The following is a 130,273-nucleotide window of genomic DNA, read 5'->3' on the forward strand; positions in this document are numbered from 1 at the left end:
GAGGATCACAAGTTCCAGGTTAGCCTCTGCAATTTAGCAGGGGATGTTTCAAAAAATCAATGAAAGGGCTGGGGAAACAGCTCAGTCGGTAGAGTGTTTACCTCACATGCACAAGGCCCTGGGTTCAATCCCCAGCACCGCAAAAAAAAAAAAAAAAAAAAAAAAAAAAATCAGTGAAAAAGAACTTGGGGTGTAGTTCCATAGTAGAGGGTTTGCCTAACATGTGCTTCGCTCAATTCCTAGTACCACCCCCCGACCCTGAAGTTGAAAAAAACAATGGCAAAAAGCACCAAAGACAATTGTACGATATTACAGATAAAGGACTAATGTTCTTAATATATGAAGAATGCTCGAAAATAAAAGTAGAAAGACCAAAACCCTTATAAGAATATAAATAGGCAAAACATGTGAATAGGTAAAAAAAATAATATAAATGGTTGAAATATATTCAGCTTTCCTCACAAAAGAAATGCAAATTAATGCTGTACTAAAATACTGTTTCTTTCTATCAAAATGAAAAGAATCCAAAAGCTTGACACACCTTGTTGGAGAGGTGATGGAGACTCTCCTGGGAGTGTAAAGAGTACAACCCCTAGTGAGGGAATTTTGCCATATTTAACAAAACTACATCCACAAACTCACATACCATGTGTCTTTATCCTAAAGTTACATACACCCTCTCTGCTTTTTTTTTTTTTTTTTTTTTTTTGCGGTACTGGGGATCGAACTCAGGGCCTTGTGCCTTCGAGGTAAACACTCTACCAGCTGAGCTATCTCCCCAATCCTCCTTCTGCTTCTTGATTGTTATTTCCTGAGCTGCTTTCCACCACCATGCCCTTCTGCCCTCACCTTGGGCTATGGAGTCTGCCATCTATGGACTGAGACCTCCAACACCATGAGCCCCCAGATGAAGCTTTTTTCTTTAAATTATTTTTTTAGTTGTCAACAAACCTTTATTTTACTTAATTATACGTGGTGCTGAGAATCAAAACCAGTGCCTCATGCATGCTAGGTAAGCACTCTGCCACTGAGCTACAACCCCAGTCCAAACTTCTCCCGGTCTAAAAGACAAAGATACATATGTGTCTGAGAATCTGAAAATAATAGTCACACAGTTATACATTGTGGAATTATTTGTAATTGCAAAATATTGGGAACAAACTTAAATGCCTGTATGCAGAAAATTGATGGAAAAAAAACTATAGTACAGCTATACAATGTCGTACTATGCAATTTAAAAAAAAAATGAAATTGATTTTTATGAACTGATATGTGTAATTTCTAGGATATATTGATAAATGAAAATAAAAAGTACTAGAATACACGTGTGTGGATATGTGTGTGTAAATACATATATGCATATACATAAATATATATATATATATATATATATATATATATATATATATATAAAATAACCCCCCCACACACATCTGCATCTGACTCCACTGAGGAAACACAAGAAAGATAACCAGAAACTATCAAAATCTGTCACAAATAAAAGGAGGGTTGGGTAAGAATAGAGACTGTGTGACATTTCTCTAATTGTACCTTTTTTTTAGATTTTTTTCTTCTGGAATCTTTATCAGTGTTTCACATTTTAAAATAAAATAAAATGTAAGCAGTAATAAGGAAAAACTCTAAGACTGATGTCTACCTATAAAGGCACTTAGTTGAAGGCAAGGCCTTGGGTTAACGGTTGCCTGGCAATGACAGGCACGCCCTCCAATTCAAATTCCAAACTGAATTCACCCTTTCCCTCCCCAGGTGCCCAGAAGCTTCCATCTCTCTTTATTGCATCGCTCACTCACACGATTAAACTCTCCAGGACTACAGTTGCCCAACTGGTGATGGGAGCAAGGAGGCTAAGTGACACACAGCCCCACCCCCGCCCCCAATATCACTTAGGGTTTAGCTCCCTGCACCAGTGAGTGCAGAAGCCTTAAAACAGCATTCCCTTGCCTTTGTGGCCCTCTGCTGGCATAGGTGAAATGTGGCAGTTGAGGATGTCACTTGCTTATCTTCTAGTCTCGTTATTTCAGAAGAACTTGGATATGCTATCATATCTCGAAGATCTCGCATTCAAGTTTCTTTGCTTAACTGACTTCCTTGTCCATGCTGTGGAGTTTGCAAATATTGGTTAAACTTCAGACTTTATCTTTCACGACACTGCTTCCTGTGTGCTTACCCTGGTCCCTCCTTTACTTCCCTGGCTCCTCTTTACCTTCTCTTCTTCCAAAATTCTGGTTTTCTCTTCTTCCTTGTTTTGCAGTGCTGGGGATCCAACCCAGGGCACTGTGCTTGTAGGGCAAGCACTTTACCAACCGAGCCACCTCCGCAGCCCAGCTTTCTCTTCTTTCTATAGGCTCATCCCTTTAATATTTTTATGCTCTATTATTCAGTTCTATGGGTATTTCTCATATGGTTTATTTCCTCTAATGCTCAAGATTCATATATGAAACTTCTACAAACTCCATTTGATGCCCTCTGGCACCTCAATCCCAGTGCTTCCTAACCTGAGTTCCTCATCTTCCCTTTGTTGAAACAGACAACTCACTCCTGAAACTAAGTCAACAGGATTATTGCAGATCCTTTCAAGGTCACACTGGAGTAGTTGTGCTCAAAGTTAAAGTTCCCAGATCAGCAGCCTCAGCATCATGGGGAAACGTGTTAGGAATGCAGATTCTCAGGTTCCACCCAAGATCTGCTAATCAGCAACTTGGGGGTGGAACAGAAATCTGTGATGTAATGAGACTTCCAGGTGATTTTGATGATCGTTCATGTTTGAGAACTACTGAACCAGAGCAGTGAGCGGTCAGCAAAGTATGGTTTGCCAATCCAGTCCACTGCCTATTTTTATAAAGTTTTAGGGGATCAGGAGCATACCTGTAATCCCAGCAGCTCAGGAACCTGAGGGAAGAGGATCAAGAGTTCAAAGCCAGTCTCAGCAACTTAGGGAGACCCTAAGCAACTCAGCAAGACCCTGTCTCTAAAGAAAATATAAGGTTGGGATTGGGGCTCAGTGGTAGAGCACTTGCCTGGCATGCATGAGGCACTGGGTTTGATCCTCAGCACCACATAAAAATGAATAAATAAAGGTATTATGTCCATCTACAATTAAAATAATATTTAAAAAAAAGAAAACATAAAAAAATGGGTTAAGGATGTGGTTCAGTGGTTAAGTGCTCCCGGGTTCAATCCTAGGTAGCAAAAAAAAAGTTTTATTGGAACACAGCCACATATATTTGTTTATGTATTAACTATGGCTGCTTTCCTCAACACAAAGGAGGAATTGCACCAGAGACCATAGGATTCTCATAGCCTAAACTATTCAAAAATAATAAATATTTAAAAATAACATCTTGCCCTTTACAGAAAGAGTTTGCTGGCCCCTGAACTAGAGCATTGTCTATCAATCCCTTTTTAGGGTCCTCTGATGTTTTAGGGAATGGTAGTTTTATGAGAGTTACTATTTATTATCAAGTTGGACCTAGATTCTGTACTTATTAATTATAGAAGATTGTTAAATTGCAAATGAGTTTTGTCTAATAAATATAAAAATGATCTCTATTGATAGATAACAATTTCATTGTCCTGTAGACCATTAACCAGTTTTGGATCTAAGTTAGCACTCTTATTCTCTCTCTCTCTCTCTCTCTCTCTCTCTCTCTCTCACACACACACACACACACACAATGTTCTCTCTTATCCTTCTTTAAATCAGTTTTCCATTCCCTTTATTAATAAGTTAGATAAAACATTGAAGCATGCTTATTATATACTTGTATGAAAGTCATCTAATTTTTTTTATCCATTTAAAAAATTGGTGCATTGTAGTTGTAAATAATGATGGAATTTATTGTTACATATTCACACAGGCACACAACATAACAATATAATTTGGCCAATATCATTCCCCAGCATTAGCCCTTTCCCTCCCCTGCTCTCTCCCCAAGTCCCTTTCCTCTACACTTCTGATCTCCCTTCAATTTTCATGAGATCCCCCTCATACATTTCTTTTCCTTTTTCCTCTCTAGCTCCACATATGAGAGAAAACATATGATCCTTCCCTTTCTGAATTTGATTTATTTCATCTAACATAATGTTCTCAAGTTCCATCTCTTTTTCTGCAAATGACATTATTTCATTTACCTTTATGGCTGAATAAAAACTCCATTGTGTATATATACAACATTTTCTTTATCCATTCATCCATTCATAGACACCTGGGTTGGTTCCATAGTTTGGCTATTGTGAGTTGTGCTGCTATAAACATGGGTATGCATGTATCACTATAGTGTGTTGACTTTAATTCTTTAGAATAAATGCCAAGGAGTGGGATAGTTGGGTCATATGGTAGTTCCATGCCTAGTCTTTTGAGGAAACTCTGTTCCAATTTCCATTGTAGTTACACTAATTTATAACCTCACCAATAGTGTAATAGTGTTCCTTTTTTTCCACATCCTCTCCAGCATTCATTATTGTTTGTACTCTTGGTGGCTGCTATTCTAACTGAAGTGAAATGAAATCTCGGTGTCGCTTTTTTTTTTTTTTTTTTTTTTTTTTTTTTAAACCAGGGACTGAACCCAGGGACACTTTACTACTGAGCCACATATCCAGCCCTTTTTATTTTTGAGACAGGGTATCGCTAAATTGCTTAGGACTTTGCTAAGTTGCTAACACTGGCCTCAAACTTGCAATCCTCCTGCCTTAGCCTCCTGAATTGCTGCACTCCCAGGTGTGTGCCACTGCCCCCAGCTCAGTGTAGTTTTGATTTGCATTTCCCTAATTGCTAATGAAGTCATCTAATTTTCTAAAACTTTTGACACCAACAAGAGTTAGTTCCTCCTATATTCCCTGTCTCTGCCATTACACTTCATCTATCTCCTAGCTTCATGGGTTTGAAATCTTAGCACTTGGTCCAAATCCTCCCTTATTCTCCAAACAAACTAGTCTCCAAATCTCCCTGGTGTCATCTCCTAGATTCTCTGGGAGCCATCCGCTCTAAGATTTCCATGAGTACTGCTAGAGTTGCAGTCCATGTTCCTTCCCTTCTGAACATGTATAACAGTCCCTACCAGATCTTCCTAACCAACCTAATCTGCTCAAGGTTACTAGAAAAATATTCCCAAGGAAAAGCTTCAGTCATTTCACTCTCCTGTCCAAAACCCTCTGGTGGGTCCTCATTGCCCAACAACAATGGGAAGGCCCAGTTCCATGGCCAAATTTGACCCCAAGTGTATCATCCTTCACTCTTTGTCTTTCTTCCCCTCCATTCGTGGTGTCTATGTGCACTTTCTTTGCTGTCTTTCATGTCACCTGTCTGCCTGCATATTCTGCTGCATCTGCATGTCTTCACCTCAGTATCGATTGACTCCAGCTTAAAGCTCGGCTGTGCTGATCCTGTTAGTTGAAGGTCACTTCTTCTGTTCCAAATTCCCAAATTGTTTAATTTGTATCTTTTTTTATGGCACATACTGAATTTTATTTTGTTACTTGACCTTTTATGAACGTTTATTTCTATGGCCTCATTTTAGGACAGCATCTGTTATTCAACTTTGTATCCATGGGATTGCCTAACTGCTAATAGAGATGAGAGAGCTGGTGAAATTTTTTGAGTAGCAGCTGTGGGGAAAAAAAACTCGCAAGTGGAAATTAGTTTTTGAATGTCTGACATTCCATCAAATCATGTTTTCTCAATCCATCTATTCTTGTGAATGGTTTCATTTAAAAAAAAATAATAATAAAGCTGGGCCTGGTGGCTCACATCTCTAGTTCCGGCTCCTTGAGAGCTGAGGTGGATCATTTGAGTCCATGCACTGGAGACAAGCCTGGGAGACACAGAAAGACACCATTCCCTTCTCTCTTAAAAAAAAAAAAAAAAAAAAAAAAAAAAAAAAAAAAAAAAAAAAAAATCTGCAAAAAAAATTATAGTAAACATTTAATATTAAAAGAAAAAATTGAATATTCTTTGGTACTTAACTGATTCTTCCTTCTAATTTTTTATGGTGTCTCTTTTCAACATAAATAAATTTTTCTCACTTTGGATGTGGTGAATCCTGCCATTTGACTGTTCAGTGTTGTTTGTTTATTAATGATAGTGAGTATCTTGTGCGGATGCACCCATCAGAAAGGTATGGCCCCAAACAGCATTTGCTCAAGAAACTCTAAACTGTTTATTGGTCTCTAATTTATTAAGAAAACAAGGGGTCAGGCATGGCGTTGTGTGCCTGTAATCCCAGCTACTTGGGAGGCTGAGGCAGAAGAATCACAAGTTTGAGGTCAGCCTCAGCCACTTAGGGAGAACTTGTCTCAAAATAAAAAATTAAAAAGACCAGGGATGTAGCTCAGTGGTAGAGCACCCATGGGTTCCATCCCCAGCACCAAAAAGAAAGACACTCACCTTTAACTGGGAGGGATATTAGTCTCTAAATCCTGGGTGCCCCCCCCCCAATCAGGGCAAAGGAAGTTACCTACTATACTACATAAGGGCTTTCACTGTTTCATACACCCATGTGGATTTCCTACCAGATTCACCAGAAGATCTTGTTACAATTGAATACTTCCAAGTTCCACTCAGATTCAGAGTCTTTGATCCTGGATCTCCAACAGCTATTATTTTATTTTTATTTATTTATTTTGGTACTGAGGATTGAACCCAGGGTATTTAACCACTGAACCACATCCCCAGTACTATTTTGTATTTTATTTAGAGACAGGGTGTTGCTGAGTTGCTAAGTGCCTTGCTAAGTTGCTGAGGCTGGCTTTGAACTCTCCATCCTCCTGCCTCAGCCTCCCAAACCCCTGGGATTACAGGCATGTGTCACTGCACCTGGCCTCCAAAAGCTATAATTTTAGATTAACTTTACAGATGATTCTTATGCACCATGAAATTTGCTAATCACAGACTAAATTCTTATTTCCTAAATGCAAAGAGATCCCTAGAGAACTGCCCAAGTGCACTCTCACCAAACTAGTAGAGACAGTCTGAACTTTTTTGTTTGTAACTGCTCCCTGTAGTCTCTCTTGTGCCAGGCTAGCTCATAAGTGGGGTAAGGGCACTGAGTCAAGACACAGACTCCAGGAGTTGGGTGGAAGTAGGCTTGTGGTGAGCAGCCTGCAAACTTGTTTATTGCTATACATTTATAGGTTTCTATACATTGTATACAGCTCTATATTTGTATACATTCTATACATTTGTATACAGCTATACATTTTATAGGTTTCTTGCCCAATCACAATGTGCCACGGGGGATCAGACCACCAGGTTCCTATGCGGGTTCCCTTGGTAACACTGAGTCAACTTGGGGCAGTGGTTTACTTTCCTAGGTAGCCTAAGCGGAACGCTCCTCCCTGCAGGTTCACACACTTGAGACGTTCACTGCTGCCAGTCAAGAACTAGGATTTTTCCCAACAGCTCCCAAGTGGTATTTTATTTTGAAAATGTTCATATGTACAAAAAAGTTGAAATCACTGTACGGTGGATACCTGAACCCTTTACTTAGATTCTACCATTAACATGTTACAGCAATTACTCATCTCTCTAGTCATCAACCCATATTATTTTTTGGATGAATTTCAAAGGACATTTCAGATATCAGTAGGGTTCAATTTGGGATCATTGATACTTAAGACTAATGGGGCTATGAGTACTTTTAGCACTGATGAAAATACAGCGGCTTACTTTTATTGGATAGAATGAACCGCTATGGGCTGGTGGCATAGTTCAGTGGTGGAGCACATACTTAGCATCCTTGAAGCCCCAAGTTCAACACCAGCACCAGAGGGAAAAAAGAACTGGTGACTGGTTGGTCTGGGACAATACGTTTAGAACACATTTAATCAAAGACGGAAGGATGGTTTTTGCTGGCTAGACACCCTCTGCACAGTAGTATCTATGTGTGTCTATTCATCTGAATGGGAGTTTTTGTTTTATTACTGGAAATAAAAAGGAGGTTTGGGGCCATGGATAAGAGATAAGTGTGGAAGCGGATGGCAGCAGAACACTCCTGTCATCTGTGGGTTTTGAGACTCTAATGGGGAGATAAGTAGAGGCTGTGGTTTGCTGGATTAGTGGTTAGCAGCTAGGTTTTAAGTCAGAATGGCCAGACCTGCATTCCAGCTGCTCTGGCTATTTGACCTTGGATTTGATACTCAGTCTCTTGACCTCAGCTTTTTCCTTTGTAAAATGAAGGTGATCATAGTACCTACTTTATCTATTTGTTGAGAAAATATGTGAGTTTGACACGTAACAATCAACTTTGGTTGCTAACATATAATTATAGTCTTTGATATTTTACACAAAATTAACCCGTGTGACTACAGCAGTTGGTGAGTAAGAAAGAGACAAATAAATAAATGTTTCTGATGAAACTCTGAATTCTGAAGGGGAGTTCAGAGAGATATAAGAAGGGAAAATCCTGAAAAGTCCTTCCAGGGAACCCATTCTATTTAAATTGAAATCCAAAATTTTGCCAGGCACAGTGGCACATGCCTGTGTTCTTGTTTTTGTTTTTGTTTTGGTCAGGGATTGAACCCAGGGGCACTTAACCACTGTGCCACATCCCCAGTCCTTTTTTGCATTTTGTTTTGATTCAGGATCTCACTGAGTTGTGAAAGACTGGCTTTGAACCCATGATCCTCCTGCCTCAGACTCCCTAGCTGCTGGGATTATATGCACTACCACACCAGCTATACTATGGTTTTTATTTTTGTTTGTTTGTTTGTTTTGTTTTTTGCAGTTGATGATTGAACCCAGGACCGCATGCATGCTAGGCAAGTGCTCTACCACTGAGCTACATCCCCAGTCCAGTGGCACATGTCTGTAATCCCAGTTAATAGGGAGGCTGAGGCAGGATCATAAATTTGAGGTCAGCCTCAGCAATTTAGCAAGACCTTGTCTCAAAAGATAAATAAATAAATAGGGATGAGGGTATAGTTCAGTGGTAAAGTGCTTTAATCCCTGAAAGAAAGGAAAAGCAATCCAAAATCTTCCAAGATCTACAAGGCCTCTAAATTATCTAGTCTCTGTCTCCATCTCTACTTCATCTCCTCTCCTACTCCCTTACTTACTTCAAGTCACACCATCTACAAATCTAGACAAGCTCACTTGTATTTGCTGTTCTCTTTGCATGAAAGTCTCCCCTGGCTCCTTCTCATTCATTAGGTCTTATTCAACACAAACATGGTCCTCAAAATTGCCTTTCCTGCCAGGTGTGGTGGCACATGCTTGTAATCCTAGTGGCTCAAGAGGCTGAGGCAGGAGGATCCCAAGTTTAAAGTCGACCTCAACAACTTAGCAAGGCCCTAAGCAACTCAGTGAAAGCCTGTCTCAAAATAAAATACAAAAAAGGGCTCAGGATGTGGCTCAGTGGTTAAGTGCCCCTGAGTTTAATCCCCAGTACCTTAAAAAAAAAAAAAAAAAAGGCTTTACCTGGGCTGGGGTTGTGGCTCAGTGGCAGAGTGCTTGCCTAGCATGTTTGAGGCACTAGGTTCAATCCTCAGCACCACATAAAAATAAGTAAACAAAATAAAAGCATTGTGTCCATCTACAACTAAAAAAAAAAAAAGCCTTTCCTAACTGGTCAGCACCCAAATCTCCATCACCTCACATGACAGATGCTCCTCAATTGACAATGGGGTTATGTTCTAATAAACCCATCTTAGGTTGAAAATATCACAAGTTACAATTTTGTACAGTACACCTAACCCACCAAACATCATACCTTAGCCTAGCCTACCTGAAACCTGTTCAGAACACTTCCATTAGTTCACATTTGGACAGTATCATTTAACACAAAGCCTATTTTATAAAATGTTGAATATCTAATATAAGTTATTGAAAAGATCAAAATTCAAAATCCAAATTATGGTTTCCACTGAAAGGGTACCCATTTTGCATCAACCACTGCAAGGTAAAAATATCCTAAATTGAACTTTCATATTAAGTTAGAACTATCAGTATTTTCATGTCATTTATCACTATATGAAATTCGTACTACTTAGTTTACTTGTTTGCTGGCTTTTTACAGGAACAGGGCAGGAATCTTGCATCTTTTGTTGGTACATGACTGTAACCCCAACACCTAAAACCAAGTTCGTTGCACACTCAAAAAGTATTGATTGAAGGAATAAATGAACAAATGTCTGGAAGATAGAGGGAAGTGAGAAATGTATTAAAATCTATGGTAGCTACATATGGCACACGCCTGTAATCCCAATTACTCCGGAGACTGAGGCAAGAGGCTATCACAAGTTCGAGGTCAGCCTCAGCAATTTACCTAGGCCGTGTCTCAAACAATAAAAAGGGCTGGGGATGTAGCTTAGTGGTAGACCACTTGTCTAGCACGTGCAAGGTCCCCTTCAGCTCGATCCCCAACACCTCAAAATAAAAAAAAGAAAGAAAAGAAAAAGTCCATTGAAAGTTCTTGGTCAAGTGCCAGAATTACAAGCAATAACAAAGTTTGCGCTGGGTTAGGATGGGAGGGGGCGTGGTGAGAAGGGGCGTGGCGAGAAGGGGGCGTGTCGAGGCTGGAGTCGCAGCGGGGCGGAGTCGGCCGGAAACCAGGGGAGGAGGCCCAGGAAGTGACGCCCCTTGCTCCACTTGGGGACTTCTACTGGACCCGACCAAGTCAGACGCCACTGCCGCGGCTCCCGCGATTCTGACCCTGCGCTATGGAGAACGGAGCGGTGTACAGCCCCACCACTGAGGAGGACCCGGGCCCCGCCAGGGGCTCCCGGAGTGGCCTAGGCGCCTACTTCTCCCTGACCCGGCTCCCTTGGTATCGGCGGATCCTCAAAGGCTTGCAGCTGGTGAGTGCGCTGCCCGCGGAGGGCGAGCTCGGACTGGGGAGCGGGGTCTGGCCCGGAGGCTGTGGGTTTGGGAAGCTGCCAGGGGCCCCTCCTCAGTCGGGTCGTTCAGGAAGCAGCCCTTTGCACACCCTCAGTTCCTTCCCTCTCCACCTGGGGAAGGGGGCGTTGCCTTCTGCTTCTGCGCCGCTTTCGCCCGGCCATCGCTCATCCCCGAGTCTCCCTCCACTCTGGCCCCGAAGGCGACCTAGGGTGGCCAGCTCGTTCCGCGCGCCCAGGAAATGCGTCCTGGGCGACCCAAGTCAGCTACTTCGATGCCTTTCACTTGCCCTCTGTGGCGGCCTTCCTCTCTTCTCCCAGCTGATACTTTCCATCGCCGCCCAGTTTGCTTGGAGTTAGACTACGTAGTACTGTTTATCTTTCTCTGGCTCTTGTGGTTTTCCTGGTGCTTGATCATAGGGGTGATCATAGGGGCAGTTTAACTTTTTGAACAAAGTCTTGATACCGCGCGTGGCACTGAGATGTGTGTGTCTCCAGTAAATTTTCTCCCAGAAGTTATCCCCCCCCCCCTTTTGTACTGGGGAGTGAATCCAGGGGCTCTTTACTGCTGAACTACATCCCCAGCCATTTTTTACGTGTTCTTTTGAGACAGGGTCTCGCTAAGTTGCTGAGGCCGACCTCAGACTTGGGATCCTCCTGCCTCAGCTTCCGGAGTCTCTGGGATTACAGGCGTTTGCCTCCCTGCCCAGCTCCCAGAAGTTTCATATTGAATAGAAAATAATTATTTCTAAGGGTCAATATGTGTGTTCAAGGTAGAAAATCAAAAGTACACCGTTTTGTATGTACCCACAGCAGAACTAGCAGGTTAAGGTATGCTGTTTTTCATTGAGTTAAAGTATTTTAATCAGTTAAAATATCATAAAGCTATTATGAAAATATCAAAGCATCTTTGAAGTTTAAATTATAATTCAGTTAACACTCATATTGAACTCCTCTGTGCTGTTTCAACCATTAATGACATTATTTTTCTGCACCAGGACCATTTTGGGAAAAAATCAGAATACTTAGAATATTTATGGGATTTGTTTTATTTATTATTATTTTAAACTATTCCAAGTAAAAATAACTCGTTGATTTCCTTGGGGGAAAAAAAAAATTCTTACAACACAGATGACCAGAACTTAGATTCTTAGAACTCAGATGACCTACTTTTGTTGAATAGAAAAACAGCAGTTAGAAAACTGGCACGGGGCTGGCTGGCTCTCTCTCTCTTTTTCTTCCCCTGCCACCATCCCCCCTCCCCATTGAACTCAGGAATGCTCTACCACTTAGCTACATTCTCCAGCCTTTTTTGTTTTTTAATTTTGAAACTGGGTCTTGCTGTGTTACCTAAGCTGACCATGGACTTAAACCATTCTCTTCTTGCACTGCTTTTATAAAGAACCAAAATGAACTATCTGTAGATGATTAGGAAATCACTTGGAGACAGGTGATAATCTTGGTCTCTGGAACTCAAGATGTGTGATCCTGTTTCTCTGGCCTCCCTTTAGGTAGTCCCACAGGGCCACTTCTAAGTTCTTACTAGGTATTAGAGGCTCCTTCCTGCCACTGTTCTTTTGCATTAGGTATTCCTTCTACCCAGAAGTGCTTCCTCTTGCTCTCTCTTGTCTGCTTTCATGGGATTTTAAAATATCATCTATGCTTCTCTGCAGTTATAAATTTATGCAGAGCATAAATGTTTCTGTGTGAATAGAACTCTTAAGAAGAGAATTGATATTCATCTGAAGCATTCTTGCTGCTCAGAAGAAATAATAATAATAATAATATATAAATTTGCTGCCTGTTAAATCTTTTTCACTTGCCTTTATTTTCCCTTTCTAATCAGAAGTGGCAAAACTAAAGTAGAATTTCTCATTACCTGATTAGAGTTGAGTAAACTGTTTTTCTATATCTTCAGATTAGAACACAACTGAAGTTTTGCTGGTAGACTTTTCACTTGGATGTGAGAAGAGCAGGTCAGTTTGCCTTGAAAAAGTTGTTAGACTATTCCTGTTTGTTCTCCATCATTCATAAGGAGAAACGAGGAAAGATAAAAACTAATGTCTTTTCATGAATTCATTTATTTGTGTATGGGGAACTTGTAATGTTACAGAATACTTTCTTTAGTATGGAATTTTAAAAGTATAGTTTCATTATTGCCTTTCTCTTTGATGGTTGTCTTTTTGTTCTTTCTTTGTCTGTTTTAGTACTGTCTTATCTCTTCATAATTACAGTATATTACAGGAGTTACCCAAAAGTCCCAGAGAAGTTACAGAAGGAGTCAATGAAAACTGTCATCTAGTCTGGGGTAGTAGACTAGATGAAGTAGATGAAGGCAAAGATCTTCTTTGCCTTCACTGAAACTCTGCCTTTAGGTTGTCTTATTTTGATGATTTATTAAAAAAAAAAAAATAGAATTGCAGAACTCCAATGAAGAACAGTTCTCTGTAATGGAGAAACCCATAATCAGAAGAGGAGGTACAGTATTTTTAAAAGGAAATTTCAAAATGATGTCTGTTTATGTGTTTGGGTACATTATTCTGGACCCATAAATCATCAGATTCTCAAAGACATCATCATTCTTCTCAGGAGAGAAGGGAAGCCTTTTCTAAACTTAAAAATTAGACACTGTATACTTGGGAAATTCTTACCTTGGGTTGCTAAGATGTTGAATTTGATTACCTCTGAGGTTCTTTCCATTCTTAAGATTTCTTCAAATCTCGGAGGCTCAGTGGAGTTTTCTGTTACTGAACCAAACTTTGAAGGGCAGAGGGTGGAGCCTACATACACAGAGGAGATTAGAGATAAGAGAGCATACTTTTTTTAGCTCTTGGCATTATATAGCTGTGTTTGTCTTTCAGATATGACCTGAATTTTGTCAAAGGCTTGTCTAGAACATAGGCATCCTCTCACTGCTACACACCCATCCAGAGATAACTAAGAAATACATTGAGATATCAACGTTAGTAGTTACTAGAGTCCTAAACGTATGCATAGATTTATTCTTATACTCATATTTTATGTTGTGATTTTTTATTTTATTTTTTGAGGGTATTGTTTTTATTTTTAGGGGAGAATTGACATTTGGCAACCTACTTACTTGCTAATTAGCTGGTGCAGTGACCTAAATATGTATAATTTTCTCTCTTCAACAAGCTCCACATTGTATCTGTGGTACCAGTTGAATATCCTGATGGCTGCACAGTACTGGGATTATAGTCATTCTTCAGGCAAGCAGTTTGTTTTAGGATTCACCAGTAATTTCAGTTTATTAAATTATAAATAATGTTATTCTGTCAGTACCAAGAAGCAAATCACTCACAAGCAATTTCTTATATTGATGTTCTTTCATTATTTAAATGTGAAAATTGGTATGTACTAAATTGAAATACTGTATTTTTACTTTGAGTAAGATCCACAATGTCAGCAATTATGTCATTAAACTTTTGTAAGTAAATATTTGCTTAAGGCAAGGGAGGCCTAACCTATTTCTTTGACTGACAATATTTCTTATTTGAGCTTTATAAGGTTTTTAGTAGCATGTTTGTTAATTCATAAATTCATATGATTTTATAGATGATGTCTTATGATTAATGAAAAATATTAAAAAGTTCTTTTTAGAAAAAAATTTTAAGTAGTAGACAAAGATAAATGATAGGGACTGAGGTGGTAGCTCACTGGTAGAGTGATTATCTTGCATATGTGAAGCGTGGGTTTGAGCCTCAGCACCTCATCAAAATAAATAAAATACAGGTTTTGTATCCATCTATAATTTAAAAATTTTAAAAGATAAATGATAGAGAATTAGTGTTGAATAAAATAACAGAGTGGTAAGGAAGATTTGATGTTCAGAAAAGATGGTGAAACTGAAATGGAGATACAGGGCAGTCGTTTTCTGAATGTTTAAATCACCAGAACTGTGTTAAGACCATCTTTTAGTCACTGAAACTTCCCAAATGACCCTAGCCAAATTTTTATTTTGTGGGGTAGGTACTGGAAATTGAACCCAGGGCTACTTTACTACTGAGCTATGTATTTACCCTAGCCCTTTCTATTTTTTTATTTAGAGACAAGGTCTCCCTATATTGTTTAGGGCCTCACTAAATTGCTGAGCCTGGCCTCAAATTCGCAGTTCTCCTGCCTTAGCCTCCTGAGTTGCTGGGATTACTGTTGTGTGCCATCACACTCGGCCATTTGTTTTTAATATAAGATTTAATAGCAAAAAAAGGAAATATACAAAACTGGTGGTAGTAATTTCAAAACCCAGGTCTTACAGGGTTGGGAATGGAGCTCAGTGACAAAGCACTTGCCTCGTATGCTTGAGGCCCTGTGTTCAACCCCCAGCACTGCCAAAAACAAAAACCTGATCTTCTAGGGAAAACCTATACAAACATAATCATCATAAAATGAACTTTATAGAGTGTTTTTTTTTAGTTGTCAGTGGACCTTTATTTTATTTTTGTGCGGTGCTAGGAATTGAACCCAGTGCTCACACGTGCTAGGCAAGCACTCTACCACTGAGCCACAACCCCAGCGCTGTAGGGTGTTGGGGAGAAGTATGAAGTGAGAGCCAGGGGACCTGGGTTCCTGTCTGTGCCTGGCTAACACAGTGCTTAGCCTACCAGAAGCTTAATTTCATCTATAAACTTGAGATTGAGGGACTGCATGTTCTCTAGAGGCCCTCCCAACTCTAAAAGCTTGATAATTCCCTTAACTATATTTGTGTAAAATTTTATCATTAGAAGGAACTACATTGGGTATATTGTTGGATTCCTAGTTTTAATATTCACTAAGCTGCATGACTTCATGCTATTGGGAGCAAAACTGTTTATGAAGAAATAGTAGTTGAGCCTTTTTACATATGGGCTATGTTCATCATTAACTTCTTGTCTATATGAGTGATGTTATCTGTTTTCCAGTTCTTGACAGTTGATATTTAGTGCTGGTCATCAACCATTTCTTGAAATTATTCCTTCTCTAAACCATTACACTTTATTCTTTTTTTAATACAAAAAAAGTCCACTTATTTAAAAAAATCAACTAAGAAATATGATTAAAATAAAATAAGCCACACCCAGCCCCTCACACTCACAGGCATTATTGTTTGATTAACAGTGTGGAGGATGTTTACTTTGTAAGTTTTCCTTAGTTTTGTTTTGTTTTGAACACTTCCTGACTTGCTTATCATGTGCTAGTTGCTCTTCCTTCTTACTCTTTTCTTTCATTCCTTTTTCTTTTTTTTTTTTAATTTTGGCAGTGCTGCATTCCCTCCTACTCTTGAACTGTCAAGTTCCTTCAGGCCCCACCCAGTGCTCTGCCTCTCTTCTCTTTTAACTTACAAAACCAGGCAGGCGTTCCCTGGTTCCTGTGTGGGGGTAGTTCTTCCCTGGGGCCTTCATCTAGAAGTCCATATTCCCTTGCGTGGTCATCACACGACCTCACCCAATGCCTTCACCATTTTCCTCATCATCCCCATCCAGTTAGGTCAGTTGCCTTATTAGCCCTTTGGATCTACCATGCAAATTCTTGCATTTATGAATCTGTTCTTTTTCATTCTGTAACCTGGAATATCTTCTTCCTGTTCACAGTCTTTGTCTCTCAACCCTGGTTTGAGTCCTGCTTTTCCACTTACCTTCTGCTATTCTGAATGTTTTCCTGAGATTTCTTGGACTTTCATATAACAAGTGCTCAATTGTGTGACATAAAAAATTGTTTTATTACTTCTTATACATTGATCTTGTCACTCCACCATTTCATGTTCATGTATGTGTTGCAGTGTTGGATACATGATCCTCAAGTACAGGAGACTGAATAGTGCTATGGGTCATTATAAAGGAAGGTTAATAGTGGCAAAATAGCAATTTTTTTAAAAAGGAAGGTTAGTGGTCTCAGAAATGGAGAGGCAGGAGAGAATTTCATACTGAATACAGGTTGTGGTGCTAATTTGTTGGCCTTCGAAAACTGAAGACAGGAACTAGTAAGTGTTCAAACTTAATATTGTAGCCCTATATTCTCCTAGGGCCAGATAGAACTGCCTCTTAATAATTCTCTGAAAGTGAAGGTTAGAAAGAAAGCCTTCAGTTAATACATTTGGAATAGGACTTTTAATGACTTGAGACTGACTGTTTCAATCTCAAATTGGGTCCTGCCCCTTTCTTTTTCTTTCTTTTGGTACCAGGGATTGAACCCAGGGGTGCTTCACCACTGAGCCACACCTCCAGCCCTTTTTATTTTGATACAGGGTCTTGCTAAGTTGCTTGAGGCCTTCCTAAGTTGCTGAGACTGGCTTTGAACTTGTAATCCTCCTGCCTCAGCCTTCTGAGCCGCTGACATTACAGGGGTGTGCCACCCTGATTGGCTCCTGTCCCTTTCTTAATGGATAAGCACTGTATATCTATGCTAAAGATAAGGTCTTATTATCCTGTAGCCTGCACTGACAAGTGGTCCTGATAATCTAATTTTTATTGTAAGAATGTTTCAAAAGCAACTATTCTCGAACCTCAATTACAGTTTTAGGCTGGTATCTTCTAATAGTTAAATTTTATACACCTGAGGCATATTTTGCAAATTTCTCATAAATTCTTTTTTTTTTTTTGCGGTGCTGGGGATTGAACCCAGGGCCTTGTGCTTGCAAGGCAAGCACGCTACCAACTGAGCTATCTCCCCAGCCCTAATTCTTTTTTTTTTTTTTGTACTGGGGATTGATCGCAGGGGCACTTAACCATTGAGCCATATCCCTAACCCTTTTTTATATATATTTTTTAAATTTAGAGATAAGGCCTTGCTGAGTTGCTTAGGGCCTTGTGAAGTTCCTAAGGTTGGCTTTGAACTCATAGTCCTCCTGCCTCAGCCTCCCAGCTGCTGGGAGATTACAGGCATGTGCCACCACACACGGTTTAAACTCTTAAAACTTGGGCAAAATTTAACATAGAGGCAAGAAATAAAGCAAGTACAATATTAGACATTTAGTATGTTGTTCTATAGTCCTGTAAAAATTCATTCTATAATTAAAGGAGATTAAGGAAATAACCTTTACATGATGACCTGGGATTTGTCTTGTGTCATTTAATTTTTTTTTTTTTTTTCTTTTTGGCACTGGGGATTGAACCCAGGGATCCTTTACCACTGAGGTACCTCCTCAGCCCCTTTTCATTTTTTATATTGAGACATGGTCTCACTAGGTTGCTAAGGTCTCACTAAATTGCCAGGCTGGCCTTGAACTTGCCATCCATATGTGTAGGCATGCTACATATATGGTACTTCACGAATTCTGCCTCTGCCTCCCAAATTGCTGGGATTACAGGCATGCAACACTGTGTAGCTTCGTGTGTCACTTTATATCCTGTAGTATGATAACTGAGAATGCCTCACTTAACATTTGTTCCAAGGAGGTTATTTGGGATGTGTGATACTATTTCATGCCTTGCTAATTTGCAGTAAATTCAAGCAATGAGATCTATTTTTGTCTTCATATAAGTTCTTTTTAGTTGTGGGGATTATATAAATTTTGTATTGCCAGTAAAGGGGGAAGATCCTGTGGAGGTATACATACTAATTTAGGTTTGACTTCTTTTTCTTTTTTCTTTTCATTTTTTAATTTTAAAATAATTATACATTCACAAGAAGTTACACAAAAATTTACAGAGAGGTCCCACATACTTATTTGGGTGTACATACATGCATGTGTTTGTGTGTGTGTGGTTCTGTGCCGTTTTATCACATGTATAGCTTCTCACAGTCATCACCCTGGTTGAGATGCAAAACTGGTCATCACAGGGTTTCTTCCAAGCTATCCTGTTATAGCCATGCCTTTCCCTTGTCCTTGACCACCACTAATTTGTTCTGCCTCTCAGTAATTTTTATTGTTTAAAGAATGTTTTGTAAATGGAATCATAAAGTGTGTAACTTTTTGAGATAAGATTTTTTTTTTTTTACTTTGTATTCTCTGGAGATACATCTAGGTCATTTTGTATATTGTTTGTTCCTTTTTATTAATAATGTATATACCACAGTTTAACCATTGAAGGACATCTGGATTGGTTCTAATTTGGTGCTATTATGAATACAATTGTCATGAACATTCATGTAGTGGTTGTTGTACAAACATAAATTTTCATTTCTCTGGAATAAATGCTTAAGAGTGCAGTTGCTGAGTCATACAGTAGAATCATACTTGGTTGTTGAAGAAATGGCTAAACTGTTTTCCAGAGTGGCTGTACCATTGACTTCTTTTTAATGAAAATGTAGGGTAAGATGTTTATTATGTACTGTGAAATGTATCTGTTGGTTTTTGGTAGCAATCTTGTTACCATTAGTGTGTCTGGTTGCTTCTGCTGGCCTCACCGGAGTCAGGTGGCATTTCCCTTCAGCCTTTGACTTGGGTGAGCCTGGTCAAATGTTCACCTATGACTAATGAGTCTTTTTGATGGTTTTGACATTTAGAAACTCCCTCAGCTTCCACAAAACCCACACAAACTGCCCGAATGAACTTCTCTTTACTCTCTTCCCTCCAATTTATTAAGAGTTGGCCCCAGATATGAGCTCTGAATTCTACCTCAAGAGAACTTTTCCCTTTTTTTTTTTTTTTTTGGTGGTGTTAGGGATCGAACCCAGGGCATTATGCTTGCAAGGCAAGCACTCTACCAACTGAGCTATATCCCCAGCCCCCTCGAGAGAGCTTTTTCACTACGTTTCTTTTTCTCTTTTTGGTACTGGGGATGGAACTCAGAGGTGCTTAACCTCTGAGCCACATCTTCAGCCCTTTTTATTTTTTATTTTGAGATAGGGTCTTGCTGGGTTGCTTAGGACCTCACTGAGTTGCTGAGACTAGCTTTGAACTTTTGATCCTCCTGCCTCAGCCTCCTAAGATGCTGAGATTATAAACATGCACTGTCATGCCCAGTTTCACTACCTGTCTTCAGGCCCATCTGTCTAATTGGTTTTAAGCATTAAAATATGCCCAGTGTGCTCCCATCTTGAATCCCCTTCCTTTAACTTCATCCATTACATTCCTTTCTGGCCACTCTTTCCCAACCACACTTGTCGACTGATGTCTCTATTCTACTGTCTTGTCTTCCCTTTACTTCTCAATGTACCATGCTGTAATCTAGCTTCTCTGTTTGGCTAGACTTCCTAACTGGAATATCCTTGCTGATGTCACCAGCAGCCTTTTGGTACTTATTTTAATGAAGATATTTCAGTGTTGTTCTCTCTTGGCCTCTACATAGCTTTTAGTATTCATGTTGCTGTGTGTGGAAATACTTTTTTTCTTGTCTGCTGTCTCTTGGTCTGTTGCTCCTAGTTCTTGTTGGGGCTCTCCCCTTTGCAAATCTGTTAAATCTTGATTCCTCAGGATTCTGCATAAGGCCATCTTCCCTCATTCTGGGTAATCTCATCCTTTTCACTCTGCTGCCTCCCACATCTTTATCTGTATCTGGACCCCTCCTCTGAGTTCCAGACCCATATGTCCATTTGCTTCCTAACTATACCTCCACCTAACTCTTTTACAGGTTTCCCCAGTCACAGCACATTTTAAATGGAATTGTCTCCCCAGCACCTTTGCCTCTTAAAAAGAAAAACCCTGATTCTGCAGGGAGGTATCAGTGTGTTAATACCACAAGTCCAACAGTGGGAGTGCCATTATAATCCATATGCATTTAATTGAGTTGCTGGATCAATCAGAGTTACCCATTCTCCATTCACTGTGCTAGGCATCCTGACCCCACGATTGTCACCCACAGCCTTGGGGAATAAATGTGCCTTTTTGTTGTTGTTGTTGGTCCGGGAATTGGACCCAGAGGTGCTTAACCACTGAGCCATATCCCCTGCCCTTTTTTATACTTTTATTTAGAGACAGGGTCTTGCTGAGTTCCTAAGTGCCTTGCTAATCTGCTGAGACTAGCTTTGAACTTGCGATCCTCCTGCCTCAGCCTCCCAAATTGCTGGGATTACAGAAAAAGATGCATTTTAATTTTAACTAAAAATAAAGTGTTTAAGGTACATATGTATCATCTTGTGTCCCACTTTATTTGTACTCAGCTTGTCTGATAAGGGCTTCTGTTGCATCCCTCAGTGATTAGCCACTCTTCTCCATTACTGCTACCTTTTGGATTTCCTACTTCAGCTTCCCAGCTGGATGTCTGCTCCAGGTTTTGCACTAGCTCCAGTCCCTTCTCCATATCGGAGCTAGCAAGAACCACTAAAAATACAAACTTGATCATTTCACCCTTTTGCCATAGCCCCTCTAAAATCCAGATCCCTTGAACTACTTGATAAGAACACTTAGATCTGGCCTCTGCTTAACCTCTCTAGTCTCATAATTTTTGTGCTGTCATTTCCTTCCCTCACACTACACTTTAGTCATGTAGATAGGCCTTCGCAGTTCATTTGGGGGAGGTGAGATATGTGTGTGTGTTTGGGAGGGGCACCATGTCTTCTCATCTCTGTGTCTTTATGTACTGCTCCTCTGCCAGGAACTTCAGTCTCTTTTACCCAGAATTGACCTTATTTTTCCTTGAAGCTCTTCCTGTGTGCCTTTAAAAAACAACACTCTTATTTCCTTGTTCTAACATTAAGCTCCTGGTAGTTATTTGCCAGTATTCCCTTTAAGGCAAGTAGCCTGTGAGTTCTGAATAGATGAGGTTCATTCACTAATCTTGTTTACCATAGTCTCTATAAACACTTGAGTAAACAGATGGCATTTTTTGAATAACCGTGGGTTCTCTGAAAAACAAGTAGAATGTTTTGCTTTTTTTGTAGTTGCTGTCTCTGCTGGCCTTCATCTGTGAAGAAGTTGTCTCACAATGTACATTGTGTGGAGGACTTTACTTTTTTGAATTTGTAAGCTGCAGTGCCTTCCTTCTGAGTCTCCTTCTGCTGATTGTGTATTGTACTCCAGTGTATGACAGAGTTGATGCCATAAAAGTAAAATCATCGGTAAGTGAGACAAAATAAAGCCCTGTATTAAGAGCTTAGCTGTTTTGATCTTAGGTGCTTTTATCGTTCAAAGTAGTAATGCTTTTAAAACTCAGCACCATGAAAAGACACTACGCATTATTCCAACCCTCTGCCTCTAAGCAACTAAATTTTTCCTGCCAAGGGAATGTTATGGAAAGTAGAATTAGAATGACAATGACAAACATTGCCAGTATTTTATAGTTATTGGTGGTTTATTCTAATTCACAGTAGACATTTTTTTTTTTTTTTTTTTTTTTTTTTGCGGTACCAGAGATTGAACCCAGGGACTGTTAACCACTTAGCCACATCCCCAGCCCTTTTTATAATTTTTGTTTTGACTCAGGGTCTAAGTTGCTTAGAGCCTCGTTAAGTTACTGAGGCTGGCTTTGAAATATTGATCCCCCTGCCTTAGCCTCTGGAATTGCTAGGATTGCAGGCATATGCCGCCATATCTGGCAGACTTTTTTTTTTAAATGTGATTTTGTCACTCTTTGTTTTCCACATTTTAGAGTGTCACTCATTTGTGTACAAGTATGAATTGTGTGCCTATTATGTTCCAGACATATGCTAAACATTGGAGATAGAATAATAAGTTAATTTAAGATATTTCTTGGGCTTTTAAATAAAGTAACATATAAGCCTGTTTATATTTTGCTTTCATTTTATTATGAAGAAAATTGAAAGTGAGTTTAAGAATGAGTTTGTTAGCTGGATGTGGTGGCACATGCCTGTAATCCAAGTGATTTGGAAGGCTGAGGTAGGAGCTTCACAGCTTTGAGGCCAGCTTGGGCAACTTAGACCTTGTCTCTACATGTGGGGTATAGCTCAATGGTAGAGTACCCCTGAGTTTAATCCTAGTACCATGGGGGGGGGGTGAATTTATTGATTCATAATTCAGAAATTTACCTTACAATAAAATTATAGTGGGAAAGTCTTATTTTCACAAAATTGGAGGTGCTTAACTTTCTAGACAGTTTGCTGATCCTTTGTTTTTATTTGAGTATAGTTTGGATTTGTGGGATGACAGATGAAATAGTTCACTGAATTTAAGAAGTCAGTACTGAATTTCAGAAGGAAATCGTTGATTAGTTTATTTCTTCAGTATGTTTGGGTTTGTGAAAAATTGTGCATGTCAAGGATCAATATATAAAAGAATATACATCTCTGAGGGTAAAGATAAAAATTATGGTATATTTTTAATTATTAAGACCAAGTAGTAACAGTGCAAAAAGAAAGCAACAAAATTCTATTGTTTTAAGTTAATGAGAAGAAAGCACAGGTCATGTATTGATTATTTACCTAAGATATTTACTTACTTTTGTTTTTTTTTTTCCTTTTTCTGTTTTGTAGGGTTGGAGTTTTATATACCCTTTATACAAAGAAATTTTATGCTTTAGGAATCCATTACCTTTTAAAAATACTTTAAGTTAAAAAATTAGAAAAAGTTGATGTCAATTAACTATAACTTCAAATCAAATTCATCAAATATTTGATTAGCACATACTTATAGTTCTTGGTATGACCATTATATGACTGTTCTACAATCTTGGCTGATAATAGCTGCTATCATATATTATGTGTCAGGCACTCTTTGTGTCATATTAGAATCCTTCTATTTTATGCTTCATTTTTGTTTTATGCTTCATATTTAGGTTCAGAATGGTTAAGTAACTTGTCTAAAGTTTGCACAGCTAGAGTGAAGTGAACAGATTTGAACTCAGGGAAAGCCCTCATTCTGTACCTTCTATCATGTGATCTAGGCAGAACCCTATTAGAACCAAGGTCTTGGGGGCTGGGGAGATAGCTCAGTCGGTAGAGTGCTTGCCTTGTAAGCACAAGGCCCTGGGTTCGATCCCCAGCACCCAAAAAAAAAAAAAAAAAAGAACCAAGGTCTTGATAACTTTAGGCCTGTCTTGGCAAATGCCATCACTGCAGGAATCTCTGTATAACAATGGCAACAGAACCATTTTTAAATGAAATACATATTAAGAAAAGTTTCAGAAAATACCTTAGAATTTTTGTTTATTATATTCAATATAATTAATTATATTCTTATAATTAAGAATTTCCTTTGAAATTTCTTCCTTTTCACAGAAAAGTATGCCTTGAGATTTGTACAAGGGAAAGGTTCTCAGGTATCTCCCCTGATTGATTTGTAGTTTGTGTGGATTTTTATTTTAAACATTAAAAGTTGAAATTATTTTTGTATTTTTTATGTAATATCTCAACAGCAAAGTTATTACTAGCCACAAAAACATTTTTATAAATGTTTAATTTTTACTTTAAAGCTGCATCTCTGGTTGAAGTTCATTGATCTTTTTAACTAGAAACAACAGTTTAGTATAATTACAAATGTAAAATATTTGTGACATCAAACTTGAGCATTTAAAAAGTTTTGGGTAAATACTTATTTTAAAATACTTTTAAAAAGAAAAATAAATTAGTCATTTCATCCTACAGTGGCCTTTTAAATTATTTTGCGGTATTTCTTGAATTTTGTTTCTATTCATAGGTGATATTTAAAATTTTAAGTGGGCTGGGGAGATAGCTCAGTTGGTAGAGTGCTTGCCTTGCAAGCACAAGGCCCTGGGTTCAATCCCCAGCACCACAAAAAAAAAATAAATAAAATAAAAAAAATAAAATTTTAAGTATTTGTAATCATACAGCATATATTTCACTTTTATCTAATATCATAAGGATTTCTTATTCTCGTTGTTTAAAATCACTTTTTACTGTCTGCACATTTATGTACTTAAATTTTAAGTATTTTTTCATGTGGGGAATGTTTTCTATTTAGATAAAATGTTATGAGTGTGTGTTGGTAGTGGTGTCTAGGGAGGAACAGTCATTTTTTTGAAGAGAACTTTTTTTACTGCATGCTATTAGGAGTTAGATTCTATTATGAGTAATAATAGCCAGCCAGACGCAGTGGCGCATGTCTGTAATCCCAGCTGCTTAGGAGGCTGAGGCAGAAGAATCGCAAGTTCAAAGCTAGCCTCGGCAATGGTGATGCACTAAGCAACTCCGGGAGACCCTGTCTCTAAATAAATTACAAAATAGGGCTGGGGCTGTAGCTCAGTGATAGAGTACCCCTGGGTTCAGTCCCCAGTACCAAAAAAATAAAAATAATAATGATAATAATAATAACAGCCAACATTTATGGAACATTTGCTATGTGCCTGGCACTGATCTAAGCACCTTCTGTGGATTAACTCTAATCTATAGAATCATGTTATGAAGAAGAAATTGTTAGTATCCCCATTTTGCAGATGAAGAAATTGGAGGCATAGAGATATTAAGTAACTAGTTCAAAGTCACACAAGTACAAAGTGATATGACTGGGATTTGAACTCAAGTAATATGACTTTAGGAGCTATTTTTACTGTGCACTACTATATTCTATCTCAAGATGATTGGCTTGTTCAAATACCTCCTTGAGCATACTCCTCATATTAGTAAATAGAATTTTATATTTATATGTAACAGATTTGAAATAACACCTCTTTTAGAAATAGAGAAAACCTGTTAAATTTTTTAATAAATGTTAAGTGAATGCCATTATAGGAATTCTGAGAGTTTTATTGATACTAGGTTTAATGGAAGTTGCAGTTTAGAAAACTCAAAAAAGTGACAGGCTTAAAGCCTTTGGAGTGACTCTCATTTGACCAGTTTTCCTCTCTGAATCAGTTGTGTATGTCAAGCACCATTGCAGTTGGCTATGAGAGCCTTCTTACAAAGTGCCAAAGAGAGCACTTGGAAACCCAGAAGCACCTCATGGTTCTAAGCTGTGTTATGGGAGATATGGAAGCTTTTAGGTAGGAGATAAGCTCATCATACACACTTCTTTTGGATTACCCACTTGGGGCAGTTAGGGTAATATGTTATTCCAAAAAGCTCCAGTGTCTATAAACACTATTGACATGACATAAGCTAATTAATGATAGGTGGTTCTTTTGATTTATCTCTTTCCCAGAGTGTTATGGAAGAACTCTGAGAGACACCATTCTAGCATAGAATACTTCGAAAGTTTTTTTTGTTGTTGTCGTTTTTGGCTGGAAATAAGATGAAATTGCAATAAATTCTTTGGTTGCAATAATTTTAATATGGCCCACAGAAAAAGAGGACACACACATGCACATGGCCTTTTGGGGGACTTTCTATTTAAAGATTATCTTGTACTCTAGCAATATGCCCAGGCCAAAGTGTGGGTGGTGTTTTGAATACCAGGCTTATTGGAAAGTACAATGGGGTATGACAAGAAAAAGGTAAGTCATTCAGGTTTTTTTAAATTAAAAATTAGAAACTTTGTTTTCATGACTCTAACTATATTGTCTTCCTTATTTATGCATAGGATTTTTACATTACATTGGGAACAGGATGTGTATTTTTGTTGGCCTCTATCATTTTTGTTTCCACCCATGACAGAACCTCAGCTGAAATTGCTGCAATTGTAAGTACTTAGTATTTTCTACTTTGCTTATTTTTGTTCCATTAAAAATGTAGAATTTGGAAAATACTTGACAGGTTTTATAATATATGAGAGTAATTTGTCCTCTATTTTTAACGTAATTTTGAATGGAAGATCTAAAAGTAAATAAATATGATAGCCCTAAAAACTTAGAACCTATCTAGAATTCGACTGAGTCTTGTTAAAAAAAAAAAATCCATCACTCCACATATGAATATGTTATGCTAATGGAAGTGGTAAAATTGACTTTATCATCTTTTACTTCACTTTTCTGTTCATCAAAAGTATTGCAGTGAATTAGGGGGCTAAGGTAGGAGGATTGCAAGTCTGAGGCAAGCCTTGACAACTTGGACCCTGCTTCAAAATACAAAGTAAAAAAGGACCGCGGGTTGTAGCTCACTGGTAGAGTGCTCCTGGGTTAAATCCCAAGTATCACAAAAAATAAATTAAAATTTAAAAAGTATAACTAGGGTCCAGATGTTGTTCTAGGTGTAGAAAATACACAGGAGAAATGATTCAAAACTTCAGCCTAATAAAGGAGCTAGAAAAGGAAACAAATTGTGATGGAATATGTTAAATGAACCAATAGAAGTTTGTCTGGACAGTCGTCTTCTGTGGGCTATGCCTATCCTTAAAATTTTAGCAAGACTCTCTAAGAAGTACTAGTTAAGAACAGTTTTTGAGGAAATCAGTTACCAGGATTTTAACCTTCATATTATAATTTTTCTTAAAACTAATGTGTGTAAGAATTCATGTCTGGAGGAGACTAGCCGGTTCTTTCCTACCTTCCCTTTCACAGTTATGACCCCCACCCCAAAAGAAAAGTGTACTTGTCCCCAGTGTTACTGTGGTGCATTGCCCTGAGTTGTAAAACAAAGCAAAAACCTTTTGAGTTTAACAAAGGGACAATTGAAAATAAAGATCCAGTGTTTTTTTTGGTACAGGGTGCCCAACCACTGAGCCACTCCCCAACCCTTTTATATATTTGATTTTGAGACAGGATCTGTCTCACTGAATTGCTTAGGGCTTCACCAAGTTGCTGAGGTGGCTTTGAACTCGATCCTCCTGCCTCAGCCTCCTGAGCTGCTGGGATTATAGGCATGTGCCACTACTCCTGGCAAGATCCAATTTTTATCTGAAATCATTGGGGCTAGATTTTTTTTAAGAATTCAGGATATTCTGAATTTCAGAAAGGTAATACTCTGCCTGAACTATGTTATATAATACCTTTAGAGGGCCTGCCTGGTGCTGCACTCTGTAATCCAACATTAGTATTTCTGAAGCAAAATATGAATATTTATAATAAAAGGAATAAGTAAGACTGTGAATAATCTTACTTTGTGTCAATTTTGAGTCAAGTGAATCGTGAGAAACTGAGTTTTTATAGCTTTTGGGATTTCAGAATTGCAAATCAAGGATCATGGACCTGGACTGGTATCGGTGTTGTACATATGAACAGGATAACACATCTTCTTGCAAGTCTACTAGTTTCCAATTATTACTTTGTTTTTATGAAATTGAAGTTGTAATTAGTAGTTGTCAGCTAATAGGTCATTAAAACCACTTTTTATGACAGAATAGTGGAAAAGGATTTCAAAGAATTGCATGGCTATATCTACTATTCATGTGACCACAATTTCTTAGCTCTTTACACATGTAAAAACAAAACAGATAAAATTGTTGCTGAACCTTGACTCATTCTAGCAAGAATAATATTTATCCAAGGATACACAAACCGTTTGGAGAGAGAAATCAAAGTGTTGGGGCTGGGGCTGTAGCTCAGTGGTAGAGCATTTGCATAGCATGTGTGAGGCACTGGGTTTGATCCTTAGCACCACATAAAAATAAACAAATAAAATAAAGACATTCTGCCATATACAACTACAAAAAATTTTTCTAATAAAAAAAAGGGTCTTATGGTTAATTTAAGTTTGTATACATATTGTTATTGCAGAGAAATGTGATAGGGTGATCAATAAAATACTTATAAGTATAAAAATATATTACCATAAAATTTTGTAGGGTAAGTGAAATGAAGTTGAGGAAATCTTGAGTTCTAAGGAAGAATAAAAAAAATATGGCACAAAATCTCCAGCTATTAAAAAAAGAGTTTATTTTTTATTTAGATAATGTGTTAGAGTATTGCAGTATTTAGATTTTACTGGACATATTTAATAGTGACTTGTAGTTTAAAAAGCCAATATTTATAGTAAACTGAACCCAGGGGTGCTTTACCACTGCGCTACATTCGTAGCTCTTTTTGATTTCTTTTGACATGGGGGCAGTTACTGAAGCTGGCCTCAAACTTGTGATTCTCCTGCCTCAACTTCCTGAGTCACTGAGATTACAGGCATGCATGACCACGCCTAGCCCTTTTGCAACTATTTAAGTTACAAATAATTTTAGACTTAGTGAGGGAGTCCATTAAAAATAAAATAGGAAACTATGAGAGCGAAGGAGCCTGAAGATCACTAGTCTGGATTGTATAATATAGAGGGCCCTGTGTGGATTGGAGCTCTTGAGGTGGTCAGAGACAGTTTGACAGACAAGGTGACATCTTTTCTGCATTTGAAGTATTCAGTAAGTTTGCTAAGCAAATAAGGGGAATAGATGTTATCAAATCAAAATAAAGACTTCAGGATGAGAAATACTTGGGTTGATAAATAAATTTTTTTCTTTTGGTACTGGAAGTTAAATATAGGGGTGCTTAACCACTGAGCCATTCCCCAGCCCTTTTTATTTTTTATTTTGAGACAGGATCTTGCTAAGTTGTTTTGGGCCTTGGTAAGTTGTTGAGACTGGCCTTAAATCCATGATTCTCCTGCCTCAGCCTCCTGAGTTGCTGGGATTATAGGCATGTGCCACCATGCCTGGCTTTGATAAATAAGTTTAAGTTGAATATGTTGGCTACATCCATGTAAATATGGTCAAATGAGACAGAATGTATATTCTTAAGGGTGGAGAGGGGTTGAGGAAGGTGAGGGTCAAGAGACAGCAACAGATAGTTAACAGAGTGTTAAAAATTATGGAAGTGTAGTGTTAGAGTAGGAGGAGACTTTAACCGTCACCCAGTGCTATTTTCTCTTTTGCAGAGCACTTCTTGGCCTGTTTCCATAAGGGTTTTGCTAGGGAAGAAGCGAAATTTGAGCGTGGTCTGCCTCTTGAGAGAATTCTCAGAATGTTTGATCATATGTTAGAAGAGTACAATGAGGAAGTGATTTAAGGAAGAGGAAGTAGGTAGTGGCGTCATGTGTTGCTGTGGCAATTAACTGGAAGTTGTATTTTAGATAGTTTAATCTCATATCTTCAAAATGAAATTTGTTTTAATATTAATAACTTTATCCATTTTTACCTAGGTTGAGTTGCCTGTTCACATATATTCCTTATGAATGTGGGTCGGTCTAAACACTGTTAATAATCCTCTGTTTTGTAACATTTCATGGGATTCTATTTTTCCTCTGCTAACCTTAGTTTCATAGATTGTTGCTCCACACATTATACATACACATATAAGACATGCATTTGTATTTTGTAGGACTTGAATTAATAGCTGTTATTCTGGAAATTCTTTTGTAACTTCTTTCCCTTTTTTTTTTTGGTACTAGGGATTGAGTCCAAGGGTGCTCAACCACAGAGCCACATCCCCACCCCTTTTTATATTTTATTTATAGACAGGGTCTTGCTGAGTTAGGGCCTCGCTAAATTGCTGGTACTGGCTTTGAACTCGTGATCCTCTTGCCTCAGCCTCCCAAGCCACTGGGATTACAGGCATGCACCACCAAGCTTCTTTCCATTTTTTGGTAGCTTTAAAAAGTCTTTTATCATTAAAAAATAGGTATAAGATAAAATTGATAAATCATCTTGCTTGTATGAAGCACTCTCAGAATCAGGTGGAAAAAATGTGAAATTATATTCCACAATTCCTTATTATAATAACCTTTCCCCCTTTTTTTCTCCTCAGGTGTTTGGATTTTTAGCAAGTTTTATGTTCCTGTTTGACTTTGTCGCTATGCTTTTTGAAAAGCGACAGGAGTCCCAACTGAGAAAACCTGAGAATACCACTCGAGCGGAAGCCCTCACTGAACCCCTTAATGCTTAAAGACTCTGGGGAGCAGGCGTTATACAAGATGGTGACACAGTTGTGATGCCTGAGCTCTGGCAGAAGTCCTGTAGAATTTGTGTAATTGCTTAAACCACTTCATTGGAGAGCCAGGGGAATGGCGGGAAGGCAGGTTTATCAATACTAGGCTGAGTGTCATTCACCACAAATTAGGGCAGAGGGTTTTTATTTTTAATTGTCAAAAAAAAAAAAAAACTTGTGTTATGGCATTTGTCTTTTTTTTTTTTTTTTTTTTTTTTTGAGGAGGACAGTTGTTTAGATCACACAGCTCAACTGATGATAAGTGATTCTGTCATTCTGTTACCGGGCATTCTCTTTATTAGGCTTAGCTTCCAGTATGCTTTCTAGCTGTATAAACAGCATGATTATATTCATTCATTTAGAAATTGTTTCATTTTTAAATTAATTTGCTTAGCTATTTGCATTTTTATTAGATTATGTTCTGTTAATGGAAATTTAATGTATATTTTAAGAGACCAATATTTAAAACGTTGGTCTAGGTTTTTTGCTTACTATATAATACTTGGCTTTACTGTATCTCACTCAGCCTTAAAATTATATGGTAACATTTTAGGATAATTATTAACTCTTTCTGATACCTTTGTATAGCTTAATGTAAAGTGTCTGGGAGCTGTTGGTATTTTATGTATAAAAGCAGCAGCAACCTCATGTTTAATAACTGCACTTTGATTGTTGAGATCAGGTTTTGAAAAATGATTGTTATATAACACATAGAAAAATGGAAGAAACTGATATTATACCTAAGGACCAAAGAAAAGTAGATTTTTTTTTTAGTACAGCAATTATAAAAATAGGCTTCAACCACTTACATGTATGTGAGGAGATGAGTTCATACCATGAGTTAAAAAAAGGTCTGTTACCCTATTGGCATGTGATCATTTCTACTTGTTGCAACTCTGTGGGTCCTTTTTAGTTCTCTTTGAGCAAGTCTTCTTTTTAAAACCTCAGCCTTTGATTTTTCATCTGTTTGAGATGCTTCCTTTTCTGTCTTATCAGAATGGTCCACAGTGCTGCTTCATCATCCGACAGAGGTGGGCCTCTGACTCTTCCTTGTTAGTTTTCTGTAGGTGGCCCTTTTAGATGTGAAAAGTGTGTAGCAGGAGCCTTAGGGTCCTGTTCCCATGTGGGCATTGCTCTAGCTTCTTTTAGGAGGAGGCATCTTAAGAAAGCGGATTTCCAGGAACCTGGTCCAGATAAATACTGTCAGTGATGTAAGGGAGTAGTCAAACTATTCTCAAGAGACTTCAGTTCTGATAATTTGGAAGAATTGTCTGTTGCTGACTATCTAATAGTCACACAGACAGGGCACTTGATAGGACCTTTCTGCCCAAGTCATACAGACTAGACTTTTTTTGTTCTCCTAGAGTTTTGACCAAAGAGACTCCAGTGTTAAGATCATGAACCCAGAAGTCACATCCTTCTGTATTTTGGTGGAGTTTTTCTGGGCTCGGTTTTCTATCTGCAGCAGTGGAATCATGTTTCCAGTGATACAGTTAGTGGTCACATTCTTTTTAGTTTCTCAACTGCCATTTGCATGTTGTAGATGGGTTTTAATTGCTTGCACATGGTCATTGTGGTTCTCAAAAATTGGTCCGACTGGGCAGACATAACTTCTGCTCCGTGTTACAGGCTCGGTCCCTTTTATTCATTTGTATCATACTTTAGATGCTAGTGTTAATGATGGTGTCACTACAGCCTACTTGAGAGATAATGAAATCAATCATGGATTCTGTTTTTATCAGGCTTATCATCTAAAAAAGGAGAAATAAAAGGTCCAAGAATAAAGACCGATTCAAAGATAAAAAAATTATGGTAGGCAGTTGTAGAATTTCAGATCATACTGTGTACTCTTGTCATTTTAAATGTCATCTACACCCATATAGAATTCACAGCAAATTGTCTGGGCTACCTCAGGGTCTCCACCTCTGTTAGTCATCTTTCTATTTTATAACAAAATTCCTGAGAAAATAAAAAGAAGACAGGGTTCTTTTGGGATTACAGTTTTGGAGGTTTCCGTCACCATGGTCAGTGGACCTTGTTGCTTTCGTGTCTCCGGTGAGGCAGAACATCACGGTGAGAAACGTGTGGCAGAACAAGCTGCTCCGCTCATGGCAGCTGGGAAGCAAAAAGGGAAAAAGAGCCGAAAAGACAGAAGGCCTAGAGCCCCCTTCACGGCACACGCCGTCTCCTAAACTCTCTTATTAGGTCCAACCTCTTAAAATTTCCACCACCTGTTAAATAGTGCCATTCTGGAGAACAAGCCAGCAATGCACGGGCCTTTGGGGGACATTCCAGGTGTGAATTATGGCACCAGCCACGCTTTGGGCTTAGTTAGAATTGACAGACGTATTCCCAGCTGGCTTCACACATTCAGCATGTTGGGATGGAACACAAGCTCTGCTTATTCTGAGGTTTTACCTCCGCTGTTTCATTGGTGCTGAAGTGGGCTCTTAGTTGGCCACTTAATCTTTTTTCTATTTCAGAAAGATAATTTGTTCACTTGTAATTGTGGCTACTCTTAGAATCTTCTTTCACATTATTTTCTCATGTGATCCATTTTTGGTTAGCTTCTCTCTCCTGGAAAGAAACAGGAGTAAAAAGATCATGGTAGTAAATAAGTTCAAGGAGAATTTGGGACCAGAAACTGCTGTTATGTACAGAAAAGGGCAACCTCAGTAAATTCAAAATTAAAATAATTTTATATTAACAGCTATGGTAAATTTAATTTGTTGTATTTTATACAAACTGTTTAAAATGGTTTTTAAGAATTATAAGGGAAATGTACTTACAATACAAAAATTTGGTAATTATTAAACTTAAATTATGCTTTATGTAGGGATTGGGAAATGTATTTTTACATCGTTGATAGCCAATCATTTTTGTATTTGTCAATGTAAACCCTGTGGATCTTTTTTATCTCTCTTAATGTCAAATTTTATAGTCTCCTTTTAAAATAAATCCATTTAATTAAAATGTTCACACCTTTGTAGTTGTTTATTATGGAAGCATGATAGTTTGATGAAAGGTTTCTCCATAGTTGTGGGAGTTGACTCAAACCTTGTTACTAGAATAGTAGATCGTGTGGTATATCCAGGTGCAAGAGGTGAGGCTAGGAAAGAAGCCAATCCATTTCCTATACATGAATTGTCCCTCTTGTTGAAAAGTTAAAATACACACTTAAACATTTTTAGGGAGCCATATATGAAAAGTCATAAAATAGTGTCATAGACTAAGTGCCTTTAAAGAAGCAAATTTGGTCTCTATCACATTTCTAGATGTGGCTAACAATGCTTAAAAAAAATAGGCATATTCTGTTTGTGACTGTTTCACAGTTGGGAAAATAGGGTGGTTCTGGTAAATCTACAGCTATTTGTGTAGTTTGCAAAATTCCTGCCTCCGGTCTGTATGAGAATAACAAGGTCTTTATAGTTATCAAGAGCTCACTGGAATTCATACATTCTTCAAAATTTTTTGTTTGGTTTTGATAAAGAGCATTTTATCAATATGCAATAAGCTGCAAGGAGTGGAAAACCTAATTAAATGTTTCTTAAATGGTAAGGAAAACTTAACTTCGTGAGAAGGTAGGAAGATCACTTGAGCACAGGCATTTGAGACCAGCCTTGTTAATTCCCTGTTTGAGTTGTGTCATCATGCAGGTTCTTCCCATGTTTTTCTGACCATCCATCTTGTGCTGGGAGTTTTGTCCTTAAAGTTGAGCTTTTTTTGTGTGTGTGTGTGTGGTGGTGGAGGAGAGCTGTGCTGGGGTTGAACTCAGAGCTTTGTACTATCTAAGTAAGTGTTCTGTTACTGAGCTACATTCCCCTGCCACCCATCTAATTTAATTTTGAGACAGGGTCTTGCTAAATTGACCAGGCTGGCCTTGAGATCTGTACTCCCTAGTTGCTGGGAGTACAGGCCTGGCTCAGGGTTGAGCCTTTATGGTTTGTAAGACACCTGCATAATGGTGTCTAAGAAGAAAAGGAATTGTTTCTTCTGTGTCTCTCAAGATATTTCTTTTCAGCTGTGTGTAGTGGTACATGCCCTACTTTTTAATTTTTTAAATATTTCAATCACTAAAGTACAAAAGGATACATTTGTAGACAATATCCAGCTTAAGTAGATTTTAACATTTTGCTATATCTGCTCTAAGGTCTCTTGTTTAAACAAAAGTTTTAGTCAGGCACGATGGTGCACTCCTATAATCCCAGTGACTCTAGAGGCTGAGGCAGGATGATTGCAAGTTTAAGGCCAGCGTGAGCAACTTAGTTTGACCTTGTCTCAAAAAAACAACAATAAAAGGGTTGGTGATATAACTCAATGGAAGGGTGTCTGTCTAGCATGCAAGAGTTCTGGGTTCAATTCCTAGTACTGTCAAAAAGAAAGTTTTGTGTGTGGGGTTTTTTTTTTGTTTTGTTTTGTTTTGTTTTTGTTTTTGTTTTTGTACCAGGGTTTGAACCCAGGGGTGCTTAACCACTGAGTCACATCCCCAGATGCGGCCCCCCCCCCCCATTTTTTTTTTTTTGAAGTTAAAAATTCCTTAATTTTTTATTCCTGGTACCACTACCACAATTTACAGGACAATATAACTGATGTAATGAAAAAGACAAAGAAAAAGCTACAATAGATAAAAGACTTCAGGAATGTACATCTAATTGACACTACTTTGCATTGCTCAATAGCTGCACTTTTTGCAAACTGTGGCTATGACAGTCCTGAACAAGAAGTGTTTCCTGTTTTAAGCTGCAGTAACTTTTCCGACTGTGGATCATCGATCCTTCTGTGGCAGAGTTTTTACAGTTCCCCTAATGCATTTGGGAACGACTGTCTTAAAGTAACCTGCAGCTTTCCTGACAACTCCTCATGCTGCTAAGAACTGTAACCCTTTTCTGCTGTTTTTAAAACCTTCTGCTACCATATCCACCACTTCCACCACAGATCCATAACCATCACCATAGGGACTGCCAGAGCTTCTTCCACCAAAACTGACCCCCTTCATGGGTCCATAATTTGATTGCTGTTGTCCACTGTAATTTCCAAAATCATTATCGTTCCTACCCCTACCATATTAACACCACCAAAAATTTCTCCTTCATTGTAACCTTCATATCCTCCTCCACCATCATATCCACCACCTTGTTTTCCATATCCTGGTCCACCACCACCATAGCCGCCTCTTCTACTATAACCAGGACCCCTGCCATAGTTGCCACTATCACTCCTTCATAACTATCTCTGCTGCCACCACCTCCATCACCATAGCCTCCTCTTCCACCAAAGTTTCCACCTCAGCCAAAGTTACCTCCACTGCCTCCAAAGTTTCCTCCACCACCCATAAAGTTGCCAGATCCACCTCCACGACCTCTTTGTGCTCGAGCAGGCTGCATCTCTAGTTTAGAAAGGACCTTTTTCACTTAAAATTATGCCTGTTAATTGTGTGGTATTTCTGGATTTTCTTTTTTTTTTTTTTTTTTTTTTTTTTTTTTTGCGGTACTGGGGATCAAACCCAGGGCCTTGTGCTTGCAAGGAAGCTCTCTACCTGACTGAGCTATCTCCCCAGCCCTATGTGGTATTTCTGAACAACAATTTTGTCAACTGTATCATGAAAAATCATGAAAAATCCTCTCTTTTTCCCGCTCTGCCTGTCTTCCATAACTTCTATGGTTTCAATCTTGCCGTGCTTTTCAAAGTAATCTCTCAAATTATATTCTTCTATATCTTCTTTAATACCACCAACAAAAAATTTCTTCACTGTTAGATGAGCACCAGGCTTTACAGAGTCTTCTCTAGAAACAGCTCTCATAGCTCTAGCTCCTTTGGATCATGTCCCTGCCCCCCGCAGCTGGCAGCCGGCGAGTTGTGCTGTGGGTGGTTTTACCCCCATTTTGAAACCGGACTCACCTCTTCCAACTCAAATTCAATATGGGACCGAGAGGAAGAGGCCTAATTTTTATTTTGAGATAGGGTCTCACTAGGTTGCTTTGGCCTTGCAAAAGTTGCTGAGGCTAGCCTCAATGTGTGATTCTCCTGCCTCAGCCTCCTGAGCCACTGGGTTTTTAGGCATGTGCCACCATACCTGGTGCCTTGAAGCCCATTTTTCTATATAATTAAAAAGTACTAATAAAAGAAGTACCACTACCCCAATCTTTTCATAAGGGTGAACACTATATTAAATTCGGTAGCTATCCATCCTTCCTGTTTTTATTGTCTATACCACATAGGCATAGGAATATGCATTTGGAATAACATAGATATAGAGTAGTAGCCCAAGAAAACCAACATCAGACCTATACATATACAAACATTTGATAAACAAGAGAGGTAATCTTGTGTCCCAGAGAAAGGGTTACTCAAATAAGCTAGATCACAAAAATCATTTTAGAAAAAAAGAACATTTCTTTGAGGTCACCACAGAAACAAAGTTAAAATATAAACCACAGACTGCAAGAAAATATTTCTAAGATTTCCCAGATTTTTAACAAGGGATAATATTCAAATATGTCAAGAATTCTGAAGTGAAGAAAAAATTCAAAAGGAAGACAGAGGAAATAAACAAGCCACTCACAGAAATGTGGAAACCTAACAGCTCAGTCCCAGACCAGCAAAAATGTTCAATAAACATTAAGTTCAGGACAAGAGTAGGGAAACAAGCACCCTCACCCCGGCTGAAGGGAATATAAGCAGGGTCCACCCCTTGGGGACGCACTTGAAAATACTTAGTCATATTAAAATGACACATGCTTTTAACCCCACTATTTAGCTTCTAAGACCTTGCCCCACATCTAAACTCACATGCGTATACAAGAAGAGATGTTCAGATGTGTTTGTTCATTGTAACACTGAAATGGTCAAAAGCTGAAAACCATGTGAAAAGTTTTCTTTCAACTGGGGATATGTAAATTGTGACCTAATCATACAAAATATCAAATAGCACTTAAAATAAATGAGCCAGAACTGGGGATATGACTCAATGATAGAGCATTTGCATGGCACACACGAGGTTCTGAGTTCTTTCCCCAGCATGCAAAAATTAAAATAAAAGAATGAGATTTACATGTATCAGATAAACTTCAAATACTATGAATTTGATAAAATCTTAATAACCGAGAGGGCAAGTTCAAACTTGTTCTAATTACTTTACTTTTTGTTATACTTTTTAAAGATGGGTTTGATAAGTTCCATTAAAACCATTTTCTTTTAGGAATTGCCTTGAATTTAAAGATTAATTTGGGGGAGAAAATGACATCTGACTGATTGAACTTCACCTTCTTGAACGTTTAAGTAATTTATTATTTAAGTAAGAAATAATATTATTTTATTAATTATATTATTTAAGTAATTTTATTATTTTTTGGTAAAATTTTGTGGTTTTCTTCATTAAAGTCTTATTCATCTTTTGTTGGATTATTCTGGATACCTCATTTTTGTAGCTACTCCAAATGTAATCTTTATTAAAAAAAAATTAACATGTTCTGATTGGTATACTGGAGTAGAAATGCAGTTGAATTTTGATCATTGATTTGTTTTCCACAACTCTGCTGACACTTTCTGTGTTAACTGTCATAGTTTTGCTGTGGTTTCCTGTCAGACACCTCGCATTCTGGATTTATGTGTTTATGTTATCTTGTGATTTAACTTGTTCCTCTGTCCCCAGTATTTCCTGTAAACTGAAAGTTGGCACTGAAGACCTCCTTGAACTCAGGTCGTCTTTTCCTGTTTCTTTCTTTTTTTTTTTTGGTACGAGGGATTGAACCCAGGGGCACTTGACCACTGAGCCACATCCCCAACCCTATTTTGTATTTTATTTAGAGACAGGGTCTCACTGAGTTGCTGGGATTACAGGTGTGCGCCACCGCACCTGGCTAGTCCTTTCCTTTTTCAAGTCTTTCCTGTATGTGTTTCAGTGTCCTTCATCAGCAGGTGTGTGCTCTGGTTGTCCCACACTTAATACACACATTGTTCAGCAGATTCACGGGCTGCAATCTGATCCTTCCACTGCAAAGTTTCCCACTTCTTAACTAAAAGGATCCATCACTCTTACCTAAATCTGTTATTTTGTTAGGGATTCCGACTGGCAACTTCACAGTTCTCTCCCTCCCACCACTTTTATTTAGCTAGAATTCTTCAATAATGCTCTTGTATTTTAGTATGCACTTTTGACTTTATAAAGGTTTATAAAGTTAATCCGTATCCTACCCATCTCTTAAACAATATTAAGACCTTACAAGTTAATGGCCCATCAGTTTTCCCATTTACTGTTGTTATTGCCTAAACAATAAATTTAAAATTTTAAATTTATCTTAACACCTTCCTCAGATGATCTATTGGTGTGGTTCTTAGTCCTTGCTGCTTTAGATTTACCAGCATGTTTTCATTTTCGTTCACCATTGCTTCTTTGCGTCCTACTCCTTACTTTTGGATTCTTTTCTTCTTACTCAAGTGTGGGTTGTTCTTTCAGCAAGAGTCTGAAAATGGGTTTATTTTGCCTGTACTCTTAAAAGTAGCTAAGGGTATAGAATTCTTGATTATTTTTCCTTATAACTTCAAAGATATTATTCCATTGTCATCTGGCCTCTGATGTTGCAAAATATGCTGTCTACTTACATTTATAGTGGGTAATTTTGTTTCTTTTACTTGGTTGAGTTTTACTGGAGGTGGCTAGGTGAATTTATTTTAAGTTGCTGAGGATGTGGTGTGCTGCTTTAGTTTGAGGATTGATGTTCTGAATTTCTGGAAAATTCTCATCTGTTTTCATCTTGGGATTGCCTTCTCTTATTATCGCTCTGGTTCTAGATCCCCTAATAGATGTATGTGGAACCTTATTTTTTCATCTTCTGTAAGATTTAACCTCTACTTTCTTTCTTTTTCTTTCCTCCCCCCACCTCGCCCCCCTTTGGTACTGGAGATTGAACCTTGGGATGTTTAACCACAGAGCCACATCCCCAGCCCTTTAAAAATATTTTTCATTTTGAGATGGAGTCTCTCTGAGTTGCTTAGGGCCTTGCTAAGTTGCTGAGGCTGGCTTTGAACTTTTTTTTTTCCCCTGAAACCAGGGATTGGACCCCAGGGGCACTTAAACACTGAGTCACATCCCCAGCACTCCCCCCTTTTAAATATATATTTTAGTTGTCAATGGATCTTTATTTTATTTATTATTTATATACGGTACTGAGAATCCAACCCAGCGCCTCACACGTGCCAGACAAGTGCTTTGCCACTGAGCTCAGCCCCAGTCCCCCATCCCTTTTTTGTGTTTTATTTAGAGACAGGGTCTCACTGAGTTGCTTAGGGCCTTGCTAAGTTGCTGAGGCTGGCTTTGATCTCAAGATCTTCCTGCCTCAGCCTCCCTAGGTGCTGTTGGGATTACAGGTGTGCACCACACACACAAAGGTGGCTTGACTTTGAACTTGTTTTTTTTTTTTTTTTTTTTTAATTCTATTTTAAAAATGTTTTTTAGGGTTGAGGAGATAGCTCAGTTGGCAGAGTGCTTGCCTTGCAAGCACAAGGCCCTGGGTTCAATCCCCAGCACCAAAAAAAAAAAAAAAAATGTTTTTTCGTTGTAGATGAACACGGTCCCTTTATTTTATTTATTTATTTCCACGTGGTGGTGAGGATCAAACCCAGTGCCGCACGCATGCTAGGCAAGTGCACTACCACTAAGCCACAACCCCAGCCCTGTCTTTGAACTCAACCTCTACTTTATACCTTATCTCCTTGTGCTACAATCTGGATGGTAGACACTAATTTTTCTTAAGATATATTTAACCAATTTATTGGACTTTAACCCTAATTTGCTGTTTAGCAGGTCCATTGAGTTTCTAACTTCATTGACTCATTTTCTTTCAGAATATTCTGTTAAAATCTTAAATCCTTTGGGTGCTAATTCCCCTGTGGAGATTTATTGAATTTGGATTTACTGAATCTTCTTCATGTTGATTCCCTCTTATCATTTGTGAGTGTGAGTTCTGCATTTCCAGTGACTCAGTCTTTTTTATTTGACCTTGGGTCTGTACACCTTCCCGAGCGACCTATTCCCGTCTCTCATCTGTATTCAGAGCATTCATCTGTATTTAGCATTTATAGAAAGACGGTTCTACTAGAAATGGACTGGGACCTGCTGTTGGCGCCAGACAAACCAATGTTAACCCACTGCTCCTGTCTTTGGAATCGTCTTACATTGGATTGAACCTAAAGTCTGCATGGGCAATAGAGGAAGAAATCAGCTTTTAATAAAAACAGCCTCCGTAGAGTAGGTGACATGGACGGACACCTTGATGTTTTAAGCCATCTTTGATGCCTCCCTGTATCTGTCACCACAAACAATGATGCATAAATTACCCCCAAACTCGGTGGTTTAAAATGAAAGCTATTTATTTAGCTCTTGAGCCTGCGGGTCAAGGTTTAGGCCACATGGCTCTTCTGCTCTTGGCAGACCTTGCATGCAGTTGTGGGCACAGGCTTGCTCATGCCTGGAAGCCCAGGACTCTGGGTCAGCTCTTAGGTGGGAAAATTGGTCCACTTCCTCTCTCCTCTCTCAGACTGGCCGGGGCATATTTTTTTTGCAGTAGCAAAGCAGGAAGAGGGACAAACCCCCAAAGTCTAAGTGTTTGTCAGGCCTCTTTGTTCACACTTGCTAGCATTCTTAAGCCCAGAGTCAGGGTGAGGGAGCACGGCAGGGCCACTGCTGGACCGCGAGCATGGTAAAGGGCGGGTGAAGAGTCGGGGCCAGTCGCGCACTCATTCTTACATCCTACCCGCCTGTCCACCTTCTTGAGCACATGTCCTTATAATCAACAGTGCTAGTTCCTGTTGATGGACATTTCCTAATTGAATATTTTTACTCAAGTATGAATCAACAGGGGAATCCGTTCACACAGGGGAATCTAGAAGTTCTCTACTAATATGGAAAGACATCCAATTTAATAGGACATCGTGCCTCATGGTACAGATGAAAGACTTAGTGGGGAGAATCAAGCAGATTAGAAGTTGAGCGCACAGGTCCCTAAGCTTTCAGTACCCTGTAATTTATGCTGGATGTGAAAGGACATGCAGAGAGGGATCTAAGGCCGAAGGTACTACGCTTGTATATGGGAAGTTGGAGGAAGCAATACAGTAATTATGCAACTTTAAAAGAATGGAAGCTGGTAGGGGAAGTGGTCTTACTAAAAAAAAAAAAAAAAGTGGGAGCATTTGGGGCCACTTGTCCTTATCTGAAATAAAAAAAGAATTATTCACTTCCTTTAGCCTCCAGGCACTTCCCAGGGTCTGACATGTTCATATCTGACCAGTTGAGATCTGCTATCCCCTCTTAATAATGAGCTAGATTATCCATTTTTTGTGGACCCAGGGGTTGCCATTTTGTTATCCTAAGAAGATCATAGGCAGAGTAATGTGTCCATAGAACAACCTAGATAGTGTTCAAGTTTATCTACATAGATGTGAACAAAATCAACTACCCATCTATTAGTCTGTTGACATCAGAGCAGGTGTAGAAGCCAAGGAACTCGGGTGAGCAGAGGGTATTATCAGCTTGTACAATTTGTAAATAGATGAAGATAAACCTGCTGACCCTGTCGAAGTTACTATTAAAGAGCCTGGCATAATTGGCAGGTGATACAATCAATTTTTGCAGTTAAGAGTGGCTTCCATAATTTCTCACTCGACATCTCAATCCTTTATGGTGGTTCCATACATATTGTGAATTTGAGCATGGGTTTATTTGTCCATAGTAGAGATGATCAGGCCATATATGTTTGACTTTTTAGTTTAAATGCTTTTCTCTTTTGTAGTTGCTTCATATTTCCATATATATAACAGATATTGAGTTTATGATTAAGTAGTTAAATGTTTCCATGTTGAGGGACACCTAATGTTTGGTATGCCTCTACTAGTCCAGTCCTGGTTGGCCCAAAGAGCTGACCATACAGCTAGGCAATTAGTGACAACACATGAGATATTGTTCAGTAGATATTGGGGCAGTGCATTCTTTGGCTAAAAATCCTACATGAAGTTCTGCGTACATACAGAGTGTCTATGCTGCGGGCCACCTGCTGTTTACTGTTACTAGAGGCAGGAGACTTCCAAAGGACCTTCTCGTCTTGGAGGTAAGTGGGCTTTTTCATTGATACTTTCTTGTCAGGTGGTTTATTTTGTAGGTGAGACCTTTATTAAACCAATAGTTGGGGTAAAACAATAGGGAGGACTCTTTTTCTGCCTAATGCATGGGCATCCACTTGTTGGTGAAGAAGGTTAAACATGAAGGGGCTGAGTTTGGCCCATCACTGGAAGATCCATTTCCTGTCATAATGGAACTTTCTGGAACTTGTCTCATCTGTGGAATTTCATTCAGAAGTGCAGGATAAATGGCATATCATGAAAGAATTCAGGACAATAAGATGTCAGGTTAGACTGTTTAAATTTGGACTCAGGATTGTTAGCAGTTGCCTCTCAGGCCAGGAGAGGCAAAGACTCAAGGACCCAGAAAGACCTTTTGCCAAAGGCCCTAATGAGCTATGCAACCAGTCACAGTCACCTGTAGTTCCTTGAGGTCTGAAAGAAATAGAGGGTCTAGAGTAAGACTGTTTACTGTGGTCTGAACTGCTGATAAAATAATTTGTGATTATGGCCCTCACTCAACTTGACTATGTCTGATTACTTGGGGTGGAGGCTGTATATATATTCCCAGTTTGGGGTATACTATGTTCAGTAAGCACCCAGTTTTGCTGTGGGGCTGTGTTTTGTATAGTTGATGGTACCACCAAAGTTTTACCTTATTTGATTATGAAATATCTCTTTGAGCTGTGACATAGCTCCCAAGTTGGTCACTTGGAAGGTAGAACACCTAGATTTTGTCCTTGTTCAGGGCAATCTGTCATTAGTTGTGCTTGAATGGCAAGTAACATAGCAGAGGCTTCGTTGTCTGTGTAACCATTGTGGAAATGCCTGCACTTCCACCAACAGTTCACTTGTGCTAGGTTTACCCTACCCATTGATGCTGTAGCACTGGAGAATTCAGGATCATAAGAGTGTACTGTAGACTGTGCCAAACTGATTTCTCACCCCCAGGGTGATAAAAACAAAAAAGCATAAAGATCAGCAATATCTTAGACTGCAAACCCAATACCAGGTCGATGGCTACAAGACATTCATTCACTTTCATGATGTCAGTCACTAGCAAAGCAAAGGTCACCATGTTCTTTACACTTCCACAGTTGACAGTAGAGCCCTCAGCATCCATTGACCAGACAGGACGATCAACTTAAAGGAAGTTTTACAGAGCATGTGTGTCAATATAACACCTTGCCAGTACTTGTTTTTCTCCCAGGAAGAGGTATTGTTTTAATTGTTATGCTTGGCAAGCTTTATGGGTAAACACTAACCTTGTCTATGCATCTGACCCTTCTATGAGCCACCAACAGGGGTCACAACAAACGTATTCAGTGAGCATGTTCTTGTCAAAGAGGAGCAAGTACGACCTAGGCAAGAAAACCCTCACAAAACCATAGCCTATATATAGTGAGTTTAGGAATGTTTGGGACTTCCTGGGTGGGAATGAATTCAGGGTCCAATCCCATACCGAGTTCTTATCCCTCTGCTGTAATTGGTCCCAGCTGCGTTGTGTCATTTCAGATTCAGGTCTGTGCTCCACAGGGGCTGTGGAATCCTTTCCAGGTTTTGCATCAGCTCCGCTCAGCACTTCTCAGCCTGGAGTGCAGTCTGCTCTTGGGATCTACCCTCCACATCTGCAGCTTCTGCATCCCTGGGGTCAGCCAACTGTGGAGGGAAATTACTTGAAAAAAAATTTGTGTCTGTACTGAAGATGTACAGACATTTTGTTCTTATTATTTCCAGAACAATACAGCCTAAGAACTATTTATGTAGCATTTACACATTGTAGTAAGTAGAATAAGTAATCTAGAAGAGAATATGGAGATGTGCTTTAGCTATATGTAAATATGATAGCATTTTACATAAGGGAGCATCTGAGGATTTGGGAACCGGAAGGTGGGTGTCTTTGAACCAATTCCCTATGGATACCGAGGGGATGATGTTGTCAGGTGGTGCAAGATTCTGCCTGGGGAGGTTAGAGGCGAGACCATAACTCATGCTCCAGAAACATTCGAATTGGTAGGAAAATAGGTTTTATTCAAAGCCAGCTTTGAAGGAAAATGGAAGAAACTTCATTGTTTGAAAAGTTCCCTCTCCGAAATACCTGAATGGAGGCAGAACTTTTAAGGAGAAAAGGCAAAAAAAGTGAAACAAAAGCCAGGGGGGTTCCTAAGAAACTTTGGCCAGACTGTGACAGAGCTGAGGCCCTGGGCCATCTCCTCCCAGCTGCTTCCGCACCCGCGGGCCTTCAGCTTCCTTCTGAGTCAGTATGCCCCAAAGGAATTTTTACAGGTTTGGCCTTCTTCCTGGAGTCTCCTTATCACCCAGAAAGAAGCCTGGACTTCCTGGAACCAGAATCTGCATCTTCCTATTTTTAGAGGGGCTGGGCTTCCAAATGCAGTCTGTTTCAGGGACTGTGTGTATTTCCCTTCCCGACCGTCTTGCCAGCCCACCCTGAGCAAGGCTATCAGCGCGGTCACGGTCTCCGTGTGCCCATGCATACAGCTGAAACTTCCTGGTCAGGAGTGAAGCAGAGAAGAGGGGAGAGCTGATAAGAGGATGTGCTACTGAGTTGTTTGCCACTGTGTGACTGCCACTTGATTCCGCGGGACTGCCTTCCAAGAAGCTGGGTAAAATGTGCCTCCATCCTTCAGTCCCAGGACAGCAGGAGGAAGATTCCTGAGTCCCATTGGCCAATATTATCCCACAGGGTATGACCTGTAGGCTGCCATGCATAGGTGCTGAGCAGGTCCCCTGACAGTCCACGGGAAGCTCCCAGGTGACAGCTGAGAGGTATAAACAGGGACCAGAAGCACAGCTCTCAGGTTACACTGGTGTGAAATGGTCATAACCCTTGCAGGGCTGGCACTGCAGTGGTGGCTAGATCAAGAGGTGAGACCAAGAGGATGAAAAAAGAATGTACAAGTGAAGAAAGTCCCCAAAGACTGCACACAGTGTGGTATCCTCATTTAAATATAAACTGTCAACGATTATTGCATTGTTTTTGTTAGGCAGTGCTGGAAACCAAATCCAGGCCTGGCACATGCTAGGCAAGTGCTCTACCATTGAGCTACATCTCAACCCTAATTATATGTACTTTTTTTTTTTGTACCAGGGATCAAACCCAGGGGCACTTACCTTCCAAGCCACATCCCCAGCCCTTTTTTATATTGCTGAATTGCTGAGGGGCCTCTAAGTTGTTGAGGCTGGTTTTGAACTCTGGATTCTCCTGCTTTAGCCTCCAGAGCCTTTGGGATTACAGGCATGCACCACCGCTCCCAGCTCTAATTATATTGCTTTAAAAGCAATAGATGTTAGAACTACAATGAAACTATAAGAGCAAGCAGCCTGTAATTCCAGCTACTCAAGAGGCTGAGGCAGGAGGATGGCAGGTTCAAGGTCAGCCTCAGTAACTGCAAAACTCTATCTTGAAATTTTAAAAATAATAATAAAAAGAGCTAGGGACGTAGCTCAGTGGTAGAGGGTCCCATTGGTTCAATACCCAATATGGGGAGGGTGGGGGAGGAAGAAAAGAAGCAGAAGCAGATGAAGGGGAGATTTGGGAGGGGAGAAATTGGCCGGGGTTGGGGGTGATGAACTAGGGAAGCATATAGCTACAGTTAATTGTTATGATTCTTGCTTCAGTGTTGACTACATTATAACAAACTAATCGGAAGAGAGCGAGGAGGTCATGCATCGACCAGTAATCAGAGTGTAAAAATGGCATGACCCGAGGATTATTAATTTGTGCACCCGAGGTCCACATAAAACATACAAATTGGTGCTTCTCATCTGAACCCTGGAATCAGGAACTTGACTTTCCAGAGGCATTTGCTAGACCAAGATCCGGGGCTCGGTGCCCGCATCTGGCCGCTAGAGGGCGCACGCCGCTAGCCGTGGGCGCGTGGCACCGCCTGGCGCTGCCACCTGCGAGGTGGGTTTTGTTTTTGCAACCGAAGAGCTGTGCCCAGGTGGGAGGTGTGGCCGCGCAGCGAGTAGGCGCAGCTGTTGGCAGGGGGCGGGGAGGGGCGCTCCCCGGGGAGAGCCTGTGCCCCTTGCTGCCCCCAGGTTTCGGGAGGAAGCAGCTGGCAGTCAGCCGGGCCTCTACGGGCCTCTGGGCCTCAGCCTGACTTCTTTCTGCCACTCTTCCCCGACCTCCCCCAATACTGCCTAGTTTTTGAGGGCAGGTGCTTCAGGTTCCACTAGGTCAGGGTCTCAAACTGATGGCCGGCTGGCTCCTTCTAGCTTCCCAGATAGGCTTTTGTTTGGTCTGAAGTGTATCTTTAAAACGTTTCTTTGACAACATTTACAAATCAGAAGATATTTAGCCTGAAAATCCATATTTCCATTTCTCTGGGTCACTAGGGCATCTGGCAACACCGAGCTGTCAGTCTGGCTGCTCTCCCAGGTGCACCCCACCACATGCATGCACCACGCCCTGCTGAGCAGTCTGCCATTGCTTAGGTCAAATCAGTATTCAATGTGACAATTATTCTGTTCAGAGCGGAGCCAGGCAGCATTCTTCCTTTTTTGCACAACTTTATGTGGAGGTTTTTGTTTGTCTTTTAGTTTTCTACATATGTAGAAAATGACAATAAAACTCTACCGATCACTCGGTTTCAATCTCCTTGCAAGGGCTGGAGGCACCAGGTGTTCTCTGGTGGTCGTCATGAGAATGCCCCTCTGGGGTTCTGCACACCTCCATCTACCCTGGGGTCAAGTGGCAGCCTGACAGCTCCCTACAATCCAGAGGTTTTCCAAACTTTAAAAAAAAATTTTGTCAGGGGGATGATCCTCTTTTCAATATAAATCATTCTTGAAACTCTGTTATATAAAACAGAAAACATGGCATGAATATAAATTATTAACATATTTGTAATTTACTTCTTATAAAGTCTGTCCCTAAGAAGAGTGAGTCATGGTGAAAAGCCCACAGTGGAGTGAGTGGTAGAGCAGCTGTGGCCTGCCTCTGGATCCTTCCAGTGCTGTTGGCTGAGTGGCCTGGAGGACTCCAGGCTCCCCCGAAAGGAAGCAGCGGGTTTTCAGTGGTTGGCCTCACACTCTTGGCCTTGTCTTCAACTCTAAGGAAGCTGTAAGGCCAGGGTCCCCTGAGCCTGTCCGAGGGGAGTCTTCCTAGCGGAAGAGGTTCCCAGTGCCAGTGTTTGCTCTCGACGACTGGAGAGTGTGTGCTTTCAGATGTTAGCATATTTCACACATGTGATCCAATTTCTGAGGGTCCCCTGGAGCACCTCTGAGAGTTCACAGGATTCAGCACAGAAACCATCAGAAGAGGGGAAGTGGCGGTTGCTGAGGGGCCCCAAAGACCTGCTCTGTTTCCATGGCCACAGAGGTTTACTTTTGAAGCTAGGAAAAAGGCCTGGGCGCTCTGGGTCTCTGTGCGCCTCTACTTTGGGCCTGTCTGTGGCTCTTAGGGCCACTGTTACGAAGGAAGCCAGTTGGCACAGTCTGGCTCCAGTCCTGCTTTGTGCCTCAGAGGCCCTAAGTAGGATGGCCACAGGTCAGGCCCAGGAGACAGCCAAACCTGGGCTCAAACCCTGCTCACCTCCATTCAGCTCTCTTTGGGGCTCTCTGCCCCACTGCTAGCACCTCCAGGGTAGGTGGTTCCCTCACAGGACCCTCTAAGACAGGGGTGGTTCTGTTGCCACAGGCCACATCCCTCCCTGGAGAGCATCACAGCCACCATGTTCCAGCATCTGCCTGAGCAGCAGCCTTTCTGTCAGTCAGTCTTTCGGGTGGTGAGAAAACACCTGTGGCACAGGCTTGCCCGTGACGGCACCCTCCACCTCCCATCCCTTTCTTCCGTGAGCCAGGCCAGGCCCAGGGAGGCTCTGCTGGCCTGAACTGGCTGCTCGTGGTTGGGGAATGTGGGCAGACAAGTCGTGGCCGCATGGCTCAGTGCCTCTTGTTGCCACAGGGGCCAACGCCCTTTCTTGGGACCTCTGGCTGCCTTGATAGGCCAGGGCGGGCTCCTGGTCTTGGGGACGTCGGGCCCCTGGCTCCCTACCCCTCTTCCATGGGCCAGCCCTCCCTTTCACGTCCTCACAAGGGTCTGCCTGGGAGCTGGGTACAGAGTTCGTGTTCCACAGGGCATGGCCCCAGAGGGAGCAGCTCCAAGAGGGCCTGATTGACACCACAAAGGCGCCGACAGCTCGAGTTCTCCAGAAGCTTAGCTCCTAGAGCGTGGTGTTGGCTCCTGTTGGGCTGCTGTGGTTTGCTGCTTTGAGTTGGATGTAACTTTTGCCCCCTTTATCATGGCGATGCCTAGACAGAAGGTCTTATATCACTTTTTTAAAAAATATCCTGGGTTGGGTGCAGTGGAGCACGCCTGTGATCCCAGCGACTCGGGAGGCGGAGGCAGGCCGGTCAGCAGTGTGCGTCTTGGCAATTTAGTGAGATCCTGTCTCAAAAAAAAAAAAAGATTGCAGATGTAGCACAGTGATAAAGTGCCCCTGGGTTCAATTCCCAGTACCAAAAATAAATAAGTAAATAAATGATAATAAATAGGGTTGGCAATGTGACCCAGTGGTAGAGTGCCCCTGGGAAGGAAAAAAAACACATAGTAAAACACACGTGACATGAAATTTGCCATCTTAACCACTTTGGGGTGCACAGTTCAAAGTACATTCACACTGTTGTCCACCACCACCATCATCCGTCGCCTCCAGGACTCAGATCTTCCCTAACTGAAACTGTTCCCAGTAGACACTGACTCCCTGTCCCCACTCCCCCAGCCCCCGGTCTCCACCTTTTCTTTTCTTTTCTTTTTTTTTTTTGGTGCTGGGGATCGAACCCAGGGCCTTCTGCTTGCCTTGCAAGCACTCTACCAGTGAGCTGTATCCCCAGCCCTACCTTTTCTTTTTGTGTCTATGAACTGACTATTTTTGGTACCTCGTATGAATGGAATCAGTGTTTTTCACCTTGTGTCTGGCTTATTTCATGTACCACGATACAACACGCCAGTGTTCTTTTGAAGGCTGCCTGTAAGGCCTTTTTTTTTTTTTTTTTTTGGTACCAGGGATGGAACCCAGGGGCGCTTAACCACTGAGCCTCATCCCCAGCCCTTTTTATTTCCTATTTTGAGACAGGGTCCCACTGGGTGGCTTACAGTTTCGCTAGGTTGCGGAGGCTGGCTTCTAACCTGCAGCCTCCTGCCTCGGCCTCCTGAGCTGCTGGGATGACAGGCATGCCCCACCACGCCCGCTCCCGGTGTGGCTTTTGAGTAGGGCTCTATGTCCTGTGTGAATGGCACTGGCTTCCACCTTAGTGTCATTCATCTTCTGCTTCCTTCGCTCTTCAGACCTCCGGGGGGCACACAGACTCGGCCGCCCCGGTTGCATCAAGCAGCCCCTGGGCTTCTGTGGCAGCAGGAACACAGCTACCCTCCTGCCCATGAGCTCGCTCTCCCTGGTTCACAAAGCTCTGTGACGCGGCCTCTCGTGAGGTGGGGGTGGGTTAGGGTCGTGCCTGTCTTCTGGGGCTGGGTGCAGTTGTGCCATTTGCCCCAGGGACAGGGCTCCTCGCTCAGCCTGCATGGCAGGCTTGCAGTATCCACAGACAGTGCTGCTCCTCACAAGCTTCACCCTGCCTCTGCATCCTTACAGGGAACACGGGTGTTTGGAAATGCCAAGGCAGGAAGCAGCAGAGGCACCCTTTAAATGGAGTCTTTTTCCTAACATAGCCTCGGATCCAGCAGGCCAAAGATTTACCTCAGACATCTACCAGCTGATCCCACGTTCTCTCTCCCTCCACTTTGGATCTGCCCCAGCCCAGCGCATCTGGTTCCAACATTGCCAGAAGGTCGAAGCAGACATGGTAGTAGGGACCCAGTGACAGAGCAGATGACCCTGCTTTGGTGGGTATCTGTGGGGCCTGGGATCCTGCATTTCTAGTCTGCTCTAATGCCCTTAGCTAGACCACTTTGTGGACAAGGCTTAGAAGATTTCTGGCTCTCAGTGCAGACCCATTGGGTCTCAATTTCTTGGAGGGAGGCATATCAGCACTTCCAAATCATGGAGCACAGTGATGAGACATTTGGGTCCAGGGGCTGCACCTCCATGGGACAGCTGCATGGCACTGTCACATTGGCTTAGACGTCCAAACCCGGGATTGAGGCTGTGGCCCAGGGACAGTGAGATACTGCTGGGTTTGCTTCCCTACTGTCAACAGCATCTTCAACTGCCAACTGACAGCCAGATATGTACAGAGATTGTCAAGAACTATAAGGCACTGGCTCTGCTTCTAGAATGTTCCTGAGTAGCTAGGAAGCCACCAGGGCTAAAAGAACTGGAGGGGCAGAGTGTCTGAAAATTCCTGCTATCTTTGCTAATCGCTCTTCACTGTGGCTGTAAATGTTCTCACCTCGAACATAGCATCATTCAGCGACTCTCCGGTCCTCTTTCTAGCCAACCAAGCAGCCCAAGCCCAGGGGAGTAGCAAATTTAGGACAAGATGAACTGTCAAGTGTAAACAGGGCCCTTAGTTTCTGTTATGGTTTGGGTGTGAAGTGTTCCCCGAAAGCTCACATGTGAGACAATGCAGGAAGGTTCAGAGGAGAAATGACTGGGTTGTACGAATTTTAACCCTATCATTGAGTTATCCCATCAGGGGATGGGATTAATTGAAGTGGTAGGATGTGGCTGGAGGAGGTGGGAATTGTGGCATGGTTATGGGGTATGTATTTTGTATCTGGAGAGTGGAGTCTCTCTCTCTCTGCTTCCTGTTGATGCAAGCTGCTTCCCTTTGCCACCCTCTTCTGCCATGCTATTCTGCCTCACCTCGAGACCCAAGGAATGGAGCTGACCTTCTGTGGACTAAGCCCTCTGAAACCCTGAGCCCTCAAAAAAACCTTTTCTCTTCTACAATTGTGTTGGTCAGATAGTCACAGCGTGAAAAAGATGACTAAAACAGCTTCCTCCAAAGCTCCTTCCAAAATGAGCAAGTGCATATCACAGGAGAAGGAAGCAAATATAAATTTAGAAATGCATATACTTACCTAAAACCCAGCTCTACTGCCATTGTTTAAAAAACAAAAACAAAAACAAACAAACAAACAAACAAAAAAAAACAGAAGAAAAGAGAAAAAACAAAAACAAAAAACTCTAGCAGTTTAGCAGTGAGTATACACACAGCATTGGGTTTAGGGTCATGTGCCAGACACAGACTCAAAGGCATAGGCCTAGTTTTACAGTCTTCTAGTTCAGTAAGAAAACCTTCTGCACTTGGCTAATATTTTATTTAAAAACACACACACATACATACAAACCGTAACGAAGGTGGAGAGAGGGAAAGGAGACAGCAGGCTGACCACCTAGTGTTTCTGCAGGCACGTCACCTTAAGAAAGAGGGCATCTTCAAGATCAGATTGACAGGCTAGATAAATTAGGAGGTGGCTTTATTTTTAGAAGGATTGAGGCATTTGGCTTCCCGGAGGAATGTGGAAGGGAAACAGATGTGGGAGCCCACCGTCGAGTTTAGTACCTGAGGTGCTGCTAAGAGCAGGCAGAAGAGACAGACTGTCCTTGGAGCTGCTTCCTTTCCCAGAAGGGGAGGAAAGTTCTCCAGGGAAGACTGGAGACAGAGACTCTGGCCAGCCCAGGAGCTCAGACCTGTTGTCTTGGGAAAGCAGGCGGCCAGGTGGGCCTTCCTGGTGCCTGCCAGCCTGCTTGTGACTTTGGCATAGGAACAGAGTCCAGAAGCCGTGCCGGGGGCACTGATCCTCCTGTCTGCCAGGCCCAAGTCCTGCAGATCCTCTTGAGGCATCCAGAGGCTGTGGCCTTGTCAAACAGCTGCGTCTTGGGAAGGAAATGGCAAAGTCAGGTCAGCTTGTGGGGCCGGAACCAACCCAGGGGCTGCAACCAGAAGCCCTAGCTTGACTCCCCAGGTTTTTTCTCCACCCAGCACCATCTTTATTTGGAATTGTTTTATTCTTTTTAAATACACTTTTTAAAGAGACAAAATAAATAAACAAATAAATAGTGCAAAAGGGCCTGGCTCAAAGAAGTGAATTAACCAAAAGTTGGTTCAGATTTATAGTCATCTGTTACTGAGAACTTATTCTAAAGATTAAAAACCATTAGGGTTTGGGGGCTGGGGATACAGCTCAGTTGGTAGAGTTCTTGCCTCACATGCACAAGGGTTCAATCTCCAGCACCACCAAAAAAAAAAAAAAAAAAAAAAAAACCAGCCAAACAACATCAAACAAAAAATATTAAGGCTGGGTGTGGTGGCACACATCTGTAATCCCAATGGCTCAGGAGACTGAGGCAGGAGGATGTGGTTCAAAGTCAGTTTCAGCAACTGAGGGAGGCCCTAAGTAACTCAGCGTGACCCTGTCTCAAAATAAAAAACGAAAAAGGACTGGGGATGTGGCTCAGTGGTTGTGAGTCCATGGGTTCAATCTCTAATACCATAAAAAACAAAAACAAAACATTAGGAATGTGCATAGGCATTTATTTGCAAGAATGTTCATAAGGCACTGCTTAGCAAAAACCTTACTGCCTCAGATAGGAGACAAGTTAAGTAAACTGTGGCACAACCATGCATTGAAGTCAGTGTAACACCACAGAGCCATTGAGAATGATGGAGAATTCCTGATGATGCTGGGAAATGTGTGATGGGCCGTCACGTCCAAGAAAAATAGCAGGTTACAAAATAGCACACAGATCTGATTCTTTTTATATAAGCAATATATATTTTCAAATATTGCAAGGATAGATACCCAGGTGATATGATGACAGATAATTTCTATTAAAAAAAAAATTCTCATTGGGTGTGGTCATGCACACCTGTAATCCCAGCCACTGGAGAGGCTAAGGCAGGAGGATCGAAATTTTGAGGCTAATATGGGCAATTTAGCAAGACCCTTTCTAAAAATAAAAAATAAAAAGGGCTGGGATGTAGCTTCATGGTAAAGCACATCTGGGTTCAAACAGGGGTACCAAAATCAAAACAAAAAACTCACCTGTACTTTCTAAAAGCTCTGCATTTTATTTCTGTCATTAGGAAACTTATTTCCGAGAAAATGCTTGCCATCAGATGCTGAAATGACAGGGCGCCCCTGGGTATGCAGAGATGGCATGAGAGAATGCTATCTTGGATGCCCCCTTTCTTTCTGTCAGACCCTGGGCTCTGACACCAGAGCTGACTTGGGCCACGGCCCCCTCAGCCCAAGGGCATTTCCTGCTGCCAAAGCCAAGGACAAGCTGTTCTGCTCCTGAGCAGGGTTCTTACAGAGATCCTCCGGATACAGATAATGGGAGCTCACCTGTTGACTGGGTCACACATGAGATCTTGTAGGACAGCCACACGCTAGCCAAGCAGAGAAAGGTGGCCACGAACCCGAAGATCTGCAGTGGAGAGAGCGGAGAGGAAGTTCACAGGTCCGTCCCTTGGGCTTTCCTCTTTCCCATCTGCCTGCTTGTTCCTTGTGCTGTCCATGACTGCAAGGAAGCTTGGGTCATCATCTGACCTGACGACTTCAGATACAGAGATGAAGCCTGGAGGGGCCAGTCACTGGCTTTAGGTCCCCTGGGTTTGGCCTCAGCCAGGTCTGACAGCCAGGCCCCTGGGTCCCCACCCTTGGCCCTTTGTGCTCTAAGCAACTCCAGTTCCCAGGGTGGCATTGATATGTACAACCGAGTTGGGGTGAACCCACCGGGCTTCGACTTCCCTGGACTGATAAGGAAGAAAAAAGTGGCATTGTACATTTAAATGGGGTCTTACAATCATTAATGTTCAAATGGGCTTGATTGACGGGTAGGCGTCGTCTGCCTTTCTTTCATTCACAGCAGCTTTCCGCTCTGCTCTGGTTTTGTGGCTGTGTATGAGCCAGAAGCTAAGGCCTGTGTGTCTGGTGTTAAGTGTGCACATATTTAAATTACATTAGATTAAAATGACTTAAGGCAGTGCTCTTTTATTTTGGGGGTCCATCCAGTGCTCAGGTGTGATGGGGGATGACCCAGACCCAAGTTTTTCATTTATAGAGGAGGAACAGGGTGCCTGGACAGGAGGAAGACCTCAGAAAGGGCCCACAGGCGTTGGGTTGTGGCTCAGTGGTACAGCGCTTGCCTAGCATGTGTGGGGCACTGGGTTCCATCCTCAGCACCACATATAAATGAATAAAATAGAGGTCCATTGACACTGAAAAAAAAAAGAAAGAAAGGAAAGGGCTCATGGAATGGTCGAGAGGGTGTAGGCCCAGCCCTGGTGTCTCAGGTACCATAAGGTCTGCAGCCATGTTTTTAAAAAAAAATTTTTTTTTTTCTTAGTTGTATATGGACACAATGCCTTTATTTTTATATGGTGCTGAGAATCGAACCCAGTGCCTCTCACATGCAAGGCAAGTACTCTACCACTGAGCCACAACCCCAGCCCTGCAGCCATGTTTTTTACTTGTGACCAACCTTGGCAGCTTGGCAGCTGAAACCCACTGAGCACTAACTATGCAGCTGCCAGAATTTTAAGCCCTTAAGCTGAGCTGATTCCTTGCACCTCACAATTCTGCAAGGTGGGTGGGGGTATCACCCCCTCAACATTTCACAGCTAAACACATGGAAGAACAGGGAAGTCAAAGGTTTGCCTAAGGCTGCAGAGCAGCCAGGATCATGGATGGGGTCTGAGCCTTGGGGTCTGACTCTAGAACCCACACTCAGCTAGACAGGGGTCTGGGTGTTCTCAGATACACATCTAGGCCTGGGGGCACCAGGCCACCACTAGTGCACTGCTGAAGACACCGGCTGATGTCCCACAGGAACTGTGTCCAGGAGCAGCCAGATGAAGGGCAGGATTTTCAACAGGGTCTGCTTTTCTTTTCACTCTGGCTGCTGGTTGACGTAAACAGCTGCCCCCACCAGCCCACGCCCACTTGCACCCCAGTGCCTTTTCCTTGGCTCCCTTTGTACCAACTGTCTGCACCACATAATTAGCTTATTAGAGCCTGTCCTGGCCTCGCATTGTCTGTTCTGCACAATTAGCACATTATATACCATCCCGGTCCCCAACTGTCTGTGCTGCATAATTGAACGGTTTATTATTATGTCACTACAGAATGCTACAGAATGCTATTCTAGACGACACTGCCTTGTTTGCTAATTGTTTCATGTGCCTTGTCCCCATCTCCAAAGCTTGATGACCATTTTCTCCTAAGCAGGGACCATAGTTTTTTACATTTCTTCTGGCTTCTCCATGGCCCAGGTTCAGCCTTAGGTATGAGGCCAGTGGATACTAAATATTAGCTGTTGGGACTCCTGAGCTAATGTGGTTCTGTGTGACCTGCTGATAAAACCCCGTGGGACTCTCCCTGGGTGCGCCCTGAAGCACAGTGTGCCTCTTCCACCAGTCCGCACTGATGGTGGGCAAGTGCTGACCTGCAAGGCTGCTGCTCATCTCCTCAGGGAGGGGACTGTGGGGGTGCCTTGGGGACACTGATGTTTAGGATCTTGGCCACCAGGTGCAGTGATGTCTGGCCCCCATGCTGACCTTCAGAGGACAGCTTCCATCTCCAGGCCAGAGTCTGGAGAACCTGGAGATGTGCATGAGTGAAACTCACACATAAAACTTTTCTTAAAACTCATTTTAAAAATTTGCCTTCTTGCTGGGTGTGATGGCGCAGCCTGTAATCCCAATGGCTCAGGAGGCTCACGAGGAGGGAGGATCATGAGTTCAAAGTCAGTTTCAGCAACTTAGTGAGGCACTAAGCAACTTAGCAAGACCCTGTCTCTAAATAAAATATTTTTAAAAAGGGCTGGGGATGTGGCTCAGTGGTTAAGCACCTCTGGGTTCAATGCTCAGTACCAAAAAAAAAAAAAAAAAAAAAAAAAAAAAATGGCTTCTCATCAGGGAGGCAAATCTGTAGTGGCCCATAAGCCACTATAAAGTTAGTGAAATCAGAAGTCAGATGACAGGAATCTATGAGTCTTCAAAAAAATCATACATCCCTATGTATATACACATGTGCATTTGTATATATCTCCCACCACTGTAGTTTTGTGCATTTCCAGCTACTTCTGTTCAAGGGTATCACATGGATCAATTTTTGCCTTCAAAGGGTTCAGGAGTATTATTTCCTGGCCTAAACTCTGTTAAAAATTTTTTTTTAAATGGCCAAGTTAAGACTCAAGGTAGATATCACTGATTGATCACAGTACTCTTCTCCTGGACCCAGAAGGGGCTGCCAAATCTTTCTCCGCACAGGCTGAGGCAGCCACAAGCAAATGCTCAGAGTGGGCGTGTGAATTAAAACCCACCTGCCCTGCTCTCCATTTAAGTAGGCCAGGACCGCTGGGGCCATTAGAATTTGCTAATGGCCCTGCCAGTCCACTTTCTAGGACCATGCGCTGTGAGTCCAGGTGTCGGGCTTTGGGGAGACAGCTGCTGGCTGGCGGGAGGCAGTATCAAGTCCGTGAAGTTGGGCCCCAGGAAACCAACCCCTTTCCTGCCCTGTCAGGAGAAAAGGCGCATCTACGCTACGAATGGATTCCTAAAGGCTCGGAGAGCATGCTCACCGCTCCGGCTACCAGTCCGCCGTGGCTGTAACTCTTGGAGGCCGCCACGATGGAGGCGATGAGGAGGAGCAGCGTACCGATGACATAGTGCAGAAATTCCTGGGGGAGAAACAGAGCAAACGGTGCGTGAGGTGGGCCGCTCCTGATCCTAGGAAGCAACTGGGCCTCTTTAGAGACGACAAAGAGAGGACAGAGCCGTGCTTCCTCTTCTCCCTTGCCTTGGCAGGAGCAGCGTGGCGTGCCAGCAGCCAGCGGGAGGCTGGCCAGGAAGAGGCCAAGCAACGATGCCCCGCGGGCGGGAGGGGCACGGGACAGAGAAAGGAAGCTTCTCCCGACGCAGAGGCATCCACTAAGGGTTGCTCCACTCCTGGGATCCATTTGCAGACAGTCCCTTGACCTCTGGCTAAGGCTACTGAAAAGCAAATGAGTGTCCTGCAACTCCCAGGCAGCAGCAGAGTCTAAACGAAACTCCAGCTCTGAACGAAAAGCCCCTGAGAGAGATCTGAGCCTTTCTCTTCTGCTTGGGAGAAGTGCCGAGCTAACAATGTGCTGGCTTCACTCGGCTGACCCCAGCACCTTCCCACTCTGAATACTTTCAGGTGTGGACTTGCTGGGTGCTTGTTTCTGGGGATCCCTCAGACTCTGAGTCAAAGGCCAGTATGAGGTCAGCAGCTCTTCCGTGAAGTGTCTATGGTGGTGTGGTGGCCCCTGGTTTTCTCCCAAGTCCTCCTGCTTTGCCCTCTCCAGCTTGCCCTATGAACAGATCTGACTCTACCTTCCCTTCTTGCCTTGGCCCATGGGGGTTTGTTTCCTTTTAAAACAGCACCTTTGCAGGCTCTGGTGGGGGCTGGACCTCTGTCATTCGTCAGCAGAGGAATGCTTACACGTCACCCTTCCTCCCTCTTCCCTATCCAACACCAGCTCAGAGGAGAACTCAAGCACAGGGCCATCTGAATTTGAGGCCACTCTGAATCCAGAGTGCCTCCATTTTCAGTTATCTTCATTGAGAATTTAGAAATGATTCCTCCATGAAATTCTGCCCATCGGAGTGACAGTTACTACATTTTGGAAAACCGTTTCCCTGTTTCCACTTTCAAATTGTAGTTCCTCTCCTAACTGTGCAAAATCAAAAACCTGGTTTCTCCTTAGTTACCAGAAAGATCACAAGGGAGACCAGAGAATCTACCTGAGAGCAGGTTAAAAACTGGAAGTTCTCCACCTGCAAGCTTCTCACCATTACAGAGGAAGATGGTGCAGGACAGAGAAAACTGACTTGAGAGAATCCTGAGCGGAGGGGACCTAAAGAGTACTCAGCCAAAAAAGTGTGACTGAGCCTGCCCTGTCAACACTCCCCACTCAAGTCCTCCCTTGTTCCTGTCCTCTAGCTTTTCTTCTCTGCTTTGCTTGTTCACTATCAGCATCACGATGCCCGTATAAACTTATTCTCAAAAGCAGGGAAAGGGTGTCATCACTTGAAAGGGGTTTTACAACACATGAACAAAAGGAATTTCTCTCAAAATAACATAGTGGATATAATCAAGAGGCAGAGGCTGCCAGACTGGATTTTTTTTTTTTCTTTTAAAGCAAGATCTGATATCCTTTCATGATAAAAACACTCAACAAAGTAGAACTAGAAGGGAACTTCCTCAATCTGATAAAGGGCATCTATAAAAACTCACACCTAAGATCAGAGTTAATGATGACAGATGAAGTGCTTCCTCCTCAGACCAAAAAAAGAGAAGGAGGTCTGCTTTTGCTGCTTCTACCTAACAGCCGACTAATTTGTTCAACTAATTTCTTGCAATAAGGCAAGACCGTGGAGTAAAAGGCAACCAGTTAGCAAGAAGTGAAACCATCTCTATTTGTTGAGGGCAAGATCTTATATATAGAAAGTCCTAAGGAATCCACTGAAAATCTATTAGAGCTAATAAAGGAGTTCAGTAAGGTTCAGGTTACAAATCAATGGACAAAAATTACTTATATTTCTATATACTTGCAATGAACAATCTAAAAATTAAAGTAAGAAAAAAAGCACATTTGAAAGAGCATCAAAAAGAAAAAAATACTCTAAAAACTACCAAACAGTGTTGAAAGAAATGAAAGAAGAGCTAAATAAATGGAAAGATCATTCATGTTCAGGGATCATAAGATTTAGTATATGGCTGTACTCCCCAAATTGATCTATGGATTCAATGCATTCTCTATTAGAGTCCCAGCTGATTTCTTTGTAGAAATTGAAAAGTTGATTGTAAAATTCATATGGAATTGCAATGATCCAAAATAATCCTAGAAAAGAAGAAACTGGGAATATTACATTTCCTAATTTCGCAACTTACTACAAAGCAGAATAACCAAAATAGTGTAATTATAACATAAAAGTAGACATATAGACCAACAGGGTAGAACTGAGAGTTCAAAAATAAAATCCATGTATTTATGGTCAATTGATTTTCAACAAAGGTGCCAAGGCCATTCAATGGGGAAAGAACAATCTCTCCACCAGATGGTTCTGGGAACCTGGATATCCACATGCAAAATGATGAAGTTGAACATTTACCTCTTGCTAAATGCAAAAATTAACCTAGGGCTGAGAATGTGGCTTAGTAGTACAGTGCTTGTCTAGTGTGAATGAGCCCTGGGTTCAATTCCCAGTACCCGCCCCCACACACACACCAAACCAAAGCAAAACACCCAGAGTGTAACAACTAAAACTATAAAAACTGTTAGAAGAAAACATAGAGGTAAATTTTTGTGATCTTGGATTCAGTAATGATTTCTTTAATATGGTACCAAAACATGAGGGGAAAAAAAAAAGATAAATTAGACCTACCAAAATTAAAAACTTGTTCTTCAAAGGACACCAACCAGTGAGTTAAAAACAAGCAACAGGGTTGGGGTTGTGGCTCAGTGGTAGAGCACTTGCCTAGAATGTGTGAGGCACTGAGTTTGATCCTCAGCACCACATAAAAATAAATAAATAAAAACGAATGCATTGTGTCCATTTACAACTAAAAATATTTAAAAAAAAAAACAAGCAACAGAATGGGAGGAAATATTTGCAAATCATATAAAAAATAAGGAATTTTTCTCTAGAAATAGAAAAAAACTCAATAAAAAGACAAATAACTAGAAAATTGACAGAAGATCTGAATAGACATTTCTTCAAAAAAAAATACAATCAAAAAACATGAAAAGATTGCTGACATCCTTATTCATCAGAGAAATGCAAATCAAAACTACATGAGGGCGAGGAACGGTGGTGCATGCCTGTAATCCCAGCAGCTCCAGACGCTGAGGCAGGAGGATGGAGAGCCAGCCTCAGCAAAAGTGAGGAGCTAATCAACTTGGTGAGACCCTGCTTCTAAATAAAATACAAAGCAGGGCTGGGGATGTGGCTCAGTGGTTGAGTGTCCCTGAGTTCAATCCTTTGTACCCACCTCCACAACGAAAACAAAAACAAACACAAACACACAAAAAGCTACATGAGGTACCACTTCATGCTCCTTAGAGTGGCTAGAAGCAGAAAATCACAAAAATTGGCATCTGCAAGGGTGTGGGGAAATTGCTGCACTCACACACTGCTAATAACAGTGCAGCCCCTTTGGCATAGAGTCTAGCAGTTCTCCAAACAAACATAAAGTGGCCCTATGACCCAGCAATTCCACTCCTAGATATAAGAAGAAAAATGAGAACATGTCCATACAAAACACTTGGATATGAATGCTCATGGCAGCATGACTCTTAATAGCCAAATGGTGGAAATGACCCAGTGCCCAACAATGAAGAACGAAAAATGAGATGGTACATCTATGTGGTGAAATATGAATTGGTTATAAAGAGGAATGAAGTACTGATATATCACTATGACGTGGCTGGACCAGGAAAACTTTCTGCCCAGTGAAAGCAACCATTCACGAAAGATCACATACATTAGTCTATGCACAAGGAACATTCAGAATATGACAATTTTGGGGCTGGGGAGATAGCTCAGTTGGTAGAGTGCTTGCCTTGCAAGCACAAGGCCCTGGGTTCGATCCCCAGCACCCAAAAAAAAAAAAAAAAAAAAAAAAAAACAGGAAAATTTTAGACAGAAAGATTAGTAGTTGCTTAGGGCTGGAGGAGCTGAAAGGTAAGGAAGTCATAGCTACAAGGGAAGGAATTTCTTTTTGAGATGAAATGTTCTAAAATTGGCCATGGTGATGGATGCATAACACTGGAAATGTACGGAAACCCAAGAGCCACAGACTTCTTGTGGCTGGAAAGTGAGTTCTAGAAACCAGTAGGATGTCAGGCAGAGATGGGCACCGAATTGTTGGAAAATCAGGCCTGAAGCAGCAAAGGATAATTCAAGAGGTGGAATAGCAGATGCACAGGATGCTCTTGGGTCCCAATGCTCTGGCGGATACCCTGCACGCTGAGGTAGTGCCAGGTCTCTATCTCTTACCGACAGCGGCCAGCTGATGCAGGTGAGCACACGGTAGAAGCGGAAGAGGTGGACCAGGTAAAAGGCCAGGATCATGATTAAGTCGCAAATGGTAACCACTTCAAAGTAGCTGAAGGCACTGTAGTCGATCCATGTGGAACTCCGCACACAGATGAAGGCAATCAGCAGGGTGACCTGAGACACAAATACAGCGAGTGACGTCAGAGACATGCCTGCCCAAGACGGGCACCGAGGGAACAAACAGCAGAAAAGCGGCCAAATGCTCCCCTGACAGCCGGAATCAACAAGCTGTTACAATACAGGTTATTTCCACGCACATTGGCTGGAAGGTCAAAAGTGCCATTTCATGTAGTACAAGCTTTTAAAACACATGCTGGTTATGAGCACGGACAGCTGCTGCGACAGACTTCGGCCTCTCTGAAGTTGTTATATTGTACCAGCAGGATGCCTTCTCCCAGACAGGAATAGAGGAAAGTAACAAAGCAGAATCATTTCCTTCATTTGCTGGACCTTCTCAGAGCAAAAATTGAGTGATGCTAGACCTAGGGTTTCATGTTGGGTTGAGCTCTACCAAGTTGCCCACATTTGATTGTTTCAGACCTACAAAGATGGTGATCCACACGTTATAACGCACTGGTCGGCAGGCACTAAGTGACCATTTACTGATGTGGGACATACGGACTCACACTGAGGCTTTGTAGAGTCTGCCAGGTTGACAAAATCATTCCTGTTTTCACATGGGGAAAACGAGGCATGCAGATTTCATAACTAGTCCAGGTCTACCCAGCTTGTAAGCAGTGGAGCTGGATTTGAATCCAGGTCTGACTCTAGGGATTTTGCCTAACCACACCACCAAACAGGTGTAGCATCAAACATCCGGGAATCCTGGTTAGGAGGCAGTGCTTGCTCAGTCCTCCTGGGCCATGTGGTAAGAGTTCCCTAGGTAATACTGCCACATGAATGAATAAATTATTGTGCAGAATTATTAATGACCTATTACTGAATTAACAGGTCAGGTAAACATTGTTACCAGCAACATATGAATATGTTAGGAGAGTAGACTAAATGAGGGAAGAGGAGATTCTGAGTTTTTGTGAAGACCAAAGAGAATAAATCTTGTTCTCTCCACATAGGGAACAAACCAAACCACAGGTATTCAATGCATATAAATTCTTAGAATCTATCTTAAGAGAACAATCAATTTAGTACAGAGATTATTTTATACTGCTTCTTTCCCATAAGGATGGTGATTCTGAAAGGCCGGGTACCTATGTGTGTGTGATCTTTGTGTCCTTTGAGACATCTGGCAATGTCTGCATACATTTTTGGTTGCTGTAGCTGGGATGCAGGAGGTTGCTGCTGGTATTTAATGGGCAGATACAGGGGGTTCTGCTAAAAACCTCACAGTGGATAGGATAGCCCCCTAATCCACGATGATTTGGTCCCAAATGTGGCCCCTGAACTGCTGTTGAAAAACACTACTGTAGAAAACGTTAGTCTGCAATGAGAATTTGGCCATAAAAATGGATCTAGCTCTGGTTAAAGTGGTCAGGGCTGGAAGTGCTTTTATCTCCTAAAGCCCTCGTTTCTGGCACTCTGCCAAGGTCCTCGGTAATAGGTACAAAGAGAACCCTTGGTTGGAAGCTTGGAATGGGCCTGAAGAATGCTCTGCTTAACAGATCAAAAAAGAATAGAGTGGGCCTGCCATGAAGGGACCCTCAACATTTGCGTATTTCCCTTTGCTAATGAGCAACCTGAGTATTTTCATTTTTTCGGTTCCTCTGCAGCCACCCAGCCGTGGTCATAGAATGATTCATAGCCAGAGGCTGTTTCAAAATCTGGAAGGGAGCCTCTGCCTGACTCGAGTGTGCTGCCTCATCTGTGCCGTTTCCAGGCCTCCTCAATTTGGGGAGGTCTATGGGTCTCCCCCAGTTCTTCACTGATCCCCATGCTCTGGGTTATCTTTATTCCAGGCCTGTCTTAAAACTGCAGATAATCTGGGATTATGCAGTAAAATGCCTAGATGGAGAGGCAATTTTTGTACCTAATTTCATGTAAAGATTTTTTTTTACAGCTCTTCACGGGTAACTTTTTTTTTTTTTTGGTGGTGGTGCTGGGGATTGAACCCAGGGTCTTGTGCTTGCAAGGCAAGCACTGTACCAACTGAGCTATATCCCCGCCCCCATGGGTAACTTTTTCATGGTGACACAGGGATGTTCAAGGCCAGCATCAGGGATTTAGAGAGGCCTTTATCAAGTTAGTGAGGCCTGGACAGGTCTTACTCCTCTGAGCTCCCAGGGCTAAGTACTATGCAGCAGGAAGTACTGACTTCTTTGTAATAAACCATCTCATATCTCTCTGGGAAACTTGCTTGTGAAACGAGACTTCCTGAATTCTGTCCACTTGGACATGCACCCTTCTCTGGGACAGCCTACTTTTAGGAAAAATCACATGACGTGTGCTTAGGCAATCTCCTAAAAGCTTCCTTTTGGCCAAGGATTTAGTTATTTATTTAATTTTAATTTATGCAGTACTGGGAATTGAACCCAGGTATACTCTACCACTGAGCTACATCCCCAGCCTTTTAAACAAATTTTAAAATGTGAATCAGGATCTCACTAAATTGTGCAGACGGGCCTCAAACTAGCGATCCTTTCGCCTCAACCTCCCAAATCGCTGGGATTACAGCGGTGTGCCATCAAGCCGGTCCAAGGATTTATTTATCCCAACTTTAAGCAGCCAGCATCTTAACTTAGTGCACTAAAACAAAAACAAACAAACCAAAAAAGGATTTGATTGACATCAAATTTTTTAGGAATTCTAAGGCCAGTAACTTCTGCAAATGCAGGGGACCGTGAATCATTTAGATCAACATTCAAGGGCCAACCAGAAAAAGAAAAGAAAAGGCAGTAGTAGAGAAAAGGCCCTAGGCTGTTTATTTTCCCCTCCTGCTCAGCCTTCTCAGGACTTCCTGTTCCCAGATAGAAGAGGGACTCAACATAGAGGGTGATGACTGATGCAGAGGCAGGTGCTCTGGAAGACAGACGCGCTTCCGATGGAGAAGCTTCACATGATGCTGCCAAAGGACTAATTTGATTCTTCACAAGCTGCCTAACTCCCCTCATAAAGCTTTGTTCTTGTATGCTGAACTGTCATGAGAGTTAAAAGTAAAACATCTAACATAGATATCCAGGGGTTTAAAAGTAATGCTGCAAGAGCCCTCAAATCAAAGCAAGGTGCCAAGTGTGGTGGTGCACGCCTATAATCCCAGCAACTCAGGGGTCGAGGCAGGAGGATCACAAGTTCAAGGCCAGCATCAGGGATTTAGAAAGACCCTTAGCAACTTAGTGAGGACCTTAACAACTTAGTGAGACCCTGTCTCAAAATTTAAAAAGTTTAAAAGGGATGGGGATTTAGCTTAGTGGTTCAATTCCCAGTACAAAAAAAAGAAAAAAAAAAAAATCAAAGCCAGGGTCCCCCAGGTTGGCTGTGACATTGTATGGAGTCACTGGAGTCACCCCAGATTAGAAACATTCATCTTCCCGGAACCTGTGTCCTTTCCAAATCCATTCTATCTGGATCCTCGTTCGAGGAAGAAATGATTTTGTGACGGCACCATGGGTTTCCAATTCACAAGAAACGGAGGAAGCCGACTTTACACAGGTGAAATGATTGCCCCTGAGAACTTCAGAACCAAACCAGTCTGTTCCCCGCACGGCCCGGTGCTGTATGCCTCAGGCCCTCAACCTGGGCCTCTCTCTCCGGGAAGAAATGGAATTTCGAGTCTATGATAAAACATTTCTGGAGAGGGTTCGGGAAGCAGTTTTCAGATATCCTCTTCCGAGCTGGGCAGGGGGCCCCTGTCCTGCACCGACCACAGCCTGTGCCTGGGGGGCATTCCCTCAGCAGGCTGCAGCCCTCACATCCTGGCCAGGTCTGCTCACCGCATATGCCTGTGTCTGGCTCAAGATGGCACCAGACGCCTTTGTTTTTGGAGCCGTGGGCTGGATGCAGGTCACCCAACTCCACCCTCCCTGGCCTGACCTTGGAATGATGCTTTGGTGAGAGAGACAAGCAAGGGGAGGGGAGGGGGATGGAACTGATGAAAGCCAGCATCAGAAACTCTCATACTTGACTCTTAAGAGGCTTTTCTAGAAAGGCTCAGGAGATGAAAGCCGGGTTTGTTCCAAAAGTCAGAGACGTGGATGATGATCTGGGGACTGGAAACTGCATTCGTAAAAGCAGATAGGCTCATAAATGACTTGCCTTGGCAGTGGGCAGGCAGAAGAGGAATTTGACACCATCCTGGCTTTGGCTGAATTTTGCCCTGGGTCTCAGGAAATTAACCCATGCCTCCCTGTTTAACAGGGTTGTTTAACAACCCTCCACTGTATCGGCATCACAGAATAGTTTTAGCACAATCTCATGAATAGACATACAGTTGGGAGCCCTCACCCCAAACTCTCACTCACTTCAAGAGTTATCCCTGCTCTTCCCCCAACCCCCACGCATAATTTGGTTTTGCAGCTATAAATTAAAATGCCATAGAAATGCAAGAGAGGAGCCGGGTGTGATGGGACACATCTGTAATCCCAGCGATTTGGCTCCTGAATCTAGTCATGCACTAAGATCACGGGTCAGCGTAATAAAAACTAGAGTCTATGTTCATCCATGCTGGGAGTCATTCTAGAAGAACTTATAGGAAGCTGGTTACAGTGGTTGCTTCTGGGGAAGGGGCATGATAGTTAGTGTTTTTAAAAATTCCCTTTTTTCTGTTCTTCCATTATAAGGATCAATTTCTTAATGACACATCCTGGCGCTCCTAGTGTCACATACATAGATCTAACCTTTTCCTTCAACTGGCTGCACGGCATTCCCCAGTATGCCTGCAGCTTTATTTAACCCAGAGTTTCTCCGCCTCGGCACTGCAGACATTATGGGCTGGTAATTCTCCATGGTGTGGCTAGCTATTCGCAGGTGGCCCCATGGCCTCTGCCTACTCGATGCCAGTCCCTACCCACTCCTTTTGCAACAATACAAACTGTCTCCAGACATCACCCAAAGCCCCTTGGGGAGAAGAATGCCTTTGGCTGAGAGCTGCTACTGACACCATCTTTTATTGGTGGTCATTTAGCACACCCCCAGATTTTTATTAATGCAAATCATCTTGCAAAGAAGTGGACATACTTGTTAGTAGAGGTATGAATATTTCTGATTGATTCCTAGAAGTGAAATTACCGAGCAAAAGCAAAGTACACATTTAAGATTTTGTTGTTTGGTGCCAAAATGCTATCTCCAAAATACTTGAGTTTCCCTACACCAGGAAGCTTGCCAACACAGATTATCAGCAATATTGGTGTTGAAAAAGGATAGAAATATCTTGTTGCTTTAATTTTCATTTCCCCAATTACTAGTGGGTTGGATATCTCTTCCTACTTGATTGGTTTTGCTTTTTTTGTGTTGTTGGTCTATTTTTCTATTGCCTGTATTTTTATTGTGAATTTGAAGCTCTCTTTGTATTCTGAACATTAACTTATTCTATCAAAGATATTGAAAATGTATTCTCTCCATCTCTAATTTCCCTTAGGTTAGCCTTTTAACTGAGTTTAATTTTTTACACATTCAAATCTGCATCATTTTAAAATAGTTTTTAGTTGTAGCTGGACACAATATCTTTATTTTATTTCTTTATTTTTATGTGGTGCTGAGAATCGAACCCAGTGCTTCACATGCCAGGCAAGCACTCTACCACTGAGCCACAACTCCAGCTCCCCCAATCTGCATCATTTAAAAATATATTTCTGAGTTATTTTTTATTTTCCACCTTTTTTTGGGAGGGTACTGTTGAACTCAGGGGTTGAACTCAGGGCCTTATGCTTGCAAGGTAAGCACTCTACCAACTGAGCTATATCCCCAGCCCCAAGATTAATTTTTCAAAAAGGTCTCCTACAGAAATGAATATTTGTTTCCTTAAAAAAACAAACAAACAAACAAACAAACAAAAAAACCACAGTTATCCCTTGGTATCCATGAGGGACAAGATGTCCCCATGTATACCAAATTTCGAGGATGCTCAAGTGCCTTATACAAAAGGTTGTAGTGTTTGCATATAACCTGCACACATCCTCCCGTACACAGTGCTAGGGTGGAACCCAGGGCCTCTTGCATGCTAGGCAATACTACCACCAAGCTACACCTCCAGCCTGCTCCTATATACTTTAAATCATCTCTAGATGACTTATCATCTCTAATACAATGTAAATAGTAAATAGTCATTACACTGTATTGCTTAGTGAATAATGTCAAGAAAGACTATACACATTCCGTGCAGATATGATTTTTTCCTAAGTATTTCAATCCATTGTTGGTTGAATCCACAGACGCAGAACCAGAAGATAAGATGGCCAACAGTAGGTATCACTTCTAACTCTGAAGCCTCTGGGATTTCCTTTTGTAGAAGGCATGGCTTGGGGGACACAATAGGTTTCTAACTTAATCCAGTTAGTCAATCAACTGCACCAAAATTATTGGACAATCCAATCTTTTCCCTACTGGTTTGAACACAAACTTCTACCAATCTGCTGTCTACAAAGTGATCATCATCAATTTTTTTTTTTGGTAGTGCTGGGGATTGAACCCAAGACCTTGTGCTTGCGAGGCAAGCACCCTACCAACTGAGCTACCTCCCCAGCACCATCATCATCAATTCTGAAGCACCTTAAAGGCCTAAGACATAAAATCCATCAAGAGTTTCTCATACTCTTCAATCAAAATCTATTAAGGAGGCCCAAAGGAGCTACAAGCTCTGATTCTGCCCTCTTCTGCTTCTCTGGCTATCCTGGGATCTGGGTTCCTCACTTGTCACCCCTCAGAAGGATCCCCGGTATTCTCTCACAGGGCACCTCTGTCACCCATACGCATCTATATGCTTGTTGCTTAACTGGTTTACCACTGTTCTCTTCACCTGGAGTGCAAGCTGCATGAGGACAGGGACCCTGTGGGTGTACCCTCCCTGTGCCCTGCACATAGCAGGTGCTGGACTCAACACAGGGTGAATGAAGTCACCTGGGTCCTCCTGGCATTGTTTGTGGCAGTTCCATGGCACTCTACCTACCTGACTGGTCTCTAGCCCTTTGAGGAGAGGACAGTGCTGGCTGCTGTTGATCACCTCCGGACATGGCCCAGTGCCTGGCATGAAGAAAGGGATAATGATTTGAAGACACCTCTCGGAATACCTCCAAGCTGGCAGCATGTCCCTCTGGAGGCCTGGTATTGAGGCTGTCTGGGCAGAGTATCATGATGAGGGTGTGACAGGAGGAGGGACTGTGATGGAGCCAGAACACTCTGCTTGGTACTCAGGCCAGGTCATACACCACTAGTCTCTAACCGTCTTCCCACCACAGATGGGGCCCAGAAGGATCATGGAATGATCGTATCATCTGCCTCATGATTGTGCTTCACTGGCTAAGGTCTTCAGGATCTGGGCAGACTGGGCTGGAAAGCCCGATTTATCAAAAATGTCATCACACCCACAAGAGCAAGAAGCCCCACTGACGTTTATTCTATAGTTGGTGGCTTAGGGTTTATGCTGACCCAAACTCAAGTCAGAAATTTTTGCTTGCAATGAGCAGTGGTTTCTCTCTAGCTTACTTCTCTTTTAGCCTCTGCCCCAATTTCTCAGGCTCTTTCATGGTGACTGGATTCCAGGACAACAAAAGAGAGCATCCTCTGCCTCATTCTTGCTGTACCACGGGAGGACATCTCTGTATTTGTGCAGAGTGTGTTAACAGGACTGAGGACAGTCACCTCCTCAAGGAGACCTTGGAGCAGTGGGCATCAGAGAGGACCAAGGACAGGTAGGGCAATGTGGAGCTACCATGGGGAATGTAAGGGTGAACCTCAAAGAGAAGGGCATCTGCTGTGGTTATCAGTGTGGCTCCTAGGATGCCCGAAGAGCAAAGGTTGTCTCTAAGACCCATCGAAGGCTCACTGTGTGCCAAGCTCTGCATTGCACTCCTATTCTGTCCTCACAAGAACCTGTAAAATAGGTACTGTCATTTACACTTTACAAAAAGGAAGCTGGGCACAGAGAGATTAAGTGATTTGCACCAAGCACACCAGAGTGGTCAGTGTTGGGACCCTGGTACGCCGGCTCTAGCAGACTCTCTCTTCAGTTGTAGCATCTTGTTGCCATGGCAATGGTGGTTCCCCAAGGGGTGCCACGGCCTCCACATTGGTTACCTGGTGTGTTTCAGCAAAAGTGGACGGGACAGAGAGGAACAGGGAAAGATGTCTCAGGATCAACCCCTGAGCGGTGAAGGAACTTGCTAGGGTAGAAGCTCAGAGCAATATGGGAGCCGGTGGGGCGAGGGAGCAAGAAAAGCAGTGGTGAGAACCCTCTACTGAGCACCTGCGAGGTCCCAGGCAGCGTGATTCCTTCCTTCAGCCCATGATAGCCAGGTGGCACTGGCCCAATTCACAGCTCTGAGGAAGTGGGGACCAGGATGGGCCATCTGCCCAAAGCAGCTCACACACATGGTAGACAGAACCTGGAAGCAAAGCCAAGATCTGACTCCCAAGACTCTGTGCAGAGTGAGCATGTTCCCGAGGGACCCCTCCAAAGGCTGATTTGGGCTGACCAGCTTCCCACCCAGCTCACCCAGGGCAAGGATGTCTCCTCCAAAGCCAGCAACAAGAAGACTCGCACCGGGGCGTGAGAAGGTGGCAACCAAGGGGCTACAAAGAGCCAGACCCGGGCCTCCTGAACTCCCTTTCTTCCTCTAGGGTTCTTTAAATTCAGTAACTTTCCCAGCATTTGCCTGTGGAAATCCAAACTGCATTGACACTCAGCTGCTGGCCTTCAGTGGGACCCGCCCAAAGGGTGGCACTCAGGGAGAAAAGACAATACCCTGGAGCTTAAGGGGAAAAGGAGAGGGATGTTGCCCAAGAACAGGCTGTGAGGGCTTGCCAGAGTTATGTTCGGCGCCCCCTGCCTCCCCTCGTCTTGTTTCCCACATGGAATTCCTTTCTGCCATGCTTTCTTCGCTCGGTCACTGATGTCCCACTGGCTCTCCCTGACCTGCTGCTTCCTTTTCTGAGTACAGAATAGATCCCAGACCTTGTGTCAGGGCTTGATAGTTTTTAAACTAGATTCATCCTCACAATGGTCCTGGGAGGAAAAGTGCTACTGCTATCTTCCTTTTATGAGGAAACAAAGGCACAGAGAGGTCACGTAACTTGCTCAGAGTCACATAGCCAGACTTTGGAGCCAGGCCTGGGACTCTGGGTCACTGCCATGGCTGCAGTCTCGGCTCCTAACCACTGTGTTACCACTTGTTCCTCTTTGGAGACCTCTCCCAGCTCTGCTCTTGTTTTCAGTCAAGGGTGGAAACTCTCTGTCCTGTCCACCCTGGGAATGAGTGCTGAGTGGCCCTGAGACTTTGGATGACAGAAGGGAAGTCTATGGTTTAACCCTGCCTCAGACTCCCTCCTGCTGGGAAATAGGCTCTGGGCTTCCGACTCAGGCCTGATAGAAAAGTTTTCCAGTCTCTTGCTTAAAAAAAGAAGAAAAAGTGTTATTCTAATTATGCAATTAATATTTGTTCATTACAGAAAATTCATTCATGCAAGTGTCTTTCTATGAAAGCAAAGATTACCCATAATGCTGCTTCTCAGCAATAACCCCATCCCTGACATCTGGGACATTTCTTTATATATATATGTTTATACATATATATATGTTTTAAGCAAATAAGGGTATTATTTTTCCTTTTCAAAAATCAGATCACACTGTACATGCAGTTCTATATTCTTCTTTTTTAAAAAAGATAAATATTTTATACTTTGTAGATGTCACTCATTCAATCATTCTGCTTCAGACCCCTTATCACTGCCCAGCAAGCTGTATATCACACTTATCTATTAATTTATTGCCTGTCGCTTCCTGAGTATAAGACTCATGATGGTGGGGGCTTTCATCTGTTTTCTTCACTGTTCTTTCCCCAGTGCCAGGATTCCTGAATGGAATCCGGGCTCTCTATAACATCTGCTGAATAAATGAATAAGCAGATGAATGCACAAATGCAATTTTATATCCTTTTTCTGAGAGTCTTTTACATGCCAGGCCCTGAGCTGGACCACACTCCTGCTCACTCTCCACTTCCTGTCTGGAGGAGAGACAAGCAGGTAAGTAAAGGAATAGAGTCAACACCCTGGAGTGGCTGGCCTTTCCCATATGGGATAGGACCAGCACAAGCACTGCCTCTGTCCATCCCCAAACAGGCAGGAGCTAGGAGCCTTGAACCCAGAAGCAAGCGGCCCTCGGTAAAGCGGCGACATGCACACGCGCGCCTTCAGATGTAGGTCAGGCCTCAGCAGCACCTTCCTTCCAGACAAACTCCTGTCCCGGCCCTCAACTAATGTGTTCTCCCAACTGTGCATGAGGTTGGCCCTTGTCATGCACACACGCAGGGTCCACAACGAACTGTTGTATCCCAGTCCCAGCACAAAGAGAACTGGGGGTTAAACTGCATTATCGACAGCACTCCAGGGTAAAACTGGCAAGTGGGCCAAGTGCAGCCTCTCTTCTGTAATAATTTCCCTGGGGCTCTGGCTATGAATCCAGGCTGGGTTTTTAGGCGTAAGCAGAAGAGGTGGTTCCTGAGAAGAAACCACCATGACAAGCCAGTGCAATGCCCAACAATCAACACACACGTGGAAATGTCTGCAGATGAGCTGGAACACAGTACAGGGTCTGCTTTGCAATACTGTAATGCAAATGGGCACAAGGGATTTTGGGGGGATGATGGAAATGTCTTAAAATTGGATTACAGTGATGTGTACAACCATCTATTTACCAAAAATCATTGAATTTCTGCCTTAAAAATAGTTTTTTTTGACATTAAGTTATATCTCAATAAAGTTATTACAAAATAAGAGGGTGGCGGGATATAGCTCACCAAGGACTGGAAGTGGGGGGGTACTGTTGTTGGGGGGTGACGGGTCATGAGGCTCACTGCGTTCCTTTCATTACTTTTGTCTATGTTTGAAATTTTCCCTTAAAATAATACACTGCCCAGTGTATTCAAGGGAGAGAATGGAGACGAGGGAAGAACAAGTTGAGATGTGCAGTCATCTCTTCCTCTGAAGGCATGAGAGGAAGCTTGGAACTGTTCTTTTTATTTGTAAAACTAGAAGTAATAATCCCATTTAATAAGCATACTGGGCAGCACAACAGCATGGGCCTTCATCCGAGAGTACACACCAATTTTTGGTTCCCTCTGATAGACTGAATGAAAGTGCAATAGTTCCCATTCTGACCACAGCCAGACTGAGCGACAAGGTGCTCCATTCACGAAAGTCACCAGTGCAAAGACTGAGGCTCCCGCAGAGCCTTGGCAGGCATGTGTCTGACGCAGTCAAGCAAACCTTGACTGAGCCAGGTGGGGCGCAGGTGGAATACAGGTGGGCAGCTGTTGTCTGTAGCTTCCCACGGTTCTCAGGAGCAAGGGGGGCTGACACAACTTGTCTGTGTCTCTGCAAAATCAGAAGGAATATTCTGGGGCAATGGAGACCAAGATTGACTGGTCTCCATCGAACTGCTTGGATCAACTTGATAGGAAGCATGGAAAGCATCTCTAAGGGGCTGAGATGCCTGGAAATATGTCTCACATGGTATAATTTTATAAGGTAAGCAAAGAGCCTCTGTGCACAGAAAGAGCAGGAAACCTCACACTAAGCTGAGGCGGAATCCTTTCAGCCAAAACTCAAGGCAGTTCAGGCCTCACAGGGTGGCCGCCCCGCAACACAACTTCCCTCCTTTTTAACCCTTCCCCTGCCTGAATCTCACAGACACCCTTTCAGGACTCAGTGGCCGTTTAAACCCCTTCCTGACAATTCATCAAACTCCTGTTTATTTATTTTGCTGTTCTTCTTTGAGGCATCCAAGGCAGTTGAACTCTGGGGTGGCAAGAGCGGGTCACCCCCTTGAGCACCTCAGGGGGTGGGGTAAAGGGCACCTCTCAGGTAGGCCCTGGGAGATTGGTGGTCTTTTCTCATAGCACAGGGTACAACCCCTGAGCAGGCATACCCGTCTCCTGTGCTGCAGGATGCACCAAGGAATAGCTCCAAGGGCCCTTTCCAAGGCCCACTTGCACAACCCATTTCCAGATTAATTACTGGCCATCCTCTGTCCTCTTCTTCCATTTCCCCTGGCCACACTCCTGCTTCTAGACCAGGTGTCCAACAGACCTCTCTGGGATAACAAGCGTCTCTCACCCATGCAGCCCATTATGGTGACCGTCCACAGATACTGGCCAGCATGTTGTTCCAGCCATGCCCTGGCTTCCCTTCCATGTCAATGCAGTTTAATTTCTAAATGCAACCAGCTCAGTTCAAAGACTGGTGTCACTTTGGTGTGGTCTTGACCTTTTTGATGCCTCAGTTTCTGCATCCATATCATAATGATGATAATATGGCCCACAAGGATGTTATGAGGCTAAAAATCACTTAACACATGTAAAGTACTGTGCAGTGAAATAATATTCATGGGAAACTAACGTGTAAGCATTGACCATTGAGCCTGGGTCTAGAATATGCCTTTAACTTAACACTAAATTATCAAATGTCTAAAAAAACCCATGTATCCTTGGAGTCAATGACATCACCTATAAATAATTCATCCTAGTGAAATCATTCATGGATACAGGCCAAGATTTATTCATAAAAATAGCCACCCTAGAGTATTCTAAAAGTGGAAAAATCAGAAAACCCTAACTATCCAAGAGTACATGTTGATTAAGTAAATTACAGTTTATCCTTATGACAAAAATACTATGTAGGCATTAATAAAAATGTTCACCTAGCAAAGAAAAAAGCATCAGGCACAAATTTGAAACTCCACCCACCCATCTTACCACCCTAAAATACAATAGACAATGTATTTAAAGAAAAATACTATACATGAAATGTTAACTATGAATATTTTGTAGTGATGGCAGTAAGGTGATTTCCCCCCTTTTTGGGAGAATTTAAAAAAACTTTTATATTGAAAATATTTTTACTTTAAAAATCATAGAACACAGTTTTAAACAATCTTGCTGCTATTAATAACTTGGCAAGATATTTACAACATAGTAATACATATAAAAAAGGCTCCAAAGAAGACTTACAATGTGAAAATGCACTCGCATGTATGCTGAGAGAAGATGGAAGCCAAGACCCCAGCACGGTAACAGTGGTTAAATCTGGTTTAACTCATGGTTTTAGCTTAGGGGAGCAGATGTTCTGGTTTGTTTGGGGTAATCCCAGTTTATGAACATGAACAGCTGGCAGACCTCTGTCCCCCTTGATCTCAAAAGTATCCTACATCCAACTTAACCATAAGAAGTTTTAATTTCTCAGTTGGGCACAGTGGTACAGACCTGTAATCCCAGCAGCTCAGGAGGCAGAGGCAGGAGGCTCATGAGTTCAAAGCCAGCCTCAGTAAAAGTGAGGAATTAAGTAACTCAGTGAGACCCTGTCTCTAAATAAAATACAAAATAGGGCTGGGGATGTGGCTCAGTGGTGCAGTGCCCTTGAGTTTGATCCCTGGTACCACCTCCCCACAAAAAATAGAAGCTCTAATTTCCCCATCTCTTTTTCTATATTTCTAAATTCTAATGAACACAATGGGCTTCCTTAATTCCAACTTGTACTATTTTCTCCTCATATTTTAATGTTGAGATGAGTTTTAAAAATCAGTGGTCACACATAATTGGTGGCATCTTAGAATAGAGGAAACATAGCATATCAATTTAGAAATGGGGGAAATATAAACGCTTACTACATTTTAAAAAATAAGTCAAGATTCTAAGACCTAGCACCCTGGATAAAATCAGACAGATCAGACTCCTATGTGCAGCCAGGGTCTTAGTGGGATTAGAAGCTAATGTTTCCCAGGGGTTCCCTAATGTTATGATTAATACAATTAAAGTGTGACTGCAGAGGAATCTTTCAGACTGGCAGGAGCAGGGCAGGATTTACAGAACATGCTGGGATGTGGGCTTGAGATTACACTGATAATTGTATTCATGAATGACGGCCATATATATATATTATTTTTAATATTATTATATATTTTTTTGGTACTGGGGATTGAACTCAGGAGCACTTTACCACTGAGCCACATCCCCATCCCTATTTTGTATTTTATTCAGAGACAGGGTCTCACTGAATTGCTTAGTAGCTCAGCATTGCTGAGTCTGGCACTGAACTCTAAATCCTCCTGCCTCAGCCTCCCGAGCTGCTGGGATTATAGGTGTGCGCCACGGCACCTGGCTTGAAAGACGGCTATTTATTGGATGCTTTCTTTCTTTCTTTTTTGGCACTGGGTATTGAACCTTGGTGTGCTTAACCACTGAGCTACATCCCCAGCCCTTTCTATTTTATGTTTTAAGACAGGGTCTCACTAAGTTGCTTAGGGCCTAGCTAAGTTACTGAAGCTGCTTTGAACTCTTGATCTTCCTGCCTCAGGCTCCAGAGCAGCTGGGATGACAGGCATGCACCACGGCGCCCTAGTGGCAAAGGGCTATTATTCTTCTCATTCTACAGATGAGGAAACTGAGGCACAGTCCTAGGCCTTTGAGCTGCATGCATCGTGATGGGTTTAGTCTCCTCCAACCAGCTCCAGAGTTGGCTTTTGCACCTGTGCTTCTGGCCTGTCTTGTGTTTTCTCTGGTTGTGAACTTGGGCGGAGGTGCAAAGCCCTAGCTGGAAAGCTTTCTTGAGGACTCAGAAGTTTGAGGGGCAAGAGGCTCACACAAGCTTTCCTCAGTCAGGTATTCCTTGAGCCTCTGTTGTGAAGTATAGAAAGAACCCCACAGCCTGCTAATGTACTGTGGTTGACCGTGTTTTCCAGAAATGGCCACAGCGACATGTCTAGTCTCACATGCTCTCGCAGAACAGTGCTGCTCCCCATCAGGAAGCAGAAGTTATTTCCTCTCCCCTTGAACCTGGGCAGGGACTGGTAAGGTCGGGTCAGAGACGGAGATCCAAGTTCCTTCGGGTCCCCTCTTTGGGACGCTCACCTAAGAACTCTGCCACCACGTGGAGAGAGGCTTAGACCTCTTGGAGAGGCCACATGCAGGTGTTCTGGCCAACATCGGCATCCACTGCCACAGGTGAGAGAGCCTGCAGATACCCTGGCCCCCCCTTTCACATCTTCCCAGCTGAGGCCTCAGCATTGTAGAGACAAGCTGTGCCCTCTGAGCCCTGCCACACCCCTGCTGCAGAATTTGTGAGAGTTTGAGTGGTTGTTTTACACCCCTAAATTTTGCAGTAATCAGTTATGTACAAAAGTAGCTGGAACAGCCACTTTTTTTTTTATTATTGTACACAAATGGGATACATGTTGTTTCTCTATTTGTACATGGCGTAAAGGCATACCATTTGTGTCATCATAAATTTACATAGGGTAATGTTTGATTCATTCTGTTATTTTTTTCCCTTCCCCCCACTCCTCCCACCCCTCTTTTCCCTCTATACAGTCCTTCCTTCCTCCATTCTTGCCCCCCTCCCTAAACCTAACTCTAAACCTAACACTAACTCTTCCCACCCCACATTATGTGTCCTCATCCACTTATTAGCGATATCATTCTTCCTTTGGTTTTTTGAGATTGGCTTATCTCACTTAGCATGATATTCTCCAGTTTCATCCATTTGCCTGCAAATGCCATAATTTTATCATTCTTTATGGCAGAGTAATATTCCATTGTATATATATACCACATTTTCTTTATCCATTCATCAATTGAAGGACATCTAGGTTGGTTCCACAATCTGGCTATTGTGAACTGAGCAGCTATGAACATTGATGTGGCTGTATCTCTGTAATATGCTGATTTTAAATCCTTTGGGTATAGGCCAAGGAGTGGGATAGCTGGGTCAAATGGTGGTTCCATTCCAAGTTTTCTAAGGAGTCTCCATACTGCTTTCCAGAGTGGCTGCACTAATTTGCAGCCCCACCAGCAATGTATGAGTGTACCTTTCTCCCCACATCCTCGCCAACACCTGTTGTTGCTTTTATTCTTGATAATCGCCATTCTAATTGGGGTGAGATGGAATCTTAGGGTGGTTTTGATTTGCATTTCTCTTATTACTAGAGATGTTGAACATTTTTCCATATGTTTGTTGATTGCTTGTAGATCTTCTTTTGTGAAGTGTCTATTCATTTCCTTAGCCCATTTGTCGATTGGATTACTTGCATTCTTGGTGTAGAGTTTTTTGAGTTCTTTATAGATTCTGGAGATTAGCGCTCTATCTGAAGTATGATTGGCAAAGATTTTCTCCCACTCTGTAGGCTCTTTCTTCGCATTGCTGATAGTTTCCTTTGCTGAGAGAAAGCTTTTTAGTTTGAATCTATCCCAGTTATTAATTCTTGCTTTTATTTCTTGTGCTATTGGAGTCCTGTTGAGGAAGTCTGGTCCTAAGCCGACATGTTGAAGCTCTGGACCTACTTTTTCTTCTATAAGATACAAAGTCTCTGGTCTGATTCCGAGATCCTTAATCCATTTTGAGTTTAGTTTCGTGCATGGTGAGAGATATGGGTTTAGTTTCATTCTGTTGCATATGGATTTCCAATTCTCCCAGCACCATTTGTTGAAGAGGCTATCTTTTCTCCATTGCATATTTTTGACCCCTTTGTCTAGTATGAGAAAATTGTATTTATTTGGGTTTGTGTCCGTGTCCTCTATTCTGTACCATTGATCCACCTTTCTATTTTGGTACCAATACCATGCCATTTTTGTTACTATTGCTTTGTAGTAGAGTTGAAGATCTGGTATTGCGATACTCCCTGCTTCACTCTTTCTGCCAAGTATTGCTTTAGCTATTCTGGGTTTTTTATTCTTCCAGATGAATTTCATAATTGCTTGCTCTATTTCTGTAAGGTACATCATTGGGATTTTCATTGGAATTGCATTAAATCTGTATAGCACTTTTGGTAGTATGGTCATTTTGACAATATTAATTCTTCCTATCCAAGAACATGGGAGATCTTTCCATCTTCTAAGGTTTTCTTTAATTTCTTTCTTTAGTGTTCTGTAGTTCTCATTGTGGAGGTCTTTCACCTCTTTTGTGAGATTGATTCCCAAGTATTTTATTTTTTTCGAAGCTATTGTGAATGGGGTAGTTTTCCTAATTTCTCTCTGAAGATTCATTGCTTATGTATAGAAATGCCTTAGATTTATGTGCATTGATCTTATATCCCGCTACTTTACTGAATTCACTTATGAGATCTAACAGTTTTCTGGTGGAATTTCCTGGTTCCTCTAAGTATACAATCATATCATCAGCAAATAGGGATAGTTTGAGTTCTTCTTTTCCTATTCGTATCCCTTTAATTTCTTTGGTCTGTCTAATTGCTCTGGCTAGAGTTTCAAGGACGATATTGAATAGAAGTGGTGAAAGAGGGCATCCCTGCCTTGTTCCAGTTTTTAGAGGGAATGCTTTCAGTTTTTCACCATTTAGAATAATATTAGCCATGGGCTTAGCATAGATGGCCTTTACAATGTTAAGGAATGTTCCCACTATCCCTATTTTTTCTACTGTTTTGAGCATGAAGGGGTGCTGTATTTTATCAAATGCTTTTTCTATCGAAATAATCATGTGATTCTTGACTTTAAGTCTATTGATATGGTGAATTACATTTATTGATTTCCTGATGTTGAACCAACCTTGCATCCCTGGGATGAAACCTACTTGATCATGGTGCACTATCTTTTTAATATGTTTTTGTATGCGATTTGCTAAAATTTTGTTGAGAATTTTTGCGTCGATGTTCATTAAGGATATTGGTCTGAAATTTTCTTTCCTCGATATGTCTCTGTCTGGTTTAGGTATCAGGGTAATATTGGCTTCATAGAATGAGTTTGGGAGGGTTCCCTCCTCTTCTATTTTATGGAATACTTTGAGAAGTATTGGAATGAGCTCTTCTTTAAAGGTTTTGTAGAACTCGGCTGAGAAACCATCTGGTCCTGGACTTTTCTTTGTTGGTAGGCTTTTGATGACTTCTTCTATTTCATTACTTGAAATTGGTCTATTTAAATTGTGTATGTCCTCCTCGTTCAGTTTAGGCAATTCATATGTCTCTAGAAACCTGTTGATGTCTTCGAAATTTTCTATTTTGTTGGAATATAGATTTTCAAAATAGCTTCTAATTATGTTTTGTATTTCAGTCGTGTCTGTTGTGATATTTCCTTGTTCATTCCGAATTTTAGTGATTTGGGTTTTCTCTCGTCTTCTCTTTGTTAGTGTGGCTAAAGGTTTATCAATTTTGTTTATTTTTTCGAAGAACCAACTATTTATTTTGTCAATTTTTTGTATTGTTTCTTTTGTTTCAATTTCATTGATTTCAGCTCTGAGTTTGACTATTTCCTGTCTTCTACTACTTTTGGTGTTGGTCTGTTCTTCTTTTTCTAGGGCTTTGAGCTGTAGTGTTAGGTCGTTTATTTTTTGAGTTTTACTTCTTTTATTAAATGAGCTCCATGAAATAAATCTTCCTCTAAGTACTGCTTTCATAGTGTCCCAGAGATTTTGATATGATGTTTCTTTGTTCTCGTTTACCTCTAAGAATTTTTTAATTTCCTTCCTAATATCTTCTGTTATCCATTCATCATATAATAGCATATTGTTTAATCTCCAGGTGTTGGAGTAGTTTCTGTTTTTTACTCTTTCATTTATTTCTGACTTCAATCCATTATGATCTGATAGAATACAAGGTAGTGTCTCTATCTTCTTGTATTTGCTGACATTAGCTTTGTGGCATAATATATGGTCTATTTTAGAGAAGGATCCATGTGCTGCTGAGAAGAAAGTGTATTTGCTCTTGGTTGCATGGTATATTCTATAAATGTCTGTTAAGTCTAAATTATTGATTGTGTTATTGAGATCTATGGTTTCTTTGTTCAATTTTTGTTTGGAAGATCTGTCCAGTGGTGAGAGAGGCGTGTTAAAATCACCTAGTATTATTGTGTTATGGTCTATTTGGTTTCTAAAATTGAGAAGGATTTGTTTAACATACATGGATGAGCCACTGTTTGGGGCATAGATGTTTATGATTGTTATATCTTGCTGATTTATGCTTCCCTTAAGCAGTATGAAATGTCCTTCCTTATCCCTTCTGACTGATATTGGCTTGAAGTCCACATTATCTGAAATGAGGATGGATACTCCAGCTTTTTTGCTGAGTCCATGTGCATGGTATGTTTTTCCCCATCCTTTCACCTTTAGTCTATGGGTATCTCTTTCTATGAGGTGAGTCTCTTGCAGGCAACATATTGTTGGATCTTTCTTTTTAATCCAATCTGCCAGTCTATGTCTTTTGATTGATGAATTCAGGCCATTAACATTCAGGGTTATTATTGTGATATGATTTGTATTCCCAGTCATTTGGTTCATATTTACAATTTTATTTATTTATTTATTTATTTTTTGACACATCTTGGTTCCTCCTTTATTTGACAGTTCCTTTAGGATAATTCCTCCCTTTGCTGATTTGCTTCTTTGTTTTTTATTTCTTCCTCATGAAATATTTTGCCGAGAATGTTCTGTAATGCTGGCTTTCTTTTTGTAAATTCTTTAGCTTTTGTTTATCATGGAAAGATTTTATTTCATCGTCAAATTTGAAGGTAAGTTTTGCTGGGTATAAGATTCTTGGTTGGCATCCATTTTCTTTCAGAGCTTGAAAAATGTTGTTCCAGGCCCTTCTAGCTTTTAGGGTCTGGATTGAAAAATCTGCTGATATCCGTATTGGTTTCCCCCTGAATGTAATTTGGTTCTTTTCTCTCACAGCCTTTAAAATTCTGTCTTTATTTTGTATGTTAGGTATTTTCATTATAATGTGCCTTGGTGTGGGTCTGTTGTAATTTTGTGTATTTGGAGTCCTAAAAGCCTCTTGAACTTGATTTTCCATTTCATTCTTCAGATTTGGGAAATTTTCTGATATTATTTCATTGAATAGATTGTTCATTCCTTTGGTTTGTTTCTCTAAGCCTTCCTCAATCCCAATAATTCTCAAATTTGGCCTTTTCATGATATCCCATAGTTCTTGCAGATTCTGTTCATGATTTCTTACCATCTTCTCTGTTTGTTCAACTTTGTTTTCGAGGTTAAATACTTTGTCTTCAATATCTGAGGTTCTGTCTTCCAGGTGTTCTATCCTATTGGTTATGCTTTCTATGGAGTTCTTCATTTCAAGGATTTCTGTTTGTTTTTTTTTTCAATATCTCTAACTCTTTATTGAAATGATCTTTTGCTTCCTGAATTTGCTCTGTTAACTGTTGATTGGTGCGATCATTCAATGCCTGCATTTGCTCTTTCATCTCATCATTCAATGCCTGCATTTGCTCTTTCATCTCATCGTTTGCTTCCCTAATCATTTTAATTATGTACATTCTGAACTCCCTTTCTGTCATTTCTTCTGCCATGCTGTCGTTGGATTCTATTGATGTAACATCTAGATTTGTTTGGGGCATTTTCTTCCCTTGTTTTCTCATATTGTTCAGGAATCAGTGGGTCATTAAGATATTGCAGATTTCCTCTATTGACTTATAATGTCCCTGAAGATTGCTAGTATATCCCCTCTTATCCTTCAGTAGCCTGAAGTCTTGGAGGAAGTTGATAATGCGGAGCTCCACGAAGAAGCTGCCTCTCTAGGGTGGTGACCCTCAGGTGGGGTATATTCCCTGCTAGTGGTCAGAGGTGTCTCCACTTGTTGACCAATGGTCATCCAAAGGGGAACTAGGCTGCGGGCTGAGGCAAGGCCTATTTGTGCCTGTGTCTCTGGTTTAACTGTCCCTGTGGGAAAAACCTCTCCTGGTAGGGAAGACTCACTCGGTGGGAACGTCTCGCTGGTCAGTTCCCCTCCTAGAGGTTCCCCTCAATCTACAACTACCGCCTGGGCTGGGCTGTCTTCCTCTGCAACGTTCCCAGGGGCCCGGACCCACCTCCTGGGCCTGGGAGCCTCACCCTTCGCAGGCGAGTCTCCTTAGGCTGCCTCTCCCAGAGAATCTGCCCGCAGTCCTGGAAACTTCGCTCCGCCCCTAGGCGTGTCTCTGTGCGGCTCTTCCAGCAAGAAGCCACCTAGCTCCTGGGACCCTACTCTGCACCTAATCGCCTGGCTATGCGGCCCCTCCTCTAGCCGCCACCTGGAGCCCCGTACAATAGCTCCGATACCCAGAGACCCGCCACACACCTCCTCCGGACAGCCGCCCGGTTTCCGACGCAGTCACTAGGAGTCCAAGCAACTCACTTCGCGTCTCCTCCTCCCGCCAACCTCCAGTAGCCCTAGGCAGTCACTCCAAGCCCAAGTGACCCGCCCTGTTCCTCTTCCTCCTCCTCGGGGTAGCCCCCCGGGTGTTCAGGGGCGGTGGCTCCGAGACCAAGTGACCCACCACGCTCCTCCTCCAGGCAGGCCACCGGTGTTCAGGAGCGGTCGATTTGAGTGCAATCAACTCACCACTCGCCTCCTCCTCTGGCAACCGCCTGTGGCTATGATGCAGTCACTCCTAGACCAAGCGACCCGCCGCACTTCTCCTCTTCCTCCAGGCAACCCCCCGGTGTTCAGAAGCGGTCGTTCTGAGTCTAAACAGCTCGCCGCAGCTCCTCCTCAGGCAGCCGCCTGGAGCCCCGGTGGTTGCTCCGAGTCCAAGTGCTGTGCTGAGCCGCCTCCTCTACGACGATCCCAGTTGTCCAAGTTTACCGCTCCAGTGGGGCGAGGGGCGTCTCGCCGAGCAACTCCACTTCACAAATTCCCTGCGTACTGGGGCTACCGCCCCATCCGGGACGCCTCCCCAATGGGAGAGACTCACCCGGCGGCTTTGAGTTGGTCCCAAGTCTCTCACTATCTCCTCTTTTGAATCCTGCGTCCTGGAGCAACGTGAAATGCAGCTGCCCTCTAGGCCGCCATCTTGAAACTCCCCTGGAACAGCCACTTTTAAGAACGGTCCCCTGTGGCCTGTTTTGAAAGTAACATATGAATTGTTCTGTGTTTCATGTTTTGATTCTTTGCACAGGGAAGTTGAGGACTGTCCAGAGGACAGTGATGGGCAACAAGTGAAGGAGACCCAACGTCTGTGACCTGCACCTGTGTCTCTGGCTTAAAATATCCCCTTAGCAGAGATGATCTTGGGACAGGTTCACCTGAAAGACGGCTGTTGCCTCTGAGAACACTGTCACTGGCAATTGTTCAATTAAACCATGGTAGTGGGGATGATTTGAGAACAGCTTGATAAATCCACATCACCGAGAGGAGGATTGTTCTGAATCACCTGCAGACTACAGGCTCTGATGGAGTCAATACGGCTGCACCTGGAGGAGCCAAGCTGTGCTCTAGGTACATGAGCAATAGCAGTGACAGGCAGAGGTACATGAGCAATAGCAGTGACAGGCAGAGGCAGCTTCTGAAACTCTTGGTTTTGCTCCCCAGTAGCTATGGAAGCCAAGAGGAAGCAGGAGGAAGACACAGAACACCTGTCCCCACCATCCACCTGGACCCCACCCCTGAGAATCATTTATTTATGCTTCCTGTAAGATTCCATTGAAAAGAGGTCTCTACTACCAAATACATCTACATACCGGTTTTCTCTTAATTTATTTTTTAAAATTTTATTATTTTGATTCATTTCATTTCTCTGATTGTACACGAAGTAGAGTCACACCATTTGTGTAATCATACATGTACACAGGGTAATGATGTTTGTCTCATTCTATTATCTTTCCTTTCCGCCACTCCCTCCCCACCCCTCTATATAATCCATCCTTCCTCCATTCTTGCCTCCCCTCCCTCTCAGTTATGTATCATCATCCACTTATCAGAGAAATCATTCGGCCTTTGGTTTTCTGGGTTTGGCTTATTTCACTTAGCACGACATTCTCCAACTCCATCCATTTAACAGCAAATGTCATAATTTTATTCTTCTTTATGGCTGAATAATATTCCATTGTGTATATATACCACAGTTTCTTTATCCATTCATCTATTAAAGGACATCTAGGTTGGTTCCACAATCTAGCTATTGTGAATTGAGCTGCTATGAACATTGATGTGGCTGTGTCACTGTAGTATGCTGATTTTAAGTCCTTTGGGTATCGACCAAGGATTGGGATGGCTGGGTCAAATGGTGGTTGGTTTTCTTTCATTTCAATGTCGTCATTCTTTGCACTGCCACAGCAGACAGGTCCACTTGAGCTTTCTGCTTACACCACCCAAGGTGTGCTTTGTGACAGAGCACTTCTTCACTTTTCTCTACTCAGGCTACCATCCTGCTGGACCCAGAAGGATGAGAGACAGATGGACAGTGCTGAGCTACTCCAGTTTCCCCAGCTGATGCCAGCCAGGGGCAGATGACAGCAGTCAACCACCAGACATGGCAGCAATTCTGGTATGACTGGCAGAACCAGCCCTTAGCTAAACCCAGTGATGTGAGCAATAAAAATGTACTGGATGTCATCAGGGTTTTATAACTATTTGTTAGGCAGCAAAAGCTAACTGATACACCTGTTTATAGAATTTTCCTGGCTTCCTGGTCAGACAACTCTAGTTTTTAACAAGAAAACAAGAACAGCTGGGTGTGGTGGTACACACCTGTAACCCTAGTGACTCAGAAGGCTGAGACAGGAGGAGTGCAAGTTTAAGGTCAGCCTGGGCAACTTAGCAAGACAGTCTCAAAAAATGGAGTGCGGGGGCTGGAATTGTAGCGCAGTGTGTAGAGTGCTTGCCTAGCACGTGTGAGGCCCTGAGTCCACCGATCCTCAGCACCACATAAAGATAAATACATAAAAAATAAAGGTATTGTGTTCATCTACAACTAAAAATAATTTTTTAAAAAATGGAGTGGGGATATAATTCAGTGGTAAAGCACTCCTGGGTTCAATCCACAGTACAAAAAAAAAAAAAAAAAAAAAAAAGAAAGAAAGAAGAAAAAGAATAAATTTATTTGATGATTATTAATTATTATTAATATTATTATTTATGCCCAGTCCTGAGCCTGTCACTAGGGATACAAGACCACACTGGTTTCCATTTTGCCAAAGAGAGTCCTAAGGAAAATTTGAAATAGAGGAAAATAGTTATGCCGCCCAGTACTTTGGCCACTATCCTGAGGAAATAACTATTTGGAGAAGCTGTGAGGCCAGTCAGTCCCAGCAAGGGCGCTGGCATCCAGCCTTGGGCATGCGCCAGAATCAAGCGCCAGCTGAGTTCCACAATGTGGCCGTAGGATGCCTTGATTAAAAACCCAGGCAGTCTAATGCCAAATCAGCGCCGGCCTGGGGAGAAAGAAATTAGTCTGGGATAAAAAATGACAAAGCAAGTACACAAGAACCAGTAGGGGACTATAAGTCTGTCATAGATGGAAGCCCACTATTGTTCAGGATGAGTGATCAGCCAGCGAGGAGTGGAGAGAAGTCTGGGTGATGGCGGAAGGCTGACTGTCCATCAGAATACCTAGAGCTGAAGGGGGGGATTAAGCCAGCAACTCCACAGGTGGGACAGTCACTTAACAAGGACCATTACTAATGGGCCAGTAAACCTCCCTGGGTCTCAGTTTCCTTATCTTTTGAATGGGGATAATAATAAAACCTACCACGTGAGTTCACACAAGGATAAAATGAACTCATTCAGGCAAAAGATTTAGAACTGCTCAAATAAATGCTCAACAAATAACACATGCTAGGTGTCAAAACTCCTGTCCGAGGTTTATTCGGCGGAACGGAGGGGATGATGTTGGAGATGCTCTTAGCACAGAACCGCACATCAATGGTGACTCTTCTAAGTGCCATGTGTTGTCACCAGATAAGCACAACGGGACAGCTTAAACACAGGCTCTGTCCTGAAGGCAGGAGCTTAAGATCCAGACCCAAGAAACTACAATGAATCAGGGCACAGACGCCATCAGAAGGGCTTCATTGGTAAGGAAGGTGGCTTGGAGGAGAGAGGTCAGGCTTGTCCTTAGGATGAGCAGATAAGGTCACAGGAAGAGCAGGTTTGGAATCCACTGGAGGATTCAAATGCAGAGAAGGGAAAATGGAAGCTTCTGACAGGGAGCACAGCAAGGGGCACGGGAATGGGATAGCCCAGGGCACGTCGTCCACGTCGTCCACGTTAGACAAGTCGCGCGCATCGGAGAAGGAATGCGACTAAAGCAGCGCTCGCAGGGAAGAGTGGAGCATCAGATTCCAGGCCAAGGAAGTAGACCGTCCAGAGGGAAATGTGGAGCCAGGGAAGGTCAGGGAGCAGAGGAGAGCCAGATGCAGAAGCGGACTTCAGGAAAACTAATCGAGCAGCAGGCGGACTGATGGGGAAGAAGAGACACAGGCGTCAGCGAGGAGGAGACCCTGTCCGTCCTAGCAAGGTCATGAGGTCTGGAGTCAGAGTACTGACCAGGAGAAGCAGCAGGGAGGAGGCCTGCAGGTGGCCCCTGTGCTGTTGCCCAGGGAGACCGCAGGGACTCAGGCTGCATGGCCATGCAGGGAGCAGCCCCTCTCACACACACACACACACAGAGTCCAGACAGCTGGTGGCCACCCCCAGGAAACTCCCCTGCCAGTCAGCCGCCTCAATTCCTCAGATTCTTCACAACACGCTCAAATTGAGCTGGTGACTGCATCTGTCCAAATGCTTCCACAAACCAAAACACTGATTAAATAAAGGAAGCGCCAGGCCTCGCTCCTGCAGGCCATAGCTGTTCTCCTCCCCACTCCCAGCCCAGCTCCAAGCACAGCTCGGCAGAGGGGTGCTCGCCACCGCCACCAGAAAGCAACGTGGTGGACCGCCCTTCTCACAGGCCGATGAAAGGCGTTGGAGGTGCACCTCGCCCTTTCTTCCTCCCTCTTCCAGCTCCTTGACCCCAGTCCACTGGTGTGATTGTTATAACCTGCAACCCAAGTCCCACGGAAGTCATTTCAGGAGGAGGCACAGGATGCCAGCATTCTCCTTTGCTCTCTCACCTGAGTCACCTGAGTGCCAGGTGAAAACAAAGACCTCCCTTCAGAACTTCCGCACCTCCTGGGTCTCCACTTACTGAAGACAATCTGGCTCTGAGGTCTCCTTGTCACTGTAAAAGTCACCTGGTAATAGGACAAAGAGGGCCTTTCAGTTCCCAGAGGCAACCCTGCCTCTGGACTAATACCTTAGGGGCCACAAAGAGACCCAACAAAAAGTCTGTCCTTAACAATACCTCTGCTTGCTCACCTGTTAAGGAGGAACTGGAATCAAATGAATCAAACATAAACTGTCCTCCTAGGGTGACAAGGGGTGGCGGGAGAGGCAGACATTCAGTAGGACCTCAATAACTTGAAGCAACTTTAGATGGACTTGAAACTAGCTTTTGGACTCAAAGCTTCTTCCTAGATCCTGTTCTGGAATTGAGTTGCATAACTTCATGCTTTTCTATCATGTGGGCAGAACCAAGAAACAGGTAAAGCCCAAAAGAACAGTAACCACAGAAAGAGGTGAGAGAGACAAGGATTCGGAATACACTGCGCTGGACTATGAGAATGTGGAGATCTCCACCACAAGGACTGAAATGGGTCCAGTTGTTGATAAGCTTATGGAGAAAGTTCCCAGTCTATCAACCCCCTCAACGGCTGGGCGTGGTGGTGCACACCTGTAATCCCGGTGACTGGGGAGGCTGAGGCAGGAGGATCCCGAGTTCCCTGCCAGCCTGGGAAACTTAGTGAGACTCTGTTTCAAATTAATAAATAAAAAAGGGCTGGGGAGTGTAGCTCAATGGTAGAGAAAAAAAGATAAAAAAAGATAGTGTGGACGATGATACATAATGGAGGTGGGGGGTTAGAGAAGAATGGAGGAACTTTGGATTACGTAGAGGGAAATGAGGGGGGGAGGGGTGGGGGAAGGAAAAATGGTGGAATGAGACAGGCAGCATTACCCATGTACATGTATGATTACACAAATGATGTGAATCTACAGTTGTGCACAACCATAGAAATGAAAAGCTGTGCCCATTTGTGTACAGTGAATCAAAATACAGTCTGCAAAAAAAAAAAAAAAAGATAGCGTGGTTTTGATGACAGCAAAGACGCATAGATCAATGAGTTCGGTACAGAAAGATACCCACTGGAATACAGCAAATAGCTCTGGAGCAACTGGACACTCAGAGTGGAAACCACGAACCTTGAACCATCCTTCACTCCTTACATAAAAATTAATTCAAAATGGATCACAAACCTTCTTGAAACTATAAAACTTCTAGACGCAAACATAGGAGAAACTGTGACTTGGGGCAGGCAAAATAATTTTTAGAAAAGTTACTAAAAGCCCAATCCATAAAGGAAACCGCCCCCCAAAAATGATAAATTAGGGTTAGGGTTGATAATTTGTGTCCTGCAAAAGAGACTGTTATGAGAAAAGAGAAGAAAGGGCACTGGGAAAATTTTGCAAATCACATTTCTGACAAAGGGCCTTTATCCTGATATATAAAGAATACCCAAAATCTAACAACAAGAAAACACAAAAGCCCATTTAAAAAAATCTGAATAGACACTTATCAAAGAGGTTAGTTACATGGCTGTCATCAAGCACACAAAAAGATACTCAACGTTATGGAAGTTAAAACCGCAATAAGATACCACTCCGTGTCTGTTTGAATGGTTAAAATTAAACAAAACCCAAACCAAAAGCACCCAAAATACTAAATGTTAGTAAGTATGGTGAGAAACCACAACACTCATGCTTTGCTGTGGAAATGCAAAATGGTACAGCCACTGTAAAAAAAAGTTTTTGCACTCTCTTTTAAATTTGAACCTATGCATGGGACCCAACAAAACCACTGCTAGATATTCAAGAGAATTTACACTTACACTCAAGAAAAAGCTGTAGGTGAATGTTTATAGCAGTTTTAATCATGATTGTCAAAGCCTAGAATTAGACCTCCTTCAACTGGTGAATAGATGAGAAAAACACACACCCATATAATGGATACTATTCAGTAATGAAAAGGAACAATTGATTAATTCACATGGTAACATGGATGAAGAACCCATGTTGCTAAGTGAAAGAAGCCAGTCCCAAGACTGAACACTGTACAAATGATTCCATTTATGTATAGGACATTCTGGGAACAGCTAAACTATAGGGATGGAACACAGATCAGGGGTGCCAGAGGTTATGGGGGAGAGAGGAATAACAGCAGAGGGGCAGCACAGAGGAATCTGGGAGTGATGGGTCTATTCTGCACCACGGTGGGGGATGAATCCATGAATCTATGTCTTTGTCGAAACCCACAAAACTGTGGCAAATATTCTGAAATTGATTGCAATGGTTGTAGCATGTACTCTGTGAATACACTAGAAAGCATTAGATACAGCAGTTGAAGTGGATGGCATATGAATTGTGTTTCAATAAAGCTGATGTATGAAACCCTGAGAAGCAAGACATCTGCAGGGAGATGACCCCAGGACAGAGGGGGCTGTGGAGAGCAGAGGAAATGCAGAGGCCCCAGCGCCCGCTGCACTGCGTAAAAATCTCACTACCACAGGGTTTTCCAGAACGCTTTCTTGTGCCCCGACATGTCTCAATACTAACAGAAAAACTCTGCCGAAGTGCCCCCAAATTGGGATGCCATGGCCCCCAACACTCATGGCTCATGTACACCAGTGCCCAGGCTGTTTTTGAACTTGCTCAGGGGTTCATATTCTGGCCCAGTATAGGTTTACATGAAATGACTGATCATTGACAGCACTGATCTCAGAAAACTTACCCTTACCTCACAGAAGAGAAAATTCTGCAAGAGAGGGTTTGGTCACCTTCTCTTTAGGGTGGGAGGTGATTTACCCAGGATTAACCGTCTGGCGGGTAGCAGAGTCAAAGCCAGCCCAATACTTTGAAGTCTCTCTGCTCTGTCAAAAATACAAGCCTGGCACAAATTACATGCTCTACATGTGATAGCTAAATGTGAAACAAAATGTCTTTGTCTTTTTCTTTTTTGGTACTGGAGACTGAACCCAGGGGTGCTTAACCAGTCCTTTATATTTTTTATTTAGAGACTAGGTCTCGCCGAGTTTCTTAGGACCTTGCTAAATTGCTGAGGCTGGCTTTGAACTTTGATCCTCCTGCCTCAGCCTCACAAGCTGCTGGGATTACAGGTGTGCGCCACCATGTCTGGCTGAAGTACTCCTGAATGAAGACCAGGTGGGCTCTCTTCTCATTCAAACATGAATCTGGGCCAGTCTAACATCTCTATCCAAGGGACCAGTGGAGATTTGTGGAGATACGTTGGAGACAGGCAAAGGGGAAAAGGAAATGAGGGTCTTGTAGGAAATATGAACAGGGAACAGCAAGAACAGACCCAGCTGACTTCTGGGGAAAGGATTAAAGATCTCACTCGAATACCAAAAGGAGGTGACAGAATAAAAATTAGCATTTGCCCAGAAGTCAAATACTTCATAGAAGATCTGCAGGGTAACTCTGGAAAATTTGGCGATACTATCACCCCCATTTCATAGATGAGGAAATTGAGGAACAGAGGAAGTAGGTGTTATAATTTGGATGTGAGGTGTCTCCCAAAAGCTCACATGTGAGACAATGCAGAAAGGTTCAGAGGAGAAATGATTGGGTTGTAAGAGTCTTAACCCAATCAGTGGATCAATCCCTGATGGGATTAACTGAAGTGGTAGGATGTGCCTGGAGGAGGTGGGCACTGGGGCGTGGCTTTGGGGTATATATTTTGTATCAGGATAGTGCAGTCTCTCTGCTTCCTGATGATGCCAGCTGCTTCCCTCTGCCACCCTCTTCTGCCATGATGTCCAGCCTCACCTCAAGTCCCAAAGAATGGAGACGGCCTTCTATGGATTAAGACCTCTAAAATCATGAGCCCTCAAACAAACTTTTCCTCCTCTATAATTGTGCTGGTCAAATCATTTAGTCACAGCAGCAAAAAGCTGACTAAAATAGTAGGTGACTTACCCAGGGTCTCACTCAGCAATTAGGCTGCCTCAATGTCCCTCTCTTGATCTGCTGATGATGAGCAGCAGGAAGGAGCCTAACCTTAACCCTACCTCCTAACAGGAGGAGCTCCTGAAAGGCAGCACAGCAATGGAGATGTGACCTGCAGGAGTCACAAAGTTGTTCACAGACGACAGTCTTCTCTGGTTTGCTTAAGACACAGGTGAGGGAAGCTATGAAGGGGACACGTCGTCTGCATGATAGTGAAAGTCCATGCCTGCCACTGTCACCCTCGGAGAGTGGCCCCTCAGTCGGAGTTTCTGCTCTCCAGGGCCTGAACAGGAAGGAGCCCAGGAATCTGCATTTCAAACAGGTTTGGTTCCACCTCCAGTCAAAGGACTGTGTCTGCCTCTCTGGTCCCTGGACTACACTGTGGACAGTTCGGTCCCCACAGAGAGAGGTAGAATAATGTGAATTACGATGTGGGCTTTGGGGTCAAACAGATTCAGGGTCATATTCCCATGGACTCTTTCTAGCTATGTCACTTAGAAAGGCTGTGTAACTTCCCAGAGCCTCAGTTTCCCAACTGGAAAGAGAGTTAGCTCCTCTGAGACAATACCCAAAAGACCCTCAGCAGAGCACCTGCTACCTGTTACTCATGATGACCAAATGCTAAACAAAATCCTCACTGGTCCATGGAAGATCTGCATTGCAATAAACCATCTGCAGGACCCCTATCATAATATTCTCGGGTTATCATTTTCTTTTCCTTAGCTGAATTTTCTGGAAGGCGTCTCCCTCTGTGTGTGAACTGGAAATTCAATAGAAGCCACCCCTTCCCGGCCTGCCTCCCCTCCCTGTGGTTGGCCTTTCCATTTCTCTACCTCTCCCGGTGCCCCGAGGAAAGCAGATTGATATTGACTTGAAGTGGACATCTGTTTGGGGGCAGATGGTCTGTGCAATTTGAATATTTATTATCTCTGTAATTTGTACTTCACCTCTTCCTAGAGCAGTGAGGCAATAAAAAGAAGTTTAATAAGAAATGTCAAAAATGAAAGGAAGAGCAGAGGCTCGTACCAAACAGGAACTGCGAGTTCGGGGCTGAAATGTCTGTCACTTTGAAGGGCAACTTTCAAAATCAATGGAAAGTGAACCAAGATGGCTCAGGTTGGCCATTTGGGTTGGGGGAAAATGGAAGTTCCCTGGAAACCTACTCTGAGAAAGAGATTTGCTTGCTGAAAGTCTTCTGGGGGTGGGGGATAATCTGAAAATAACTGTGGGGGCGTGAGCAAGGCAGGGTGGGACACAGGGAGGAGTTGAGCCCAAAACATAACAGTCACAGAAGCTGCGAATCTTAAGAACTTCTAGATTTAGTTATATTAATGCTTGTCTCAACATATCTGTGTAATAACAGCATTGCAAAAATAAAAATGCTACACCTAAAACTTCCTTGGGTAGAAGACCCAGATGAGAGAGGGAACTTAACCTGTTCACTGCATCACTGATCTCTCTAGCAGTTTCTATGCGACAGAAGCTGACAGTGGTGAAGAAATTAAATTAACAATGGAGAGGGGCTGGGGATTCAGCTCAGTGGTAGAGAGCTTGCCTGGCATATGTGAGCACCTGTGTTCAATATCCCTAGTAACACACACACACACACACACACACAAAGAAGAAGAGGCAACATCTAACGAACCACTCCTGACCTATTTTTGTGGCTTGCAGCTTTACCCTACTTTATCACTTGAAAAGCCCATTTTGCAAACTGAGCAAGAAGATTCCAAAACCTAAATCTTCTTGCAACTCTGGGCCTTTGCACAGGCTATTCCCTCCTCCTTCCCATCTCTTCTTCCTGACATTTTCTTTTCCAGGCACTACATCTCAGTCTGGTTCTTCCTTCTCCAGGAGGGTCTGACTATAAATTGGGGGCCCTGTTATCTGACTTCTCAGTTCGTGGTGCTCAGCACCCGTATTGACCACACTTCACAGATGCTCTTTCTTTCACATATTTACTTCCCTTGTCAGGGATTTATCAGACAGTGGCTGCTGGACAACAGGAGTTGTGGGAGCAGCTGGCTTTGCCTGCATGTGTGCTGACATCCAATGTGCAGGTATTAAAATGTGTGGAATAGCTGGGCACACCTGTAATCCCAGCAGCTCGGGAAGCTGAGGCAGGAGGATCTCAAGTTCAAAGCCAGCCTCAGCAAAAGCAAGGTGCTAAGCAACTCAGTGAGACCCTGTCTCTAAATAAAATACAAAATAGGGCTGGGGCTGTGGCTCAGTGGCCAGGAGCCTCTGAGTTCAATCCCCAGTACTCCACCCTCAAAAAACAAACAAACAAAAAAACCCCCCAAAACTTGTAAAATAGGTGCCAGTAGCATGGAAGATAGTCCCTGAGACAAGAGCAGAGCTCTCTTTACCCCTGGGACCCCAAGAGTTGTGGGACTCAGATGGCAGGGATGGTAAATCGGACACGTTTTGGACCATCTCCAAAGCAGCAATCAAAGGCAGCTTAAGAACCCAGCACCAATGGTTTCTAGGTCTTCCATGAATTCTTCTAAGAAAAGCTGCAAGGTGCTGGACGCGATGGTGCACAGTTGAATTCCAGCTACTTGGGTGACTGAGGTAGGAGGATTGCAAGTTTAAGGTCACCCTGGGCAACTTGACCCTGCCTCAAAAAATAAGGGGCTGGAAACGTGGCACAGAGGTAGAGTGCTTGCCCAGCATGCATGAAGTTCTGGGTTTGATCTTCAGCACCAAAAAGAAACAACAACAAAAAGAAATCAAAATAATCACTGGTAGAGCATCCCTGGGTTCAACCCCCAATACCAAAAAAAAGGCGGGGGAAGCATGCACGGCTCATCTGCTTGGTGACACAGAGAACAATAGGACAACAGTGTGCATGAAAATATTCCATAAAAGGGATTTAGAAGAGGAGGACTCTGATGGCAAAAGCATTTGAGGAATATCTTAACCAACTTATTTTCTTCACCAATTTTCTTGTTACATATTCCAAGAATATATAGGATCCATATTTAATTTCTAAATGCTTTCGATAAGCATAAAATTAAAAGTTCTAAATGATAGAAAAGATTCGTATCATCATATAATTAGCATTTTTTTTTCTTTCTTAGTAGTGCCTGAAATAATGGTGCATTAGCTGTGCTGAAATACGATAGCTATTTAGTGTCTAGATTTTTAGCCCACAGGGGAAGGACCAGACCTGCTTCCCTCACCCCTGGGTCCCCAGCAGGTGGCACAGGATTGAGCTAGATTAGGCACTAAATAAATGTCTACAAAGTAACTTGAAGTGGAGCTCCTGCCAGGCAGACAGCCAAGACTAGGACCACACCAAAGGGCTAATGCCTGAGCCCAACGTGGAAATCTGAAAGCCAGCTCGCCACTTCTGGCATTTGACTCTTTTGGTCTTCCTTTGACAGCAATGTCCCTATTCAGTGTTTCTTGGTATTGCTTCAAATTAGGAACCCTGCTCTGACAAAGCCACACATCCTTTTCTCTTCCCTCTGCTTGGCTCTGCCTTGGCGTAGGAACCCACTGTTTTGACTATGTGAGTCAGTGGAAACTTGTCAAGTCTAAATAAGAAAAAAGGGTGTTATCCTAAAAGGTTCTAGAAACTGCATGTGTTAGCTTTTCCTCACTATGACCAAAACACCTGGCATAAACAGCTTAAAGGAGAAAAGATTTATCTTGGTCCATGGTTTCAGAGGTCTCAGTTCATGATTAGCTGGCTCCATTGCTCTGGGCCTGAGGCAGAACATCATGGTGGAAAGGTGTGGTGGAAGAAAGCTGCTCAGCTCACAGTAGCCAGGAAGCAGACAGACAGTGACAGACAGAGTCACAGAGAAAGAAGAGAGGAGGGGAGAGTTATGAGGGGAGAGGGACTGGGGAAAAGAAATACCTTCCAGGCAGGTCCCAAGGGACTTACTTCCTCCAACCCTATCCCACCATTGACAGTTTCCACCGCCTACCAGTAGTCCTTGCAGCTATCAAAGTATTAATCCACTGAGGAGGAGAATCTTCATGACTCAATCATTTCCCCAAGTCTCCACCTCTGAGCACTGCTGGGTTGAGCCAGACCTTCAACACATCAGACTTTGGGGGATACTTCATACCCAAACCACAACGCTGCATCTATCAGAAACCTGGGAGGATGCTCCAGGACAGGCATCCAAACCTCTTCTCCCGGGAGTCCCCTGTGCTTTCTCCCTTCTGTAGGCTTCCAGTTACTGCCCCTCGTGGCCTGATCTGGGCCCTCAAAGAGGCTCTCCCATGGCTGGGCCTACACCCTAGTCTCTTCCCTCGGTTGGTACCCACAGACATAGCATTATTTCATCTCTGAGGAAGCCCCAAGTCTCTCAAACACTTCAAATGTTTTTTGAAAGGAGTGATATTACCAAAAGCTTTGTCAAAGAAAATATGCGTCAGTCTTTGAGAAAGAGAGAGGGATTGGGAGTGCCTTCTGGTTCCAAGTGCCACCTTGCAGTTCAGGTCCTGGTGGAGAAGATCCACCATGATGGAAGAACAAGACGAGAACAAGGGGATTTCAGATGGTGACACGCCATGATGAAGCTGGAACCAGGCAATGGGATGGGGTGGTGGCTGCAGGGTGGAGTGACTTCCAGTGGGTCAAGGAAAGCCCTTGTGAAGCAGGGCAGGATGGAAGCAGCCACGCCCTAGACCTGGGCTTGATGCTCTTTCCTCATTTATAAGAGCATACCTAGAGCAGGTTTGTAATCCCAGAGGCTCGGGAGGCTGAGGCAGGAGGATCACGAGTTCAAAGCCAGTCTCAGTAAAAAGTGAGGTGCTAAGCAACTTAGCAAGGCCCTGTCTCTAAATAAAATACAAAACAGGGCTGGGGATGTGGCTCAGTGGTTGAGTGCCCCTGAGTTCATTCCCCAGTACCCCCACAACAAACAAACAAACAAACAATAAAAGTTAAAAAAAAAAATAATACTGAAATGGCCCCTAATGTTTGAAGATTTAATGTAATTGATAGAACAGGACTTGTTAGGGGATAAGACCCCAATGCATTTTAGCCACTCTCCCAAGGTCCTAATATTTTCTCTCTCTCCCCAACTCTCTTCTCTATTGCAGTTACAAAATGCTGAGAATGAGAATCCGAGGGTCCTTCCAAATTGGCTTTAATATCCAATGATAGGGCTGCTCTGTCCTGGACTCTTCACAGTTCTCAAGGTCATGAAAGACAAGAAACTGTTTCTGACTGAAGGAGATCACAGAGACTTGACTGCTGAAAGCATCGCATGATCCAGGATGGGATACTAGACCAGAAGAAGGACGTTAGTGGGTCAATGGTGAAATCTAAGTCAGACCTGTAGATAAGATAACAGCATTGGTGTCACTAATTTCCTGATTTAGGTAACTGTACTGCAGTTACGTAAGAGAAGGTCCTTCTTAGGAAATACACGCTAAAGTACTGAGGGACAAGTGCATGATGTCGATCAGGTGGGGTGGTGCACACCTGTAATTCCAATCTCCTCCAGGAGGCTGAGACAGGAGGGTCACAAGTTTGAGGCCTGCCTCTGCAACTCAGTGAGACCCTGTCTCAAAATAAAAAATAAAAAGGTTTGGGATGTAGTTAGGGGTACAGGGCCCCTGGGTTCGATCCTCAGTAATCCCAACCCCCCAAAACAGAACATTGTTCAAGCAAAAAACAATAACGCATACATAAATGGAAAATGATTACCCAAATGTGGGTAAATGCTAATTAGAGAATCTAGGGAAAGAAGATATGGGAAGTTTTTTGTACTTGTTTTTGTAAACTTTCTGGAAATCTGGAATTCTTTGTAAATAGAAATTAAAGAAGTGGGAGGCTGAGGCAGGAGGATCGTGATTTCATAGCTAGCCTTAGCAACTAGTGAGGCCCTAAGTAACTTAGTGAGACTCTATCTCAAAATATAAAATAGAAAGGGCTGGGGATATGGCTCAGTGGTAAAACACCCCTGGGTTTAATCCCTGGTACCCCGACCCCCCAAATTACAGAAGTAGATATAAATCATCCAGCATGTTCACAAACATTTTTTTTTTAATAGCAAGCATTTTGCACACAGTAGATTAAGCAGCACTAACTTGACCACCTTGAGACACATGTTTTTGAGCTGTAGTAGTTTATCCTTAAAGATTCCACTAGAATGCTGTGAGATTTATTTGGTATCCTGATGGTGTGAGGAATCTAAGGGAACTTCTACCAATGTCTGTGGAAGCCAGAGCAACATTTCTTTGGAATATACGTTTCATCTTTTGCCTCCACCCTGCTCTCTGAGAATCAATCTCTGATGTTCCGTCTTTCTTGTTCTGTTTTTCTCAGCAGAAATTCAAGGACTGATTCTGTCTTTGAATAAGCTATCAAAGAGAAAGATGTACTCAAAGAGGACTGAGATTTAATTACCACTCAGGGACAGAGAGGGTGGCCATCACCTCTTTGAAGGCTTATTCCTAGAAATGAGAAAAGGGCATCTAAAAAGAAAATAAATAAATAAATAAATGCCTACAGTTTGCACTGTTGAAGAGACTTAGACTGACCACAGTGGAAAGTCTTTAATTGGTTGTATTAGTTTTCTGTGACTGCTATAACAAATAACCACAATTATGGTGGCTTAGAACCACAGGTATTAATCTCTCACAGTTCCGGAGGCCAGAGTTTGAAATCAGAATCACGGGGCGGAAGTGAAGGCATCAGCTGGACCACACTTGCTCCAGACCCTACAGCAGAAGTCCTTGCTTCTTCCAGTGTCAGGTGGCTGCCTGGCATGCCTGAGCTCAGCAGAACCTCTGCTTCTTCTTCACGTATCTTTCACCTTCTCCTCTGCTGTGTGTCTCTTACAAGGACACTTTCACTAGATCCAGAGCCCATGCAGTAACACAGAATCATCTCCTCATTCCAAGATCCTTAATTACATGTGAGAAGACCCTTTTTCCAAACAAAGCAGCATTTGCAGGTTCCAGGATTAGGATGGAGCCATTATCGTGGGAGCCATTATTCCACCTACTTCATCTGGAAAGTGATTTTTTCATTCCTCAACCAGAGTAAGTTAAAGTAGCAATCAGATCTCTAAAAACAGGAATGATGTCATGGTGAACTGGGTTTGGTAGACCAACCGAAAGCAAGGGGACCCCCACTGGGTCCAGGGGATATGTGTTGCAACAGAGTTCCTTCCTCTGCCCAGAGTGGCAGCCAGAAAACAGGACGTATTTTTCCATAATAGGAGGAGCCCTTGTAAAAATCAATACCACATTATCAATATGGGAATCTGTGGTGCCTCTTTCACCTTTTGCAAGTGAAACTCACAAAAGTGGGGGTCCCCATTCTGGAAATCAAATATCTGCTTTCCAGGAAAATTTCTGTCTGTGGCTATACACTTAGATCCTTCCAAGATGTTAAAACCGATAATTAATTTATATTACCATGTTGTTGCTTGCAATTCTCCTTTAAAAGATAACAGAAATAATTTCTCTTCCTATTGATTGTATTTTTCACTCAGTAAACATTGGTGTTTTCCTCCTGTTTCAAATTAAAGTTGAAAAAACAACAACAACAACAACAACAAAAACAGAACTTTTTAAGTGGAGAGCAAAAGGTAATATCCACCATCAACAAAAGTCCTGTAAGGTCTGCCAGGCAGCCACCTGGCACTGCAGATCCAGAGGGACACCTGGGGAGAATACAGACAGGTCAGGATTGCAGGTGGGGGGAAGATACAGTCAGGTTTGCCCACAGAGCATCAGCTAAGAGTCTCAGTAGAGATCAGTTTGACTGGAGGCGATTCCAACAACCAAGCGGTGACTACACTGGTCCCTGCCCAGATCCCCAGGGCTCTCTTTGCCAGGTCAGGGCATCAATCCCCAGCTACTGGGGTGCTGTGCTAACTCTTCCCCCTGCACCCTTCTGCAAACGATTTCCCTTGGATGACCAGAGCCGTCTGGCTCCACCCTCCTTCCTTACCTATAGCCAATGAAGAGAGTCCAAAAGCCCAGCTTCTTGCTTCAAAGGACAATCTCAGTGGTGCACCAAATTATCCAGAGCTCCCAGTAAGATCAAGCTGAGGCTAGGTTTCAGAAACTCACCTGCATCTAGCTACTCTGCCCTGGATTCCTGTCCTCACTCAGTAAACCAGCTGCACATTCTCCCCAACTACTCTGTTCTTGAACTCTCATTGTGATAGAGAAATTCTAAGAAAAACGCTGGCCACACAGGTCCTCTTGTTCTCCAGTTTTTCTGGTTCTAATATCTTAAAGAAAAGTGGCATACCAGAACAGTGGATCTCCAAACACTTTTGAACCCAAAGTAGAGTTCCCTGCAATAATGATGGGCATGGAAGACCCCTGAAACCCTCAGGGGAAGATCAAAAGGTGGTGTTCAAGAATCTGAGTTTCGGGGCAGATAAAAAAAATTTTCTAAGGGTTCATGAATTCTACTTTCAGGAGTTTCTCTAATATTCTTGTATACACACAAAAGTATGATATGTACAAAAGCAGCCACCATAGCTGCATTAGATGACCAACGTGAGAATAACCAAAGGCCTGTTAATGGAAGCCTGGCTAAACTTATCACGGGAAACCCATTCTCTGGAACACAATGCAGCTTCAATGTAAAGAAGAATGAGGACACTCTTTCCGAATCAATATGGAATTGTCTTCAAGAAGGAAAGCTAGTTCATAAAAGGACAGAACAGTGTGTATCCATTCAAAGGGAAGCACACAAGCATATACAGATGTAAAATAATTCCTGAAAGTTATGTAAGAACTCACAGGGAGCCTCCAGCAGCCCCCAGGGAGGGAAATTGGGATTTGGGGGATTTGGGTTACTTTCTGAATCTTCGTCATGTAAATGGTATCTATTCAAAAGAGCAAATATACTCTCAACAACGCACAACCATGGTTACTGTTTGGATCAGAATTTTAATTTTTTTTTAGACTGGACCATGGAGGAGAGATTGACAGCTGGGAAATGGAATCAGTTCTTAGAAGTTGAATGACTGCAGACAAGATATTTAAGCTGTACACATCAGTTTTTTTCATCTGTAAAGTGAAAATATATATTAATATCTCCTAGGGTTGTTATGATGATGAATGAGCACTTACATTAAAATATTCCACACAATGCTCAGATCAAAAATTCAAGAAATGGATTTACTCTACAGAAATTCAATGACATATGACCACAGTCCAGTTAAACAGAGGGCCACTGCACCTTCTGCCTCCAGCACTAGTGTTGCCCCAAACAGCCATGAGCACTCTGATGTGGGATAAATGGGTTTCTGTGGATGTGTCAGTTATCTATAGAAGCAGTGGATAAATGACCACGAACTTAGTAGCTAAAACAAAAGACATCTCAGTTTCTGTGGGGTAAGAGTTCTCTGCCTCAGGATTTCACAGGCTGCAGTCAAGATGCTGGCTGGGCTGTGGTCTCATCTGATGCTTAGAATTCTCTTCCACGCTCACATGGGTGATGGCAGAATTCAGCCCTCTGCAGTTGTGACTAAGGTCCCTGCTTTCTTGCTGGCCGTCAGCTGGTGGTCGCTCTCAGGTCCCAGTCACAGCTCATTGGTGTCCATTATGAGGGTTCTGGACCAGCACCTCCTAATAAGGCAGTTTCCCTCTTCGGAGCCCTCCCTTTGAGAGGACACAGTACTTTTAAAACTTCTACCTGGTGAAGTCAGGCCCACTCGGGGAAAATCACCTTTGTAGTAACTCAGAATCAACCGATTTGGAACCTTATTACATCTGCAACATGAACATAGCTTCACCTTGGCTTCTCACGTAACATTCGTGAGAATGACATCCCATCACCTTCGCCATCTTACACGGTTCAGAATAAAGTCAGAGATTCCAACCACGCTCAGAGAGAATGGACTTACATCAGGGTGCAACTCACAGGTGTCTGCCACAGTGGGCGAGGGTGGGAGCCTGTTCACTACACACAGAGAGGCAGCACGACCCAGGCGGGAAGGCAACCTGACTGGTCCTGGAGTCACAAGCAGAGTCAGAGTTTAACAGATTTCTTTTTTAACTTTGGGCAAGTTACAAAGTTACCTTGCAGTTTCTGGTCAACCAAAAGAAAGGGAAAAGTTAAAAATACAATGATTAGAGGGTTCAAGATGACGGACTAGAGGGCGGCTGCATTTCATGTTGCTCCAGGACTCAAGATTCAAAAGAGGAGATAGTGACTTGGGACCAACTCAAAGCCGCCGGGTGAGTTTCTCCCATAGGGGAGGCGTCCCCAATGGGGCAGTAGCCCCGGAACGCAGAGAACTTTGTGAAGTAGAGTGACTCGGCGGGTTGCCCCTCCCCCGCCGGAGTGGTAAACACGGACAGCGAAGCGGAGCGAAAAATGGCGGATTGAAGTTTCCAGGACCGCGGGCAGATTCTCTAACCTAAGGAGCCTCGTCTGCGAAGGGTGAGGCTCCCAAGCCCAGGAGGGAGGTCCGGGCCCCTGGGAACGTTGCCTGCGAAGGCTGCCCTGCCCAGGCGGCAAGACACACCTCCCCCGCTGGAGCAGTGAACTCAGAAAGCGGGGAACTTTGCAAAGGAGGTTGTGCGACACACCGCTTGGTTTTGAAGCGATCTGCCAGGGCTCCAGCGGCTGCCAGAGAAAGAGTGGCTGCCAGAGAAAGAGAACGTTGCCTGCGAAGGCTGCCCTGCCCAGGCGGCGAGTTGTTTGGATCCAGCAACCGCCTGAGCAACGGGGAGGGGACTGCCCAGAGGAGGTGGAGGTACGCAGTGAGTGGCTTGGTCTCCAAGCGCCCACACAGAGCACCGGGTGGCTGTCTGGAGGAAGAGACAAGCGACGGGTCACTGGGGCTTGGAATATATGTACCAGGCTCCAAGTGACTGGTCAGAGGGCGGGTCGCATAGCCAGGCGATTAGGTGCATAGCAAGGTCCGGTCCAGGGACCTAGGCACCTTTTCTTGAATGAACTACACAGAGACAAGCTGAGGGGCGAAGTGAAGTTTCCAGGACTTCGGGCAGCTTCTCTAAGAAGGGACAACCTAAGGAGACTCGTGAACGAAGGGTGAGGCTCCCAGGCCCAGGAGAGCTACACAGAGACCAGCTGAGGGGCGAAGTGAAGGTTCCAGGACTTCGGGCAGCTTCTCTGAGGAGGGGCCACCTAAGGAGACTCGTCTGCAAAGGGAAGGGCTCCCAAGCCCAGGAGGTAGGTCCAGGCCCCTGGAAACGTTGCTTGGGAAGGCTGCCCTGCCCAGGCGGTAGTTGTGGACTGAGGGGAACCTCTAGGAGGGGAACGGACTAGCGAGACCTCCCCACCGGGTGGGTCTTCCCCGCCGAGTGAGGTTTTCCCACAAAGACGGTAAAACCAGAGACACAGGCCCAAACAGGCATTGCCTCAGCCCGCAGTCTAGTTCCCCTTTGGATGACCATTGGTCAACAAGTAGAGGCACCTCTGCCCTCTAGCAGGGAATATACCCCACCTGAAGACCACCACCCCTAGAGAGGCAGCTACCTAGGGGAACACCAAAGTATCAACTTCCTCTAAGACTTCAGGCTACTGAAGGATAAGAGGGGATACACTAGCAATCTTCAGGGACATTATAAGTCAATAGAGGAAATCTGCAACATCTCTGCAGTCCACTGATACCTGAACAATATGAGAAAACAAGGGAAGAAAATGCCTCAAACAAATCTGGAAGTTATATCAATAAAATCCAATGACAGCATGGCAGAAGAAATGTCAGAAAGGGAGTTCAGAATGTACATAATCAACATGATAAGGGAAGCAAACGATGAAATGAAAGAGCAAATGCAGGCATTGAATGAACGCACCAATAGACAGTTAAAAGAGCAAATACAGGAAGCAAAAGACCATTTCAATAAAGAGTTAGAGATATTGAAAAAAAACCAAACAGAAATCCTTGAAATGAAGGAAACAATAAACCAAATTAAGAACTCCATAGAAAGCACAACCAATAGGATAGAACACCTGGAAGACAGAACCTCAGATATTGAAGACAAAGTATTTAACCTCGAAAACAAAGTCGAACAAACAGAGAAGATGGTAAGAAATCATGAACAGAATCTGCAAGAACTATGGGATATCATGAAAAGGCCAAATTTGAGAATTATTGGGATTGAGGAAGGCTTAGAGAAACAAACCAAAGGAATGAACAACCTATTCAATGAGATAATTTCAGAAAATTTCCCAAATCTGAAGAATGAAATGGAAAATCAAGTTCAAGAGGCTTACAGGACTCCAAATACACAAAATTACAACAGACCCACACCAAGGCACATTATAATGAAAATACCTAACATACAAAATAAAGACAGAATCTTAAAGGCTGTGAGAGAAAAGAACCAAATTACATTCAGGGGGAAGCCAATACGGATATCAGCAGATTTTTCAATCCAGACCCTAAAAGCTAGAAGGGCCTGGAATAACATTTTTCAAGCCCTAAAAGAAAATGGATGCCAACCAAGAATCTTATACCCAGCAAAACTTACCTTCAAATTTGACGACGAAATAAAATCCTTCCATGATAAACAAAAGCTAAAAGAATATACAAAAAGAAAGCCAGCATTACAGAACATTCTCAGCAAAATATTCCATGAAGAAGATATGAAAAACAAAGAAGCAAATCAGCAAAGGGAGGAGATATCCTAAAGGAACTCTCAAATAAAGAGGAACCAAGTTGTGTCAAAAATAAGCAAATAAATGAATAAAATGAGTCAAATGACCGGGAATACAAATCATATCTCAATAATAACCCTGAATATTAACGGCCTGAATTCATCAATCAAAAGACATAGACTGGCAGATTGGATAAAAAAGAAAGATCCAACAATATGTTGCCTGCAAGAGACTCATCTCTTAGAAAGAGATACCCATAGACTAAAGGTGAAAGGATGAGAAAAAACTTACCATGCACATGGACCCAGCAAAAAAGCTGGGGTATCCATCCTCATTTCAGATAAAGTGGACTTCAAGCCAAAGTTAATCAGAAGGGATAAAGAAGGACATTTCATAATGCTTAAGAGAACCATAAATCAGCAAGACATAACAATCATAAATATCTATGCCCCAAACAGTGGCTCACCCATGTATGTCAAACAAATCCTTCTCAATCTCAGAAACCAAATAGACCACAATACAATAATACTAGGTGATTTTAACACGCCTCTCTCACCACTGGACAGATCTTCCAAACAAAAATTGAACAAAGAAACCATAGATCTCAATAACACAATCAATAATTTAGACTTAACAGACATTTATAGAATATACCATCCAACGAAGAGTGAATACACTTTCTTCTCAGCAGCACATGGATCCTTCTCTAAAATAGACCATATATTATGCCACAAAGCTAATGTTAGCAAATACAAGAAGATAGAGACACTTCCTTGCATTTTATCAGACCATAATGGATTGAAACTAGAAATAAATGAAAGAGCAAAAAACAGAAATTACTCCAACACCTGGAGATTAAACAATATGCTGTTATATGAGGAATGGATAACAGAAGATATTAGGAAGGAAATTAAAAAATTCTTAGAGGTAAACGAGAACAAAGAAACATCGTATCAAAATCTCTGGGACACTATGAAAGCAGTACTTAGAGGAAGATTTATTTCATGGAGCTCATTTAATAAAAGAAGTAAAACTCAAAAAATAAATGACCTAACACTACAGCTCAAAGCCCTAGAAAAAGAAGAACAGACCAACACCAAAAGTAGTAGAAGACAGGAAATAGTTAAACTCAGAGCTGAAATCAACGAAATTGAAACGAAAGAAACAATACAAAAAATTGACAAAATAAATAGTTGGTTCTTCGAAAAAATAAACAAAATTGATAAACCTTTAGCCACACTAACAAAGAGAAGACGAGAGAAAACCCAAATCACCAAAATTCGGAATGAACAAGGAAATATCACAACAGACACGACTGAAATACAAAACATAATTAGAAGCTATTTTGAAAATCTATATTCCAACAAAATAGAAAATTTCGAAGATATCAACAAGTTTCTAGAGACCTATGAATTGCCTAAACTAAACGAGGAGGACATACACAATTTAAATAGACCAATTTCAAGTAATGAAATAGAAGAAGTCATCAAAAGCCTACCAACAAAGAAAAGTCCAGGACCTGATGGTTTCTCAGCCGAGTTCTACAAAACCTTTAAAGAAGAGCTCATTCCAATACTTTTCAAAGTATTCCATGAAATAGAAGAGGAGGGAACCCTCCCAAACTCATTCTACGAAGCCAATATCACCCTGATACCTAAACCAGACAGAGACACATCGAGGAAAGAAAATTTCAGACCAATATCCTTAATGAACATCGACGCAAAAATTCTCAACAAAATTTTAGCAAATCGCATACAAAAATGTATTAAAAAGATAGTGCACCATGATCAAGTGGGTTTCATCCCAGGGATGCAAGGTTGGTTCAACATCAGGAAATCAATAAATGTAATTCACCATATCAACAGACTTAAAGTCAAGAATCACATGATTATTTCAATAGATGCAGAAAAAAGCATTTGATAAAATACAGCACCCCTTCATGCTCAAAACACTAGAAAAAATAGGGATAGTGGGAACGTTCCTTAACATTGTAAAGGTCATCTATGCTAAGCCCATGGCTAATATTATTCTTAATGGTGAAAAACTGAAAGCATTCCCTCTAAAAACTGGAACAAAGTAGGGATGCCCTCTCTCACCACTCCTATTCAATATCGTCCTTGAAACTCTAGCCAGAGCAATTAGACAGACCAAAGAAATTAAAGGGATACGAATTGGAAAAGAAGAACTCAAACTATCCCTATTTGCTGATGATATGATTATATACTTAGAGGAACCAGGAAATTCCACCAGAAAACTCTTAGAACTCATAAGTGAATTCAGTAAAGTAGCAGGATACAAGATCAATGCTCATAAATCCAATGCATTTTTATACATAAGTGATGAATCTTCAGAAAGAGAAGTTAGGAAAACTACTCCATTCACAATAGCCTCGAAAAAAATAAAATACTTGGGAATCAATCTCACAAAAGAGGTGAAAGACCTCTACAATGAGAACTACAGAACACTAAAGAAAGAAATTAAGGAACACCTTTGAAGATGGAAAGATCTCCCATGTTCCTGGATAGGCAGAATTAATATTGTCAAAATGGCCATACTACCAAAAGTGCTATACAGATTCAATGCAATTCCAATTAAAATCCCAACGATGTACCTTACAGAAGTAGAACAAGCAATCATGAAATTCATCTGGAAGAATAAGAAACCCAGAATTGCTAAAGCAATCCTTCGCAGGAAAAATGAAGCAGGGGGTATTGCAATACCTGAACTTCAACTGTACTACAAAGCAATAGTAACAAAAACGGCATGGTATTGGTACCAAAATAGACAGGTAGATCAATGGTACAGAATAGAGGACACGGACACAAACCCAAACAAATATAATTTCCTCATACTAGACAAAGGTGCCAAAAATATGCAATGGAGAAAAGATAGCCTCTTCAATAAATGGTGCTGGGAAAATTGGAAATCCATATGCAACAAAATGAAAATAAACCCATATCTCTCACCGTGCACAAAACTAAACTCAAAATGGATTAAGGACCTTGGAATCAGACCAGAGACCCTGCATCTTATAGAAGAAAAAGTAGGTCCAGATCTTCAACATGTCGGCTTAGGACCAGACTTTCTCAACAGGACTCCCATAGCACAAGAAATAAAAGCAAGAATCAACAACTGGGATAGATTCAAACTAAAAAGCTTTCTCTCAGCAAAGGAAACTATCAGCAATGTGAAGAAAGAGCCTACAGAGTGGGAGAAAATCTTTGCCAGTCATACTTCAGATAGAGCACTAATCTCCAGAATCTATAAAGAACTCAAAAAACTCAACACCAAGACTACAAATAATCCAATCGACAAATGGTCTAAGGAAATGAACAGACACTTCACAGAAGAAGACCTACAAACAATCAACAAACATATGGAAAAATGTTCAACATCTCTAGTAATAAAAGAAATGCAAATCAAAACCACCCTAAGATTCCATCTCACCCCAATCAGAATGGCGATTATCAAGAACACAAGCAACAACAGGTGTTGGCGAGGATGTGGGGAAAAAGGTACACTCATACATTGCTGGTGGGGTTGCAAATTAGTGCAACCACTCTGGAAGGCAGTATCGAGATTCCTTAAAAAACTTGGAATGGAACTACCATTTGACCCAGCTATCCCACTCCTTGGCCTATACCCAAAGGACTTAAAATCAGCATACTACAGAGATACAGCCACATCAATGTTCATTGCTGCTCAATTCACCATAGCCAGATTGTGGAACCAACCTAGATGCCCTTCAGTTGATGAATGGATAAAGAAACTGTGGCATATATATACAATGGAATATTACTCAGCCATAAAGAATGATAAAATTATGGCATTTGCAAGCAAATGGACGAAATTGGAGAATATCATGCTAAGTGAGATAAGCCAATCTCAAAAAACCAAAGGAAGAATGATCTCGCTGATAAGTGGATGATGATACATAATGGGGCGTGGGAGGGGTTAGTTTTAGGGTTAGAGTGAGGGTTAGGGAGGGGGGCAAGAATGGGGGAAGGAAGGACTGTATAGAGGGAAAAGAGGGATGGGAGGGGTGGGGGGAAGGGGAAAAAATAACAGAATGAATCAACCAACATCACCCTATGTAAACGTATGATTACACAAATGGTATGCCTTTACTCTATGTACAGAGAAAGAACATGTATCCCATTTGTTCACAATAAAAAAAAAAAAAATACAATGATTAGAAAAGTTAAACAAAGGAAAACTTCAGGTGAGGATGCCTGACATAGAACAGGCACTTAAATCTTCCCAGCCCTTCCTGGAGGACCTTACAACTCAAAAGCAAGAATGATAATGGCAGGTTCATGTGAAAATGCTTTCTAAAACACAAGGCACGTTCTGTCTGTTCAACACCCTGGGGAGGGGTTTCCCCATTCCAGGTGATTTCAACTCTGGCCCAAGGCAAGGCCGTCATATCACTTGCTGTTGTGTCTCAGCTCCTCTTGCTAGACGACCACAACCTGCCCAGTACTGAGGGGTCACATGGGTCGGTTACAGTAGCCTTGAATGCAGTATCACAGCATCGTCTTCAAATGTTTAATGGTTTGGTAGATGACACACAGTAATTGATCATGGGGGAAAAACAAATTGACCTTTTAAGAGCTCAAGTTTGAGGCCTAGGCATAAGCTCAGTGGGAGAGCATTTGCTCAGCATGTTCGCTTAAGTCCCTGGTTCAACCCCTAGTGCTGCAAAACAGAAACAAAAAGAGCTCAAGGTCTGGACTCCAACCACCTGGTTCAAAACCAAGTTCCACTGTGGTCTAGGGCAAATTCCTATTCTGTAAATTAGGGGTGATGCTAAGACCCATCTCATAATACGATGAGAATTAAGCCAGGCAACACACGTAAAAATACATTGCCCCAACCCTGTTTCAAAATAAAAAAGGGCTGGGGATGTGGTTTAGTGGTTAAGCCACCCTGGGTTCAATCCGTAGTACCAAAAAAAAAAAAAAAAAAAAGTTATTCAGTGACTGCCACCAAGTGGGAGCTCAATAGTTATTATTTACTTAAGTATTATTTTTCTAATTTAAAAAGGAAAAATTTTAAAAAAAGACCTTCATATGAACTATATTTAGAGTTGTGGCTGCCTTCTCAGGGAGGGTAAGAAAACATAAGTAGAAGGGAATAAAAATAAATTGAGGTTATGCTATAGTTAGTATTTCTCTCTGCTCTCCAGAAAGTTCCACTTTACTCTGTACCCCAAACTGATTTAATTAATCTCTTTTTCCTGTTACCTTTGGAAGAAACTTTATTTTCTCCATGTTAAAAAAAATCCTTTCAGGGCTGGGGTTGTGGCTCAGTGGTAGAGCTCTTGCCTTAGCATGTGTGAGGCACTGGGTTCGATTCTCAGCACAACATATAAAGAAATGAAAAAAAAGAAAGGTCCGTCAACATCTTAAAAAAATTTTTAAAAAAATCCTTTCAGAATAATTCCTGGAAACGGCTTTACAATTACTCTCTCTTTATCCATCCATCTATTCTAGCTAGAGAGACAGACAGACAGAGACAGAGAAGGAGGGAGAGAGGAAGGCTACCCAGGAAACAAAGAACCGCTTCACTGCCCTTGCTGACTGAAACACAAACCAGGTAAACCACCCTTTCTGCAGGCGCCAGAAGCCATTTCTTCCGGGAGCAGGCGGGGTGGAGAGGTGGGAGGGATCCCGTCCCATCCTTTCCACTCTGAATGCCCCGGGGCTGCAGAGCAACCAGCAGCCAACGCAAGGCTCAGAGCCAGGTCCCCGCTGTGCCCGGGAGTCACAATAGGCCCCAGTGAGGAATGCCAGGGAGTGAGCAGCCAGCGAGGGAACCTCTGAGCCAAACTGGTGACAATGAAAGCCGGCATGTGGCGGCCGGCAGGTCAGAGGGAGGCTTCCAGGGCTGCAGGCTGGAGCAGCCCAGCACAGCATGGTGGTGCAGATGGCAGGGGGAGGAAACAGATGGATGTCCAGTGGGCTGAACAGGAAACGCCAGGGCTGGGAGGAAGGGAGAAGAAAGGAGGCCTTCCCTGCAACTAGCATTTAAATAAATATACTGGCCCCCGACACAGAATTCCCCATGCAAGTCCCAGGAGAGTCTCTAGTACCCACTATAGTGCCAGAAAACCTGTGGAACTCTCCAGACTCACAGGGGTCTCTGCCCACCCCCAGACCCCCGCCTCCCATGCTCCCTCACCTCCACTCTGGATCCTGCAACCTGGTGGACCCTCCGGGGACTGTTTTCATCAGTATCAATTCCCAATCCTGCAGCAGGTGGTCCTGTGGAGTGTCCTGGATCATAATTCTCACCAGTAATTACAAAACCCTTTTTGCTCTGCAGACTGCATACATAAGGTCTTCCACATGTGTGGTACCACCATCCTTCAAATATCTGAAAATGTCGTCGCCATTACGTAAACATAAATGCATTTGAAAGCATGACTGAACTTTCTAGTCTGTCTCTGTCATTATTCCTTTCCCAAATCATCAGACATCAAAAACACTATTACAATTTAAAATATTATTACTATCACACTTGGCTCCTTGGGTTTCCTGGATGATAAAGGAATGTCCACTAATTTGAAGACATTAAAAGTCTAGAAAATTGTTTAATGCCAGTCACCTCAGAAGGGCACGAAGCATTTCATTTCTCTCTCAGCTAAAGGTCAATGCCATTTATCCGGAGGAAGTATTTATAGGTTTGTACTCCAGTACTTCTGAACAAGGAAGTTCATCACGGCCTTATTTGTCCATGAGCTGAACTGGATGCTCCTGAGCCACAGGGGGTGGGATGTCACATAAACCATGGAAACCCCATGACTGCAGAAACCAAACTAAAAACCAAACTGCAGGCGAACACTAAGCAACAGGGGAAAACATTCTTTATACATTAAGCAAAAATAAATATCTTATAAAACATGTATAGCATCATCCTAATTAAACAAAAATAACAAGATTACATGTATCTACTATAAAATACTATAAAGCAACTTTAAATATGAATTTTGTGGGGGAAGGAATGGGAGAGTCTGTTTTCTTCTTTGTGTTACCCGATAAGGCCTGGAACTTTTTTTAAAATTATGATTATTTTTAAAAAATACTTTTAGTTGAAGATGGACACAATACATTTATTTATTTATTTTAATGTAGGGCTGTGGATCAAACCCACTGCCTCATATGTGCGAGGCAAGCACTCCACCACTGAGCTGTTACAATCCCAACCCCTATTTTTATTTTTTCATTTGGCCATTGGCAGAAAGTAGTTTCTTGTTCTTGGATTCAGGATTGTGTTGGGGACCAAAGAATCTTGGCCTTGAGGTTCTTTACGTTATTCCAGGTAGTATGTGGGTGCGCAGATCACACTTGGGAACTGTATTAGTGCATTTTTCATTACTATAATAAAATACTGAAGGCAGGCTCACTTAATAAAGAAGAGGATTAATTTGCTCACACTTTTGGAGGATGAAAGTCCAAACAGCATGATACAGGCTCTGGCAAAGGCCCCATGGCACTCAGTGTGCAAGAGGAAGAAGTTGCATCTCAATAAAGGAAGACAAGGCTGGGATCCCATAAGCTCTTCTGAGGACACTGCCCCCTCAAACATAAAGACCCCCCTACTAGGTTTACCTCCTCCCATTGCCAAACTGAGGACCAACCGCTAGCACATGAAGGTTTAGGGGAGAAACGACAGCCAAACCATAGCATGAGTCAAGCCAGAGTCCCTCCACCCTCGGCCATGTTTAGTTAAGTCAGAGCACCAAGTGGTGGCCCATTCCGGGTTATGTTGGGCATTTTCCACTTGCAGGTCTATTCACAGCTACACCAGATCCCTCACAGTCTGATTCTATTTGGCACCTGTACTGTGAATTCCTAAAGTGAAGCTCAGAATTGCTCTGACCTTGAGGTCTTTAGGACCCACCCTTCAGCAGAAAACTTAAGTGTACTCTCCCCAGACTCACATCCAAGGTGTCGTCCAAACTGGGTAGGTTCCTTTAATCTTATTTCAGTCCAAAAAAGAAAAAAAAATTTAGAAAACAAAGTATTTTGCAGTTTTCTCTTTTCTGAAATTAATAAAATGTATATGTAATATGACCCTAATCCTGGTGACACCCAAAAAGTTTCCACAGAATTCCAAAATGACCTCTAGGGGGCAGTACAGCCACCGGTTGAGAACTCCATCAATGGTGAGTTGACACCAAAGCTTCCCTGATTTTTATAGAATAAGGACGGTATCTTTCCATGATCTTGCAGACTTGGCGTCTGATCCCGGCATACTTATTCAGGCTTCTCCAATCTGACATGATACTCCTTCCTACAGACTCAGGGACATTGTCCACACTTTCTTCTTTCTGTAATTCTGCTTCCATCAAATATCCCTTCCTCAGAAAAGTCTTTCCTGGTCTCCCAGGAAGGTCACACTCCTTAGCACATGCTCTCTGCCACTGAGGACCTCTCCTCTCCAACTTTTGTCCCAGCCTATAATTATAGGTGGTACTCTATCTCATCTGCACTGAACATGAACATAAGTTTTTTGGTCATTATTCCCTAAACAATACAGTATACCTATTTACATAGCATTTGCATTGTATTAGGTATTGTAAGTAAGGTAGGTTTAAAATGTATGAGAGGATGTGTGGAAGTTCCTGGAAATTGTGTCACTATTTTATACAAGGGTCTTGAGCACCTATCTGAGTATTTTGGTATCCAAGGTGGGTCCTGGAATCAATTCCGACAGGCACCAAGGGATGACTGCATACACTTATAGCCATTTGATGTCTGCTTTCTCCATTAGAGAATAAGGAGGGCTTGAGCTGAGCTGTTTTGTTTAGTCTTCTTTCCACAGCACACAGTAGGTGCTGAATAAATATTTGCTGAATAAATAGATGAACCTCCTGGAAGACGTTGAAATTTTTATCTTTGCTGCCTGTGAACTACATTCTCATTCTCATTGCATATTATGGTTGTGCAAACGCCACAGCCTTTGTTTTTCTGCACAGGTCTACCTTGATAACAGCTATACTGTGCATAACTTGGACAGAGTTAACAATATAGCAGATGCTCAATGAAATGAAACCAATTTCTAAATGTCTGGGGTGGGAAGATGAAAAATTGTCTCAAAGAAATGATAGCTGGGTGTGGTGGTACATGCCTGTAATTCCAGCAGCTTAGGAGGCTGAGGCAGGAGGATTGCAAGTTCAAAACCAGCCTCAACAACTTAGTGAGGCCCTAAGTAACTTAGCAAGACCCTGCTTCAATAAATAAACAAATAAAATGAAAAGGGCTAGGGATGTGGCTTAGTGGTTAAGCATCTTGGGTTCTATCCTTAGTACACACACAAAAAAATGATAAATGTTTGAGGTGATGGATATGCTAATGGCTGATTTGATCAATACACATCATATGCATGCATTAAAATATCACTCTATGCTCCATAAATAGGTACAATTATCATGCATCAATTAAAAAAAAAGAATTGACCCAATACTGGCTTGTTTCTTACTACATCTTTTTCCTTCTCACCATCTCCAACATATCACATAGCTCCAAATTAAACATACTGTATAAAGGAGTAAATGGGGACTCCCTACACGATCATCTATCACGATTGGCCTCTGACTCTCTTCCCTTAGGTGACCAACTATCAACCTTTCTCTTCCTGCCAGCCAAGGACATCTCTTCCAGCTCAGGCCTCCTGGTGACCTGGCCCTTCAGCTCAGACTCTGTGAGGCCTGAAGTGGACACTCCTTCCTCTAGTGGTGGGTGTAGTGGGAACCCAAAGGGGGTTTCCTGGAACACAGTTGTGCTCCCCCTACACTGTGTTTACATGCAGAACACTACACCCTCTCAGCCTCCTCTCTAGATCTCACTTTTTAATGGTTGAGACATAATTCAAATACTATGCAATTCACTGATTTAAAGTGTGAAGTTCAATGAATTCCATCACCACAATCTTTGAACATTTTTCATTATGCCTCCAAAACCTTACCTATTAGCAATCACTTCTCATTTCCTACTCCCAACCATGTCCAGCCCTAAGCAACCACTAATTTACTTTCTGTGTCTATAAATTTGCCTATTCTCAATCATTTATATAAGTAAAATCATATAATATGTGGGTTTTTGTGACTTTTTTTCACTTAGTTCAGAGTTGTCAAAGGTTATCCACTCAGTTCATATGTTAGTACTTACTTCAGTTCCCACTGTTTTGGGTCATATAATATTCCACTGTATGAATGTATCACTTGCCTTATTGTTAGTATTTATGTATTCATCATTTGATGGACTCTGGTGCTGTTTCCACTTTCTGGCTATTATGAATAATAGTACTGCAAACAAATATGAACATACAAGTCTTTGAGTGGATCTGTGTTTTCACAGCTCCTGGGTGTAGCTCCCTTTACCTTCCTATCAGCAATATCCCAGAGTTCCAATTTCTTCACATCCTCCACGTTCTTGCCATTTGTTATTATCTGTCTTTTTAAGTTAATGTCCACTTTGTGGGTGTAAAGCAACCTCACCGTGGTTTTGATTTCCCTGAATCTGTTAATAAGCCACAACTGCGAGAGTTATGAGTTCTGGGGACATGAGGCCATCGGGCCTGGGCAGGCTCTACCGCTGCTGCTGACTGCGGTGTGGCTTCAGTAGATCTTAACCTTTCAGTCAGTTTCCTCACCTGTCAAAGATGTGACTCCACCATTTAGTGAGAAGATATATATGTGGTATATAGCATACAATTCCTTGTGCATTATCAAGAGCAATAGTAGGGCTGAAAAAACAGCTTTTTTTTTTTTAAGTTCCTTTAAGTCACGAACTGTGACTATGTCCCTGGTCTAAGAAGGAAGATGAAAGAAGTAAAACCCTCATGGCCACAGAATTGTAAGATTTATATATGGATAAATGATATGACAAGCACCAGTAGTCACTTAGAGACCTGCTTTCTTCCTTTTTTCTCCTCTTTTCATTTCCTAGTAGTGGAGGATTCAGAGGAGGCCTGCCCAAGGCATGGGAAGCTTTCTCTAAAGACACAGCCTCTGCAATTCCTTCTTAACGGAACGCATTGAAAGGTCTGTTCATCAGCCCATGATGAAAATTCTTCTCAGGAAGCCAAGGACAAAAGGGCCTGCATGCCATTGAGACATCTGTAGTCAAAATAAGAGACCTCCCCACCCCATCCCCTGGTCACCGTGACACACACTGATAATCCCAGCAGCTCTGGAGGCTGAGGCAGGAGGCTTTTGAGTTCAAAGTCAGCCTCAGCAACTTAGGGAGACTCTAAGCAACTCAGGGAGGAGACCCTGTCTTTAAATAAATATTTTTAAAAGGACTGGGGATGTTGCTCAGTGGTTAAGGTCCCTGGGTTCAATCTCCAGTATGAGAGAGAGAGAGAGAGAGAGAGAGAGAGAGAGAGAGAGAGAGACACAAAGACAGAGGGAGAGACAGAGACACCCCCAGGTACAGAGTGCCCAAAGGGTGGCACCATTTTAGCTGCTTCTGTTCTTCCTCAAATTTATAACTTGGCTAAGCAAGTGCTTTCCAGAAATGAAGACAAATGAACATCAAGTACCCAAGTAGGAACCCCAGAAAAGAGAAGAAGAACAGAAAGGAGTTACACAAGAGGCCCAAGCAGACAGTCCTAAGTGGTCTGTTATATAATATGACCACCCTGGAAGGGCAACTTCAACCCCACAGGGTCTGACCAAACTAGCCCATAGCTACCTGGCCATCCTGCAGGGATGGCAGGGTTTTAAGAAGAACAGCAGCCAGATAAAGTAATTGTTTAAGTCTTTGTTCTCTTCTTTTGAACAACAGGCCCTATCATTGACGGTCACCTACAACCTGGCACAAGGGCCACAGGCAAGAGGTCAGTTGAAGCGCTTGGAATGAGAGAAGGAGGTCTCTCATCTCCTGTTCCTCAAACTCATGGACCAGCACGACTGCTTCTCACCTCCACCCTTGTTACCAAAGTACAGGCCAACAAGAAGTTTTTCATTGCCCAACATCTTTGTCCACCAAACACATGGGCCAAGACGGAAGCTTCTGATCCCAATCTGTGCCCACCAAACTCATCACTTCCAAAGTTCAGGTAGGGTCTGTCTCACCCAGCCTCTCTTTTAAGGATGGGGGAGGTGGGCTGTCTGCTCCATTTAGCTGATCAAATCTCTTATCTGCCCCCCCCCCCAAATGAACAAAAAGAAGGAAACAAAAACAAAAATGCTCTGCTCCTACCCAACACTGTTCAGCACCAGGCCTTTGTTTTAGTTGCTTAATTGCCTCTACTTCCTAATTTTGGGTTCATCTAGGCACCTTCTTAGAGAAGAAGGAACCGAGTTCCGGTCCCTCTAGGTCTCCCCAGGGAGAGAATGACAGCCACTTTTTTACACATTCAGCATCTGGAATAAGGGCTTTGGAATAAGGGCTCCCACCCGGTGTCCAGCTCCAAAGGGGCTGCTCCACTTTCGCAGGCCCCAGCTTCTGGTTCTATGAGCCTCCACCTATCCCACACTTCTTTCCCCACATCTCAAAAACCACCCCTCTCCTATTTACAGTTCTTGCTGAGCTTCAGTGAGCGAAGAGTCACCAACAGCCCAGCCCAGTTTCAAAACACATCATACAAACGGAAAGGTATTTAAGATCAAATATTTTCAAAGGAAAAAAAAAAAAAAAAAAAAAACATGGGAGGGAGAAAAGAGTAGGGAACAAGAACAGATGGGGCAACTTCCAGCCTCGAGGCCCTGGTGTTGCGCTGGTCACTCGGAGAACCGGTAACTTCGTCCGGCATGGCTCCCGAGGGCTCCAGTCAGGAGGCTGGTTTCTCCAAACACGACCAGCCCCTCGGAACCGGCCTTTCCCAAACGGTCCTCTGCCTTCCAGGGCCCTCGCTTGCAACTGGGGCGCGCAGGGGACCTGAAGGCGGCCCCAGGGTCCCCACTCTCCCGGCCCACCCTCACCACCGAAGGGAACGCAAAACCCTGCGACCTCGTCTCTGGGGGGCAACTGCGCCCGGAGCGGGGAAGCCCCGCGACGCCGGCCGGGGACAGGGGAGGCCGCGGGCCGGGAGGTGGGGCTCGGCCGGCTCAGCGCCGCTGGCCCAGCCACTCTTCCTCCAGGCGCGGGTTCGAAGCGGCGCGGCCCACAGAAGAGGAAGAAGGAAGGCGACGAGGAACTCGGGCCGCGGTTTCTGTCAGCAGGCGGGTCAGGCCCCGCCGAGGGGGCTGGGGAGCGCGGGCGGCCGGCACTGTGGGGGCCGGACTCGGGCGCGGGCTGCGCCGGCAACTTTCCCGGGGACTCGGCTTCCGCGGCGCGGCCCCCGCCCGCCGCGCGAGACTCGGGCTCCGGCCAGGTCCAGCGGCCGGCGCGCGCGCTCCCCGGCCCCGTCCTCCCCGGGCGCTCGGAGTGACCCCGGCCCGCGTCCGCCCTCTTACCATCTGCGCCACTTTGAGCAGGGCCCCCTGGGTGCGGGGGTAGACGGAGTCCAGCAGCCCCTCCGAGGGCTGGCTCGCGCCCACCCCGGGTCCCAGCGCGCTGCCGCTGCTGCACGTGGTGCGGACGAGTCCCGATCCATGCGACATCGCGTGGCCCCAGCCCGCTGGCCGCCTCCCGGCCCGGGACCGAGGACCAGATAAGGAGGGGCGGGCTAGGCTGGCGGGCGGGGCGGGGCCCTTGCGGCGGTCGCCGGCGCTGGGAGGGCGGGGCGCACTGGTCTGCAACCCCTGGGCACCAGCCCCGCGCCAGCTGTGGCGGGACCCCGCGCGGGACCCGCTGGCCGGCGCTCTCCGGAGAGGCCTCAGCGGTCCCTGCGCTCAGAGACGCACGGAAGTTGGACTGGCGCGAGGAGGAAACCGGACGCCTGGGGCCACGGCCTCTCCCAAGTGGGCAAGACCCAGGTCACAGCTGGCACTGAGCCTCCTGGGATTTTGCGTGGGTGCGGCTGCGGATGTGTGCTCCGAGTACTTTACTGAAGTTTAACTTACATACGGTGGAATGTCCAGGCCGTACCGTGCAGCTCCATTAATTTTTATGTATGTGTGCACCTGTGTAACCATGACCCACCAACGAATGGAACATGCCCATCACCTCAGAGAGTTCCCTCATGCTTCTTTTTCCCTCCGGCTGCCGGGCCTCAGCACCCTCCTTTTCGACTACAGGCAACCACAGTGTTCTGCTGTCTGTCACTGTTGATTAGTTTTACCTGAACTTAGACTTCAAATACTTGGAAATAAGGCAGAATGTTCTCATTTGTGTCCAGTTTTGACGTAACTCATTTGAGTTTCATTCTGTTGAGAATATAAGTGGTTTATATCAGTAGTTCCTTCCTTCTTATGGCTGAGTAATATTACACTGTGTCACGTTTTAAATATTTTAGTTACCTGTTGATGGGCACCTGGTTATTTCCTTCCTTCCTCCCTCCCTTCCTTCCTTTTTTCCTTTCCTGGATATTAGGAATAAAGCATTGACAAATATTCTGGAAAAAATTTTTTTTGGTGGATATAAACTCTAATTTCTCTGGGGTAAACATCTACAAATGACGTAGAGATTTGCTGGGCCACAGGGTCAGCAAATGTTTACTTCTATTAGAAATTATCAAATAATTTTCCAAATGGCATACTATGTTGAACTCCTTCTTTGATGGACCCACACAGGACTATGAAATGAGTTACAGTTTTGTTGTTTAAGAAAATAGATCTTGCTGTGTTGCTCAGGGTGACCTCAAACTTCTTGTCACAAGCAGTCCTCCCTCGGCCTCCTAAGTAACTGGGACTACAGGTGTGTACCACTGCACACAGCCCCAAATGAGTTATGTTATTCATGTTCCCTTTGAGCAGTGTTCCCCCTGGCTATATTTATATTTACTCATTTGGAGAAAACAGCAAAAATCTATCTGCCTGGGTTCAGTACTGAGCAACACACACACACACACACACACACACACATACACACACACAAACACAATAAAAACAAAAGGCAAACAAAAAACCACCTCTGTGAGCTTATTAGGTACCACCACTGTCCTGGCATCAGAAGGCTTTCCAACATGGCTAAGTCTTAATAATTCTAGAGGGTGGATGATACCCTTACATTCTCTGTTTTGACAGGTCTCCTAGATGATTCTGAGGCACACTCAAGTTCGAGAACCACTGTCATGGTCAGATCCACTAGAGTTGAGACATTTGGGGATTCATCACATTACTTTTTTCCTACTTGTATATACACTTTTTTTTTTTTTTTTTTTTTTTTTTTTGGTATTCCGCATCTGTCTTCTCTTTAAATAAGAGCTGTTTGGTACCTCCATTTCTTTCTCTGTGAAACAGGAATAATTCCAACTAGGGGCTGCTACTGCCGAAGCGTTTCTGGCTCTTCGCCCATAGTCATGCAGTTGGTTTGGTTATCACTTTTCATGTAGATTTACCTTTTCACTCCTGCACTTGTCCAAGTCTTCAAAACCCAACACAGGTGACAGGAGATCTCTGTCAAAGTGAGGGCTTCAGAGAAGCAGAAAACACAAGTACTGGATAATTTCTCCTTCGAGGAGTCTTCGTTCAAATCTCTAGGAATCTTCTTCCTCGGTGATTTTCGGTGTATGGCTCCCAGTCCAGAAGCACCATCACCACCTGTGTGAAATGCAAATCCTAGGAAGCCTTTCTGACCTGCTGGATCAGAAGCTTTTGGTGTGGGGCTCAGCAGTCTGTGTTTGGACAAGTCCTCCAGCTTCATCCCTACCCAGCATGCTTGTGGTTGAGAGCCATTATCACCCAGGAGACCTTACTGAGACATTACCGGGTTTCTCTGTCTGGTGTTGGCCACTGTGCCACCCAACCCTGATTGGAAATAATCATGGATGCTGGCTACTGTGCTAATCATTTTATCACGATCACTTAAGAGCTTGAGAAAGATACTTGCAATGCAAGGGACATTTACAGGAGGACTTCCAGGGAAGTGCAGTTAGGTAGCAGGTAGCTGTGGTTGTCATGTCCATGGAGTGGAGGTCAGGTCTGGACCAGAAGTTCCCTGCTCATGCAGTGTTTAGCAGAGTGCCTGACCCAAAGTAGTACTCTATATCTATCTGTGGGATTAATGCAGAGCTCCAGGGATGGTCCACAGAGGGGAGCAAACAGCATGTCCTGAACCAGGAGGAAGTTTCATACAGGAAGTGGTGTTTGAACTGGGTCTTGAAGCATGATTAAAAGTGACGGCGGTGGGGGATAGGGGTGGAGGCAGGGATGTAGCTCAGTGCACTTGCCTAGCAAGCATGAAGTTCTGGATTCAATTCTCAGTACTTCGAAAGCAATGAAAAACAAACTTACTGGGTGGGCAAGAGAGAATGGCCCAACCCAAGGAGGCATGACATAGCAACATGGACCTCAGGAATTACCAGTGGTTTGGGGTGTAGGAACACATGGAAAAGGGACAGAGGCTTGACTGGAGAGGTAGGCCTGTGGTAGATACTGTAGGATTGAGAATGCCAGTTTTAGGGTTGGGATTTTATATAGGTAGTGGATGCTGAGAGGACCAAAACATGTCAAACTCGGAGAACCCCTGCTGGCCCTTATGGTGGTGATGCTGCTGCTGATGTCTGCTAAGATGAAAAAAGTTAATTGGTAGTTTTGTTGCCTTTATGAACCTGGCTGAAAACTACTGACCTGGCAAGTTTCTGGCAACCTAATCGAGTCCCTTGAAATGTCATTGCCTCTGTGAGGCCTTCTTTGAGCAATGAGCAATTCTCCATGCCACGTATTAAGCTAATATTTACTGAACATCTAGAAAGTGCCAGGTTCTATGTTAGGCATGAGAGCTACCTGTTCTTTACCCCTGGGGCTTCCTCACATGAAGGGACCAGACAGTAAAAATGGCAATTTCAATGTAGCCTGGCAAAAGCTAAAGGTAAGGTTAAAGTGAGGTGCTATGGGGGTCCAGGAGGGGGCACCTCACCTTGTAAGGGAAGAAGTAGGGAAGTCAGGGAAGACTTTCTAGAGGGGAGCTATCTTAACCACACACTGAAGGATAAAAAACTATTAATCAGCCTTAGGAGGGTGGAGAAGAGAGTTTTAGATAAGTACTCAGAGGCATGATTTATCAGAGGGCAGGAAGTCCATTGGGGCTTGAGTAGCTGATTCAAAGGAGGGGTGGGTGCTAATGAGGCCGGAGAGGTGGCAAGACAACATGGCAAACATGGTCCCCTTGCTCCTGTATGTGTACCCACCCTGGAAGTGTGTGGCCTCCCACACTTTAGCCTTGGCTGTCTCTTCCCGGACCAGGAGTTCATACAGGGAAGGAATCACGTCTGGAAACCCTGGAGCACCACGCTTTCTTGAATTTATATGCTAATTCTGCCACCTACCAGTTCTTCAAAGGTGGGAAATTTCTAACCCACTTTGGGACTCAGTTCCCATCTGTCAATGGGCATGAAAACTCATATCTATACTTACTTATCCAAATCTCTTCTGCCGTATATCAAACCACCACAAAGGTTAGTGACAAAATAATTTATTATTCTCTCTCATAGCTTTGTGATTTGACTGGGCTCAGGTGGGTGGTTCTCACTTGGGATCTTTGACACTGTTGTCGTCAGATGGCAGCTGGGGCTAGTCATCTGAAGCTCCCCTGGGTTGGACATCCAAGATGGCTTCCTCACATGGCTGGAAGTCGGTGCTGGCGATTGGCTGGAGCTCAGCTAGGCCTTCCACTGGGGTGCCTACATGAGGCCTCGCCACAAGGCTTGGACTTCTCGGAGCATGGCAGCTGGGGTCTGAGAGGGAGCATTGGCAGAGGCACCATTCCAAGAAGCAGGCAGAGGAAACTGCAGACAGTGAGGGGCTATCCTTGGAAGAGGACATCACTACTTCCTCTCTATTCTAATAGAGCATTCAAGGTGTGGGGGGGTGCCAAAATACACTCCACCAATCAGGAAGGTGCATGGTGATAACCGTGACCATCTTTTGAAAGTACAATCCACCATACCTCCTGTGAGAACTCAATAAAGGACGATCTGGAGCTCTCATCACAGAGCTTGCCAGAAGGTTTTCAAGTGTGCAGGCTCTTCTTGGCCTTCATCCTGACATCCTCATCACCAACCACAGTGCCTGGTATATAGTAGTCCAGCTTTATCCTGCTCAAATTTGATTGTGGGAGAATTGTTTACCATTTATTTATGGTTACTGACCTCATAACCCAAGAATAATTATGAATATTAATAAATAATAAGATTGACTTCACTGTTTTATTGAACTAACTCTAAACATGAATGCTCAGTTTGCATTGTGTGTGTGTGTGTGTGTGTGTGTGTGTGGTGTGTGTGTGTGTATGCATACAGAATAATCCTTTGCTGGAAAATAGGGGGGAAATATTAGAGGAAATACATTTGGAGATTCAAGAAAAGAGTATAATGCAAATAGCATTGGATGAAGAGTCAGATCTGTGTACAACTGGAGAGACAGGGGAAATGGCTAACACTTGCTTCTTGCTCAAGTCCTCTGCTTAGTTCCCACCTGCATGAGGTTTTTGGCTTAGCACACTCTGGAGGTCCCTGCATCTCTTCCCCAGCCCCTGCATGGGTCTCTGGAAAAGCCGCCATAAGGTAGAATGCTATCTGGCAGATTGGCACCAGCTGTTTGTCTGCTTTAACACAGTTGGCAAGGAGGGAAGTTTGACCCTGGCCAGTGAGGGCAAGTTGACTTTCAATTCAGGCAGTGAAGCCTTTGATACTTGTCTTTCATTTTCTGATTATTTCCTGTGTTTGCTATGTCTCTTCAAGTAGTCTGCAGGCTCCCTGTGGACAATCTGCTTTGTGACTGCTCTCAGATGTAACTTGAAGACAGGTTCCTGGCCCATGCTTTGGGCTGTGTAGAAGAGGGGTCAAGGGGAGGACTCCCTAATTCCTTAAGCAGTGAAACAGTCTGCTTACAGAGCCTGCTTCTACTTAGTCACCCTTTGGAAAAAGCAGGCAGGACTCTTGTCAGCTGGTCTGCCTGCAAGCGAGGCTGTCTGGACCTCAGTTTCCATTTGTGCAATGATCAAGCAGACAGATGTATGAAAATGTCAAGGAAGCATGACACAAATGTGAGGATCCACAGCTGTGTGTGCCAACACTTTCCAACAGGATTGCTATTTCTTCTAGAGAGATACCAGCCGGGAAAGAAGAGAGTGGAAATGGGGGCAGGCCGTACATGATTCTGGGAACAAGAAAGGCTTGCTGTGTTTTGGTCTGAATTCATATGGAGAAGCTCTAACCCCTGCTCCCTCAGAATGTGAATGTATTTGAAGACAAGATCTTTAAATAGGTAATAAAGTTAAAATAGAGTTGAGGAGGTAGGCCCCATCCAAGCACTGGTCTCCTTAAAAGAAGAGTTTAGAAGAGACAACACACACGGAGAAGACCATGTGAGACACATAGAGCCACCGGCAAGCCAAGGAGAGCAGTCTGTCCTAAGAAACACACCTGTGAACATCTTGACCTTGAACTTTTGGCCTCCAGAACAGTGAGGAACAAAACTTTGGCGGTTAAGCCACCCCACTGTGGCACTTTGCTATGTCAGCCTTGGCCAACTTGTACATGTTTTAATTCAGAATCAAGGATTCTTTTTGAAAACAAATCTCTTAAATCATTTCCAAAAACATCAATAGCATACTTATCTTTTAAACGAAAAACTTGTATTTGTATTTAATCCATAAAATTTGGGATTATTATTTCCTTGCCTTTTATCTGAATACAAAGATAATGTGTTCATTATAAAATGTAAACATTAATCATTTAAAGTGAGAACAAACAGGAAAAATAAAAGACTTTTAATTAAGGCTTAAAGTCCCCCCCACCATCTAACTGAAATTTTTACCCTTTAAGCAACACTCCTCTCTGCCATCCTCGCCCCCACCTGTAACTTTCCACCATTGGTACCCTCTGCTTCTGCGAGTTTGACATAACACTCCACGAGTGAGATCATGCGGTATTGTTCTTTCTGTGTCTGTCTTTTTTCACTTAGCATAATGTTCTCCAGGTTCATCCACACTGCAAAGAAGACAGGATTTCCTTCTTTTGAAAGGCTGAACAGTATTCCACTGGATATAGCCACATTTTTCAATCTACTTATCAGTTGATAGACATTTCCATCACTACCACTTCTTAGCTACCTGTGAACAATGCTGCAATAAACATGGGGTACTGAGGTCTCTTTGACACATGGACTTCATTTCCTTTGGATATATAACCAGAAGTGAGATTGCTGAATCATATGGTAGTTCTATTTTTTTTGAGGAAATCTCCATAACATTTTCTATACTCATCTACATTTCCACTAACAGTGTATCCTTTTCTCCACATACTCAACAATACTCATCTTTCATCTTTATGATAATAGCCTTTGTAGCTTTGTGGTTTTAATTTGCATTTCCCTAATAATTAGTAAATTAATTAGCTGATAGGTTTTTATTTACCTGTTCCTCATTTGTATGTCTGCTTTTGAGAAATGTCTATTCAAGTCCTTTGCCCATTTTTTAATTGGATTATTTGTTTTCTTGCTATTGATTTGAATTCTTTATATATTTTGGTTACTTACCCATTATTAGATGTGTAACTTTGCAAATATTGTCTCTCTCTCTCTCTTTTTTTTTTTTTTTTTGCGGTGTTGGGGATTTGAACCCAGGGTCTTGTGCTTGCAAGACAAGCACTCTACCAACTGAGCTATATCCCCAGCCCCAAATATTGTCGCTCTAAGCTTAAACTTTTAAATAAGACCAAGTTTAAGTGCTCAAGCATTAAGTATCATACACTTAGCTTGTAGAAGTTGTCTTTTGAACTCTATTTTTTACACACAGTTCCAACAAGAGAAGTGAAAATTCAAAAATAGTTAATTCAAAGGGAGGGGTTAGGCGGCTGTAGAAGAGGGATGTACTATCATATGAGTTTATGCTATCAGTCTGAACAGTGAGGAAAATGCTCGCAAATCTATAAAAAGCAGGTGCAGAATTAAGAACAAGGTCATATGGGTGGGACTTGGCTGGTTTATAGCACTGTTCATAATGACAGTCACCTTTTATTTTCAAAATGTGAGATCAAGTCCAATGCTAAGAAACCAGGCAAGACTATGGCGTTTTTTTTTTTTTTTTTTTTTTTTAACAAAGATTTCCAGCCAAAATGTCAGCTTCAGTTATTTGTAGAACCAAAAATGCTCTAAATATGGTGGAAGAATGTTCTAGAATTATGTAAGGCAGTAGAATAGTGTGACTGTAAGAACTTCTCTCTGTGTAGGCGAGGTGTACTGATATAAATTCTCACAGTTCTCTGTATTACATATAAGGTAGACAGGTGTAAATTCTCACATTAATTCTTTTTAATCAAAATTTATAAATGAGTGCTTTGCAGATGGTCAGATGTTTTGAACAGAATACAACCTTTCAAACACGAGAAGCCCATACTCCCTTCATTCTTAGCTCCATCTCCTACTTTGCCCACGAAACCTTGCATAAATAAGATAAATGATGGCCAAGGACTACCTTTCCTTCCAAAGAGACGAAGGCAATGAGTGGGTAGAGTCCTCCACACGGTTTGCATGAGTGACTCTGGACCCTTGTCCACCTTTATAAGGGAGCTTGAAGATGTTAATTTTTCCACTAAGAGGATCCTGTCTGTTTTCCTTTGTCTTTTACTTAAAAATTACTTATTTTTTGATTGTGAATGTATTTTATGCTCACTGAGGAAAATTGGGGGGAAATTAAGAAAAAACAAATAAAATCAAAATTGCCTGACAATCCTACCACTCTTTACTACTTGGTTTGCTTTGCCTTTTTGTAAATTGTTATCCCTAAATATTTCCTATAAAAATTCCTCATAGAACTTTATGTAGAGGGAAATGAGAGGGAGGATGGGGCAAGGGTATGAAAGATGGTGGAATGAGATAGACATCATTACCCTATGTACATATTTGATTACACTAAGTTACACCCACTCCAAAAGGAAGACTTTTTTGAGGGTCAATTCATACCATATGTAAAAGCAACTTGTCAAGTAAAAGGTTGTAGGCTGAATCATGAACGTGTCAATTTTGTATATCAAAAATGCTACTAACAGTGGTAATTTCACACGGTCTGGTCTTAACAGTGTATTATTAAATGTCTGGAAGCTATTACACCCTATGGCTCATAAGTGAATAATCATTTACATGTTCTAGAAACCATCAGTTAAGTTGTGTGTTTGTTAGGGTACTCAGCTCATTAACCACTTGGTAGCTCTCATTTATTAATCACTTTTCTTTTTGGTACTAGGGATTGAACAGTGGTGCTTCACCACTGGGCCACATCGCCAATCCTTTTTTATATTTTTATTAGAGACAGGGTCTTGCCAAGTTGCTTAGGGCCTTGCTAAGTTGCTGAGGCTGGCTTTGAACTCACGATCCTCCTGCCTCAGCCTCTTGAGTCACTGGATTGTAGGTGTGTGCTACTGCACCTGGCTTATTCATCACTTTTCTAACAATCTAATTTGGAGCACCCTAAATACATCTACGCGTTTAGCTTTTCAATTGCAGGTCTCCGCTGATCTGCTCAGTGCTGGGATCCCTGTGATACACAGAGATCCCATGGCCCCAGATCTAATCTCCTTGGCAAGTTTGCCTCATCTAATTTGCTAATCTTTCAAGGTATTCCAGAACTCCTCATTAACCTCCCAGGGTCTTGGCTCCTGTAGATGCTTACCGAGCACAAACTACATTCCAGGCAGCTTGCTGAGCTCCAAAGGGAAGATGGAGATAAAAACTCATCATTCCAACTCTCCAAAAGATCCCAAGTCAGAAGAGAGATGGATGGTAGGAAATGATTTGACAGCAGACGGGATAAGGGTGATAATGGACATTTAAAAATATCCAACGCTTTCCTTTAACATTGACCTTATCAGATGGCATTGTTCCAGTAACCCAGGAGGCTGAGGCAGGAGAATCGCAAGTTCGAGGCCAGCTTCAGCAACTTAGTGAGACCCTCATTCAAAATAAAAAAATAAAAAGGGCAGGGGATGTAGTTCAGTGATAAGGCACCCCTGGATTCAATCCCCAGTACCAAAAACCCAAACACAAATAAAAAGATCAGCTTTATCAAGGTACGACGTACATTAAAGACGTGCCATTTTAAGTGAACAGTTTGTGAAATTTGTCAAACACGTACACCTATGCGATCTCCATCACAATCAAGATATGGAACATCTCTTACCTCAGAACACTTCCTGTGCCCCTTCCTGTCCATTTCATCGTCAGCCCTAGACAACTACCAATCTGCTTCCTGTCATTATAGATTTGTTTTGTTTTTTACTTGAATTTTATACAGATAAAATCAAACATTAGGGGCTGGGGCTGTGGTTTCGTGGTAGTGCACTGGGTTTGATCCTTAGCACCACATAAAAATAAATAAATAAAGGTATTGTGTCCACCTAAACTAACTAACTAACTAAATGAATAAATAAAAGATCATGCAATTTTTAAAAAAATCGAACATTAGGTTTCTTTGGTCTGGGCTTCTTTCATTCAATGTAACATTTCGGTGATTCATCCACATTGTCACATGTATCAGTAGTTCATTCCCTCACATGACTATGGCAAACCACAACCTGTTTATTCATTCATCATTTGATAGACATCTGAGTTGTTTCCAGATTCGGTCAATTATGAATACAGCTATTATGCACCTTCCTGCACAAATCTTTTTGTGGATATGGTTCTCATGGGTCAAGACCTAGGAATGAAATTGCTGGGCCATATTATATGTTTAACTTAATACATAGCTGTACCAATTTACATTCCCACCAGCAATGTATGAGAATTTCAGATGTTCCACAACCTCATCAACACTTGGTATTCCACCTTTGATCCCTAAATTCTTTTTCGTATATGCCAGTCCTCATTCTTGTAGAATCAGTGTTCTTTGGCGTTTGTTGGCCAACTTACTTACAGAGACGTAAACCACTTCTCAAGAGACTATTGGCCTTTGAGACACAACAGGTGGCGTTCTCACTAACAGTTAAAATGTATGGAGTTCAGATTGTAAATGACGCTCCTTCACACTCAGCTTTTCTATTGCAACGATCAAAGACAGATCATGAGAGCACCTGTCCTCACGGTTTCTCTTCCTAGAATCTGTCCATGCTCTTGTCCTCTTAACTCCCTCAGGAAGGCTTGAGGAATTCTCTCAAATAGCTTCTCAAAATTTCCTCCTCCTCCTGCTCCTTCTGCCTCTTCTTCTTTTCATTCTTATTTTTTATGGTACTGGGGATTGAACTAAGAGATGCTTTACCACTGAGTCACATCCCTAGTCCTTTTTAGTTTTTATTTTGAGACAGGGTCTTGCTAAATTGCTTAGGGCCTTGCTAAGTTGCTGGGGTGTGCCTTGAACTTGTGATCCTGCTGCCTCAGCCTCCGGAGTTGCTGGGATTACAGGCATGCACTACTGCGCCAGCTTCAAAATTTCCTTTATCTAAAGTTGACTTATCCCATCATTACTGCCAGGCCTCTATGGTGGCTTAGTATGTCTCCAGGATGTCCTGCTTAGGGTGCATGCTGTTGTAAGAAATGGAAATTAATTCAAGTAGAATTGTTCATATAATTGCAAAGTCAGAGTTTGGAAGCTTTCAGGGCTGAACTGATCCAGTGGCTCAACAATGTTATCACTGATGGTTTCTTTCTACCTCTTTGCTCTTCTTCTCTATGACTGGCTCCCCCTCCTGGTTCAAAATATTTGCAAACAACTCCCAAGATACATATTTCCCTAGCTGCCTTCCAAGGGGAGAACTATTGCTTCAAGGAGTTGGATTAGAAAAGTAAGTAGTACTTAAATCATTCCACCATCTACACATATATCAAAGCATCACACTGTACTCACCAAATATATACAATTATTTGTCAATAAAAATAACAATTAAAATATAGGATAATAAACCTTTATTGAGCACCTACTGTATACCAAGTGCTTTAAATACATTATTTAATATAATCCTCGCATTAACGCCTGCAATGAATGTACTTGCTCTCCACATTTGCTAGGTGGATGACTTTTATCAAATTTCTTAATCTCTTTATACCTCAGTTTCCTCATCTGTAAGATGTGGATCATCTAGTGCCTACTTCATAGGATTGTTCTGAGAGTAAATGAGACATAAGATAGAAACCCTTGGCACAGTGCCTGGCATAAACAGAGAAGCTTCAATATACATTAGGTATCTCAACACAGAGTAAGCATGCTTCCAGAACTCCTAAGCAAGCCCTGGGTTATATGATCATCTGTGAACCAATCTTTGTGGCCAGGGGGTGGGATTTGCTTATTAAGTTAGACAGAGCCACCTGCTGCATTCCTAGAGTCAGAGTGGAGTCAGCCTCCCCCAGGGACCTGGGCTGTAAGAGGCACAGACATCATGAAGACTGGGGTCAGCAGACAGTAAGAGGAGGGAGAAAAGATATCAGGGGAGGAGGGAGCTATGAGGTCTTTTATATACTGGATTATTTTAGCTATTCTGAATATTTTAGCAAAAAAGAAGTTTGCCACTGATGGGAAAGTTTTCTCAAAATGTATCTGCCCAAAATAAGCTTCCTCAAGTCTCTGAAGTCATCGTCCCATGTGAGGCCAGCGCGTTCTCCTAAACTGTCTTCTTTCATCTGTACCAAGTACCTAATTTTATGTAATCTTCAATTTGTAACAATAGTCATTATAATCTTCTCTATGATCCTAAATCATCAACACTGGACAGTTATCTTACCTTCTTTTTCTAGATGACAGCTTATAATTCACATTTGGCAATAGAATGTCATCAGGAGGACGTTTATATAAGGCCAAGTAGGTTCCATTGTTCTGAGTACGTGTGTGTATGTGTGTGTGTACGTACATTTACATTTTAGCATTGTACGCCCAGATTATTTTCTTTGAAAATCCATCTTTTCAATTACATTTCCATAAAACCCATTTTCCTTTTAAAACACATCTTTTCAATTAAAATGATAATTGTCTAGGGAACAAAAATATGAACTTCAAATTGATTTTCCACCTAGGCTTGCATCTTCATTTAGCATTTCTAAATGTCCGTGCTCTACACAGAGATATGTTATGTATTTAAAATCTTTTGTGTGTTAATACCCTAAAGGGATTTGCCTGTGAAGGGAGCAATTTAAAAATCTGAAAATAAATTATTGGTATTGAACATTCTTGTTTCTAGATTTTCTTGTAGTTTTCAAATATTGGCTAAATATTTATCTTAGGGGTGTATGAGTTGGAAATAGCAATAGAG

General features: G+C 42.7%; 2 protein-coding genes across 3 annotated transcripts; one reads left to right on the plus strand and one right to left on the minus strand.

Moving 5' to 3' along the window:
• Nucleotides 1–10,585: 10,585 nt before the first annotated feature.
• Nucleotides 10,586–32,751, plus strand: Cmtm6 (CKLF like MARVEL transmembrane domain containing 6). The gene is made up of 4 exons (XM_047532264.1): nt 10,586–10,812; nt 21,607–21,783; nt 26,156–26,254; nt 30,234–32,751. The coding sequence occupies exons 1-4, from the start codon at nt 10,675–10,677 to the stop codon at nt 30,369–30,371; spliced, it is 552 nt and encodes a 183-aa protein (XP_047388220.1). The 5' UTR covers nt 10,586–10,674; the 3' UTR covers nt 30,372–32,751.
• Nucleotides 32,752–45,666: 12,915 nt separating this feature from the next.
• On the minus strand, nt 45,667–117,733 carry Cmtm7 (CKLF like MARVEL transmembrane domain containing 7). 2 transcript variants are annotated; one of them, XR_007105923.1, is made up of 6 exons: nt 117,453–117,733; nt 61,485–61,658; nt 57,041–57,139; nt 53,803–53,884; nt 52,017–52,330; nt 45,667–48,936 (listed from the first exon to the last, which is right to left on the minus strand). XR_007105923.1 is itself a non-coding variant. In XM_047531914.1 (5 exons), the coding sequence occupies exons 1-5, from the start codon at nt 117,597–117,599 to the stop codon at nt 52,317–52,319; spliced, it is 516 nt and encodes a 171-aa protein (XP_047387870.1). In that variant the 5' UTR covers nt 117,600–117,733; the 3' UTR covers nt 51,735–52,316. The 2 variants fall into 2 exon arrangements, 1 of the variants encoding a protein (XP_047387870.1); XM_047531914.1 differs by lacking the exon at nt 45,667–48,936 and having other exon boundaries at nt 51,735–52,330.
• Nucleotides 117,734–130,273: the final 12,540 nt, after the last annotated feature.

The sequence above is a fragment of the Sciurus carolinensis genome, chromosome 17 (genome assembly GCF_902686445.1).
Source record: "Sciurus carolinensis chromosome 17, mSciCar1.2, whole genome shotgun sequence".
NCBI classification, from domain to species: Eukaryota; Metazoa; Chordata; class Mammalia; order Rodentia; family Sciuridae; genus Sciurus; species Sciurus carolinensis.

What these genes read in the sequence shown, in the direction of transcription:
- Cmtm6 (XM_047532264.1), top strand. Translation starts at nt 10,675, where the DNA reads ATGGAGAACGGAGCGGTGTACAGCCCCACCACTGAGGAGGACCCGGGC. An exon ending in TCCTCAAAGGCTTGCAGCTG is followed by an intron (nt 10,813 to 21,606) that starts GTGAGTGCGCTG and finishes CTTTTTTTGTAG; the next exon opens with TTGCTGTCTCTGCTGGCCTT. An exon ending in CCATAAAAGTAAAATCATCG is followed by an intron (nt 21,784 to 26,155) that starts GTAAGTGAGACA and finishes ATTTATGCATAG; the next exon opens with GATTTTTACATTACATTGGG.
- Cmtm7 (XM_047531914.1), bottom strand. Translation starts at nt 117,599, where the DNA reads ATGTCGCATGGATCGGGACTCGTCCGCACCACGTGCAGCAGCGGCAGC. An exon ending in TGCTCAAAGTGGCGCAGATG is followed by an intron (nt 61,659 to 117,452) that starts GTAAGAGGGCGG and finishes TTTGTGTCTCAG; the next exon opens with GTCACCCTGCTGATTGCCTT. An exon ending in GCGGACTGGTAGCCGGAGCG is followed by an intron (nt 53,885 to 57,040) that starts GTGAGCATGCTC and finishes TCTCCACTGCAG; the next exon opens with ATCTTCGGGTTCGTGGCCAC.